This window comes from Sorghum bicolor, chromosome 8 (assembly GCF_000003195.3).
Source record: "Sorghum bicolor cultivar BTx623 chromosome 8, Sorghum_bicolor_NCBIv3, whole genome shotgun sequence".
Lineage (NCBI taxonomy): Eukaryota > Viridiplantae > Streptophyta > Magnoliopsida > Poales > Poaceae > Sorghum > Sorghum bicolor.
The window spans coordinates 2,619,927-2,759,248 of NC_012877.2; the positions used below are offsets into that span (position 1 = coordinate 2,619,927).

The following is a 139,322-nucleotide window of genomic DNA, read 5'->3' on the forward strand; positions in this document are numbered from 1 at the left end:
ATTTGGATGACTATGTTGTCCCGTGCTTCCTTGACTTGGACCAGTTTAATTGTGTGGTTAAACTGAACTCAGAAAAAAAAAGGTACAGAAAATAAATAAAACATCTGATTGAATAACTCTGGTGAATGGGAGGATCGGAAATGCTAGATGACTTGACCGATTTCGAAGGTAGCAAAATGGCCGGTCGTGATATGCTACATGTACCGTACGTAATATGAACTATAGTCCCTATCTAGGAAAATGAGGCGTTTTTGTTGGCGTCTGCTATGTCTATGTGTGCGGAAGGAAGAAAACTATGACCAACCGTTCAAGGGAAATCCCGCCCGAATCTATCTGAAAATTTCCCGATGATGGAGAGCCTGGCTCTAGATGCCGGACCATATTTCAAAGATGCATTTGGTGATGGCGAGGCACGGACTATGGCGGTACTACAAGACTTTAAATCTAGTCAGAATCTTTTGTTTTGCTCTCACAGCTATTAAGATATATAGAATGTTAGAAGTATATGATGTGTTTGATTCTCGTAATATATCTGGCTTGGCTGGCCAGCTAAGCCAGGACAATTCAAACCTATAGCTCCCACAATACAGGAGACAGTTTGTCTGAGCCTAATTTCTCTAGATCATGTTTGGTTGCATGGTTAATTGGAATATAGTCACCTCGTCCTTGAGAAGGTAAACTCATTCACTGGTGCACCCATGGCGAGGAAGGTTGATTGGTTGGTAGGGAAGCAAGCCCAATCCGTCTGGTGAAGGTCGATTCTGTTATAGTGGAAACCGATTCGACGATGGTGGTGGCGGTGGAAGACAATTCGGCACTACCGGCGGAAGCTAAATCGATGGAGGCGGTGAGGAAGGCCGATTCTGGTGTGGTGGAGCCTGATTTGTCGACGGTGGTGGCTGTGGAAGCCGATTCGGTGTCAAGGATCAGCGGTGTCAAGGACAGAAAGGCTCAACGGTGAAGATAGGCCGCCAGAGATGCAGAGACCATAGTCGAAGATGAGAACCGCCATCAAAGATGCGGGGAGCACCGCCGGAGGCATCGCGGCTCAGCGCAAGAGGGAGGTGATGGGATTCTTGTGGAAAGGCATTGACAGCTTGTAAGTGCATTCGCCTCCGATGTAGGTTTTGATAATTGATGACAATCAAATTAGGAACTAACATGTCTATCAAGTGTAATCTATAGGTGTTAGTTCATTGATGGAATCAAACAAACACATTTAGCTTAAAAATTAAAACAATCTATAATTAGAAAAAAAATTACGATTAAAAAGATGATGTAATTTGATTATTTTTATATTAAATGAGAAAAGCCAAAGAATAAGCAATATCACTACAAGTCATATATCAGATAATATCAAAATTTGCATCTGCAAATAAGTATATAATAAAAATATATTTTATGTTTAATTTAATGATATATATTACTCATAAAAATTAATATATTTTTATATTTATTTAGTTAAATTTAAAAAAAAATTAACTTCTCGAAACCAAACCGCACAAGGCGACAAAGACCCGGTCACACCTGAGCCCAGAGAGAGCCGCGTGGCCACCTGCGAGTGGGCCCTCGCCCATCTAGAGATTTCTACCACACTCTCCACTCCACTCCACTCTCACTCACTCCACCTGCACTCCTACTTGAGACCGGACCGTCACCGGCGTCCGGCGGCCCGCAGCAAGCAGGAGCAGCGTCCACCGGAGCAAGCGTGCACGCAACAGACGACGCGCCAGCCGCCAAACGGCAGCAGGTCCGGACGTCCGGTCACCTTCCGCGCTCTGCGCTCGCACCCTGACCCACCAACCACCCATGGCGTCCGCGCCTTCCGCCCCCGCCTCCGCCGCCGTCAAGGCCGCGGTCGTCCCCATCCCACCGGTCCACCCGCCATCCTCCGTGGCAGTACTGGCGCGGCGCGCGCCGACGCCGGTGCCGGCCGCCCTGCGCGCCCTGGGCCTGGGCGGCAACGCGCGGCATGGCGCGGCGCTGGTGGCGTCCGCCGCGCTGGATGACCTGCGCCCGGCCATCGACGAGTACCCCGAGGGCATCCTGTCCGGGGAGTGGCCCGGCAACTTCTCCCTCCTCAGCTACGCCGACCTCCGCGCCTACCTCGAGTCCCGGATCGTCACCTCCGACCAGGTACCCGCCGACTCCTCTCCCTTTTTTCTGTCTCTCTTGATCTGGGACGATTCGGTATGGATTGGTTGTTCTTGGCTGGCAGATGAGCCCGGCGGCAAAGCTCGGGGACGTGATGTCGCGCCCCGTGCAGGTGGCCACGCCGGGGCAGCGCCTCGCGGAGGTCGATGCCATCTTCGCCGCGGAGCAGTTCTCGGGCCTGCCTGTGGTCGACGAGGACGGCAGGTGCGTTGGGGTGATCTCCAAGAAGGACAAGGCCAAGGCGCCCAATGGGGTCGGTTCACTGACTGTTCCTCGTTGCCTGTCACTTCTTTTTATGCCTGTTAATTGCTTAATTGGGATGTTCCTACACATATAGAATTATCAAATCATGAAAAACGGGGATGGAGAACCTAATTGGAGGACCACAATGTTTTATTTTTTAAAAAAACCCAGGAAACTGTGTGGCCAGCATTTAGCAGAAATACTGTGGATCAATTTTGTAAAAGCATATCATCAATTGGCTCTCTGCAGTTTAGTTTGGCCACATTTTCATCTCGTTTGGTGTCATTCCCTTGCTCGATCGTTCATCGTACTCTTAGTTGTACTCGCTCCATTTTAAAATTGAAGTCGCTCAGACCTTTTTTTTTCAAGATACATAGCTTCTACTATGTATCTAGACATAATAATGTATATCTACTATGTATCTAGACATAATACTCCCTCCGTCTACGAAAGAGTCAATTTCTAGAGTTGTCCTAAGTCAAACTTTTTAAACTTTGACCAAATTTTTAGAAAAAAATGCTAAGATTTATAGTATCAAATTAGTATTATTAGATTCATCATAGAATATATTTTCATATAATGTGCATTTTATATTATAGATGTTGTTACTCTTTTCTATAAAGTTAGTCAAACTTTAAAAAGTTTGACTGGCACGGATCCTAGGAATTGATTCTTTCGTGGACGGAGGGAGTAATGTATATCTAAGTGTGTAACAAACTTATATATCCAAGAAATGCCAGAACGACTTACAATTTAGGATGGAGCGAGTAGTATGTAATGTAAGCATAACAGCTGAAATACAGCACTACTGTTAGGTTCTGAACTCCTGATTTAATTTCCACTCAGTTTGTTATATAAAACACTACTGAGTTATCTGTTATCTCAACTAACTTGGATGCTAGAGCTACTGTGCTACCTGTTGAGAGCATCTGGGCTGGACCAGAAACATGAATATGGAACCACAAAGTAATCCTTGGGGATATGATCAAAGTCAAGATCAAGGGTTGTCTTGTACATAAACTCTCTTCCTCTATCTTAATTGAAAGTCAGACCTCCTGCCATTGCGTTCAAAAAAAAGATCAAGGGTTGTAGCATGTCTGATGCTTGCTGTGTCAGACATGCTAAAGTGAGCAACATACAGAAAAGATAAACAAGTGATCCAATCCTAAAAATTAGAGCTTAGTGAAAATTTCTGGTCCCTAATAGAATTAACTCAAACGGGTAGATTGTTCCTCCAACATGCGATTTTGCAATGATTCGGTCAGTGGTTTTAATGATATATTTTACAAATTAGCTTACCTGCTTCAAAAGTTGCTCAGTCCTGAAACATTTAAAGTATTTTCTGAAAAGCATAAATATAAATTTAGATGTTAGCCTGTTTGCAGTCAGATGCTCAGAATCCAATTGAATTTTCTCTTATCAGAAATTTCTTTTTGTTAGTTTGTTTGATGCATTTTAGAGATGAGAGTTCCTCCCATTTGGAATAAATATTTTTTTGTGGGGTTTAGCGCACTCAGTTCTTTGACTGGTATCTTTAATTCTGTTACATTTATAAACAGCTCAGCCCCAGGCCTTGTATGGGCCTAGTAGTTGAGAAACATTTCCTAGTGGGATAAATAAATATTTTTCTTTAATGAAATCTGTGCTCAGAGCATGTTAATAAATAAAGATGCAGCCATTTCTGATATCTTCAGTTTGCAAGCTATTGACTAATTTTTCAACCTTGTTGTCAAGATGCAGATGGAGTCAACTGTAGTTGAAGTCATGTCATCTCCTGCGATAACCCTGACGCCCGAGAAGACAGTCTTGGGTAACCTTTACTCCCGTCTACCCTAACAACACTTGAAGTGGTTACAACAACTTGCTAACAGGTTGCTGCTGGATATGTGAGCAGAGGCTGCAGCACTAATGCTTAAGGAGAAGGTTCACAGGATACCGGTTGTGAATGAACAGCAACAAGTGATCGGTAAGGTTTTCCAGATCACTTACTGTTTTTTTGGACTAGGAGTACATCAATAATCGAGCAACTAAACTTTTCAGCAGTGCAGTTTTACTAGCTGCCCTGGAGAATATTGTTTTGCTTTGTTAAGAGCTCTGTTTTGGTTTTGGACTTGGTAAACTTTTTAAAACATGCCCTTGACAAGTTAACTGCAAACTGTGAGTCTGTGACAATAAGGTTTCACTAAAGCAATCACGATGCAATACAATGCTAATGGTCTAGCTAACTTTAGGTGGAAGCTAAACGTAGTTGATCTGGATTCAGGAACCTGTTACTGTTATCCAGATTTTTTTTTTTTGATTAACTGAAAATACCTAGTTGAAATTACCACATGAGGATACATTTGCGGTACATAAACTAAGTGCTAGTTTCTTACTCTGATTCTACAAGTGATGCCCACGTGATAACCTTTTTACCTTTTCATGATGGTAACAGGAATTGTGACTCGCTCGGACGTATTCCAGGCACTTGAGGCCAACAACAACAAAGCATGAGAGTGAGGTCCCCTCCCCTGTTAGGCTTGTTCTCGCCAGATGTTGCCCGTTGTAAATATCAGTTGAACTAGTCGGTACCCCGTGTTGCCCTAGGTGCAAGCGAGAATAACGGTGGGCATGTCTACTCTGCTGTGTGTATCATAGTTTGTGTGAGTGTCTGTAATTCAAAAAAAAAAAACTAAAGTTGCATGTCATCCCATATATATGGCACTTTCTCTGTCCTACAAATAATTATATTTCTTTGACTTCTATCACTCATGTTTGATCGTTCATCTTATTTAAAAATTTATTTTATCATGACTTATTTTATTGTTAGATATATTCTTATAATAATTTATTTATTTTATTATTTGTATAAAAAAATTAAATAAGACAAATGGTCAAACATTAATCGTAGCAGTCAAAGAAATGTATTTACTTGTGGGATGAAGGGAGTAGATAATAAGGAAAAAATATAGAGACATGTAAGATGATTTTTTTTTTTGGATGGGCTCGCGATCCCTGTTGGGACTGGGCTGGAAAACTAATCAGGCAGGGCGCAGGCCTCATGAGCATTGCCGCTGATCCATCACAGCCAAGCCTGGCCGTGAGTGCCAACTTCGTCTAGCAGCCCAATTGAGGCCTAAGCCCAACAAATGGTTGATGCCCATCCGGAAGCCGGCCCTAGCCAAGAACTGCATCTCGCATCCCGCCTCCTTCCCCAGCTCCGGCCAGCCAGTGGATCGGTCTCCGCCGGAACGGCCGACCAACTCGGGCTGCCGACGCGAGCGCGGCGCGATGGCGTATTGTGTGCGCGCGCCTTCTAGCTTTTCCCCTCCCGATCCGGCTGATGGCTTTCGAGATGCCTGCACCCGGCGACCGGTAATTTGGACTTGTTTTACTGCATAATTTGGCAACTTTTCCAAATTTCCATATGCACGCGTGTGCTTCGTTTCTGAGTCCTAATCTAGTAGTACAGTAGCATACTGGCATGTACATCTACCCAACACCGTTTCATTCGAATTAGCACGTTTCTGGATCGTTGCTTAAATGTATCTCGTTTGATTTGATGCTAACAATCCATCCCCATCCATTTCTCTTTTTCTCACCGACAACACCCAAGTCACTCTAGTACTATCCTATCCTATTGCAGCCACAAGTCTGCAAATATAATATTGTTGGACTGCCGCAGCAGCAGGCTCCAGGATACATTAGATTATTACTAGTACCTAATTATAATTAAGCTGCCTCTCTAGATGCTGCTTCTCCTTGCATAAACTAATTAACTAGGAATCCTCAACGAATTCAACATCTGATCTGACAGCTAAATTGTCTTCCCAACAAACACTACTTGACTCCTACACATGGGGGGTGGTGGTATATGTTATCAATCAAAGTAATATTATTCGAGTGCGGCGTTCATCGCCTTTGAGCACAAATTCTTTTCCTTACGCGGAGTCAGACGCGAGATACCATTTGCTAAAAAGGAAGGGTTAAATTCAGTGTGCGCGGTTAGAATTAGAACCCGCGATATTACATAGGCATCCAATTGTGATGTTTCCGGCGCTGATATATGGTACCAGACTACCAGGGGGGAGGAATGGTATAATATATTCCTTGGCCTGGCTTTATTTTTGTTATTTTAGCTTTATCCTGCTGTCAAAGAGATCAGAAAAGAAAGATTAGCTACACAGATCGATCAGCTGTCAAAAGATAGCACTGTTCAATTTCAATCCCAGGTAGTACACTTCTGAATTGATCTAAGCTTCCAGGAACCATCCCACCGCCCCAAGTATATATTACAGAAAACTGTTTACATAAACAGCGAGATTCTTCGCAAACAGTGCAACAGCACATGGGAGCACCCTGTACCAGCATCAATTTGCAGATATAGTGGATTAATTAGGTTGATATCGTCTTTGTTTTATGTCCCCCATTAATCTCTAATTATCCAATCAAGGGATGCTCAGTCCTTCCAGAGCATCCCTCCCTTTGTTTATGACCCTTTAGCAGCCAGGAGGATGTAGGCCAGTGTCATGTTTGGGTAAGGGCTGGTGCTTTAGCTTTGGGGCAGCTAACACATCAGTAGTCTCAGGTTAGGTTGTTCAGTCTTTGCAAAGGGCACGAATGTAATAAAAACATAAAAAATAAAAAAACAAACAAACACACAACAACAACAACAACAACAACCCGAGCCATGGAACTGGCTTTGTATTCGAACTGTTCTATCTTGTCCTAGTTTTGCCATTCAACCTTCATGGAGTACCCGTTCCTTAAATATGGCTCAAACATTACTTATGTAAACTGTTGGTCGTTTACCGCAATTTAGATGCAAAGGGTAATTTAACAACTTCTGAAGGCTTAGTGAAGAGCAGAGAATTATATTCCAAGAGTTCTCTGTTCTCTCGATTTTCAAATATATGTGACACTTCTGATGAAACCATGCATAGTCAGGGAACATTTCTTTTTTTAGGGACTGTCGTCCATTCTTTTGAACAGGCAGTATTTTTCGTTTTCTGAAGGAAGTATTTGGGGTTCAGAGTTTGCCCATTTGTACCTCCCGTCAGCTTGATTGAGGCTAGATATGTACTACTGCATTACAGATATAAATTTTTACAACGGTTTGGTACTAATAATACAAGAGGCCTCTTCTTTATAGCATAAGAGAAGAAAGGAAAAGTGTAGTTGGGTGAGCTGTTTCTCTGTGTATTATATTGCATGTGTTTGTAGCAAATAAACTAGGATTGACAGTTTGAACCTGGTGACCAGAAAGTCCACTTGGTCGGCTGATTCGGCAAAAAAATAATCTGCGAGATGATGCGGCTACTTCTATAGCCACTATCTCAACGACTAAAATATTAGCATCGTGTAATATATCGAAGTTGATCTATGCTCATCGATAATGTAATATCAAATTTAGTGCACAAAGTTGACCTGCTAGATGATGAAATAATGAGAAAAAAATTATGTTTCATAAGAGAGAGATACCATTTATTTATTTATTTATTTATTTACCTAAAAAACATAGGCACACTAGGGAGTCCGCACATTATTATATCACTAGTTTTATTTCCAATGCCATGTTCAAGCAAAGTTTATTCGCCCACAAAAAGGAAGGGACAATAATAAACTCATTATAGGTAATTATAATAAAAAGGGAAGCCCACAAGGTGATAATTACTATAAACTAATTACAAGTTACACTAAAAGGAAAGCCCTACTGAAAAGTGAAAATCGATCACTGCCCCACTAGCTGCGGTGTTGCTTTAGGATTTGTGTATTTAAGTTTTGGAAGAGCATAGAAGCACCTCACAACCAGCCAAGAGATTTAAAATTGTATCATTATTCGAAGTTGGAAAGAAATATGTAAAGCATGTCATTTTCAACATACCTCTAGCATTTGTTTTCTGTCCATGAGGTCATTAGCAATTTAGCATGATGACTAATACTACTTAATCAGGAGATGCTGACAGGGTTAATTATCTTCTTTCATTTTATGCTTCCCTCTTGCCTCTTGGGACTGCATTGAAAATGACTAGTTGGTGAAAGTTTGTTCAAAGGGATGTACTATTATAAGTTCTTTATTTCCTCTCTATGCTAGCCTGTGCCGGTGGGGATCAACCCACCAAACCCAAGATTTTGTAATAAAGTTGTGCCTCCTTTTTATTTAACAAGTAATATAAGACCAAGATGAGTCTTGAGAAATGTAAAGAAATGCAGAGTCAGGGCTTTGAGCTAGCTGTCCTCCTGCACATGGGTTTGTGTTGATAATGGCATTTACTTAGTCAGATGTGGCGGGCTCTTCTCCAATACTGCTTACTGATACTAACATTATTCCTGAAACTATTTGACTGACATCTAGCGATAAAAAAGGGGAATATGTAGAAACTCTTATTTTTCATGATATTCTCTCAATGTGTTTGCCCAATTTTATTGATCTCAGCCTGATTATTCTTCTGTTTTTTCTACTCATTATTGCTTTTGCATAGACAACGAAACAAAGCTTGACATATGCTCTTAGATACTCTGTATTTTGCTTTCAAGGATATTAATGCTTGTAAACTTTAATTGGTTGCAATTGCAATAATCCAATAAACAGGACGGCGCTTTGTTGTTGCCATTGAGAACAAAATGAAGGAAGAGGATGACAACCAAAAAAAAAACACTGCAGTGCCGTTAAGTGGAGTTCCAGCTAGACAGAGGCTGTGACGCGTGCTAACCTTGAAGAATGCTCCTGCACCGTCGTTGTTTAATGCTATAAATAAAGGTGGTCAGCTCTTCCAAGTCCCAGGCGCAAGCTGCCTAGTTCTGTTCTGCCAAGAAACGCCTCCTGCTCTCCTCCCTCCTCCATCATCCTCGCCATGGCTCTCGAGTCTGTTCCTACATATCTCAGCGATTTGGGATCCCACCAGGCTGCCAGAGCCCAGCAGCAAAGAATCAGGTACACTTCGTTGTAGCTTTGTTCCTAAATTCTGCTGTGAAATTTGTTCGGCTTCATCAGTTTCACTCTTGATGCCCTTTTCTTCAATTTCTGTTCTGTAAAAATAAAATTGGCAGGAAAGATGAGCGCATCTGGACCTCAGACACATATGCTCCCTACGACGACGGGCACCAGTGGAGGAAGTATGGCGAGAAGAAGCTCTCCAACTCCAACTTCCCAAGGTTTTTAGTCCCTCTTGGATTCTTCATCCCCTTGCCATAGAGTTTTATTCTCCAAATGAGTTTGTTGTTTCACTCCATGCATGCATCCCCTTTGTGTGCAAGAACCTCTCTTTACTACTACGAATTGTCAATTTGGTTATTACTATATTTGTAATGAGTTTGTAGGACCTGTTACTGGGTGAACTGCCTACTGACGGCAGTTACCACTAATCGTTGGAATTAATTTAGGAACAAGCTTTGCATGCCTTGTTTTACTGGAAGAATTCCTAGTTTTTAATACCCTTAATTTGTTCTATAATGGCTTCCAGTAGTATAATAAGTAAAGATGAACTACACATGCTTTTCCTATCTCTAACACTGTAATTTTCTTCTTAAATGAAGCATGTCATGGTGGTTTTGTAGGCACAATTCTTGACCATTCCACTGTTTTTGTTTACCTCTGATGGAGGATATATCGAATTGTGTGTTTGTCTACTAGTCACTCCTAAGTAGACAAGAAATCCTTTTCTTGTCATTATGGTTTTGCATAATCCTCTATCTGCCACTGTTAGTGGCACAGGTGGTCCCTGTATGCCATTGAGACATCAGTGGCACATAAAGAACTGCAAAATTTTACAATGGCAAATGATGAATTGCCCCTTTTTGTTACCATATATAGGTTGGTTGATTGACAGAATCAAATTGTTTTATGTAACGATTACTGGACTAGGAAAATAACCTTCACAGCAGCGATCATCCTTAATTATTGACAACTCAACTAGACAAATAAAAACTTGTAAAGTGTTACTTCCTATATGAATATAGTATAATATACGATCCACATGCCACCTTTATTACCTGCCATTTGCAACTTGTCAAATAATCAAATCTTATACTTTCACTAGCAACTAAAAGTTCCATCATTTGCTTAGCGCTGTTGTTCTCGAACTCATTTTTCAACTATTACTAGTGTGAATGCCGACAGTCTCCGCTACCCTTTCTTTTAACTTTCGTGGAGAGTGATTGGAATGCCGATGTCTTGTTAGCCCACGGTGTCTTGTTAACCCGTTAAGAGCATGTTGACAGATCAGAACTTTTGTATATTTTCCTAAAAGGCGGTGGAGGTAGAAGATGTCTCAAAGGTGTTTATCAATTTTGTTCCACCTAATTTAGGTAGACTAAGTGTTAATAGATTGGGAAAGGACATGACTAATATCAGTAGTGGAAGACTTAGAGGTACTTATTTTATCACAAAACCAAGAAGTGAAAAGTGGGTATAGACTATTTTGGTTAGTAAGCTGTAAATTATCCTATTGTAAGCACTAAGCAGTCGGTAAAAGTATTTAGATTGCCCTCAGCACTTTTGGCCAAATAATTCACCTCTTTCCCTTCGATGTGAGATTTCAGTACATGACATCCTGTTTTCAGGTTCTATTACAGATGCACCTACAAGAACGACATGAAGTGCCCGGCTACAAAGCAAGTCCAACAGAAGGACACAAGCGACCCACCGTTGTTCTCTGTCACTTACTTCAACCATCACACCTGCAGCAGCATCTCAAATCCCATAGGAAGCACGAGAGACGTTGCCGCACAATCGGCCTCGAGCAAAGCGGTGTCAATCTGCTTCAGCCCGCATTATTCTTTCAGAGATGAGCCACAGTCACCGATTGCACATTCTTTCAGAGGCAACCAGCAGCCAGCTGAGAGGAGCGCCTATGCAACAAGCCAGTTTCAGTGGACCGCCGCATCGTCTCCGTCTCCTACCAGTAATGACAGTCCGGTTAAGATGGAGGTTGACACTTTTTCAGGAGCAAGCGCTTCTTCATCCAGCTCCAGCAGCATGGGTTCTCTCCCGAGGACGAGGACGTTGCTACCGATCGGTCAGTCCAGATGCATCGAGTACTTCCATTTCTTGTGATGAGAAGAAGGTGGCCGTTTCTTTTTTTTTCTTTTTTTTTTTTTGAGCGCCAAGTGAAGTCATATGTGGGCGTTGGAGGCAAGTAACATTGCTGTGCCGTCCCGGGCATGAACCACAGGGACCCAACCTACAGGTCCCCATAGAGATGTTCGTTCACTGTTGGCTGTTGCTTACTTGTTTACTGTCAGATTGAAGCCACATTTTTGTGCTTGAATATGATGTGAAGAATGGCACTGGCACTGGAGTTTCTTTTATCTGGTAGACTGAAGCCACATTCGTGATTGAATATGACGTGAGGAATGGCATTGGAGTTTCTTTTATAGTGATAGACTGGTTTTTGAGGTAGCACCATTTGTTTGTTTAGGGATGATTGTAGTTTGTATGGAATTCCTGACAAAAGGTATTGCCTGGTGATTCTGCTAGCTCTACTACTGAAATAGTAGCGAATTTGAAATATGTCCTGCGCTATTGTAGTTCAATGTTGAAGTGGAGCTTGCGAGTTGAGACTACAGTGGCTTCAGTGAACTTACTGCCTCGATGGCCACCTGGGTTATCCTTATATTGATACATGTGAAGAATGCAGATTGAAGTTTCTCTACCAAAGTACTAGTAGTACATTATTGTAGTAAACAGTTCATTGCTTTAGCTCTCTGTCTCTAAATAAACAGTTTAAGTTTTGGAGACAAAAAATGACAATCTTAGCTCAATCGGATCTCTAGAGTTGGCACATGGACCAGAAGATTTCACTTTAATCATGCTTTTAATCATGTGGATTGGGACTGTTTCTCTACCAATATGTGAAAGTCTTTCGGTGTGTGGGGCCTGTTTGTGTGTTTGGGCTGTATTGTACCTCTGTGGGCTTGTAAAATGGAGAAACAAAGTCTATTTTTCCTCTCACAACTTTCACAAAAGTTTGTTTTTTTTCTTGACTCTAAAACCGGACAATCTCAACTTTTCAAACCGTGCATTTGAAATGGTTCCGAAGGTGGTTTGCTACAGTGAATGGTGATTTTGCTAGTGGTTTTGTTTTTTTGTTTTAATTATTTCGGCTGAATCTTTAAAAAATCATAATAAATTAAAGAAAAATCATAAAATGGAAAATTCAATTTTTTGGACTCAACATAAATAGATCTACACGGTAACATATATTATGGTATGCTTTCGTACACAGTTTTTGCTAGAAAGGTTCTGTCCTTTTTGTTTTTTTATTTATTTGACTAAATCTTTGAAAAATCATAGTAAACTATAGAAAACACATAAAATAGAAAATCTAGTTTCGGTAGACTCCACATGAGTATATATACACAATGAACATATAATATGTGTATGCTTTAGTTCGACGTAATAATTATAGAAGCTGCAACTATAAATTATTTCAATTAATTACAGAAAATCATAGATCTAAAGCTACAACAAAAAAACTATACTAAAGCATACATATTATATATTTACCGTGTAGATATGCTCATGTGGAGTCTAAAAAATTGAATTTTTTATTTTATGATTTTTCAAATATTTAGCCAAAATAAATAAAAAAGAAAAATACAAGACCTTTATAGCAAAAACTTTGCACTAAAACATACCATATTATATTTTATTGTGTAGATCTACTTATGAGGAGTCCAAGAAAACTAGATTTTCTATTTTATGATTTATCTATGATTTATTATGATTTTTAAAATATTCAGCTAAAATAATTAAAAAAGAAAAAAGACAAAATCACGTCACTGTAACAAAACCACTATTCAAAGTAGTAAAACCACCTTTGAAATATCTTTAGAGAGTTAAAATAAATGGTTTGAAAAGTTGAGGAATGTGGTTTACTAGATTTTTAGATTAGAGTTAAGAGTTAAGGGAGGAAAACCGGACTGGAGCAAGTTACCGTTAGTGGGGCTTCGCAGAGTTCTCTCGTGAACTCTGGGCACCCGTTGCTATAGTTGTTGCGGCTACTCACCTTTAATTACTAAAGTCAAAGGATATACTTTCTATTGTTAAATATATTTTACTTCCCATAATAATAATACTATAATTCACCTCTCTATCCTGTATACGGAGTATGTCCCAAACTCAAAATTTACGTTCATGCGAGTTAAGAACTGTGCATAACCTGATTCCAAGACATTAAAACAAATAACATAATTCTTGAATAAATCACCGAATCTCAAGTCATCTAGAGGACTCTAATGTATACTTCCTCCGTCTCAATATATCTATCGTTGGAACACTTAATCCAGTAACTAAGACAAGTGACAAAATACCCTGGCACCCCTATCTATGAATGATTTGTGATCTGTATCATTTGGTCCGCCTCGGGTGTGATTCTTCTTTTGGCTCACGATGCATGGTCGCTGCTGGACCAGGGATCGGAGGTTTAGACATGGCCAGTAGGACTCCAATGATTGTGTATGCTGTGATCAGGCGCCAGAAACGATGAATCATATCCTGCTGGGCTGTGTGTTTAGCCGGCAGGTATGGCATATTTGTCTATTAAAGCTTCAGCTGCAGGAGGTCGTCGTCGTGGCTCAAGAAAACGCAATGCAATGGTGGCTCAGGAGCAGAAAGCTGGTCCCAAAGCTACTTAGACGTGGCTTCGACTCGTTCTTCTTCTTAGTGGGTTGGTCGCTCTAGAAAGAGCGCAACGAGCGCAACGCCCGCACCTTCGATCGAAGAACTGCAGCGGCGCCTGACCTGGCTGCGTTCATCTTCAGTGAGGCTGCCTGCTGGCTAGCAGCTGGGAACAGGCACCTCGGTCCTCTGCTTGCTCGGGTTTAAGCTGCTCCATGGCTTTGTAGCAAATTTGGTTCGCTCTGTAATCGCTTTTCAAAACAAGTTACCTTAGCTGATGCTGGTGTTCTGCTTTGTAACTTGGTAACCCGTTTGTTATCGGGTTTTAACACTCTTTCTACTTAATGAAAAACACGCCTTCGCGTGGTCTAAAAAAAATCTGTATCATTTGGACATATATGCTATTAATGCATGAAGAAACACCATCCATTGAATCTTTTTATTACATTAAACAAATCGGAGTTCACATCCACTTTTCATAGCTAAACGTGCAGTACATGTTTTTAGCCTTAAACAAATCAAAGAGGACACCAAAAAGTGTATTTCACTTGGCGGCAAACACCACCTGGTGCCAAAATAAACCCCGCGCTCCATTTTTACACCGCAAAAGCAAACTAAAATTTCAAACTATTGCCCCCACGCATTTTCTCTAAACATGTGGAAATGAAAGCCTATCAACCGTTTCGTTGCCTTAATTTGATCCATTCACCTCTCATCCATCTTCTATGGCAATAGGCCTAAACACACTACTAGAGGAGGAAGAGGAGAGAAGGTGCCTGATCTCAACAAGAGCCTAGCTGAACATGAAGAGGATCAAAATCTCTTGGAAGATGTTGGGATTAGGGTGGCGATGGTGAGGTTGTTGATCGGCCAAATGCAGCCGCCAAGGTTGGGGATGAGGGCGACGAGATTAGGGAGGAGGTGGGATTTTGTTTAGAAAAAAAGAGCTATCTGTGGTGTGTGAGGCTATGAGTGGGAGGGGGAAGAGATAAGACTGCTTGGCCGACAACACGTGATGTGGTGCAATACAAACAACTACAACCTAGGACAGGGAATAGGCAACGACGTTTTTTTGGGACGTTCTATTGTCGTCTCGACAATAGATATATTGGGATAGAGGGAGTATGTTTTTGTTGCAACACAGAAAACAAAAATCTATCCACTCGTAAATTTTCTAATTAGTAGATCCTAAATGTATAATGACAGTGCAAGTACTTAGGACATCCACATTTCCTCCCTCTACTGTGTACAATACATATGGAGCGTGAGTTACATCAGCCTATACCTACACTGCATGTGTCCTCTATAGACCACCCCGCGATAGGACTGCCTTTGTTGCTAGTATATCATGAGCCTGTTTACTTGAGCTTATCTATCGAATCTGCTAACTATTCAACAGTGTTTTTATTTTACAATAAGTTAGTGAACAGTATTTTCAGCTATAACTTTTCTGCCAAGTGAACAGGCTCTGTGCCCATGACTTTTGTAAATAAATTGAGGAGCCATGATCTTTTACCAAGCAAAAAAAATGAAATAAAAAATGATTTTACTTGTAGGCAACAAGAACAATTTCTTTACCTACGCCCCACACACATAATGAAAGGCGCAAAACTCTGGAAAATACCTGTCCACTTGTAAATTCTCCATTGGATCCCTATAAATAGCGGTTGCTATGTTCTGACCCACCAAGAAGTAGCGCGTCAACATTTCGTAGAAACTCAGGGGAGAAACTGCAAAAGAACTCGGCGAAATGGCAGAAAAGGCAACGCCAGAAAAGAGCGAGACCCCGCACAAGTTGACGTACAAGCCCAGCGCGGGAAGCAGCGCAGGTGGCGGAGGCGGAGGCGGCGACGGCGACAGCGGAGCAGCACCGCGCCCCGCGCCGCAACCGGAACCCTCTTCTCAGCGGCCACCTTCACCGCCACCGCCCGACGACGACGACGACGACGACGACGACGAGGTTTGTGCTTGTTCCAGCTTCACGCGGGTCTCTTGGGGTTCGGGGCGTTGGCAGGTTCTTGATTTCTTGAGTCGCTGCGCCCAATTTCTTGGGGATTCTTTCTCCCGTTCTGATAGAAGGCGAGGGCTCCTCGATTGGGTCGGTCGTAGGCTGATTTTGGGTCGAACACGTTCCCGATTTGATTGATCATTGGCGAGTTCTTGATTTTGGGAGGAAAGCCAAGGGAGAGAGGGGAATCGGGAAAAAGCAATGCCGGTTACTGAATGTCCCGGAGTGGTGCCACGGAAATTTCGACTGGCCGTTTCTTGTGGTGTCTTTTGCGAAATGATTGTCACGTTCTGGCTGATTCCTGCCTTCTGAGGTTTTTGGTCGCTTTATTCAAAATCATCCGTTTAGATTACTGTGTGTCACAATTTGGGCTTCCTTAAGGGATTTGATCCAATTGCAGGCTGGTTTCCTTTGTTTTCTTTTTCTCTCTTGGTATTTCGTGAAAAGAAAACTCGGTATACGTTGAACACATTATTTGGATTTTTTCCCCCTTGGTATCTTGTTGTAAATGGACATCTCATGATACCAGAGATCATTCCGTGACTTGCATATTTTCTGGGAAGTTTTTTTTTTTTTTTAGATTATGCGTCCGTCATTTGACTAGTAGTAGAATAAAATAGGTGAATTTACTGGGATTATGTAATTGTGTTCTCCCTGCTTGACTGCTTCCATTTGGAAAACATGAATTACCTGATGCTTGTATCTCACCAGGATTATGAGGGCTTCGAAGACGATGAGCTGGAGGTACTTGAAAGAAGAAGTGGATGGGGTTCTCTGTACACGAGTGATCCTCAAGTTCTTTGCATGGACTCGAGTGATCCACAAAATCCTCCTGGTTATATTGGCCGGCAAAGTTGTGAGCCGCTCACCACACAGGAGTTTTTTTCACTGCGCCAGAATTGGCAACAGCTGCTAGATGGCAAGAAGACATACCTCCGCCCGCCAAAGAACAACCGTGTTGCCAAGGACAATTATGCCAACTGCCTCTTTGTAACCCCAGAACCTCTTGAGAAGGCAATACAATGCCAGGTATAAATATTGTAGCCTCATAAGCTACTTAACTGAATTTACTTGTTTGTTCCTTAATCATGAATTGTTTCTCCTTCACAGTGAAGTTTCTTTTTCATGCTCAATGAAATGGTCTGGCATCTGAAATTTCATACCATCATCAACTATCATTAAGTATCCAGAAGTTTTACCATTGTTCTCTATTGAAACATCTGTGTTCTGTGATGCCCTGACCATACCCTGTTCATTGTGTTTGTAGATAAGATTTGCTAATCAATGGAAATAAATATGTGATGATGATTTGCACTAAACATTTCCTGGACTGTTTTCAGATTCCTTGAGTGCGTCCTAAGTCTTGGCTTAGATATTCCAGTCATGATTTCTTAAATATATTAAAAATAAAGCTGATGCATCTCTCGGTCAGGCTGGATGTTTCTGTTCCATTATCGAGAAAATGTTACCCATAAAATAGATTTGGTCTTTCACACTAAAACAATTCTTGTTTTTGTAATTTGGTGTCCTGGAAAAAAAATGTAAATATTGCCATGAACAGATACAGTGTGCCCCTGCAGTATTTGTACAATGAAAATATCGTGAAAGTCAACCAGAAAGTTAAGTATGTCTTAAACAATGTTGAATACTTGGTTACCAGAGACTTCATGGGTTCATAATGTTTACTGCAAGCACTAGCTAGCTTGCAAGTCTTTTTACGCAAAGACATATTGCCGTGAATCTTATAGCATTTTTTGTAAAAAAAAAAGTAAACTCGTGTGCCCCATGCCTTGCCTCAGCATAACTTATCTGGATCATCTTAAGTGTCAATTATTATGCCTATGTGATGCTAACTCTCTTACAACCATAGGTGCCAGTGCCACTATCTGATTTTGTTCGTGCAGCTGCTGAAAATCCTACAGTTCAGCAAAAGTTTAAGGTTTGTTTTTACCTTACAAACTTGACTCTAGAAGCACTGTCATTATTAACTGCTTTCTGCATTCCTGAAAATCATTCTTTATGCAGATTCTTAGTGAGCATTATGTTTGCATCAGACAAATGCGAATAGATGGATCATCTTTTTACAGAGCTTTCCTTTTCTCTTACTTGGTAACTATCTCAGTTCTCTTGTTCATGATGATGTTGTTGCTTTCTTCTTCTGGACAAAATCTTAACATGCTAGGCTTGCAAACAGGAAAACCTTGGGAAAATGCAAGGTAGTCAAGATGAGGTCACTCGCTTAATGGAATGTGTGGCAAGGTCCAAAGAGAATTTCTGTCGTTTACATTGGGATAGTGCGTACTTCTCAAATCCTGAAGCATTTTTCTCAAGTGTTGTTTCTGTAAGTATTATCTCAACTTACAAAAGCATGATTTTGTATTGTCTGATTGTTTTATCCTAAATTTTTCCTAGTGATCAGTTCAACCAGTTATCCACAAAATAATCCTGTGGGACATCTATTAGTTGCCTAAATAGTTATTGTACCCCATGCCTTTTCTCTTACTTCAAAGGTTTCAAGTACTGCTGGGAATGTGGCTCTGATCTGTTTTATGGTTGGAGCTAGGGATTTGCTGCAGCTAGAGTTGGCTTCATCTTAGTTCTCTGCTATACATGCCTGGTCGTTCTCTTGTTCCTGTGGGGTGTATGTAACTTCATAAATGTGTTGCTCGAGAAAAAAAAAATCACAAATGTGTTAGGGTGTGTTTTACTTCAAATTTCTCTTCTTAATGCAATAAAACACAACTATCCTGCACATTCGAGAAAAAAAATGTAATTTGTATTTCTCTGGACTTTAAGACAACATTTTAAATAAACAATAGTAAGGCATAATTTATAATTTTATAGAAACCTGTGCTCTTATCCCCTACATGGGAAAAGTGGGAACTTTGTTTTAAAATAATAACAAGACGGAGTGCACAGACACATAGATAACATGGAGTACATGAACAAAGCCAACTTAAAAACTCATGAATAATCACATATATCTGGGTCTATATCATAATTATTCTTTTCTTTTGAACACTATATCGTATTTATACACAGCACTGAAAATGCACTTTACTATCTGGTATGCATTTTTTTTTCTTTTCCACTTCCCCTGCATTTTCACTATCTATTAAGATTATGTTTTATGTGGTACTTTTAGAAAATGGCATGTCATTATGCATTACTTAAGAGTATCTTTTCCTGAGATTATACTTTGAAGTGATTATATTAATCACCACAAATGTCTTTATTTTCTTTCAGGAGTTTGAGAACTTGGTCAATTCAGTTGCCAATGGGTATGTTTAGGTCATTACACCAGTGATCCAATTCTTTGAATAATATTTATGTTTACAGAACATTTATTTATTTTTCCTTTCTAGGCTAAATGCTGATGAGCTTTACAAGAGAAGCCTACAGGAGATTACGTCATCCAGGAGTGAGGATACGTTGTTTTTTGGGATGTGTTGTTTGTTTTTTTGTTCTCTATGTAACATTTTCTTTGGTTAGTTCTTTGTTTGCTTAGGTTGCTGACAGAGGTTCATATCCGAACACATCATGCAGACTACGTGCCAGCATTCGAGCAAACCCAAGCCCTTTTGGTTAGTGTTTCTGGCTGCTATACATTCATTTTCAGAAATTATGCTTGATTCATTTTTAGTAGATTATTTTCCTCTTATGCTGCTTTAACAATTATATTTTGTTAACGATATCCTCACTTTCCCAAGTTAGTCTTCTGTCAGCATAAATATGCAAACCCTAGAAATAAAATATGGTCACCTTTTTTTTTGGTAAATATGGAAGGACCAAGCTGACCAATACTATTTTTCCATTTACAAATACCTCTCACTATTCTGCATGTGTGTCTTTGTAACAGTTTTGCATAGCATCAGTGCGTCCCTTTGACGCTGAAGCCAACACGCTACAAATGAGTGCTCTATCAAATGCACTTGGCATCCCAACGCACCTGGCACTCGTGGACGGAACCATGGACAATGGGATTGCGCAAGTAAAGTGCTTTGACTTCTTTCCTCAATCAGAATCAAGAGTAAGCACAACATCAGGACCTCTCAATTTAATCACAAGTTACTGTCTCTCAAGTGCAACTGACAAACATCCAAAGCAAGGAAGGGATGATAGTAACTCAGCCATGCCGGCTGGAAACTTACTTTCATCTGATCACATGCCTTTAGTCTCCTTACTGAGTAGGCCATATCGATGTGACATTCTTTATCGCAAGTGAATTGCGAGTATGTGGCAGCCTATGGTGAACAGTTCTAACCGAAACTGTTTGGGTTATAACATGGAAACCTATTGATAACGTACTCTAGTATGGGTGTTTGATTGTGCATCTGCTTTCAAAATGTATCTGGTTACACTTTTGCCCAAGACAAAAAATACTCCATTTGCTGGGATGTGGTGATGCACTCAGTCTATGAAATAAATTTGGACTTGGCATAAAATCTGAGGCATTGTTTCTCATGTTGCTGGAGACTTAAGGGCACTAATACCAGTGGGAAGAACTCTTTACACTGGGAGCAGTGGGATACATCTGTTAGATTTTTTTTTTCTTATGGATGTTCTTCCTGTTGCTGAAGCATGGATCGAAGATTCATATTTGGTAAGAGCATATGAAGGACTAGTTGTTTTCTGATACAGAAAGATGTGGTTTGGATAATACCGGAATTTGCAGCATGAAGGCATTTTTTGAGAGGCCCAGTTACTGCAGGCTCTCCTTTGGCCAGTGATTGGTAACACTTGCTAAAAGTTGGATGTGTTCTAGAAAGAATTTTAAATTGATAATGATATGGAGTTTGTATTTTTCTTGTGAAAAATCTTTGAAGACACTTGTGGGAAACTAAGATTAGCATTGACAGACTTAATCAAATGAAAATGTAGTATGTGAGCGGTGATTCTTCTGGGAAAACTCATGTGGATGCCAATGGAGACTGGATCGATCTTGTGTATTGCTGCAGCTTGCATGGTACAAATAGTGTTGTTGAGTAGAAAATTTAAAGCCATCTCCGAGATTAAATTGGAAATACAGTTTTACTTCAAGTGGAAGGTTATGGACATACAGCGCCCCCTACTAGACATGATGCATGAATGGTTCATGACATTCAAACACATGCATAATAGTGGAAACTTCAGCCATTCAATTTGGCTGTTTTTGGTCAGTTGCTGAACTGCGGCATTTAATTCCAACAGCACAATTTGTCCATTATGTTCACTATAATGTTGGTGCTAGCTTCCCGGTCACTGGAGTTGAGTGATCTGCAGAGAACAGAGACAGCAGAGGGAGGGATAGACAAATAGGAAGGTAACTTATAGAAGATCAGATATGTAGAAACATAATTCTTGTTTCTTCACTTAGTTTAGGTTATCATCAGTTACTGTCTCCCTCACACTGATCAATATGGCCCTCACACAAACATGGAAAGAATTACAATCACAACATGTACCCCTGCAGTGCCTTGCATTCAGTTGTATGCCAGATATCCTACAGAGATGCCTTATGGCTATGCGCCTGCATGTTTTAGCTTTTGTGGCAGGCAAAAGCACTGCTTGACAACGTTGCAATCCTTCTTGGATCTGGCATTTGACAAGCACTTGAGCAGCAGCTGAAGCACTGCCGTCATTTACCAAACTCCTATCCAAGATGTATTCTGGCAAGAGTCGACATATTGCCCAGATCAGGCAGCTCAGGGATCTGAGGGAGCACTGATGTGCACTAAGTTGAGACATTAAGCACAAGGTGAATTTTGCATTTTTCTGATAGAGCTAAGTGGTATGCTGTTAAATTCCTTGCACTTTAGTACTGCAAATGGGCCAAAGTACTTTAAAGGGAGCTTCGCACATGGTTGACGATTTACCATAATCAACCTGAAATTGATTTGGAGAACGATGCTTATCAGTTTGTATCTTCATTTTGTTCTGAACTCAACTCAGTTCATTCTTGAGATCAAATTTACCTGCCCATCCTATAGCAGAGTATTAGCATCAGAACTATTGGAAAGCAGTGGAGGCATAGTCCTAAAGTTTTTTTTTTGTTTTTTCTTTGGGAAGAGAAACAGGAGGGTACTGAGCCCCTAGTGCATAGTCCTAAAGTTAGAACCAGAGACATATAACACGTTACAATGTGTGTGGCCCAATGAAGTTTGATATGATTGTGATAAATTCAGCTAGGTTCTATTTGATCCAAACAAGATGCATAGAGCATCGAGGAGTTTTTGGTTTCAATTACTAGACCAATTACTCCCCCATTAATTAGACAACAACCAAGTCCAAATGTGAAAGCCCAAGATACTGCAATACAACCTCCTCCACAGAGCAAAAGCAATAGGCTTGTTGAAAAAGCGAAAAGCAAAGTTGGCAAGAACTCCTTGTTAAGAAACTAGGAGCTTTATCCCCTAAGTCATAATCAAGCGCTACCGTGGAAAAGCCTGTGGATTTAAAGAGTTGCTTGTGTCGCGATGACCTTTAGTCATCGCCACCGCCAAGTGCTTCAGAGTCAGAGCGAAGCATTGCTTCAAGAGATGGGCTCGAGGTAGATGTTACCGCTGCTTCGCACGAGATCACCAAGTCAGCTCTTGCATAGATTCTTTTCGATGCATTAGATGTCGTCGCCCAGGACATAGGGAGCGGCACTGCCATCTTTGCTCCATCTCTTCTACTTCTTCGTGGATCAACTCCTCTTTGGTGCATCCTCACCATGCTCAATAGGCAAAGAGTTGGGCTGAGGTCGTGGCCATGCCTTTATCGAGCCCTGTGGCTCAGTCCACAGCCACACCTCTGACAAAGTCTTTGCGATCAGAGATCCAGCAGTTGATTGTAGATTGTTTGCGATCAGAGCTTCAGCAGTTGATTGTAGATCGTTTGGAGGAAATGTTGCGTCCCCTGAGGGAGGAGACTTCTACTATCAAGTTGTGGTTGGCATGTTTGGCCAACCATTTGGAGTTTGCAGAGTCACATGAAGAGCATACTTCTTTTCCCAACATGCTTGAGCTATTTGGCCCATGTTCTCCAGTTCATCACTTACGTACCAACATCGCCAATCCTCACTTCTCTTATGTTGGCACATACGCCTTCCAACTCCTTGGGGCCTGAGGAGACAATGAACACAACAATCCCTATCGCCAATGAGGTGGTGACAAGGAAGATTGACACAGGGATTCGTCAAAAGATGCCCATGGAGCAAGCCACCGAGGGCCTTTCAGTGACGTCGTCGACTCTTGCTTCTCTTGTGGAGGCTTGCACGGCCACTGCCTCCTTGGTGCTTAAGGACACATCTGTGATTAGTGCAGATTCTATTGGTGACGAGATGACCATTGAGAAGGCTGTTGCGGTGCCCTCGAGGACCTTGTTGCTACAGACCGTCACACCTATTGAGGATGTTGTTGTGGTGGAGGATGCGTCCGATGATGAGGAAGCTGTCTCACAAGTGATCATTGAGGACCCTATCGATCTCATCACCATTGAAGACAACCCTTTGCACTCTATGACCGAGGTCAAGGAAGAAGCCATTACCTTTGGAGACAACCCTTTGCATTCTACGACTGAAGTCAACGAAGAAGTGCCCAATTGTATAGAGGATCCATCAATTATTGCAGCACCTTCTTCAATGGCCATAGCTATGGAGGAGAATGATCTAATGTGTCCTCCTATACATGCACCTTCACCATTGGTCACAATTGCAAGACATCAACACATGCAAGTCCTATGATAGATCTTCGCTTTGTCGAAGTGGTCGCATTGCAAAACACAATGTATTAAAGGATTTGGGTGTTGTTGGGAAGGATGGAAAGATCAATGAGGATGCAATGCAAGACATTGTAGTTGGCCTAAAGGAGTTGTTGCCACCAGACCTCCTCAAGTCACTGATGAGTTTAAAAGGCCATGCCTTTTGGGACTTTGTGGCGGAGGCCTTCTTGCCACTTCGCTAGGGGTCTTGAACGACGATGCAAGTGTGACTTTGGTGTCTTGGCGATGACTTTTGTCCGAGTGATGCGTGTTTTCTTGGCTAGCTATTGCGGAGGAGTTTGTGGAGGATCGGTTCTTTGGGGTAAATTAGTGTTGTTTTACATGTTTCAGTTACTTTAGTTGTGTATGGTTGTTTTGTTAGGTTGTTTGTTGTACTACCCAGTCTGGAACTCTTCTTTTAATATAATCGGTAGCTCTCCTGCCTGATTCGTTTCAAAAAAAAATCTTCAAGTATAGATCTCTTTGAACAATTTGCCCAGCACTTTGATCAACCGCTCACCAAGGTATGGATGGAGGCCATCCAAGCATTGTTAGAGCACGAACAACACCTGTTATTGCTCTCTTACTAAGCAACATAGGGAAGCCAGATGGTCTGAACACATCTCTCTCACTTGGGAAACTATGGAAATCATCAAGTGTTGTGGGGAAGGAATGCTAACAATTCAACATCGTCCAAGGTTCTATCAGTCAGCAAGCAATCTGAACCTTTCTCATGCTCCAGCTGTGGGTGGGATGGAAGGCGTATATATAGGCGTTTTTTCAGACTTTTCAGTTTGTTTATTGACACTAGCTTAGGTAGTATGGATATGTCACATCACATGTGGGCCTCTCTATTATAGTAAGTGGCGCTCAATGCTAAAGCCCTTAGCAAGCCTTTGTTGTGGTTCTTAGATGGTGCTTTTCTAGCCTTGTTCAGTGTGTTTCTCCTAGGCAAGTTGAGTTTAGCTGGTTGGAGGTGAGGTAGTTGTGCTTCGTGTGTTTTGTTTTTTTTTTTTTTGTTCTTGAGCTAGATGTGGTAGTTAATGTCGGATATTACACCTCTAGTTGTAAGGTTTTTGGGCCTGGTTTTTTCCTTAAAAACTGGGCCATGACTCTCCTTTTCTCTTCTAATAAAATTAGCCGCAAAACTGTTGCCATCCTTTCGGGGAAAAAAACTCTGGTTTAGCCTACAATCTCAATAATTCTTGTGAGCAAGAACATGTGGAAATCTTGTTCCTATCAGACTTAATATTGTGAAGCAGAATAGGTAGCTTTAGATATGCTTTAGGAATACCTTAGCAATCAGTGTGGTGAAGGGATGCTGTAGAGTTAAGAGGTGAATCTGTCAACAATCTCTAGGATAGCATTGCATCCTTCACATTTTAGGAAAGGAATCTATGAGATCCATGGAGAGGTTTCATCAAGCACCATCACGAACTGCTAAATAAAGGCTAAAGTAAGCCAGGAGACTTGCAGTGTTCATGCTTGCCCTGCTGGCAAGCAGTGCATAAACATCCGATTGAGGGTTGTCCTAAAGTGCAATGTCTTAAGTCTTTTGTAAGTCGCCTAGATCTGAGAGTGTCCACCTATTGAAGAATCATGCAGCACTGATAACACTTTAGTTCCTTACAAGAGCGGAAACTAGATAATGCTGTTCATTCGGTGAGGGTACTGCTTGTTTATCAAGTAGTTCAGTAGTTTGAAGCATCGGTAGAATAAGAACTGAGGACTTGTAGCCATTCGGGCTGTCAAAATTGGGACACCATGGAATTGAAATATGATCAACTTGAGATAAGGCATCAGCAACCTATTGTCAGTATACTTGGTACCCTTTTTTTATGTTGAATGAAGTCATGACCTTTTGAAATTCAGTAGAGTTCTTTTTGTGTTAGACACAAACATATGCTTTTAAGATCAATCTTGATAAGGTTGTTTTTTCTTTTTGTAGAAGAAAGAATGCAATATCGTTCGAGGAGATGAGGCCTCCATTTTTCTATATAGCCATCGTTACTACAAATATGTTCCATAAATATGTAGCAGTTGTATGGACCCAAGTTTCTTTTTTAGAAAAGGAGGTTTCTGCCGAGGCCGAAATGATGATGGCTCCCCCGGGCTCCAATTCGCCCTTATTCACGTATACATCTGATTTGGCAGATGATTCGGCCAGTTCCGGGCGTAGTAGAAGTACCGCCTCGTCGGTCAATCAACCGCTTCCGGGGGAACAAGCTATGCCTCCCGCTCCTCCTGTTATGCAAGAAGCAGCTAATAGGGCTCCGCCAAAAAGGATGGACCCAAGTTTTCCTTGGCCAGAGTATGCCCTTAACCCCAGAGTGGAAGGGGACAAGAACCTGGGGGAGTGAGCGGAGCAGAGTTTTTATTCTTATTATTATTTTATTTTATTTTACATGTGGACCCTCCTCACCATGTGTCGCAGTGGTTGGCTTCTTATTGCTGTACATTCAACTGGACCATGGCAGTATGAGCATCGATGATGTTGCACACCCAAAATGCATTGGCCACTGTTCTTGAATTCCTTTTTCTCTTTTTGAGCAATCTTGATCAGTCCATTTGTTGATCTAGAATCCTGGATGAAGCAACCTTTCTGTCCATTTGTCAATCTAATCTAGAAGTGAGTTTTACAATTTTTTTGCCAACCTTGATCATCACGCGGAACCGTTGAACATGGTCATGACAATGTGTTCGACTAATGTCAAACTGTTCTTCCTTTTTTTCCCCCACAAAACATAGTATATATGAAATTGTTCGTTCTCACGAGCGAAAAATGTTCCATGATACCATAATGGAGCTGAGACTCCAATAATTGGAGCAGTGTACCTATATTTCTGAAATCTCTTGGCAAAAAATATATATTGGAAGCATTTGAAAGGATTTTGCTCCTAACGACAACTTAGGCCTTGTTTAGATCCAAAAAGTTTTTGGATTTTGACACTGTAGTACTTTTGTTTTTATTTGATAAATATTGTCCAATCATGGAGTAACTAGATTTAAAAGATTCGTCTCGCGGTTTAAAGGTTGTTTTTATCTATATTAATGCTCCATGCATGTGCCGCAAGATTCGATATGACGGAAAATCTTAAAAAGTTTTTGGTTTTCGGGGTGAACTAAACAAGAGACTAAGAACTTCAATTTGAAATGAGATGTGTTTTTTTTTGCTAGATAAATAGTTTGCACGAGGGCCTAATGAGACATGGGAAGCTTGGTCGAATTTTGGTGCGTCCCTCCCTCCCAAAACGAAATATCATTCTAGGTTAGACTAAGTCAAACTTTTTTAAACAACTTATTTTGTAAAATTCCCATTGGATCCCTCTGTCTATAAATAAACATTCCGTAGAAATCCAGGGGAGAAACTGCAAAAACAAACTTGCCCAATGGCAGAAAAGGCACCTCCAAAAAAGAGGCGGTTCAGGGAGTTCACGTCCCACCCCAGCGCGGGAAGAAGCGCAGGCGGCGACGGCGGCGACGGCGACGGCGACCGCGCAGCAGCACCGGCCTCCGCACCGCAAAAGGAGCCCCCTTCTTCGCCGCCGCGTTCACCGTCGCCACCCGAACCGTTCACGTACAACGACCCCGACGCGGGAAGCAGCGGAGGCGGCGGCGCAGCAGCAGCAGCACCGGGCCCCGCGCCGCAATGGAAGCCCTCTTCTTCGTTTCCACGTTCACCTTCGCCACCCAAACCGTTAACGTACAATCCCGGCGCGGGAAGCAGCGGAGGTGGCGGAGGCGGCGGCGCGGCGGGACCGAAACTCTCTTATTTGGTGCGTTGGCAGGTTCTTGAGTTGCCGCGCTTGATTTTCTTGGGGATCGATTCTTTCTCGCGTTCTGATACAGGGAGAGGGATTCCTCAATTGGGCTGGTTGTAGGCTAATTTTGGTTCGAACATGTTCCCAATTTGATTGATGGGTTCTTGATTTTGGGGGGAACACAGAAAAGAATGGAGGGAGGGATTAAAAAGCAAAATGCCGGTTCTTGAATTGTCGCCGAATCGTGTGCCATGGCAACATCAAATTTAGATCCAATTGGATTTGTTTCAGGGATTTGATTGAATTGCAGGCTGGCTTGGTTTTCCTTTTTCCCTTGCATTTCCTGAAAAGAGAACTCGTTCTATGTTAAGCACATTATTTGGATTTTTTTTTTGTGCGATCTTGGTAAATGGACATCTCGTGATTCCAAAAACCCTGCCGTGATGCGCATATCTGCTGGAAAGTATTTTTTTTTAGATTATATGGCCGTCATTTGACTAGAACAAAATAGGTGGATTTACTGGGATTATTATGTCATTGGGTTCTCCCTGCTTCCCTTTGGAAAAATATTAATTACCTGATGATTGTAACTCACTAGGATACTAAGGACTCCGATGTTGAAAAGCCGGACGAATTTAAAACAGAAAATGGATGGGGTTCTCTGTTCATGAGTGATCCTGAAGTTCTTTCTAAGGACTCGAGTAATCCACAAAATCTCCCTCATTATATTGGCCGGCAAGATTGTGAGCCGCTCAGCACACAAGAGTTTTTTTCACTGCGCCACAATTGGCAACAGCTGCTAGATGGCAAGAAGACATACCTCCGTCGTGCTGCAGAGTCCAATTATGCCGACTGTGTATTTGTAACCCCAGAATCTCTTGACGAGGCACTAGGATGTCAGGTACAAATATTGTAGCCTCATAAGCTACTTAACTGAATTTACTTGTTTATTTTCCTTAATCATGAATTGTTTCTTCTTCACAGTGAATTTGCTTTTTTTTATGCTCGATGAAATGGTCTGACATCTGAAATTTCATTCCATCAATAACTACAATTATCACCAAGTATTCAGAAGTGTTACCATGTAAAATGTTCTCCGCTGACACCTGTGATGCCCTGATCATACCATATTCATTGTGTTTCTAAATAATCTTTGGTAGTCAGTGGCAATATAATCTGGGATGATGATATGCACTAAACTTTCTTTGGATTGTTTGCAGATTGATGTATTTTGAAACTAATAAATAATGTTTGGCCTTTGTTAGCTTATATAATGCAGGATAGTTACCCCTTCAGTCATCCTAAGCCTTGGCTTAAATATTCCAGTAATGATTTCCTAAATATATGAAAAATACGGCTAAAGCAGGAAGCATCTCTCCATGTGGACGCTGGATCTTTCTATTTCGTTATTATCAAAATAATGTTACTCGTAAAATAGATTTGGCCATTCTCACTAAAACAATTCTTAATTTCGTGTCGTGGAAAAGATTGTAACTTAAATATTGCCATCAACAGATACAATGTGCCCTGCAGTATTTGTACAGTAAAAATATTATGAACGTCAACCAGAAAGTTCAGTGTCTTAATCGATGTAGAAAGTTTGGCTACCAGAGACCTTATGGATTTATAGTGTTTACTGCAAGCACTAGTTAGCTAGCCTTTACATGCAAAGGCATTTTGTCATATGGGTCTTTTAGCATTGTGGCTTCATAAGCTACTTAACTGAATTTACTTGTTTATTCCATAATCATAAATTGTTTTTGCTTCAGAGTGAAGTCTGTTTTTTTTTGTGCTCAATGCCAATTGTCTGACATCTGTAATTTCGTAGCATCATCAGCTATCTCTAAGTATTCATACCATTGTAAAATGTTCTCCATTGAACACCTGTGATACCCTGATCATACTCTGTCCATTGTGTTTCTAGATAAGCTTCACCCTTTAATGGCAACACAATATGTGATGATGATATACACTAAACTTTTTCACCAGTAGGGGTGCGCCCCTCCTGATTAACGTCAAAAAAAAAACACTAAACTTTTTTGAATTGTTTGAAGACTGATGTATTTTGAAACTGATAAATAATGACTGGGGTTTGTTAGCTTATATCATACAGAATCAACATGGATAGTTACCCATTCTTTGAGTGCATCCTAAGTCTGTTGGCTTTCCAGTTATGATTTCTCAAGTACATGAAAAATATGGTTGAAGCATCTCTTGATGTCCTGGATGTTTCTATTCCATTATCTAAAAAAAGTTACCCCAAAAACAGATTTAGTCTTTCCCACTAAAACAATTCTTATTTTCATGCCCTGGAAAAAAATGTAACTTAAATATTTCAATGAACAAATACAATGCACCATGCAGTAAACAGCAGTGTTTGTAAAGTAAAAAATATATCACAAACGTCAGTTCATTGTAGTTTAAAACATGTTGAAAGCTTGGCTACCAGAGATCTTCTTACAGATTCATGATTTTGCTGCAAGCAATAGCTAATTTTGCCATATGGGTCTCAAGCATTTCCTGTAAAAAGAAATGAACTCTTGTGAGCCTTGTCACAGCATGACTTATCTGGATAATTTTAAGTTTTATAATCTTATGAATTACAATGTATGCCTAGTGTGATTCTAACTCGTTCAATCATAGGAGCCACTATCACATTTGGTTCGTGGAGCTGCAGGAAAACCTAACAGGCAGCAAAAGTTCAAGGTTTATTTGTACATTGTAAACTCGACTGTAGAAGCACTGCCATTATTACGAACTTTGTGCTTACCTGAGAATCATTCTTTATGCAGATACTTAGTGAACATTATGTGTGCTTCAGACCAGTGCGAAGCGATGGGTCACAGTTTTACAGAGCTTTCCTTTTCTCTTACTTGGTAATGTGAACCTAATCAGTTATCTTGTTCATGATGATGTTGTTGCTTTCTTCTTCTGCATAAAATCTTAACATGCTAGGCTTGTAATCAGGAAAACCTCGGGAAAATGCAAGGTAGTCAAGCTGAGGTCACTCGTTTAATGGAATGCGTGGCAAGGTCCAGAGTGAATTTCCTTCGTTTAAAATGGAATAATGCATACTTCTCAAATCCAGAAGCATTTTTCTCTAGTGTTGTTTCAGTAAGTATTATCACAGCTTACAAAAGAATGAATTTGTATTGCCTGGTCGTTTTATCCTAATTTTTTCCTAGTGATTTGTTCAGCCGGTTATGCACAAAACATCATGTGAGTCATTTTTTTCCTTATGATTTTACGAAGAATCGTGTGGGACATCTATTAGTTGCCAAAATACTTATTTTGCCCCATGGCCTGAATCATAGAGATTAGTAATGTGTATCTGTTCAAGGAATTTTAAGAACATCTGGGGATGAGACTCTCTGTTTTATGGCTGGGCTAGGGGTTTGCTGCTGCTTGCTTTGGCTTTTAGTTTTTTGGTATTCATGCTTGGTTGTTCCTTTGCATGTAACTTCGTAGGGTTAAAAATTTCTCTTCTTAATGCAATGGTATGCTGACTCTCCTGCATATTCGAGGTTAAAAATGTAACGTCTACAGAAGTTACAGTTCTATAGACAATAATTTACAGTTTTATAGAAACCTGCACTCTCATTCCTTATACATGGGAAAAGGGGTAAATTTGTTTTACAAGATGGAGTGCACAGAAACATTTTTTTTCGAAATAGTGCCTTGCACGTGCTTCATTAAGAGGAGTTAGAAAGTTTTACAAGCTAGCGCTCTATCGGTGAGGTACCACAGAAGCGCTAGGTAACACTGAACAAGTGCACAGACACATACATGACATGGAGTATATTAACAAAACAACTTAAGAGCTCATGAGTAATCACATATATCTGAGTATGTATCATACATTCTGGTATGCTTTTTTTTTCATTTTCTTACATTTTCACGTCTAAGAGATAAAATTATGGTTTATAAAATGGTACTTATCTAAAAAAGAATGGCGCCGCAAGATCGCATTATGCATCACTTAGGAGTGTCTTTTCCTGAGATTATACTTCAAAGTAATTATATTAGTCACTGCAAATGTCTTTATGTTCTTTCAGGAGTTTGAGCATTTGGTCAATTCAGTTGCAAATGGGTATGCTTAGTTCCTTACTTCAGCGATCCAATTCTTTGCCATAATACTTATGTTTACAAAAGTTCTATTTAATTTTTTTTCCTTTCTAGGCTAAATGCTGTTGAGCTTTACAAGATAAGCCTAGAGGAGATTTCGTCATCCAGGAGTGAGGACACGATGCTTTTTGCGATGTGTTGTTTGTTTATTTGTTCTCTATCTAATATTTCTCTTTGGTTAGTCCTTTCTTTGCTTAGATTGCTGACAGAGGTTCATATCCGTACATATGAAGCAAACTACAACAGAGAAGTAGTGAGTCAGAATCAGAATGAAAAAATAAACGCCCTTTTGGTTAGTGTTTCTGGCTGCTATACCATCATCTCAGAACTTATGCTTGATTCATTTCAAGTAGTTGATTGTTTTTCTTTTATGCTTCTGTAACAATTTTATATCATTAACGATGTACTCGCTTTCCAAGTTAGCCTTCTCGTGATGGAAATATGCAAACCCTATAAATGAAAATATGGACAACTTTTTTTGGTTAATAAGGAAGAACCAAGCTAACCAATACTATGCCATTTACAATTTGCTCTCACTATTCTGCATTTGTGGCTTTGTAACAGTTTTGCAAAGAATCTGTGCGTCCCTTTGACGCTGATGTCTCCCTTTTACAAATGAAGGCTCTATCACAAGCTCTTGGCATCCCCTTGCACCTAGCAGCTGTGGACGGTGTCAAGATAGGTGGAACTGTGCAAGTAAAGTGCATTGACATCATTCCTCGATCAGGACCTCTCAGTTCAACCAGAAGGTACTATCTATCCAGTACAATTGATAAACAATCATTCTTGCCACCTGGAAACTTATTTTCGTCTGATCGCATGACTCTAGTGACCATATTAATCACTCCCAATGCTACTGCCATTCTTTATCGCAAGTGAGCAGATTCTGAGTATGCAGCAGCCTCTGGTTGATGGTTCTAACAGAAAATGTTTCGGTGATAACATGGATATCTATTGATAGTCTACTCTAGTATGGGTGTTTGATTTTGCATCTGCTTCCAAATTGTAAAAAATACTCCATTTGAAGGGACGTGCTGATGCACGCAGATTATGAAATAAATTTGGACTTGGCATAATATGTGAGGCACTATTTCTCTTGTTTGTGTCTACTTAAGGTCCCAGAGGGAAGAACACCTTAGGAGCTGTGGGTAGATCAGTTAGCTTTTTTTGGTTTACTTTTCTTATGGATGTTGTTCCCAGTTGCTTAAGCAGTTGGATGGATGATTCACATTTGGTATGAGCATATGAAGGACTAGTTTTCTGATACAGAAATATGTAACTGGATCATTCATCTTCAAGGAACAATAGTACCATAATTTGCACCATGAAGGAATTATTTTATGAGTTCCTGTTACTACAGGCTTTCCTTTGGTCAGTAATTGGTAATTCTTGCTAAAAGTTGGATGTGTTCTAGAAGATAAATCAATAATGATGTGGAGTTTGTAAAATTCTTTGAAGACACTTGTGGAGAACTAGGATTAACATTGACAGCAGACTTAATCAAATGAAAATGTACTATGCGAGCGGTCATTCTTTTTGGATAAGAATACCATGTGACTGAATGACGTACTCGGTCAGTCTTGTGTGTTGCTGCAGTTTGCATAATACAAATATGGTTGTTGAGTAGAAGTTTTAAAGCCTGGTTGTTAGACTAGAAACTTTACAGCCACCTGGGAGATTAAACTGGAAATACAGATTTTCTTCAAGTGGAAGGCTATGGACATACAGTGCCACCTATAACTGACATGATGAATGGTTCGTGACATTCCAACACAGACATAAAAACTGGAAATGTCTGCAATTAAATTTGACCTTTTTTTTACTCAGTGCTGAGTAGTGGCAACGAATCCCAATAGCACAACTTAAGTTGTCCATTATGTTCACTGTAATGTTTGGTTCTGGCTTCCCAGTCATTGGAGTTGTGATCTGCAGAGAACAGAGACAGCAGAGAGGAAGGGGTACACAAATAGGAAGGTAGCTTAGAGAACAAGCTCAGATAGGTAGGAGGATAATTCTCGTTTCTCCATTTAGCTTATGTTCTCATTAGTTATCCTCTCCCTCGTACTGACTTTGTTTCCTAGCCTCAAGTTGTATGCCTGTTGTACAGAGGTGCTTGATGACTTTGCACATGCCTGTTGTAGATTGTGTGGTAGGCAAAAGCACTGATTGACGACATTTGTAATCCTTCCTTATCTATTTCTGGCTGAAATGGAGTCCATTTGACAAGCACTTGAGCAGCAGAAGCACTGCCTTTTTACCATTCCTGCGTCCTAACCAAAATGGATTCAAGCAACAGTGGCATATTGTCCAGAATTCCAGATCAGGCAGCTGCAGCTCATGGAACTCAGGGAACACTGGTGTGTACAAAAGGGTACAATAAGGTCATTAATTGTGATACATTAAACACAAGATGAATCTTACATAGTTCTGGTAGAGCTAAGCAATATGCTGTTGGATCCTTGTGCTTTAGTACTCCAAATGAGGCAAAGTACTTTTGGAGGGAGCTTCTGACATGGTTGGCGCGTTTGAGCATAACAAACCTGAAATTGGTTTGGAAAATGATGCTTATAAGTTTGCATCTTCATTTTGTTCTAAACCCAACTTAGTTCATTCTTGAGATCAAATTTAGCTGCACTTCTTATAGCTCAGGGAATGATGCACTTGAGGCATATTCTGGAAGCATTGAACATGACCATGACAAAGCATTCGACTAATAGTAAATTTTGTTCAAAACATAGTATATCTATGAAATTATTCTTGAAAAGTTATTAGAGCGAAAAAATTGTTCCATGATATCATAATGTAGTGAGGCTCCAATGAATAGACTAATAATGTACCTACATTTTGTTAAATCTCTTGGAAAAAACATAGTGGAAGCATTTCAAAGGATTTTGCTCCTCCTAACTACAGATTATAGAATAAGCACTTCAATTTGAGAAGAAATGTTTATTTTTTGCTAGAAAAGTATTTTGAATGAGGGCCTATCCGAGCTTGTTCAAATTATGATGCCTTATTCCGTCTCAAAATGAATCTTAACTACAAATTATAGAGCAAGCACTTCAATTTGAGAAGAAATATTTATGTTTTGCTAGATAAATAGTTTGAATTAGGGCCTGGGAGAGCTTGGTCAAATTGTGGTGCCTCACTCCGTCAAAAAAGAAAATACTTCCTTTATTTCAAATATAAGTTGCTTTGGCTTTTTAGTGCTTAGCTTTTACTATGTATCTAGATATACCCTTTATACATAGCAAAAGTTATGAATATAAAAAAGCCAAAACAACTTATAATTTAAAATGTAGGGAGTATTATCCTAGGTTTGACTAAGTTAGGCTTATCAAGTAGGTTTATAAAGAACAATATCAACATTTGTATCTCCAAACATGGTTACTATTTTATCTAATACTTATTAGGCACCATAAATATTAGTACGATCCATGTTGTATATACATTGTCAACTTAATATTGATTGACTCCTCAAAAAATAAGAATGATATTTTTTTAGACAGATGAAGCAAGGCTTTGTACACTACATGTTGTTGCTAGAATTTAGAATTTATATTTTCTTTTTGAAAGGATTCTCTCCATTTAAAATTATATATAAGACATTTTCACTTTTTGGATAGTTTTAGTTGTACACTTAGATATATATTATATCTAAATACATAATAAAAAATAATATATTTAGGAAAACCAAAACTTCTTATAATTTGAAAACAAGGTAGTAGAAAATAGAAAATTTGACTTGAAAATTGCACTAGGAGCAGACAATTTCTTTACAATGCGTCGAAGCAGCACATAAACAATATAGGTGTAAAAGTTATAGAAAATACCTCTCCTCAGTTTGGAAGTATTGAACATGACCATGACAATGCATTCAACTAGTAGTGATTTTTTTAAAAAAAACATAGAGTATATATATATGATATTGTTCTTCTCAAAAGTTATTAGAGCGAAGAAATTGTTCCATGATACAAAAATGTATCTGAGGCTCCAATGAATAGGAAAATAACCTATATGTTAAATCTCTTGGGAAAAAACATATATTGGAAGCATTTCAAAGGATTTTGCTCCTCCTATCTACAAGTTATAGAATATAAGCACTTCAGTTTGAGATGATATGTTTATTTTTTTACTAGATAAATATTTTGAATGAGGGGCTGAGAGAGCTTTGTTCGAATTGTGGTGCCTCACTCTATCTTAAAATGAATCCTAACCATGAATTATAGAGTAAGCACTTCAATTTGAGATAGGCCTATGTTTATTTTTTGCTAGATAGATAGTTTGAATTAGAACTGGGAGAGCTTGGCCGAATTGTGGTGCCTCACTCCGCCTCAAAACAAAATACTCCTTTCATTTCAAATTATAAGTTATTTTGGCTTTTTTGTTCTTAACTTTTACTATGTATCTAGATATACCCTTTGTCTACATACATAGCAAAAGCTATGAATCTAAAAAAAAGCTAAAACGACTTAATAATTTGAAATGTAGAGAGTATCATCCTAGGTTAGACTAAGTTAAGCCTTTTTAAGCTTATAAACTAAGTTTATAAAGAACAATATCAACATTTGTATCTCCAAACATGGTTACTATTTCATCCGATATTTATTATGCATTATAAATATTAGTACATTGATATATATATATATATATTAAACTTAATATTGATTAACTCCTCTAAAAACAAGAATGATATATTTTTTGGATCGATGAAGTAAGGCTCTTTAGACTACATGTTGTTGATAGAACTTAGAATTTCTTTTTTTTAAAGCACTCTATTTTAAACTATAAGACGTTTCCACTTTATAGACAACTTTTGTTATACAACTAGATATATACTATATCTAAATACATAATAAAAATAATAATATATATAAACAACCAAAAACGTCTTATATTTTGAAAGCAAGGGAGCAAAAAAGAGATTTTTTTTTACTTGTAGGTCACTAGCAGCACACACAATCTCTCTTTACCACGCAGCACATAAACGATATAGGCTAAAACTTCCAGAAGATACCTCTCCTCTTGTAAATTTCCCATGAGACCCCTGTGGGCTATAAATAAATAGGGGCCTACATCTTCTGACCCATCAAGAAGTAGCGCGTCAAAAATCCGTAGAAACACAGGGGAGAAACTGCAAAAACATACTTGCCAAAATGGCAGAAAAGGTAGTCCTACCTCCAAAAAAGAGATTGCGGTTCAGGTTGACGTCCAACCCCAGCGCGGGAAGCAGCGCAGGTGGCGGAGGCCGAGGCGGCGACGGCGACAGCGCAGCAGCACCGGCCCCCGCACCGCGACGGGAGCCCTCTTCTTTGCCGCCACGTTCGCCGTCGCTACCCAAACCGCTCACGTACAAGCACGGCGCCGGAAGCAGAGGAGATGGCGGCGGAGGCGGCGACGGCGCAGCAGCACCGACCCCCGCGCCGCGACGGGTGCCCTCTTCTACGCCGCCACGTTCAACGTCGCCACGCAAACCGTTCACGTACAACCCCAGCGCGGGAAGCAGCGGAGGCGGCGGCGCGGCGGGACCGAAACTCTCTTATTCGGTGCGTTGGCTTGCTGCGCTTGATTTTCTTGGGGATTCTTTCTCGCGTTCTGATAGAGGGAGAGGGATTCCTCAATTCTGCTAGTTGTATGCTAAATTTGGTATGAACATGTTCCCAATTTGATTGGCGGGTTCTTGATTTTTTTTTTTTGGGTGGGGGTGGTGCTGGGAGGGAGGGATTAAAGAAAAAAAAAGCAATGCCGATTCTTGAATTATCACGGAATCGTGTGCCACGGCAACATGGAATGGGGGTTTCTTGCGAAATGCCTATCCTGTTTAGATGAATGTCTCGTAATTTGGGGTTCCTTTAGGGATTTGATCCAATTGCAGACAGGCTTGCTTTTCCTTTTTCCTGAAAAGAAAACTCGCTCTATGTTGATCACATTTTTTAGATTCTTTTTCGTGCGTTCTTGGGTGTAAGTGGACATCTCGTGATGCTGGAGAGCATGACGTGATATGCATATCTTCTGGAAAGTATTTTTTTACATTATGTGGCTGTCATTTGACCATAACAAAATAGGTGGATTTGTTGGGATTATGTCACTGGGTTCTCCCTGCTTCCATTTGGAAAGTATGAATTACCTGATGATTGTAACTCATTTAGGACCCTAAGGACTCCGATGATAAAAAGCCAGACGAATTTCAAACAAGAAATGGATGGGGTTCTCTGTTCATGAGTGATCCTTCTATGTACTCGAGTTATCCACGAAACCCCCCTCATTATATTGGCCGGCAAAATTGTGAGCCGCTCACCAGACAGAAGTTTCTTTCACTGCACCACAATTGGCAACAGCTGCTAGATGGCAAGAATACATACCTCCGTCCTCCAAAGAACAACCGTGTTGCCAAGGACAATGATGACGACAACATCTTTGTAACCCCAGAACCTCTTGAGTTGACACTACAATGTCAGGTATAAATATTGTAGCCTCATAAGCTACAACAGGTTCTGCCGGCGCCCCTTCTTCCTTGAAGGCGTCTCTTGATGTCCTGGATGTTTCTGTTTCATTGTCTAAAAAAACGTTTGCTCAAAAACATATTTAGTCTTTCGCAATAAAACAATTCTTATTTTCATATCCAGAAAATAATGTAACTTAAATATTTCCATGAACAGATACAATGCGCCATGCAGTAAACAGCACTATTTGTACAGTAAAAAATGTCACTAACGTCAACCATAAAGTTCATTGTATTTTAAATGATGTTTATCGAAATGGGATTTTTTAAATGATGTTCAAAGCTTGCCTACCAGAGATCTTACAGATTCATGATTTTGCTTCAAGCAATAGCTAGCTAGCCTTTACATGCAAAGGCATTTTGCCAAATGGGTCTCAAGCATTTCCTGTAAAAAGAAGTGAACTCTTGTGCTCAATGCCTTGCCTCAACATGACTTGTCTGGATGATTTTAAGTTTTATAATATTATGAATTAACTATTATGCCTAGTGGGATGCTAACTTTTACAATCATAGGAGCCACTATCGCATTTGGTTTGTGGAGCTGCAGGAAAACCTATCCCACAGTACAAGTTTAAGGTTTGTTTGTACATTGTGAACTTGACTCTAGAAGCACTGCCGTTATTAAGAACTTTGTGCATACCTGAAAATCATTCTTTGTGCAGATACTTAGTGAATATTATGCGTGCTTCAGACCAATGCGAAGGGATGGGTCACAGTTCTACAGAGCTTTCCTTTTCTCTTACTTGGTAACGACCTCAGTTATCTTGTTCATGATGTGGTTGTTGCTTTCTTCTTCTGCACAAAATCTTAACATGCTAATCTTGTAATCAGGAAAACCTTGGGAAAATGCAAGGTAGTCAAGCTGAGGTCACTCGTTTAATGGAATGTGTGGCAAGGTCCAGAGTGAATTTCCTTCGTTTAGAATGGAATAATGCATACTTCTCAAATCCAGAAGCATTTTTTTCAAGTGTTGTTTCTGTAAGTATTATCACAGCTTACAAAAGCATGAATTTTTATTTCCTGATCGTTTTATCCTAAATTTTTCCTAGTGATTTTTTCAGCCGGCTATGCACAAAACATCGTGCAGGACTTCTTTTTCCATACGAAGAATCATGCGGGACATCTATTAGTTGCCAAAATACTTATTGTGCCCCATGGCCTGAATCATAGAGATTATGTAGTGTGTATCTTTTCAAGGAATTCTAGGTACTTCTGGGGATGAGACTCTGTTTTATGGCCGGGGCTAGGAGTACGCTGCTGCTTGCTTTGGCTTCATCTTAGTTTTCTGGTATTCATGCTTGGTTGATCTTTTGTTCCGGTGGGGACGCGGGATGTATGTATTAATCTTCTACAGTATCTTTTGTTCCGGTGCGGGGTGTGTTTTACTTCAAATTTCTCTTCTTAATGCAATGGTACTCTGACTCTCCTGCATATTCAAGGTTAAAAATGTAATGTGTACAGAATTTACAGTTCTGTAGACAGTAAAAACAGTATTACAACGTAATTTACAGTAGTATGGTATAATTTACAGTTTTATAGAAACGTGCGCTCTCATTCCTTATACATGGGAAAAGAGGGGGGTTTTTTTTAAGAGTGCACAGACACATAGATGACATGGAGTATGTGAACAGAACAACTTGAGAGCTCATGAGTAATCACATATATATGAGTATGTATCATGTATTCTGATATCATTTTTTCATTTTCTTACATTTTCACATCTAAGAGATAAAATTATGGTTTATAAAATGGTACTTATCTAAAAAAAGAATGGCGCTGCAAGACCACATTATGCATCACTTAGGAGTGTCTTTTCCTGAGATTATACTTATATTATTCACTGCACATGTCTTTGTGTTCTTTCAGGAGTTTGAGCACTTGGTCAATTCAGTTGCAAATGGGTAGGCTTAGTTCCTTGCTTGATCCAATTCTCAGTAATCAATTGTTGCCATAATACTTATGTTTATGGAAAGTTCTATTTTTTTTCCTTTCTAGGCTAAATGCTGATGAACTTTACAAGATAAGCCTACAGGAGATTTCTTCATCCAGGAGTGAGGATACGATGCTTTTTGTGATGTGTTGTTTGTTTATTTGTTCTCTATCTATGTAACGTTTCTCTTTGGTTAGTTCTTTCTTTGCTTAGATTGCTGACAGAGGTTCAGATCCGTACATATGAAGCGCACTACAACAGAGAACAGAGTCAGAATCAGAATGAAAAGATAAATGCCCTTTTGGTTAGTGTTTCAGCTGCTATACCATCATCTCCGAATTTATGCTTGATTCATTTCGAGTAGTTGATTGTTTTCCTTTTATTCTTCTGTAACAATTATATATCATTAACAATGTGATCGCTTTCCAAGTTAGCCTTCTCGTGATGGAAATATGCAAACCCTATAAATGAAAATGTGGGCAACTTTTTTTGGTTAATAAGGAAGAACCAAGCTAACCATACTATGCCATTTACAAATTGCTCTCACTATTCTGCATTTGTGGCCTTGTAACAGTTTTGCAAAGAATCTGTGCGTCCCTTTGGCGCTGATGTCATCTCTTTACAAATGATGGCTCTACCACAAGCTCTTGGCATCCCCTTGCACCTAGCAGCTGTGGATGGTACCGTGAATGATGGACCTGTGCAAGTAAAGTGCATTGACATCATTCCTCGATCAGGACCTCTCAGTTCAAGCAGAAAATACTATCTATCCAGTGCAACTGATAAACCTCCAGTCTTGCCAGCTGGAAACTTATTTTTGTCTGATCGCATGCCTCTAGTGATCTTATTAAAATCTTCCAATGGTACTGCCATTCTTTATCGCAAGTGAACAGATTCTGAGTATGCAGCAGCCTGTTGATGGTTCTAACAGGAACTGTTTGGGTGATAACATGAATCTCTATTGATAGTCTACTCTAGTATGGGTGTTTGATTGTGCATCTGCTTCCAAATTGTATCTGGTTACACTTCTTTGCCCAAGACAAAAAAATACTCCATTTGCTGGGATGTGCTGATGCACACAGTTTATGAAATAAATTTGGACTTGGCATAATATGTGAGGCACTATTTCTCTTGTTGCTGGATACTTAAGGGCACTGGTACCAGTGGGAAGAACACCTTACACTAGGAGCAGTGGAATAGATCAGTTAGCATTTTTGGTTTACTTTTGTTATGGATGTTGTTCCCAGTTACTTAAGCAGTTGGATGAATGGTTAACATTTGGTAGGATCATATGAAGGATTACTTGTTTTCTGATACATCAATATGCGGTTTGGATCATCCATCTTCAAGGAACAATAATACCGTAATTTGCAGCATGAAGGAATTGTTTTGTGAGTCCCTGTTACTGCAGGCTTTCCTTTGGTTGGTAATGCTTGCTAAAAGTTGGATTTGTTCTAGAAGTAAGTTTAAATCGATAAAGATGTGGAGTTTGTAAGATTCTTTGAAGACACTTCTTTTTGAGAAGTAGGGTTAACATTGACAGCAGACTTAATCAAATGAAAATGCAGTATGCGAGCAGTCATTCTTTTTGGATAAGAATACCCAAGTGATTGTGAATGTCGTGCTTGATCAGTCTTGGGTATTGCTGCAGCTTGCATAGTACAAATAGGGTTGAGTAGAAGTTTTAAAGCCTGGATGTTGAGTAGAAATTTTGCAGCCATCTGGGAGATTAAACTGGGAATACAGATTTGCTTTAAGTGGAAGGATATGGACATACACCGCCACCTATACTTGACATGATGAGTGGTTCATGACATTCCAACACAGACATAAAAAATGGACACCTCTGCAATGTTTGGTGTTGGCTTCCCGGTCTTTTTTTTTAAGAATTCCAGTCATTGGAGTTGTGATCTGCAGAGAACAGACAGCAGAGAGGGAGGGACAGACAAATACGAAGGTAGCTAAGAGAACAAGATTCTAATCTATCCTCTCCCTCACACTGACCAACACGTAGTGTATGCTGACTTTGTTTCCCAGCCTCAAGTTGTATGCCAGATATGCTACAGAGGTGCCTGATGACTGCACGTGCCTGTTGTAGCTTGTGTGGTAGGGCAGGGGACTGCTTAACGACATGTGTAGTCCTTCCATATCTCTCTCTGGATGAAATGTAGTCCATTTGACAAGAACTTGAGCAGCAGCAGAAGAACTGCCTTTTTACCAGTCCTGTGTCCTAACCCAAAATGGATTCAGGCAACAGTACTGGCATATTGTCCAGAACTCCAGATCAGGCAGCTGCAGCTCATGGATCTCAGGGAACACTGGTGTGTACAAATGGGTACAATGTAAGGTCATTAGTTGTGAGACCTTAAACACAAGGTGAATCTTACACAGTTCTGGTAGAGCTAAGCAATATGTTGTTGATTCCTTGTGCTTTAGTACTCCAAATGAGGCAAAGTACTTTTGGAGGGAGCTTCTGGCATGGTTGGCGCGATTAAGCATAACCAACCTGAAATTGGTTTGGAAAATGATGCTTATCAGTTTGCATCTTCATTTTGTTCTAAACCCAACTCAGTTCATTCTTGAGATCAAATTTAGCTGCACTTCTTATAGCTCAGGGAACTATTGAAATGATGTACTTGAGGCATACTCTCTCCGTTCTAAAATCAGTGTCGTTTTTGCTTTCCAAGAAATAACTTTAATTAAATATATAGTAAAAAGTATTAATATTTATAGTACATAATTAATATCATTGGAAATATCTTTAAGTCTAGTTTTTTAACAAAATTATTTAGAGATACAAATATTGCATGTATTTTCTATAAATTGAGTCAAACTTGTGGCACGAAAACCTAAAACAACACTCTTTTTGGGACGGAGGGAGTAGTCTAGAAGCATTAAACATGACCATGACAATGTGTTTGACTAATAGTGATTTTTTTAAAACATAGTATATATGTGAAATATATAAGAAATTACTCTTCTCAAAAGTTATTAGAGAGAAAAATATTGTTTCATGATACCATAATGTAGCTGAGGCTCTAATGAATAGACCAATGTACCTACATTTGTTAAATCTCTTGGAAAAAACATATATTGGGAGCATTTCAAAGGATTTTGCTCCTCCTAACTATAAATTATAGAATAAGAACTTCAATTTGAGATGAGATGTTTATTTTTTGCTAGATAAATATATAGCTTGCATGAGGGCCTAGGAGAGCTTGTTCAAATTGTGGTGCCTCACTCCGTCTCAAAATGAATCCTAACTACAAATTATAGAATAAGCATTTCAGTTTGAGATAAGATGTTTATTTTTTGCTAGATAAATGGTTTGACTTCTGGGAGAGCTTGATCAAATTGTGGTGCCTCATTCCGTCCCAAAACAAAATATTCCCTTTATTTCAAATTATAAGCTATTTTGGTTTTTTAGTTCTTACCTTTTACTATGCATCTAAGTATAGCATATGTCTAAATACATAGCAAAAGTTATAAATCTAAAGAAAACCAAAATGACTTTTAATTTGAAATATAGGGAGTATCATCCTAGGTTAGGCTAAGTCAAGCTTTTTTAGCTTATAAACTGGGTTTACAAAGAACATTATCAACATTTGTATCTTCAAATATGGTTACTATTTCATCTAATACTGATTAGGCATCATAAATATTAGTATATATGTTGTCAAACTTAATATTGATTGACTCCTTAAAAAACAAGAATGGTATTTTTTTGAACAGATGAAGTAAGGCTATGTGGACTACATGTTGTTGCTATAACTTATTTTTTTAAAGTACTCTCTCTATTTTAAATTATAAGATATTTTAATCTTTTTGATACACTTATATATATATATAAATATATAATAAAAATGATATATCTAGAAAACCAAAACGTCTTGTAATTTGAAAGCATGTGAGTAGAAAAACTGAAAATTTTACTTGTAAATTTCACTAGCAGTAGACAATTTCTTTACTAAGAGCATCTCCAAGAGACTAGGTAAAATTATATTCTAAACTATAAGATTTAGCCATTGTGTAAAATAAAAAACTCACTCAATGTATAGAGTTCCACAACAGCCTTTGTATAGGATAGCTAGTGAGAACGACATGCTATATATGACAAGCGAAAGTTTAGGAATAGCAAACTTGCTATTTTAGCAAACCAGATAGCACATCTGTTGAACTTTAATTTTTGCTTTGAAAATGTAAAAATAGCCTAGATAACATGGATATTATATCTGTCTACGCAGCACATAAACGATACGAGGCGCAAAAGTTCCAGAAAATACCTCTCCTACTGTAAATTTTTTCCCATTGGATCCCTGTGGCTATAAATAAATAGGGGCTATATCTTCTGACCCACCCACCAAGAAGTAGCGTGTCAAAAAAAATTCCGTAGAAACCTAGGGGAGAAACTGCAAAAACAGTTTTGCCAGAATGGCAGAAAAGGGCCTACCTCCAAGAAAGAGAGTGCGGTTCAGGTTCACGTCCAACCCGAGCGCGGGAAGCAGCGCAGGTGGCGGAGGCGGAGGCGGCGACGGCGACGGCGACGGCGCAGCAGCACCGGCCCCCGCACTGCGACAGGAGCCCTCTTCTTCGGCGCCACGTTCACCGTCGCCACCCAAACCGCTCACGTGCAACCCCGGCGCGGGAAGCAGCGGAGGCGGCGGCGCGGCGGGACAGGAACTCTCTTATTCGCCGCCGCCGCTTTCACCGTCGTCCCCCGGTGACGAGGACCCCGGAGAGGCAGGACGGGAACTCTCTTATTCGCCGCCCTCGCTTTCATGGTCGTCCTCCGATGACGAGGTTAGGCTTCGTTCCAGCTTCATGCGGGTGTCTTGGGGAGTTGGGGTTTGGTGCGTTGGCATGTTCTTGAGTTGCTGCGCTTGATTTCTTGGGGATTCTTTCTCGGGTTCTGATAGAGGGAGAGGGATTCCTCAATTGTGCTGGTTGGTTGTAGGCTAATTTTGGTTTGAACTTTGAACATGTTCCCAATTTGATTGGCGGGTTCTTGATTTTGGGGGGAACACAGAAAAGAATGAAGTGACGGATAAAAAAAGCAATGCCGGTTCTTGAATTGTCGCTGAATCGTTTGCCACAGCAACATCGAATGGGGGTTTCTTGCGAAATGCTTATCCCGTTTAGATGACTGTGTCGTAAGTTGGGCCTCCTTCAGGGATTTGATCCAATTGCAGGCTGGCTTGCTTTTCCTCTTTCCCTTGGCATTTCCGGTAAAGAAAACTCGCTCTATGTTGAGAGAGCACATTGTTTAGATTCTTTTTCGTGCGTTCTTGGTGTTAATGGATATCTCGTGATGCCAGAGAGCATGATGTGATGTGCATATATATCTTCTGGAAAGTATTTCTTTTTAGATTATGTGGCCATCATTTGACCAGAACAGAATAGGTGGATTTAGATTTACTGGGATTATGTCACTGGGTTCTCCCTGCTTCCATTTGGAAAATATGAATTACCTGATTATTGTAACTCATTAGGATAAGCTGGACGAATTTCAAATAAGAAATGGATGGGGTTCTCTGTTCATGAGTGATCCTCAAGTTCTTTCTGCTATGTGCTCGAGTGATCCACAAAACCCCCCTTGTTATATTGGCCGGCAAAATTGTGAGCCGCTCACCAGACAGAAGTTTCTTTCACTGCACCACAATTGGCAACAGCTGCTAGATGGCAAGAATACATACCTCCGTCCTCCAAAGAACAACCGTGTTGCCAAGGACAATGATGACGACAGCATCTTTGTAACCCCAGAACCTCTTGAGTTGACACTACAATGTCAGGTATAAATATTGTAGCCTCATAAGCTACTTAACTGAATTTACTTGTTTATTCAGTCATGAATTGTTTCTCCTTCATAGGGAAGTTGCTTTTTTTTTGTGCTCAATGAAATGGTCTGACATCTGTAATTTCGTACCGTCATCAATTATCACTAAGTATTTATACCATTGTAAATTTTTCTCCACTCAATACCTGTGATGCTCTGATCATACCCTGTCCATTGTGTTTCTAGATAAACTTTGCTCTTTAATGGCAATAAAATATGTGATGATCATATACACTAAATTTTCTTTGAACTGTTTGAAGATTGATGTATTTTGAAACTGATAGATAATGTCTGGGCTTTGTTAGCTTATATCATAGAGAATCAACATGGGTAGTTTACCCATTCCTTGGGTGTTCTAAGTCTTTTGGCTTAAATAGTTAGTTATGATTTCTTAAATACATGAAGAATATGGCTGAAGCGTCTCTCGATGTCCTGGACTTTTCTGTTCTATTATCTAAAAAAAATGTTACCCCCAAAACAGATTTAGTCTTTCCCCCTAAAACAATTCTTATTTTCATGTCCTGGAAAAAATTTAATGTAAATATTTCCATCAACAGATACAATGCGCCATGCAGTAAACAGAAGTGTTTGTACAGTAAAAGTATCACGAATGTCAACCATAAGTTCAGTGTGTTTTAAACGATGTCGAAAGCTTGGCTAGTTGGCTACCAGAGATCTTACAGATTCATAATTTTGCTGCAAGCAATAGCTAGCTAGCCTTTACGTGCAAAGGCATTTTGCCATATGGTTCTCAAGCATTTCCTGTAAAAAGAAGTGAACTCTTGTGCTCCAAGCATTGCCTCAGCATGACTTATCTGGATAATTCTAAGTTTTATAATCTTATGAATTAACTATTATGCCTAATGTGATGCTAACTTTTACAATCATAGATGCCACTATCGTATTTGGTTAATTCAGCTGGAGGAATACCTACCATCCAGCAGAAGTACAAGGTTTGTTTGTACATTGTAAATTTGACTCTAGAAGCACTGCCATTATTAAGAGCTTTGTGCATACCTGAAAGTCATTCTTTGTGCAGATACTTAGTGAACATTATGTGTGCTTCAGACCAGTGCGAAGCGATGGGTCACAGTTTTACAGAGCTTTCTTTTTCTCTTACTTGGTAACGACCTCAGTTATCTTGTTCATGATGATGTTGTTGCTTTCTTCTTCTGCACAAAATCTTAACATGCTAGTCTTGTAATCAGGAAAACCTTGGGAAAATGCAATGTAGTCAAGCTGAGGTCGCTCGTTTAATGGATTGCGTGGCAAGGTCCAGAGTGAATTTCCGTCGTTTAAAATGGAATAATGCATACTTCTCAAATCCAGAAGCATTTTTCTCAAGTGTTGTTTCTGTAAGTATTATTCCAGCTTACAAAAGCATGAATTTGTATTGCCTGATCGTTTTATCCTAATTTTTTCCTAGTGATTTGTTAAGTCGGCTATGCACAAAACAATCATGCAGGACTTCTTTTTCCTTGTGAAGAATCATGCGGGACATCTATTAGTTGCCAAAATACTTATTGTGCCCCATGGCCTCAATCATAGAGATTATGTAATGTGTATCTGTTCAAGGAATTTTAAGTACTTCTGGGGATAAGTGACTCTCTGTTTTATGGCCAGGGCTAGGGGTTTTCTGCTGCTTGCTTTGGCTTCCTCGTAATTTTCTGGTATTCGTTTTTTATTGTTCTTTTGTTCCAGTGGGGGGATGTATGTAAGTTCATAGGGTGTGTTTTTTAATACAAAATTCTCTTTTTAATGCAATGATAATGTGTACATAATTTACAGTTGTATAGAGAGTAAAAACAGTAGTACTGCATAATTTACAGTAGTAAGGTATAATTTACATTTTGCAGTTATAGAAACATGTGCTCACATTCCCTATACATGGGAAATGAGGTAACTTTGTTTTAAAACAATAACAAGATGGAGTGCACAGAGAAATACATGACAAGGACTACATGAACAAAACAAATTAAGAGCTCATGAGTAATCACATATATCTGGGTCTGTATCATACATTCATACTTCTGCACTGAAAAGTCCACTTTACTATCTGGTATGCAGTTTTTTTTTCCAATTTTCTTGCATTTTCACATCTAAGAGATAAAATTATGGTTTATCAAATGTACTTCTTTTTTATAAAAAAAATGGCACTGCAATACCTCATTATGCATCATTTAGGAGTGTCTTTTTCCTGAGATTATACTTCAAAGTAATTATATTAATCACTACAAATGTCTTTATGTTCTTTCAGGAGTTTGAGCACTTGGTCAATTTAGTTGCAAATGGGTATGTTTAGTTCCTTACTTCAGTGATCCATTTCTTTCAGTAATCAATTCTTTCCATTACACTTATGTTTATGGAAAATTTTATTTTATTCCTTTTCCTTTCTAGGCTAAATTCTGATGACCTTTACGAGATAAGCCTACAGGAGATTTCGTCATCTAGGAGTGAGGATACAATGCTTTTTGGGATGTGTTGTTTGTTTATTTATTCTCTATTTAACATTTTTCTTTGGTTAGTTCTTTCTTTGCTCAGATTGCTGACAGAGGTTCATATCCGTACACATGAAGCGGACTACAGCAGAGTATTGAGTCAGAAAAATGCCCATTTGGTTAGTGTTTCTGGCTGCTATACCAGCATTTCAAGTAATTGATTGTTTTCCTTTTATGCTTCTGTAACAATTATTTATCATTAACGGTGTGCTTGCTTTCCAAGTTAGCCTTTTCTCATTGGAAATATGCAAACCGTAGAAATGAAATGCGGGCAACTTTTGTTGGTTAATAAGGAAGAACCAAGCTAACCAATACTATGCCATTTACAAATTGCTCTTACCATTCTGCATTTGTGGCTTTGTAACAGTTTTGCATAGAATCTGTGCGTCCATTTGGCGCTGGCATCGAAATTCTACAAATAAGGGCTATATCACAGGCTCTTGGCATTCCAGTGCACGTAGCAGTTGTGGACGGTGCTATGAAAGATGGAACTGTGCAAGTGCTGTGCCTTGACTTCGTTCCTCAATCAGAATCAGGAGCAAGCAGAACATCAGGATCTCTCAGTTCAATCAGACAGTACTCTCTATCCAGTGCAACTGATCAACATCCAGTCTTGCCAGCTGGAAACTTATTTTTGTCTGATCGCATGCCCCTAGTGACCATATTCATGACGACTGCCAACACTACTGCCATTATGTATCGTAAGTGAACAGATTCTGAGTATGCAGCAGCCTCTGGTTGATGGTTCCAACAGGAACTGTTTGGGTGATAACATGGATCTCTATTGATAGTCTACTCTAGTATTGGTGTTTGATTGTGTATCTGCTTCCAAATTGTATCTGGTTACACTTCGTTGCCCAAGACAAAAAATAACCCATTTGCTGGTATGTGCTCATGCACACAGTTTATGAAATAAATTTAGACTTGGCCTAACATGCGAGGCACTGTTTCTCTTGTTGCTGGATACTTAAGCGCACTGGAACCAGTGGGAAGAACACCTTACACTAGGAGCAATGGAATAGATCAGTTAGCTTTTTTGGTTTACTTTTGTTATGGATGTTCCCAGTTGCTTAAGCAGTTGGATGGATGATTCACATTTGGTAAGAGCATATGAAGGAATAGTTGTTTTCTGATACAACAATATGTGGATTGCCATCATGCATCTTCAAGGAACAACAATACTTTAATTTGCAGCATGAAGGAATTGTTTTGTGAGTCCCTGTTGCTGCAGGCTTTCCTTTGGTGACTGATTGGTAATGCTTGCTAAAAGTTGGATGTGTTCTAGAAGTAACTTTAAATCGATAATGATGTGGAGTTTGTAAAATTCTTCGAAGCGACTTCTTGTGGAGAACTAGGATTAACATTTACAGCAGACTTAATCAAATGAAAATGTAGTACACGAGCAGTCATTCTTTTGAAATAAGAATACCCATGTGACTGAATGGCGTACTCGATCAGTCTTGTGTATTGCTGCAGCTTGCATAGTACAAATAGGGTTGTTGAGTAGAAGTTTTAAAGCCTGGATATTGAGTAGAAATTTTACAGCCATCGGGGAGATTAAACTGGGAATACAGATCTGCTTCAAATGGAAGGCTATGGACATACAGTGCCACCTATACTTGACATGATGAATGGTTCATGACATTCCAACACAGACATAAATGGAAACCTCTGCAATTCAATTTGGCTATTTTTGGCTCATTGCTGAACAGCAGAAGTTAATCCCAGCAGCACACGTTAATTTGTCCATTATGTTCACTATAATGTTTGATTCTGGCTTCCTGGTCATTGGAGTTGTGATCTGCAGAGAACAGAGACAGCAGAGAGGGAGGGATAGACAAATAGGAAGGTAGCTTAGAGAACAAGATCAGATAGGTAGGAGAGTAATGCTCATTCTCCACTTGGCTTAGATTCTAATCAGTTATCCAGTTATCCTCTCCTTCACACTGACCAACACGCAAGTTGTATGCCAGATATGCTACAGAGGTGCCTGATGACTGTGCACGTGCCTGTTGTAGCTTGTGTGGTAGGGCACTGCTTAGCGACATTTGTAGTCCTTCCATATCTATCTCTGGCTGAAATGGAGTCCATCTGACAAGCATTTGAGCAGCAGCAGAAGCAATGCCTTTTTACCAGTCCTGTGTCCTAACCAAAATGGATTCTGGGAACAATGGCATATTGTCCAGAACTCGAGATCTCAGGGAACACTGGTGTGTACAAATGGGTATAATGTAAGGTCATTAGTTGTGACTTGTGAGGCATTAAACACAAGGTGAATCTTACATTGTTCTGGTAGAGCTAAGCAATATGCTGTTGAATCCTTGCACTTTAGTACTCCAAATGAGCCAAAGTACTTTTGGAGGGTTTTTCGGGCATGGTTGATGATTGAGCATAACCAACCTGAAATTTGTTGGAGAATGATGCTTAGACTAGTCACAATGGATCTGAAATGCCGATGCTGAAACCCTCTTTTTCATCTCAGCCTCGATGCTTACTCATTGCAGCAACAAATTCAAGCATCGAAAATTGAAGCATCGAGGAAAGAACATGCTTCGGTGCTCGAAAATTGCCTGCTGTAATATAGGCCCACAACTAGAGTTCACCACTGCAGCTCAAGTGGAAGCATCGACTACACTGTGGCTAGTCTTATAAGTTTGCATCTTCATCTGTTCTGAACCCAACTCAGTTCATTCTTGAGATAAAGATTTAGCTGCCCTTCCTAGAGCAGAGTGTTAACATCAGAACTATTGGACTAATGCAGTTGAGGCATAGTCCTAACGTTAGAATCAGTGTCATATAGCATGTTAAATGGTATGTGGCCTGATGAAGTTTGATATGTGATAAACTCAGCTAGGTTCCGCTTGAGCCAAACAAGCATGCAAAATTCAAGAAGAAACTTCTCCAGACAGTGATTCAGCCTAGGATTAATAAGCTGGATTTAGATGCAATCTAATATCCAACAATCTGAATAATTCTTGCACGAAAGAGCGTGTGAAAAATCTTGTCTACATCAGACTTTTAAATATTGTGATGTGAATCACACAATGTGGCTTGACATAGCAGTCAGTGGTGCAGTGAAGGGATGCTGTAGAGCTAAGAGAAGAGCATACTTTGTGAATCTGTTCAACAATCTCTAGAAATAGCATTGCATCCATCATATTTAGAAAAGCACCCTGTGAAATCCATGGGGAGGTTTCGTCAAGCACCATGCATCAGGTACTGGCAAATAAAGGCTGAAGCAACGCAGGAGATTTGCAGTTTTCCTGCTTGGCGTGGTGGCAAGTGGTGCAGAAACATCAGATGTTGAGGTAGGCTAGTCTTCGCTAAGTATCCCAGATCCAAATGGTCTTGTATGGGAGAACCTTGTAACACTGATAAAACTTTAGCTACAGGGACTGGTTGTTCAGCAAGTGTGCTGATTAGTTTGAACTTTTGAAGCATTAGTGGAATAAGAATATAATTGAGGACTTATTGAAGCCATTTGGGCTGTCAAAATTGAGACAGCGTGTAGTACAGTAGTCAACTTTTTTTCTTCTTCTTTTTTTTTTTTTTTGAGTTCTAGGGACATACATCACAGTCCATTCTAGTATTACACAGGAACAAAGATTAACATTTACAAGTTCCAAGATTTCTCAAGCCGAAAGTAAAACTAATAAGAAAGCCAAAGTCAGACACAGCTACTAGTTCAAAGATGTTCCCACAGCACAGACAACTAACATACTGAAGGATATGGATAGCTAGACTCGCAAAGCCATATCCTTTGTTCTGGCCTAGGTGCAGCTGAGAGCACCAGTTTCAGTGGTTTCCGGTCCCCAGATCAGGAGTATCCGGAGGCTCTCTATTGCAGGATCAATACACCCTTACTCTAATGTACCTTCCAGACTGCAGTCATAGTCAGCAAGGTTTGTTCATCATCAATTTTCAGACAATGTGTCAGGATTGACAGCCACTGTACCCCAAGCTTCATTAGAGCATCTCTAATAGTTTGGTAAAATTCACTTGCCACATCTTGTGATTTGGCAAGTTGCTAAAGCATATGGCAAGTGAGATTTTCTTCTGTCCCCAACAGTTTGCCAATTGGGCTTGATAAATTTAAAAAGAAGACCCACAACCAACAACCAAATCAATAGCAAGTTAACAAATATGGGCGCGCGGTGCTGCTGGATAGCAAGTTGCCAAAAGATGGCAACACATTTACCAAACTGTTGGAGTGACTATTTTCCAGTTTTGCCAAATAAACAAGAAATAGCAAGTTCATTTAGGAACCTGTTGGAGATGCTCTTACCAGTGTACCATTTTGTAACCTACTAATCTGACTTCAGATGTTTCTTCAATTTGTTGTGGCCACATGCCTTGTAAGTGGTAACCTGGTCAGCTGGTTTTTGTAAATAAATTTGATCTGGTTATTCTGCTAATCGCAGCCCATAGGTTATTTACTCTTTGTCAGTACATTCTATCTACTACATGGTTATAATCAGAGTTTGAGAAATGAGCTACAAAATTCTGAACACAATTTTCCTTTTATCTGGAAGCCAAAGATGTACATGGCTATAATCAGAGTTTGAGATCAGAGTGAGGATTCACATGCAGAGGAAATGTAAATTTCCTGGGGCCAAAGACGCAGAGCATTCGTACAAGTGAATGGGACTAAAATGGTCAAACAAAAAACCAGTACTCCTCAAATCTGAAATCCTCTTCAATTCGCTATGCTCGATTCATATACTGCCCAGTTCTTGAATCAACCAGAATATCATCACCTACGTTCACAAAAGAGGGCACAGTGACAACAGCTCCAGTTTCCAGGGTTGCAGGCTTTGTTCCTCCTACAAAATACAGTAACAGTATGATCCCAGTACAAGTGATTAATTTGTTTAGGAAGATGCATGTTTAACCAATTGCAGGTACTTACAACAGAAGCATACTATATTTTAAGAGAGCTTTGTACCTTGTGCACTATCACTTGCCCCTGGGTCAGTATCAGTTACAGTCAGCCTCACAGTGATTGGGAGCTCAAAATCAATGATCTACACAATTATCACAATCAGTGTCCAGTAATTATTTGCTGTGCAAGAAAACTATTCACTCTGAGTTTATAGAATTTTAATTCATTAAAAAATGAATAGCAAAGAATCTGAAACAAAACTAGGAAATACCTTCCCATTCCAGTACAACAAATTGCAGTCCATCCCCTCTTTCAGCCATTTTTGCTTGTCACCGACATCTGCTTCATTTAACCGACTTTCTTCAAATGTTGTCTAGAAGGAGAAATTAAGAAGAGCATTGTAAGACAGAAAAATAACATGGAATTGTTTACCTATATCAGTATCCTAAGTTCAAATTTCTCCACGGATTCCGAAAGTGGCTAGTTTATGTCCAGATATCAAGCTTTCTGGGAAGACAAAAACAGAATATATTTTTTTTTCTGAAAAAGGAAGTTGAAAGTGACTACTGCAGAGGTGGTCGAAACTGAAAGTTTTGTGGTTCTTTTCCTTCATTAAAAATTTCTTACATTACAACTCTGAGTTGCTTTTGATAAAACAAATGATGCTGAATTCCTTCAACAATTCCTATAGAAGCCAATTTGCACTGTGTTTTCAAGCAAGAATGCTACAAAAGGTGATCTAAGAAACGGGTGCCTCAGGGTGTTGAAGTGAGACCATGGTAAAATTAAAAAACATAAAATATGATTGTTTATATTGACAATAATTTTGACTAATTACCAGATCCATGAACACGAACTGGGCACCATCCTTGTATGTAAATTGCTTGGTCTCCTTTGAAAGGGATGGTTCCTGGAGCTGAAAGTTTCAATGAAGAAGTGACTATTAGTCGTTGCATAACTGAAAGGGGATATACAGTGAACATAACACATGTATTGGTGAAGCAAGGGCAATCCACCATAGGCCAATGATAAGTCATATATAATTCATCAGACAAAATAACAAGAAAAAGCAAGAGTTCTAGCTAACTAAGCTACATCATGTACAAGTAATTTGTTCCAAGGAAAAAACAAACAAACATGTACTTACAAGCACAGTCACAGAGTGGGGAAAAGGAAAAAGAAACAAGTGCTGAATATTGTCAGATTCGGAAGATGTGAGTTAGAGGTGTGATTACCGTACTTCCAGCCCGGAAGGTTTTCTCAACCGTGTTGCCGGTTACATAGTTACGCATTTTTGTCCTGACAAAAGCAGCACCTTTTCCAGGCTTGACATGGAGGAACTCTGTTGTTGGATGGAGAGGAGAAATTTACTGTCATGTTTTTTGCATAAAAATGATGCAAATTTTGTTTTCAATACAGAGTAGAGTATTTTCTTCCCAAAAAGGTGCTACCTTAAGCAAATAAATCAGTAATCGTTGAGAAGACAGGTACATGGACTTGGTAAGTAGCCTCCACAACTTATTCTAGTATAGTGTGGCATTCTTTTGTAGATAAAAGAATAGTCTTTGGATAAAAGAATGAAGGGAAATACAAAGGGTAAGAGATGCTTGTCAGTCACCTAGAACTTTCCATGGCGCGCCGTCGACCTCGACGTTGGTGCCGACCCTGATGTCATTGCTGGAGATCGCATAAACCCCTGCAACGCAAGCAAAAGGAATCAGCCGCCGGCCACCACCAAAGACACACACTGAAGCAAGACATTGGTCTCTCACACTCAACCTGTACCGGAAGAAATTGGGAGCGGAAGGAAGAAGAACGAGAAGGAGAGGAGTTACTACTTACTGGTGAAAGAGCGGGAGCGGAGGGGGCGGCAGGAGGGAAGGGGAAGGAGAAGGGGAAGGCGGTGGAGCTGGAGGGAGGCGGTGGCTGCGGCGACGCCGTGGTGGTGGTGGTGGTGGTGGTAGGTGGGGCCTGCGCCGGCGAGGTGGCGGAGAGCGGCCATTCCTTCCTCGCGGCGTCCTCCGCAAGCCCGGGCGTGAGCTGCTGCTGCTGCTTGCGTTGCGATAAGGAGGTGAGCCTGAACAGAGGAGAGAGACAAGTGTTCGCAGGCAGCTGGAGGGTTGATTGGGCTGGGCCGGCCTGTGACGAGCCCGTTATGCTTGTAGCCCATCGTCATAGAGGCCCAAAGTTGTGTTAGTGGTCATTTGGAATTTTGGATGGTGGGTTAGGAAAATTTTGAAAAAAAAAGGGTCCAATTTACTCCCAGGTATATGAATAGTGTTCGGACTAATACTAATCTTATTAAGGCTAGATGAAAAACTCGAAGCTCGTTAGTTCGCTTGGCTCGTGGCTGGCTCGGCTCGTTAGGATAACGAGCCAAGCCGAGCCAAGATTTTAGCTCGTTAGCTATAACGAGCCAACTTGAGCCAGCTCGCGAGCCGCTCGGAAGCCAAACAAAGCTATATTATTAGAGAAAAAATCATCATAACTTATACTAGTTTTGTATTACTTCATGTCTTACACTTTATAAATGGTTGATATGTTAGCTCATATGAATATTTTATTAGACTTAAGACAGTTGGATATATTATTATTATATTATTACTATTTTTAAACTTTAGATAAATATAAATATTATATTTTATATATTTTTATACCTGGCTCGCGAGCTTAACGAGCCAGCTCGAGCTTTTAACGAGCCGAGCCTGAGCTGGCTCGTTATCTTAATGAGTCAAAACAAGCCGAGCTGGCTCGGTTATCCAGCCTTAAATCTGATGTTCGACTTATTTTTTTCAGTTAGGCCAATCCTTCTGTTGACAGGATTTTGTAATTTTTTTAGTTTTTGTGTATAACAAGCAAACTTGTCCGTACGTTGCAACGGGGTCGTATATATTTGAAAAGCTCCTTTACTCACGTAATCTCGCGGCGAGGGTGACTGCGTAGGCGCGACGAGTGAAAGGGCAACTATATTAACTCCAAAGGTACAAGAAACACCCCTATCATTCTCACCCCACCTAGCATTGTCTTTATCAGGGTCCCATAGTAGCAAAATCACAAAAGTGACCAATGTTAGGATTCAGGAACATCCACATGATTTGAAAACTGATTTACTGCACCCGTGCTAGCGTTTGGATGGACTCCGTGCTCTTTCTCGTGCTGGCGTTCACGTACCTTGTAGTACTACCATGCCCGTCTTGTTAGGCCCTGTTTAGTTTCCCACCCAAAAATTTTTCATCCATCCTATCGAGACACATGCATGAAACATTAAATGTACATAAAAAAATAAACTAATTACACAGTTTGGTTGAAAATCACGAGACGAATCTTTTAAGCCTAGTTACTCTATGATTAGCCTTAAGTGCTACAGTACCGACATGTGCTAATGACAGATTAATTATGCTTTATAGATTTTTCTTGCAGTTTCTTGATGAGCTATGTAATTTGTTTTTTATTAGTTTCTAAAAACCTCTTCCGACATCCTTCCGACATATTCAATGTGACATCTAAAAAGTTTTCATCTCCAATCTAAACAGAGGCCACTGTCAAGAAGCAGAGACAGGGAGCGAGAGAACCATCAAATTTGTGTGCCTAGCCCGGGTGGTGGTGCCTGCGGATGGTGGATTGAGAGAGTAGGAGCGGTGCTGCGCGTTTGGGGCAAGTGACAATGTGAACGGATTAGAGAGAAGTCATTGGGCCGTACACGAGTCCAGATAGGTTTGGGCCAAATGTGAGTCCGAGCAGATTTAGACTAAAAAATTATTGGTGATATGGAGAGGGCCGGACCAAAATCAGAGGGTGAGAAATTTGACTATTTATTATTAGGTATAGAGATATAGATAAAAACATATATTTATAATTAATCTAATGATACTTATTTGGTATCAATTTTTTATTTAAATTTGGTTAATTTTTTTTATTTTTTTAATTACCGAAATAGTTTTTTTTTATTAGAATGGAGGCAATAAAACATGATACGACTTCTCGTCGCTGAGGCAAGGCAAGAGAGCATCGAGCAGGGAAAGAATGGTAAATACTCCCTCCGTCTCTTTTTAATTGTCGCTTGCGCTTCCAAAAAACAACTTCCGGCAATTATATATTAAAAAATACTGATATTTATAATACATAATTAGTATCATTAGAAAGATCTTTGAATCTAGTTTTTTAACAAATTTATTTGGAGATACAAATGTTGCATGTATTTTCTACAAATCGAGTCAAACTTGTGGCACGCACACCAACGACGACAATTAAAAAGGGACAGAGAGAGTATATCGACGAAGGACGGTGTATGCCCATGGCAAGGTAACCGTGACGCGTAAACGGTGCCAACTCCCGACCGGACTTAAATATATTGGTTAGTCTTATATGGACTGAGCGGACAGAAAAAAAAAAGTGGTAGACTGAAATTTCATGATTAAATATTAGGGAAAGATAAGCTGGGTTTTAAATTTTATAGGGTGGTAGAGAATATCATACATAATAACTTGGGCTAGAAAAATACATTGTGGTTTTTGCTATTGTTTTTATAGTTTAGGCTTTTAATAATAAAGTAACACTAATATATATATATATATATATATATATATATATATATATATATATATATATATATATATATATATATATATATATATATATATATATATATATATATATATATATATATATATATATATATATATATATATATATATATATATATATATATATATATATATATATATATATGCAAAATAATGACAAAAAGTTCATAATGTATTTTCTAATATAATTTATGTTTTTTCGTTGGGTGACAACAAATCATAAATTATATTAGAAATAAATTATGAACTTTTCATCAAGTCTTAAACCTCAACTTGTGGTTTTCCCCTATAATAAATCTCAGGCGGCTCACGCTCACATGGATGTACCACCACTGTCATACTTTTCAGACATGTACTTGTAGTCTAAGATATATGTTGTAGGTCTTGCTTACACACTGAGGATGTGAGGGTGTTAGGGCATGTGTGTATGGTGTGAGTTGGTGTGTGAGTTCAGATACTATATCTTATAATCAAAGGGTGAGGTAATAAAAAACCTTGTACATAGAGAAGAAGAAGAAGAAGAAGAAGAAGAAGAAGAAGAAGAAGAAGAAGAAGAAGAAAGGAAAATTCTTATTAGGGGGTGGATTGGGTTGGACTAACTAAGAATCCAACACTAAATAAACTACAATTAGTACAACATAGGCAACGATCGGCTGCGACACCAAACTGATGCGCCACCCAGATCAGATAGGTACAAATGGCTAACCAAATGGGATATCTTAGAATGGGGAACCAATTAATACAAAGGAGCAGCAGTATGAACTAAACCCTAGTCAGTTTTAGGATTGGCTGCGACAGAACATGCTGCGCCACCCAGATCCATTACCAAATCATTGACCAGTTCTCCAAAGCTCAGCAAAGATTCGACATTTGGTCACACACAATGCAACCCTAATCCATGATGCACATAGATCGAAAGCTCGCACAATGAAAATCGAGAACTAGAGCAATAGAAACTGACCAAACCAGTAAACACAACAATCAATCGCAGCATCCACAACAAGATCATGGCCAATCAGAACAAGAGAGGAAAGAAAGGAGTCCATGCGACGGAGAGGGGCAGCACGCCGCGTACCAGTGACCCAAATCGCTTACCAGAGGGGAGGAGGAGGTGCGCCGCCACCGGCTGGGGCGTGACGAGGACGGAGGAGGACGGGGGCCGAGAGCACGAGCGAGAGAGAGGACTGGCGCCGCGGCCGAGCGTGTGAACAGTGCTAGGGAAACCTAGCGGGGCGGTGAGCAGCCGGTTTTATACGATGGCCAGTGAGAGCCACCGAGGACCACTGCAGGCGCCCCAGCCAGGCCCCAGAAAAACGGCCGCCCCCTCCGTTTTCTGGGAGCTAGGCTAGCCCATGTACGGAGGCCTTGGATGGCCTGGCTTAGGAGACAAAAATAACAACCAAACATGGTTTGGAGTTAGGCAGGCTACCAAACACACCTAAAATAACTACATGGTTATTTGAACAACTCTTTTGATTGATACTTTTAGTGTTTTTTTGTTTTTGGAATTTACTTATCACTAATTTAATTTAAGAAAGCTAATCCGTATACTTAAATACTATGGACTTATTAGGGGGGTTTTTGGATTAACTTCTCGAAAATTTAGAGTTCTAAAACCTCTCACTTTTAAGCTCTAAAGCTTAAGTATGAGATAGGCACTAGAGCTACTTTAGATGTTTGGAGACTTTAATGTTTAGGCCTTGTTTGAATGTATATATTCACTTTAATAAATATGTATTGGAGTGGATTAGAATAAAATTTAGTTTAATTCCTCGTTAATCTACTTTAATACATGTAAATTAAGATTAAATAAAATATTCGTTCAAACAAAGCCGATCCGACCTTGAAGCCGCCGTCTCGCGGCCGACGCGATTCCACGTCCATGGCCCACCCCACGATCAGGCTAGGCCCAGGCACGGTGCCGTGGTGGGCATTTCCTTCTTTGCCTTTGGCTTTGGCTGCTCATCTTGCTCCAGCTACAGCTCCAGTCCATGGTTTTCATAATAATAATAATAATAAGAAGAAGAAGAAGAAGAAGAAGCTCTAGTCCAGAAATTTCACCACGTGTGCGATCGGCCATTTGATTTTGATTTTGATTTGACGAAGAAAAAAAAGATAAAAAGTCCATCACTTTCTTTCACGTGGATGGACTGGCGGGAAATGAAACCCTGGTACGTCCAGAAATTCCACACACGTGTACCCGTGCCAATTGAATTGTTGACGACGACGACGACGACGACGACGACTCCCCGGCCGTGTGTGTTTGTGCATGGCCATGGAGCTCCTCCTGTCCTAGGCTAGTATGATGATGATCTCTTTATTTCTCCCTGGGAATGAATCCTTGACAATTCCCGGGCGAACTTGAGACGACCAAGGAGTGCTCCCATCCGGTGACGCAACTAGCAACTTTTACCAGTTGCTGGTCTGGTCTGGTCTTGCCGGCCAATAAATTAACCATCTTAGAAACTGCTTAGATTAACTAGTCACTGGTGCAAATAGTTAGCAGCTCAAGTTATTCTTCAACACTACATTACCAGTATTTTTTCAGCGAACGAATAGTGTTTTTTTCTTTCACAATAAATCAGTATAAGCCTTAACATAAGCCAAATTTCAGTGAAACAAACATATTGTTAACTATTGATGGAGACGGCTAACTATATTGGTTCCACTGCTAACTATGGGTTGCTAATATGTGCCAACTTAACCACCTACTATTAACAATATATTATTAGATGGGTCCAATAATCTCTATAAATAAGTATCTGAATAATAGTTACTACTCTCTTCGTTCACAGGGATAAGTCGTTCTGAGTTTTTTTGAGATATATAAGTTTAGTTTACTATATACCTAGATATAATATAAATATATAATATACGTGTATCCGGTAGGTGCAAAAAAAAACTATGTATACCTAAAAGTTAGAACATCAATTTGTAATTTAGAATAGAGAGAGTAGCCATTCTACTAGCTAATTATATATTAGTACCGATCATTGTTCTAACACCTTCATTTGACATTTCTCGTCTTCGGATGAGGACAGATGATACCCTTATACTAAGGTATATACTATATACTAATGTTGATGCAGGCCAGTACACAACCGGGCAAGATATACATATATATCAACCGCACAACATCTATATTCCATCCATACAATGATACAAAAAAAAAGTGCAGGCCATGCTATGCAGTTGTGTTACACTATTTTATTTATTATTCCAGCTAACTCTGTAGGATCATTTTTTTTGGCAGAAATAACAAATATTTGTTTGTTTTATTTTCCCGACGGCTTTTAAATACAAATGAAAATTAGAGAGTGCCCGCTTCAGCCTTCAGGTAGAGAAGAGGGTCGAAGACGACGCTGTTTTTTATAGCAGTCAATCACGCACTGGGACTGGGGTGATTAGGACAGGCCGGCGTTTCAGTTTCAGTTTCGATTCAACAAAGGGGACCTGCTGACGATACCTGCACGGCATGCTTTTATACATACCACTATGTTTAACTTGTATGTATGTATGTATGTATGTATGTATGTATGTATGTATGTATGTATGTATGTATGTATGTATGTATGTATGTATGTATGTATGTATGTATGTATGTATGTATGTATGTATGTATGTATGTATGTATGTATGTATGTATGTATGTATGTATGTATGTATGTATGTATGTATGTATGTATGTATGTATGTATGTATGTATGTATGTATATTCGTGGTATGCTGGTGCAGCTACATACCAGTTAACATATATCTACATAATTGTCTTAGGCCTTGTTTAGTTTCTTAAAATTTTTGAGATTTTCTGTCAGACACATGCATAAAGTATTAAATATAGATAAAAATAATTAATTTATGAGATAAATTTTTTGAGCTTAACTAGTCTATAGTTGAATAATAATTACTAAATATAAACGAAAATGCTACATTAGTCGAATCAAAAAAAATCGTGAACTAAACAAGGCATTAATAATTTCTCTTCACCTGAATATGTTAGCCCGTTCCATCGTACTACCAACCAAGGGAATCTACATATCTGTTGCCCTGTTCCATCTCAGACTCTCAAGTAACGTCATCATCTGTCCATCACTTGCCATTGGTTCTCTTGTCTCCGCTGCTCCACCACTCCTCCCAAAAGTCTACGGTTCTAGAGCAGCGTGATTATTAGTGAAAGAATTTGAAATTTTGATTAAATTTGTGCAAAAAAGGTATTGTTTATCAACCTACATAGATTACTATCATTAGATTCACGTGTGGAGCAAAAAATTTGATTAGGGGGGGGGACAGTGGCGGAGCCAGAAAATTTTAGGAGCCCGAACGATTTTCATTGTGCATAAATATTTATCTAGAAATATATAATATTTTTCTATAATACAAAAAATTTCCTTTGTATTGTATGGGCGAGCCTGGCCAGCCGCCCAGGGTCGTCGGCCGGTGGGGGGAAGGGGGGGGGGGGGACAACAAATTTTTTTTTTGAGAATTGTATGCACACATATAAGCTCCACCTTAGCGAAAATAACAATACTTGTAACATTATATTAATTGAACTTAAATATGTTTTGCACTAAAAAATAAGATCATTCCACTTCAATACACTGATTTGTTTAGCAATTACGGAGTATATATATGAAGGAAAAAAAACTGACCTTAGGGTGTCCCCCCCCCCCCCCCCTCTCCTCTCTTTCCTCAGCCACTGATTAGATGATCCATCATTGAAATATATTTCTGTAGTATATTTTATTCATAGTAATATTGAGTTATATTGAGTTTAAGTTTGACCTGACCTGAAATTACTTTTTTTTTGTGGTGGGGGGGTGGGGTGTGCTGGGCGGAGGTTTGCTAAAAAAAAGGTCCCAACTCCCATACATGCACCTTCCAGTCAAATAAATAGTCACTTATTTCAACAAACGTGTACGCATGCGTGTGTGTGTACAACTGTATATACATATGAGAGCTTGACTTGTAATTGTTGGTTGTTTGGAAGAAGAAAAATTTTAAAAAAAAAGGTTAGTCGTCGTCGCTGCAACTGCAAAGTTGAAGAGTTGTTGTTGGCTGTCCGCAGCATACACCTACCCCGCCCGCCGGCCCGTCTGACCTCTCCTATCCATCCCAATTAACCAGAGAGTTTCGTTGTCAATGGCTGGAATTTAGGTCCCAGCAGCAGCCACGCACCTTCTTCCCTTCCCTGCCTCTCCTCCTACCTAACCCTCTCTCTCTCGACCTTCTTGCAGCAGCAGCAGCAACAGCAGCAGCAACAACAACAACGCTTGGAAACGAGCACTACTAGTAGCTCCATCTCCCACACTCTTTTTATTGCATCCATCATCCCCCTCTTCCTTCCTCCACACCACACTAGCCAGCTAGTAGCTAACCTTCCTCTTCCTCCCTTCCTCATCTCCTCGATCGGAGCAGCACCTCGACGTCGTCACCACAAGCTCAACAAGCTTCTTCCACCTCTCAGTTCCTCTCACTCGATCTCATCCCTGCTTGCAGTTGCAGTATACGTCGTCCTCGATCATCAACCCAAAAGTAAGTACATACATCCATCCATCCTCCCGTGTTCTTGTTTAATTTCGTCGTCATTCTCTAGTTCAATTCACCGCCGGCCCTAGCTATGTATATGCCCATCGTGACCCATCGACATGCATGCTCATATCTGCAGTGGGCTCGGAGACCAAGACCATCACCTTTGAAGGCATCCCGTTCCCCGCAGAGATCACCGCCGCCGGCAACCCTCTCTCCCTCCTAGCCACCGGTACGCACCGCACGCACGGTCATCTTCTCCATCGTCGTTTAGTTGCTGATAGCTAGTGTCTCACCAACCTGATCCTAATACAATTGCAGGCATCACGGACATCGAGATCCACTTCTTGCAGATCAAGTACAACGCGATCGGAGTCTACCTCCACAGCAACGACGACTCCGACCTCCTAACAACCCACCTGGGCGCATGGAAGGGCAAGACGGCAGAGGACCTCCTCGCCGACGCGGCCTTCTGGTCGGCGCTCGTCTCATCCCCAGTCGAGAAGCTGCTCCGCGTGGTGGTCATCAAGGAGATCAAGGGCTCGCAGTACGGCGTGCAGCTGGAGAGCTCCGTCCGGGACCGCCTCGCCGCCGTCGACCTCTACGAGGACGACGAGGAAGAGGCGCTCGAGAAGGTCGCCGAGTTCTTCCAGGCCAAGTACTTCAAGCCTGGCTCCGTCATCACTTTCCATTTTCCGGCGACGCCGGGCCCCGCCGACATCACCTTCGTCACGGAGGGGAAAGCGGATGCGAAGATCACGGTGGAGAACGAGCACGTCGCCGGGATGATCCAGAAGTGGTACCTTGGCGGCGACAACGCCGTGTCTCCCACCACCGTCCGTAGCCTCGCCGACCGTTTCGCCGCGCTCCTCGCCGCGTGATATGCTCTGCCCCTTTTCCGATCCGGCTGATGGAATCGCAGTGCGTTGAGTTCTTGAATGTGGCCGTACGTCCTGTAGTACGTGGTGTCTCTGTCTCGTGTGTCGTTTGATTTGCAGCAAATTTGCAAGTAATAATAACTAAGGCTGGTTTTGATTCATTTTGAACGAACTCATGCTCTACACTCCTGAATAAACGCTTTTCATCACTTTGCCTCTATATATGCAATTTTAGCTTTCTTCTGTACATAGTCTTCACGCATTTTTTTTCTGGGTTTGAGAAAAGTCTTCAGGCATCAAATGAGCAAGGTTAGAATTAATCTCAAGAGTACGGCAGTAGGCTGTATATAGTACAACTGTACAAGACAAAGACATGAGGAAGTCTGGCCCAACCCAGGCCAAGCCCAACCCATATGGCTGCAATAGGGCCAGGCTTGGACATAGGTATCCAAGCCCAATTTCTTCTGTCCGGTGTGAAACTATTGTTTCCATGCAATAATAAGATGGAGCCGGGCAGCCCAACCAAAACTAGGCCTGACAAGGAAAAGTAGGCCCAAACTTGACCAATGGGTATGTCTAGCTGTTATAGTTTCTAGCTCAAAGCATGGCAACACACATATCGCTGAAATATAACTTTGGATGCTTTGATAAGGGCCATTTGCAAAAAAAAAAAAACCAATTGTTTGCAAGAATGCCACTGGAAATTCAGTTTTGATTACGTTTTGTAATTCTCTAAAAGCAAGATTATCGCAATGATGTTTATTGAAAGCGGTAGCAAATTTTGCAAGAACTCCCTTTAATAAAGAGTGAAAGATGGGAAATGTACATGGCAATTCCTATGAAAGCAACGCAATCAAACATAGGTGATGGATTGTACGGTGTTATTATATTTTCTTATTCCTCAACTGTAAAACCGTCAACGGAGTCTTTATCAACGAAACCTGTACTCCCTCCGTATAGAATTTAGAAGTCATGAAAAAGGCAAAAGAAACTACAAATAACCAGACAAAGACACTGCACTTATGCGGTACACAGCCGTACGTGTTTATTTTAAAATCTGAAACATAATTTACTCTTTTTTGTTTCTAAAATATAACAAAGATTTTGTAACTTGGAACCTTGGCAGTAGGCAACTAGGCACCACCTATTTCGCACTGGAACACCTTACTATTACTCCCATGCAAGAATTAACACGCCAGCAGTGACCGAAGGAGACACCCACGCCGCCGTCTCCTCGCCGGCGGCGGCAGTGGCACTGGCATGGCACCCTCGTCGTCGAGGAGCGAGTCCCGGCATATCGGGCAGGACGAGTGCGCGGACAGCCACGTGTCGATGCAGTGGACGTGGAAGCCATGGCGGCACCTGGGGAGCAAGCGCACGGCGTCCCCGTCCGCGAACTCGCCGAGGCAGATGGCGCACTCGGCGCCGTACACCGCCACGGGCATCTTCCTGAGCACACTCTTCTTCAGCCCGGCTCCTCCGGCGGGCGGGTGCGGGTCGGCGCCGCCGAGGCCGAGGGCGCTGCTGCGGCGGCCGCAGTAGTGGAGCTCGCACCTGAGCAGGGGGTGGAGACTGAGCACGCCGACGAGCACGCAGAGCACCGCGGCCAGGATGATGCCGGTGTGTGCGCGTCGACGACGAGGCCGGCCGTGTGGTAGTACTGCTGATCCTTCCATCGTTATCGGGCGTCAGCTGGCCCTGGCTCGCCGCCACGGTCAACCCCGACGACAATGCCGTGTCCAGCTCCAGCAGCGGCGGCGCCGTGTCCGGTGCGGCGGACGATCCTTGGTCGACGCCGCCGGCGAGGCTGTCGTCGATGAGCATGCGCATGCCGACGAGATCAAGCTCAAAATCGCTCTGCAGTCTGCAGTGCACCGTACCTGAGGTGGTTGTTGCACGGATGATTGATTGTATAGTGTGGTTGTGAGGAAGGAGGAACGAGATGTCGTGTGTAATCGTGCTTGGCATCCATCCATCCATCCATCGATCTGTTTGTTGATATATTTGTGTTTGATCATGCGTGTATTGGCATGGGATCGATCGAAATCGAAGCGATTGCCACGAGGGTACGAGGTATCGGGCTTCAAAGGGCCGCACTCAAAAAAAAAAAAAATCCAATCACATACATTTTCTCTTCATTCGCTACCAATTATATTCCTTTATATCTTGATTCTCGTGGAGATATGGTAGTTTCTGTGATTCTTACTCTCTCTTCCTCTTAAGTAACTATCTGTCTATCTTACTACATTAGTAAAACGATTAGATGATACTATAATGAGACCTTTTACAATGGTTGGAATCGCTTTCAATCGCCTCCGCTAAAAAACTTTTTTTTCTTTGATTTAGTGTAGAAGGGTAATGAGACCTTTTACAATGGTTGGAGCCATTTTTTATTGGAAAAAGGAGGAGCAAAATGCTGTTTTGGAGGAACCATAAATTGTGCCTCCTCTTAAGTGGCTCTAGCTCTTCCAGAGGAGCCCTTCCAAAGAAGACCTAAATATACAACCAAATATGTTTTTTGCAATGGAAGGTTAACCAGGTGGACTGAGACTTTTTTTGGTGAGACTTGGCTACGTAGGCCCAAAACTAGATATAATAAAGAAAAAGGCAAAAAGAATGATGGTCTTCCAAAGAGGACAGATGGGTCCTAAGTGGGCCTAGAGTGCAGTGACCCGTTATCCTTCCACCGTTGGAAGCGAGTGGTATTCGCAGCCGCAATACCCACCACTTTAGGTGGAACGGGCAGGCCACAAATTGTGCCACTAGACCCAGGCCCATCCGCAACACTTGGCATCCACACCACCTTATTGCCTCCGCTCGGGTTACAAGCAATCGCTACTTGCTCGGCGAGTGAGGGGTTGAGGACTGCCTATTTAAGGTTGGGTTATGTTTGTGAACATGCAGTGTGGTACTAAACAATAATAAATAGTGTCATGCATACCAGATGCCAATTTGGGAAAGCTTGTTGTTGAGTTTGCTCTGGGCTGTGGCTGAAGGAGAGTGGGCCTTTTCTATGATTTTATCACCGCGGGCCTTTGTTGGCTTGTGTGTTGATGAGTGTGCTTTCTAAAGAATTTTCGTTAGTGTTGCCTGAGAAGTGAAAAGTGAAAGCATCTGAGGAGAAAGGAAGGACATCAGCTAGATGAGCTGAGGAGCTCACATCCATTAAGAGTGGAATATGGGTCAAGGTTGGAAGAAAGTGGCCTATATATACGAGCACGGCAGGTAGTTGTGTCCCAAATACGGATGAAACCCAAATGCATGCTTGCTCTCTAAACCTCAAATAATTATGAACCATGAAGAAGTGCTTCACGATATGGCAGGCAAAAATCTTGGTAGGGAAATCCCGAGCTAATTGCGAAGTTAATCAGCTCCAAGATCTAGCTATACAGAAATATGGATACCGGTGGAAATCAATTAAAATGTTCATTGTTGACACATTGTTTTGTTGCAAACTGATCCCTGAATAAATGAACTGTGGATTACAACAGAACTACACTTGTATATAGTATTAGCTTTCGAATACGGAGAAGACGGAAGACAACTCAGTCGTATTACTCATCAATTATATAATTATTAAATTAATCAATACTTTAGAGTGTCAAGTTGGTGGGAAAACCGCTCAACTAGGATATTTCATGATACATAATTTAGAAATAGTTAAATACACTGGAGGCCCTTTAACTTGTGCACCTATGCCACTTAGGTCCATAAACTTGCAAACTCAAAATTTGCCTCTCTAAACTTGTTTAGTTGTGCACTGGAGGTCCATATCCTTTTAAAGGATGTTGAATAGGATAAAATTTTATAAAAACTACCATGTGTGGTATCTTACTACCTCCGGCACTCCTTCTCCACCCACGCCCGGTGTCCTCACGTTGCTCCAAGGCTGGCCTACTGTGCTGCTGCCTTTTCTCATTCTTCTTTTTCAAGTTGAGCACTTGATCATCTTGTGATCATCACCATCATCATCTCTTGCTCCATCACCTAAGAAGTAAAGGCTTTCGTCAAAGCACCCACAACCCACTACACAACTTGGAATGGGCGGGTCACTCAGCGTGACAACAAACCCGGGCCTATATACCACAATTGGCATCTGCATCACCTTGTTGCCTCCGATCTGGTTACAAGCAATCGCTACTTGCTCGATGAGTGAGAGGTTGAGGACTGGCAATTTAAGTCGGGGTAGTTGTAACACCCAAAATTTGAATTTCAATTAATAGGATTTAATTTGAATTATTTAAGAATTTTAGTGAGCATTTAATGTAGCAAATAAACAATTTTTGTGGAAATTAAAAATTATCATAAGCTTAGTAACATGATTTTGTGCATTCATGCTGAGACATATTTTCCTTTGTGTTGATTTCTGTTGGTTAGAAATAATTTGTGCGTTCAAAATTCTATTTGGAAAGGATTTGGAAAAAGAAACAGAAAAGAAAAAAAAAAGGAAGAGAAAGCTCCTGGAATCCAAGCCGAGGCCCAACTCCCCGGCCCAACTGCGCGCGGCCCAGGAAACCTCCCGAGGCCCAGCAACCCCGCGGCCCGCGTCCCTCCCCTCTTTTCTCTCTTTGCACCGCTGACAACCGGGGCCCGCATGGCAGTGCCCACTCCTTCCCCTACATCCTGCCGTGGCCGGGTAGGAATAGGTTGGAAGCAACCGATCCCGAGCCAACTCCCAAATCCCAAAGATTCCGGGATTTCTTGCTCCTTTGCGCCCTATAAGACCCCCAAGCACCGCAGCGAACTCTCCTTTGCATCTATTTAGTGAAACCAAGCCCTAAACCGTGTGTTCCGGATCTCGTCGGAAAAATTTCCGCCGCCGCGCGTGGCCACACCTCTCCCTTGCTCCTCGTCCCGAGCAACGACCCCAGACGTGTTCGCGGTGAGTTTCTCCGTCTCCCGGTGCTTTTCCTTCAAGCAGTGGCGCTCGGAATCGGCCAGGCAGCGAGCTCCGACGAGCTCGGCCTCCCCGGCCATGGCGCCACCGCGCCGGAGGCCAGAGAGCCGGCCGGCCCGCCGCCTGGGGACCTCTGGAGTAATCTCGGCCGTCGGATCGTTCACGGACGGTCGAGATTAGAAGATACCCTTTCGCTGCGAGAATTGCTAAAGAGCCCCTGGGGTTTTCCCTTATCAACCCGCGGTCCTTGGCGTATTCCACTGAATACGTTTTCTCAACTTAAAAGCGTATTTTTGTCGGTTTAAAAGAAAAATACGTTTTATGCTATTTACAAGATTGCCACTGATTTTGTTTTGCTCATAAAATATTCATTATAACTCCGTTTTTGTTCATTCAAATTCCGTTGGATTCGTATTTACGATCTCTACATGTTAGAAGTAATATTCCACTGTTTTGAAACTTTTATTTCTGCAGTAGCATTTAATTAATTATTTCTCTATAGGAAATCTTAGAAAATTCATATCTTACTCGTTTTAATTCCGATTTTCGTGAACTTTACGTTTGTGTGATCGTAGCACTGCGTAGAATATTTTGATAAACTTTTATATTTGTTTTACCACTGTTTGGTGTAATGTTCTAATTATACCTTGTTTGCTTTGTGTATGATTGTCTCCATTGGATTGCGTGTTGTTGATTGATGTTTGGGAATAGACGGTGAGCTGTACGTTGGTGATCAAGACCAAGCTTTTGAAGACCAGCGGGCTCAGGAGAGCTTTGGTCAAGGCAAGTATAACTTGGGATCATCCTTGTTACCTATTCACTTATAAATACATATATATCATATGCATGCTATCACCTTGTCGACCTTAGCAAAATCATAGATGATTGTTACCTGTATTCCTTGCTACCTACTTGATATGCATTTGGTGTAGATGTGCTAGTGCTTGATATAATCCATGATCTTGTAAGATGATTAATAGCTATGCAATGAACATAAAAGAATGACATATAACTGTATGAGATCTTGTCTGTACGTGATCACCCGGGATAACAGTGCAACCATGAGGGCTATTATGGCTCTGGCTTTAGCTCAGTATGAAGCACTTTTCTAGCTTGTTAGAGGTTACCCGAAAGGGCGGAGGGGCTGAACCGTTTTGGGTATAGTGTGGCCTCTGTCTGTATGAGTATAGGCTGCGAGTCATTGTGCCATCGGAAGGGGGGCTCTATATCTGCGCGCAAAGGAAACCTTGCGGCCCTAACTTGTTAGACGAACTTTTGAAAGGCTTCATAGTGATCCCTGCCGACCTCCCTAGGAAGGGGGTTAAGAGATTAGCTACCTCGGGCGAAAGGGTAAATCATGACTCATGGGTAAAGATGTACAACCTCTGCAGAGTGTAAAACTGGTATACTAGCCGAGCTCACGGTCAGGAGCGGCCTTGGGGACATCTACATTAAGATGATGAGCTTGTTATGTTGTTATGTTCATTCGATTATCGTTTATGCTATGAGTTAATTATGCTTACATTTGATCATGGGATTAATGGATTATATATGTTTCCTTGACAATTGCTATTTAATTATGAACATGCTATCCACTATTAAAAGCTAAATGCAGTCAAATCAATGTCAGCTATTTGAGCCTCATGAACCCCTGGTTATACTTGTCGAGTACGATATGTGCTCACTCTTGCAATTTCCCAACACCTCAGGATATGATAATGAAGATGACTGGAATGAAGATTATCGTTATGAGTACTAGGTTTGGAGTCAACCAGTCAACAGTGTCCCTGTGTGGAGCTTCCGTCGAGAGCGTTGTTTACTTTATGCTATCATTTTTGTATGAGACTATGTGATTCAATATATAATTCGCTATGTAATAAACACTGCAATGGTACATTTGAGATTTGTCTACTTATGTGTGCGACTATTCCTGGGGCACATATGAGTCTTTTATGCATCCTATTTTGTTCTTAAAATATGGGTGTGACAAATTGGTATCAAAGCTTTGTTGACTGTCGGACGCAAGCCTAGTTAGAAATTGGCCGTCATAAGGTTTTGAAATTGCTATAAAATTCTTGTTCTATAAACCTTGATATTTTCTTCTACACTATATCCTATTCATCTTCACCTTGTTGCTTATCTTAAAGACTTGTTCTCATCCCCACTCCTTGCTTTGAAGATGCTTTTAGAACCTTCTCTTACCACCTGCTTACATAGTTGAAAGAGAATTTTAGGAATCTTTGCCCTTAATAGGAAGAGAACGATAGTACCGCAAGTTGAGTTAATGCTTGAAATGTGAACCTTTGATGCTTGGATTGGTTTGTTATTATGCTTATGCTTGATTTGGATCTTTGTAATGAGTGCAATGATCTTGTGGATTTCCTCTACAATTTCATTTAGTTTATAGGATTAAGGCATAAGGATTAATGAACTAAATAGTTGGGGTTGGTTAAAATTCTGTTTCTGTCCTTTGCTGTTTTATGGAGCAGTCTGCAATGAATCTGGTGCATCTCAAATCTGTTCATGCAATGTCTATCAAATTTTTCTGGGAACAAGTAGACTTCCATATCTTTCCAATGCCGCAAGAATGACCATATCATCGATTATGAGCTGAGAGTTATGACTGTTTCAAGTTGAGGTTTCTGCGCAGTCTGGAATTCTGGAACAGTTTCGGTTGTACCCAGTTTTTGGTTAATCTCACGTTGGAATCTGGTAATATGATCTAAATGAAAGTTGTAGACAATTTCTTTATCTTTCCAACGGTGTACAGCATGTATCCTTTTGAATTCTGGAACTCGAGATATGACTGATGTTCTGATCTGCTGATGTTGGATGTTACCCAGAAAATTTCAGATTCCGTTAACTCTTGTAATTGTCATGTTGGACGTTACTAAGATGTGTTTATATACCTTGGAATGCAGATGGCAGCAAGGGGAAGAGGCAGAGGTAGAGGCCGTGGCAATGGTGACAATGCCCCAATTACTGTGGAGGAACTTATGCAAACTCAGAATCAGATGATGCACGTCTTCATGCAACACCTACAACAACAACCTCCACCAACACCACCACCTGTTCATGTGAGAGATAAGCGGGGGGAATTCATGAAGGGAAGACCTCCGGTATTTACACACTCAGCGGATCCCATGGAGGCGGATGATTGGTTACGTGCTGTGGAGAGGCAACTAAACATAGCACAGTGCAATGACTTAGAGAAGGTGTTGTATGCTTCTGGACAACTTCAGGGAGCAGCTCAGACCTGGTGGGAGTCCTATCAAGCTGCTCGTCCCAACAATGCTCCTCCTGTCACTTGGTTAGAATTTTGCAGAGACTTCCGAGCACGACACATCAATGAAGGAATGATGGAGCTCAAGCAGGAAGAATTCAGATCTCTTAGGATGGATTCTATGTCTGTGGCTGAGTATCATGACATGTTTGAGCAGTTGGCTCGCTATGCTCCAAACGAAGTCAGAGAAGATGCTGACAAACAACGTCTCTTCATGAAAGGTCTTTACTATGAACTCAGATTGCAACTGGCTGGAAATACCTACCCTACATTCCAGGCTCTGGTGAACCGTGCTATTGTGTTGGATAACATGCGTAAAGGTCAAGATAAGAAGAGAAGAATGTTAGCCCAAGGTTCTGGAGGCAACAACCGCCAACGTTTCAATTCTCAGCAAAGCAATCAACAGAGGGACCAGGGACCGGTTAGTCAATGGGATCGCAACCAACAATCTCAGCGTAATTCTAATCATCAACAGAGTGGACAGCAGACTTCCCGCTCCGGAGATTCAAATGCCACCTCTATGAAGAGAAGTGCTCCCAATACCCCTACTAGGTGTTTTCGCTGTGGGAAAGAAGGTCATATGTCATATGATTGCCCGGAGAGATTCAACCAGCGGAACAACAATCAAAAGTCTAATTCTCATGGAGCAAAGGTGAACCATGTGGCTGCAGAGACAGTACAAGAGGGACCGGAGATTATGATGGGTACGTTCAGTATCAACTCTATTCCCGCTACAGTTTTATTTGATTCTGGAGCTTCGCATACATTCATATCACAAGCATTTGTTAGAGTTCATAGCATACCACTAGTTGCCATGAAAACCCATATGCTAGTAAACTCACCGGGAGGGACTATACCAGTTTCATATTGTTGCCCCTCAGCAAGTCTTTCTTTAAGGGGGGTAGATTTCCCGGTTAGTCCCATGGTTATGAGAACCTCAGGCATAGATGTGATATTGGGTTTGGATTGGATGAAGAAATATGCTACGGAAATTAAGTGCAAAGAAAAAGTAGTAGTCGTGACAACACCCAAGGGAGAGAGAATCAGTGTGGATGTAGCAGTGCAGGCTCCACCCACAGCCACAGTGAATCAGCTGGATGATGGTGTTGATCTTCAGGACTGGGTAGGGAATAAATTTTCAGATAAGTTATCAGGTATGTTACTTGACTAGAGACATTGAATCTGCTAGTGCAATGGGATTGGCATTCACAAGGAGAAACAACTTGGGAAAGAGAAGAGGATTGGAGAGAATCGTATCCACAGTGGTTGTTTATGCACTGCTCAATCTCGAGGACGAGATTCTTTTAAGGGGGGTAGAGTTTGTAACACCCAAAATTTGAATTTCAATTAATAGGATTTAATTTGAATTATTTAAGAATTTTAGTGAGCATTTAATGTAGCAAATAAACAATTTTTGTGGAAATTAAAAATTATCATAAGCTTAGTAACATGATTTTGTGCATTCATGCTGAGACATATTTTCCTTTGTGTTGATTTCTGTTGGTTAGAAATAATTTGTGCGTTCAAAATTCTATTTGGAAAGGATTTGGAAAAAGAAACAGAAAAGAAAAAAAAAGGAAGAGAAAGCTCCTGGAATCCAAGCCGAGGCCCAACTCCCCGGCCCAACTGCGCGCGGCCCAGGAAACCTCCCGAGGCCCAGCAACCCCGCGGCCCGCGTCCCTCCCCTCTTTTCTCTCTTTGCACCGCTGACAACCGGGGCCCGCATGGCAGTGCCCACTCCTTCCCCTACATCCTGCCGTGGCCGGGTAGGAATAGGTTGGAAGCAACCGATCCCGAGCCAACTCCCAAATCCCAAAGATTCCGGGATTTCTTGCTCCTTTGCGCCCTATAAGACCCCCAAGCACCGCAGCGAACTCTCCTTTGCATCTATTTAGTGAAACCAAGCCCTAAACCGTGTGTTCCGGATCTCGTCGGAAAAATTTCCGCCGCCGCGCGTGGCCACACCTCTCCCTTGCTCCTCGTCCCGAGCAACGACCCCAGACGTGTTCGCGGTGAGTTTCTCCGTCTCCCGGTGCTTTTCCTTCAAGCAGCGGCGCTCGGAATCGGCCAGGCAGCGAGCTCCGACGAGCTCGGCCTCCCCGGCCATGGCGCCACCGCGCCGGAGGCCAGAGAGCCGGCCGGCCCGCCGCCTGGGGACCTCTGGAGTAATCTCGGCCGTCGGATCGTTCACGGACGGTCGAGATTAGAAGATACCCTTTCGCTGCGAGAATTGCTAAAGAGCCCCTGGGGTTTTCCCTTATCAACCCGCGGTCCTTGGCGTATTCCACTGAATACGTTTTCTCAACTTAAAAGCGTATTTTTGTCGGTTTAAAAGAAAAATACGTTTTCTGCTATTTACAAGATTGCCACTGATTTTGTTTTGCTCATAAAATATTCATTATAACTCCGTTTTTGTTCATTCAAATTCCGTTGGATTCGTATTTACGATCTCTACATGTTAGAAGTAATATTCCACTGTTTTGAAACTTTTATTTCTGCAGTAGCATTTAATTAATTATTTCTCTATAGGAAATCTTAGAAAATTCATATCTTACTCGTTTTAATTCCGATTTTCGTGAACTTTACGTTTGTGTGATCGTAGCACTGCGTAGAATATTTTGATAAACTTTTATATTTGTTTTACCACTGTTTGGTGTAATGTTCTAATTATACCTTGTTTGCTTTGTGTATGATTGTCTCCATTGGATTGCGTGTTGTTGATTGATGTTTGGGAATAGACGGTGAGCTGTACGTTGGTGATCAAGACCAAGCTTTTGAAGACCAGCGGGCTCAGGAGAGCTTTGGTCAAGGCAAGTATAACTTGGGATCATCCTTGTTACCTATTCACTTATAAATACATATATATCATATGCATGCTATCACCTTGTCGACCTTAGCAAAATCATAGATGATTGTTACCTGTATTCCTTGCTACCTACTTGATATGCATTTGGTGTAGATGTGCTAGTGCTTGATATAATCCATGATCTTGTAAGATGATTAATAGCTATGCAATGAACATAAAAGAATGACATATAACTGTATGAGATCTTGTCTGTACGTGATCACCCGGGATAACAGTGCAACCATGAGGGCTATTATGGCTCTGGCTTTAGCTCAGTATGAAGCACTTTTCTAGCTTGTTAGAGGTTACCCGAAAGGGCGGAGGGGCTGAACCGTTTTGGGTATAGTGTGGCCTCTGTCTGTATGAGTATAGGCTGCGAGTCATTGTGCCATCGGAAGGGGGGCTCTATATCTGCGCGCAAAGGAAACCTTGCGGCCCTAACTTGTTAGACGAACTTTTGAAAGGCTTCATAGTGATCCCTGCCGACCTCCCTAGGAAGGGGGTTAAGAGATTAGCTACCTCGGGCGAAAGGGTAAATCATGACTCATGGGTAAAGATGTACAACCTCTGCAGAGTGTAAAACTGGTATACTAGCCGAGCTCACGGTCAGGAGCGGCCTTGGGGACATCTACATTAAGATGATGAGCTTGTTATGTTGTTATGTTCATTCGATTATCGTTTATGCTATGAGTTAATTATGCTTACATTTGATCATGGGATTAATGGATTATATATGTTTCCTTGACAATTGCTATTTAATTATGAACATGCTATCCACTATTAAAAGCTAAATGCAGTCAAATCAATGTCAGCTATTTGAGCCTCATGAACCCCTGGTTATACTTGTCGAGTACGATATGTGCTCACTCTTGCAATTTCCCAACACCTCAGGATATGATAATGAAGATGACTGGAATGAAGATTATCGTTATGAGTACTAGGTTTGGAGTCAACCAGTCAACAGTGTCCCTGTGTGGAGCTTCCGTCGAGAGCGTTGTTTACTTTATGCTATCATTTTTGTATGAGACTATGTGATTCAATATATAATTCGCTATGTAATAAACACTGCAATGGTACATTTGAGATTTGTCTACTTATGTGTGCGACTATTCCTGGGGCACATATGAGTCTTTTATGCATCCTATTTTGTTCTTAAAATATGGGTGTGACAGTAGTGCTTATGAATAGGCAGGTGGTGTCATGCAGCAGCGAGTTGGCAAAACTTCTTGTTGAGCTAGCAGTAGAGCAGTGGCTCAAGGCCGTGAGGAGAGAGTTGGTCCTTTTTGTGTTTTTTTATCGCCTTGGGCCAGGTGAAAGTCTTGTCTCCCGCAGCTCAATTTTAATTACATTCAATTTATACTAGAATTTACGCTCAACTTGTACTATAGAGAGAGTTATGTTGATTATTTTGGCATAGTTTTATAGCAGAGTTGGTGTTAACAAAATTTGGATATATGAGAAAGGAATATGTTATCCGATTTATACATCTTTAATCTGAACGTGGAACTCCTCTAAACCACCTGAATTTTTCTTCTAATAACACGCTCATGAAAATCAGGTTTATGATGGACCTTTTTTTTGGTGGTGGTGGTGTGTGTGTGTGCAGTGTGTGGGGTGGGGGTGGGGGGAGGGGGAGATTGACGTAGCAAAACTATTTAGAATATCTTGCTAACTTAGACAATTTCAATTTCTAAACTAGGGTCTACTGGTATAGGGAAAGAGGTGGAACTAAGTTAAAGAATCAAAACTACTAGCCCATGCTGATCCTGGCAAGAGAAGGGATATCGATTAAGCGCCCGTTTGTTTGCAGCCCGAAATAGCCTGGTTCTGGGTCTGGAACCATTCGATAAATTGTATTGGGCTGGAATTGTTCCGGGCCGTTCCAGGCCGGGAACGCTTAACCGAACTGGCTCTAATGTAGAATTCTGTGCCGAGGAATGGCCATCATATAGGTAAGGGGAAGAAATCTGCAAAGTCAAGGAAACAAACAAATAACTAATCGAAGTGACAAAGACGTTGGCACATTGCACGCCCAGCTCCTTGCTGTTCACAAAAAATGTCGATCCTATATCTTACATGTGTACAACACTTGAAATAACATAGCAAAAAACATTTTAGGAAGGAAAAAGTCCAAACTACTCCCTCCAAGTTAATTTGACGTATATCCACATAACCTCCTAAACTAACATCTGATTCATTATTTTTGTTTCTCCATGTATAAGTGAGTTTCAATACAAAATTCTATGAGGTGATAGAGGACATTATAAGTTACTGTAGAAAAATGTATCTTGATTTTTACCACTATTTTGATAGCTTAGGAAATTTAGTAATAAATTAACAATAGATATACAATGTCATAGAAAAAACACAATGATGAAAAAATCATAATGTATTTTTATAACACAAAATATGATGTCCTCTATCACCTCACAAAATTTTAAATGAAAACCTTCACAAAAAAAAATAAATGAAAACCCATGTTTTAAATAGCGAGCTAATGCCAAGGTGCTTAGCGTTTTATAAACCGTAATTAGCGTACTTTAGCGGCAAAATTGTGCATGAACGCAAATAGCGGCATAATTTTTTTCAAGCTATTTCGGGCTATAGCGGCAAAAATAGCGGTCTATTTTTTTCCATGATGAAAACACAATTTGTACATATAGAGAAACAAAAATGAAAAAAAATCTTTTGAAGGTGTAAATTGGACAAATTGAAATAGTTGGAGGGAGTAAATTAAACCAAAATGTTAGTTCAGAGGTTATTTTGACATAGACTAAACTTAGCATATGTAAAGGACTTTTTCCGTCTAGAACAAAGTGACGGGTTTTGCACTGTAGCCCCTATGAAAATACAAGAAACTGCAAAACCATCAACGACCCTTGCGCGCGGCACTATTATGTCTCTTCCCCTGCCGCCGTTGCCGTCGCCTCGCCGTCGCCGTCGCCGTCGCCGTCGCCGTCGCCGGCCTGACCGCCCTGCTGCTGGATCAGGAGCGAGTTCCGGCACGTCGGGCAAGACGGGTGCGCGGCCAGCCACATATCGATGCACTGCACGTGGAAGCCATGGTGGCACCCCGGGAGCACGCGCACCTTCTCGCCGTCGTCGAACTCGCCGAGGCAGATGACACAGTCGTCGGTCGCCGACGCGCCGGGCTTGGCCTCGTACACCACCACGGGTATCCTCCTCAGCTCCCTCTTCTTCAGCCCGGTACCACTACCAGTGGCTGCATCACCGGCAGCCGTAGCGGCGGCGGCAGGTGGAGCCACGGCGAGGGCGGCGCGGCCGAAGTCGAGCACGAGGCAGTAATGGATGAGGGAGTTGAGGCCGAGCGCGCAGACGAGGACGCAGAGCAGCGCGGCGAGGATGATGACCATGTCGGAGTCGAAGCCTGCAGCGTCGCTCCCAGTCCCAGCTGCTGCTCCGGCCGCCGCCGCCGCGGCCGCCGCTGGCGTGATGAGCAGCGGCGGCGCCGACGACGACGATGCCTCGGCGACGACGACGGTGGCGCGGCTGTCGTCGTTCAGCACGCGCATGGCGACGATGGCGCGCGCGCCTCTGTGTGATGCACGGTGTGGTCTGGCTCGGCACCTGAGGTTGCACGGATCATATTGGATCGTATTTGTGAGGAGGAACAGGAGCAGAGATGGTGTTTTCATTCTTTTTTTTTTCTTTTTTGACGTTGCAGGCGTCGTCTGTCTTCTTTTGCAGCAGGGTCCATCCGTGTGCGTGTCACGTCGTTTTGCCTTGGCATCGCATGCAGCCGCGAAAATGACATCGAAAGCGTCTCTGGAGTACGTTGCATATCTCTATCTCGTATTTAGGAGGAGCTTTGTGCCTTCCGTGTAAGCAACACTAAGCTAGTGGGGTCAGCAGGCACACCACTGCATACTGTCGTTGGTTGTACTACTTGCCCAACAAGCTTATTGAATCGACCCTTCGTGCTGCTGAAAGAGAGGGCACCTCTTCCCCAAAACACTCAACAAAACAGGGAAGCAGTTGCAAACACTTTCCTACTACTCATACTGTCATACAATTACACCATCTTCCTCTCTTAATCTTTTGATGCACTTCCAGCAATATATTAATTATATGTATGCAGGTACAAATGTCATACAATTACACCATCTTCCTCTCTTAATCTTTTGATGCACTTCCAGCAATATATCTATGCAGGTACAAATGATGGGCCAGGCCTAACGGATGGCACGGCGTGACCTGATTCAGCACGGCCTGCTGGGTAGTGCCGTGCTTAATTGGGTTGCAACAACGGCCCATAGTGCCGGGATGAGCATGTCCCGTTTTATTTGGCAGAGACCAATAAGAGCTCATCAAATAGAAACCCTAGACATATAAGAATTACTCTCCATCCTAGCCATTTCATTGTTTCTTCCCCTTTCCATTCCCTCAGCTGCCACCATCCAGGAAACATGCAGCTCGCATGGCGGCTACCTCGCCTAGAGGTGGTGACGCGGTGTTCTAGCTAGCTTCGTCGAAGGTGGAGGCCGACCTCTCCCTTCGTCCATTCTCTGATTTGTGATTTGTGGCATACTCATGAATTTCATGATAGATCTATGAATATGTAAAGGATTTTGTATTCTTATGCATGTTTTAAATTGATTCTATCAGACATGTTAGGATTTAACGGGTTAGCACGATCCAGTGGGCTTAATGGGCCAACACAGCACGCCTAATCGCACCTAGTGTCGTGCTTCGTCCCCATGTTGAGTCTGTCAGGCGGCGTGACACTTGCATTGCTCATTAAGTCATCCATGCCTATTCGGCTCATGCCTAAATGGGCCCGGGCCATGTTGAGCCCTGTTGCTCATTTCTCCATCTATATACACGCATGCATGACGTGCTGCATTCTATTCCCTCATAGTTTGACAACATGTTTGCCTCTTGTGCCTAATAGTGTTTCTGTCCTACACACAAGAGTTTATTTGTAACCTAGCTCCAATCCTACACTAGCATAACAATTCTAGTGGTGTAAAGACATGAATGTCATTGCACAAATGTAAATGCTTAACATAAAGAGAAGGATAGGCATGTCAATGTTTTCACAAGGTATCAGAGAGTTGGCAGTCCCCACTAGTCCTTGTTGGAGCACCCATGCAAGGGTATAGCTCCCCTATGATCCATGCAAGGACCAAGTGCTCTCTATAGTTGATTCTTCGTCACTCTGGCCTGGTGAATCACCAACAATCAACCGCTCACAACATCACTTGGGCCTCCCACAATCACCATTGAGAGATCACCTAGCTTAAAATCACTACCAAGGTGTCTAGGTGATGCCGATCACTAGGAGTAACAAGCACAAACTCCTACTTAACCAAGCCTAATGAGAAGAGTGGATGCATGCAAACTTGCTACTCTCCAAGCATTCATGGACTCCTTAATCTTGAATTAGCAAATCCAAATCACTCCAATAGACGAAGCCTCTCTAGGACACATAAGGGTGTAGGTGAAACTTCATAATGCTAAGAGAGCCACCTCAATGCACAAAATGCAGGGGTATTTATAGCCCCAAGCCAAGGAACGAGCCATTTCCCATCCACTCATACAAACTGCGAGTACCAGACTTGTCTGCTGCATTCATGGTCTCAACACTGAAGAGTATGGTGAGGCTCTAATGGCTAGTTGTCAGAACTAGCCGTTAACAGTATGGCATGCCTAGTGCACCCATCTGGTAGACACCAGATAGCATCGGTGGGTGTTGCCGCTAAGTCCCACTTGAAACCCTCTCTAGAGAATGGTGTTGCGTGCTAGTCTTCTGCACTTCTGGACATGACTAGTGAGTGCAACTACACTTTGCCCGGACACACCCATTCCTAGAGCAGGCTATTTACTACACCGTGTTCGCTGAACACCAAATGCTAATGTGTCAGTGCCAATTTTCCTGCCTAAAGCACTTTTGAAGATGCTCAAAGGTGTACCGAACACCAATGTTCACTGGACTAGTTTGATAGGTTGACATCACCAAATAAAGGTAGAGGAACCCAATAATCTGTTCAAATGCATAATAATACATTTGAAGCAAATCTTTAAAAGAACTCATTAATTAGAGCAATGTGACAACCACAATCATTATTACCACAACATTAAGAACCACCAAGTCCACACCCCATACAAGAACATAAAAAAATTACAACATATAGGAAACTAAGCTTAAACACTACAAGTGATCCTAGTATTGAACCAAATAGACCATGTCCAATACCAATTCCTACCATGCTTCAAGATGAAGCACAACGTCCAAAAAACCATCCGCATGAGCATCCCTAGGGGGCAGGACCTCTAGCATGCTAGACTCCCCTTTACATACTCTAGTCATGTTTCTCATTATTGCTAAAGCCAATAAGACAGGGCTGCTTGCACTTGATGCAGGTGGGGAACTCCTTCTTGCTTACCATGCAATAGCTCTGGCACCATCTACAGCCACCAAGCACCAACACCAAGCTTTCTTCCGATGAAATCTCTGATGATACACATGAGCTAGATGATGAAAATTCGCTATCATTGCCACGATCAACCTTTATCTTCCCTGTGGGTAGTGCTAGGCGCAGTTGTAGATCCAACAATGTGCTCTTTGCAGTACTGCCATCGGATCCACCATTGTTATCGTTCCTCCACCAGCTCATCACTGAGCAAACACAACAAGACCAAGATTGATAGTTGCCATCAGATATATATCATGTTTGGTGAAACAAGACATGCAACTATGCAAGAGAAAGAACACAAATATACTTTTAACACAAAAGGCTATGGAAAATCATATGTTAATTGATTACCTGAAGATTGAAAGATGAAAGATTTGTGCCTTACCCCTTTGATAATTTTTTTGTTGTGGGGCTTTGAGGGGTGCCGGGGCATCTTATATAGGCGATCAAGGAGGAGGACATCAACGAAGCTATTCAATAGCATTTAATGTGCTCATCATCAAAATCAATGCCTACATGGGGGTGGTTGCATCTCTTGGTTGGAAGTTTGGTAAGGTACCAGCTTAACTTTAGTCAAACAAATATTTTTTATTATTAGCCTTCAGTAGACATTGTAGGCCACCATTATTATTTTTAGTTGAAGTTAGACAAGTTTAGCTGCACAACTTTTGGGATCCCAATACATTTTGTTGTACATAGCTACTCCATTTGAATTAGTAGACAGAAAAATCTTGACTGTAAAGAAACCAATGGCTAATAAGATCTTTTTACGAATGAAAACTCTTCTTTTATATAGAGCAACACAAAACATTAAGTTTGCTAGGGGTTGGATGCCAGCTTACAGGTAATCACCAACTACTACCCAATAACTCCCACTACGCAAGCCAGAAAGATCCTACTAAATCCAACCACACTTGCAAGACAAAACTGCCAGTGAGAGAAAACAAGCAGCTCCCAACTAAAAACATAAAGAGCTGAGCTAACAACAGTAAGCTAGCAAAGATAACTGATGGAGTCTACAACTCTAAGCCAAGATAAACCTATGCTTCTAGTCAAATGAGTCCTTAAACTTCTAAATTCCCTTGATTCCCAAAGGGATGAATTTCTAGGCTGGGTTATTAAAAAACAAAAATGGGTAAGGGGCTTATCTACTGATGGTTCAAAAACTTTTAAATTCTCAGTTTGGCGCTAGAAGTCCTATAGCCATGTTTTCATTCTCATGAGCATGTCTTCTATGAACTTGGCATCGTCCCCTTCAAAAGTACACACCATTTCTATAATAGAGCAAAAAAACTTGTCTAATGCTTCATTCAATGACACCAAAAAGACATTCTATATGCACATTTTATTTTGGCTACTCTGTAATAGAAAGATGATACTTATGAGAATGCAAAGCAATCAATTAAAGACTTCCTAAATATGTGTTAGGCATTTATCAGAACCCAAAGCCTCTCTGAAGCACATTCAAATAGTTTGAACATTATGTGTTCATTAGTTTCTGGTACCCCACATAGACAACAATTTCTATCACCTGTCCACTTCTTTTCTTCAGATAGTTTGCATCTTATATTGAAAGAGCATCCATATGAAAACTCATATTCTCATTGGACCTTTGTTTCTCTAGAGTTTGATCATCCTATTGTTCATAACACCTCTAAACATTTTATTTCTATACATAGATTTGGTTCAGTATGGCCTAGACTTCTCATAGATCCCTTCTAGACTTGTGACCCATTGCAAAGCTCAAACTATGAGAAATGTTTCCTTATAAGATACTTCCTCTTGAAAAGGTCATATAGGTCATAACAAGATTCATTATGCCTAGCTTGTGACAACCTCCACACCCTTGCAGTCTCATGCACTACTAGACATGTCTGGTCCAGTGACTACAGGAAACCCACAAAATATTCCATATCAAACACCTTTGAGTTTAGTTTAGATATCAATCATCTTTGGGCTTCATCTGATCTACCAACACTAGTTTTCACAACTGTGTACCATATCTACTCACTATACTCAACTAGGTTAAGCTAGTCTTTCATACCCCTGTATAGTATAGCCAAAGGAAAAACAAAGATCCTATCACTACTTTAAGTGTCCCTCAGCACCATTGACACTTAGAACTATAGTTGATCCTTTATCTTTGCGCTCATCCTTTGAAAACCAAAATGAATAGCATTAATAAGGGGCATGAAAACCATGATTGGCCATCAACCAATCATCATTGTGACATCACTAAAGTAATATCTCTGCAAAACACATGCTAATCACAAAGATTGTGTCATCATTAATCACCAAATTTGAATTAGGGGCCTAGATGCTTTCAGTGTTCTCCATTTGAGAGCCATCGATCCGGAGTGGAGAAGGGGTACTCAATAAAGTGGGTACCTAAGTCTTGATCACTCAAGGGAAGAAAACTGGGTCTTAGTGACTCTTCAGTGCTCCAACATGGATGAGAGGGTAATAAACAACACGGTGTTCTCTCTCTTTGCATTTCTTTCATTCTTAAATTACTCTCTTTTCCTAACTTAGCACTATACTTTGCTCCTATTTGTGTGCATGAATTTATGTGTCAACCAGGTTTTCTTCTCCTTGCTAGAGTGTACTTGACTATAGGTATCTTAGTGTAAACTTTCATAAGGACATTAGCTTATGTGTGGTTGAAACTAGCAATTATGTGCATTAACAAATGCTCTGGTTGAGCAGTCAGACAATCATACAGATGCTTTGTTACTCAGTCAAAGTCATGCTTTCGTAAGGACACCAACACCTTTAGTTTTGTAAGGTGTCCACCTATCTCACACCTTGGGCCCATTTGCCAGGGCATGTGGCACACTGACACCACCAGCACACAACTCCAGTATACATGACAAGCACTTGTTCTCTCTCACTCCCTGTCTTACATACCCATACCAACACACCTCTATCTCTTTCTCGGGAAGAGAGGAGAAAGAGGGGTGGAGGCCAAGGAGGAGATCCCAAGACGTGCAACAACCTCTCCTTGATAGGTTGGAGCTAGGAGAGATCCGACATCGAGAGTTGGTTGAAGAAAAGGATAATGGGGAAATAGAGAGAGGGGAGATAAATAAATGCACGAAGAAAAAAAAGAAGAGAGACAAAGATATTATAGTTATTTCATTCTTGCTATCCATTATTAGGAGAAGCCGTTTAGACAAACATTTAACTAAAAATAGATTTAGCTTCACCAGTAGAACTACTCGTTAAGCCAAAGGAAAAAAACTGCTCCTTCAGTCAAACAGAGTGGTGCAAATGGAGGCGGAAGCCAATTTTTGTAAACTTGATCGCCTATTCGCCTCTGTTCATTTTTCTAATGCGGTAGAGAACAACAGAAGCCCACTGCCCAATGCGAAAGCACTTCCAAATGAGCCTTGGTGCGTTCTATACGGGAGAGGAGATTATTGATCTGCCTACGGTGAGCCAGCTAGCGTGGCAAAAGGTGTGATGCCATTTTGGACTGTGGCACTGTGCGCATAGATTAAACTAAGCCCGGCTGCGCCGCAGGTTCCTATTGAGCATGCATTTTGCTACTCATCGAGTCCTGTTTATCATAGCTTAACTTACCCAAATGAGGTTGATTTTTAAGATTTTAGAGCAGCTTTTTGGGTAGATCAAAAACAATAAAATGCATAAATTGTTTTTATTTTCTTCCCTATCTCCTCACGGGCAGCTCTTTCTTCCTCCGCTCTTCATCCCAACTTTAGGTCTTGTTTAGTTCGCAAATTTTTTTTGGATTTGGCTGTTGTAGTACTTTCGTTTGTATTTGATAATTACTGTCCAACCATAGACTAACTAGGCTCAAAAGATTTGTCTTACAAATTACAGACCAACTATACAATTAATTATTTTTTTATCTATATTTAATGCTTCATGCATGTGTCCAAAGATTCGATGTAATAGAAAATCTTGAATTTTTTTTAAAACTAAACAAAGCCTCAATCTTTTGTGAGAAGTGAAAAAAAAACAGTTTGAAAAGAAAAGGTATTTAGCAAAATAATAATAATTTACATCAGTCCTGAGACGGTGTTTTTAACTAAACTGCCTCTGAAAATGGACGTGAATCAAAAAAAGTTTTTTTAATAGAACTGCCTCTGCATATGAATCTTCAAAGGCGATCACGAAGTTATAGTGCCTCCTAACGCTATACAAGTGGTGTGCTATGTAAATCTCCTCCGATATAAATTGAAGGGTGGCGTCCCTAAAGCAATTATATGTACTAGTGGAAGCTATGCCAAACGGGCCTATATTGTGGACCTATGGGGGCTTTCTTCTTCACAGAGCATGCATGCAAGACAGCAATAGATAGCAACCATCTAGCATCCTCATCAACTTCCTCTTCATTCCTCCTTGCACGAGCTCGAGCTCGCTTCTCCTGTGCTCTGCTTTGCTCTGCTCACCATGTCGAGTCGCCGAGGTCGACAACCCATCACGCATTATGCACATGGCAGCGCTTTCTTGATCATAGTGGCCGCCATCATCGCCCCAGCCTGCTCTGCCACTGCCACCGCTATCACTCTGGCGGCGAGGTTCTGGGAAGAGGCCCTCTGAGGCACGTCCATGAACCGACCATCGTGGAACTCGCCTAGAAAGGTACTTCCTCCATTCTAAATTATAAGTCATTTTAAGAACCTTTGAGCTATCAAAGCATCTCAAGTTTAACCAAATTTATAGAATAAGATAATAACATTTATCACACCAAAGTATTAAATTCTTTATTAATTATTTTTTTCATAATATATCTATTTGGTGCCATAAATCTTTGTATTTTTTCTATAATATTAGTCAAATTTAAGACATTTTAACTATATAAGATTTTTAAAATAACTTATAATTTAAGATTGAGTGAGTAGGTACCTGCATGTACTGCAGCAGTGCTCCCACGGTAGCTAGACTCTCCCTCCCTCCCCCTCGACTCATATATATTTCTCTCCTCGACGTGTGTTAGGTGACCCTCTGACGTCCTGATCGTGTAAGCGATACGTGCAAGCCGGCCATCCTCCCGCGCGCTGAGGCCTTGAAGGCCGCAAGAATCAAATTCGCGCACGACTATAAGCGCGTGCCAGGCGCCGCCGCTCGCCGGCGAGCGCAAGGCCTGCGCCACTTCCTTGAAGGACGCCGTGCGCGCACGCCGCCGCTCACTCTCCGAGATCTCCAGCAGCATGGGAGCAGTGTTGGTCCTAAGATTTTGAGGGCGCTCTAGTGAATTCGACATAATAACTCTGTAGACTACAAAATTTTATACTTTGTTTGTCTCACTGCTGAAAAGTTGATAGATTCAATATATAAGTTCAAGCGGACAGACTCATAGACTAATTTTCTAAGAAAAACATAACTATATGAGTACAAAGTACTAGACGAAATTAAACAAGAAAAAAACCTAGAACCTATTTAATTTAGACATAAAATTAATTTAGAACCAAGATTCACAAATCACAAAAGGGCAAAAGGCTTTGCCTCAGCTAATCACCGCCGTCGTCTAGAACGTCGTCGTTTGGATTCTGCAACTCGGACGTCAGAACGTTGGTGATCGGCGCTAGTGATGCGGATCGTGTGGTGATCTGATCGATGTTGTATGTCTACGTCTCGTTGTCTCACCAAGTGCCGAAGTGCGAAACGAAGAAGTTGCGATCGCTATGTGTGTGTGGGGGGGCACGAACATTGACGGCTCGGCTCCTCGCCTTCTAGAAAGAAGAGACCAAAAACTCCTTTTGCTAATGAACCGTTGTATCTTCTTGTTAATCCTAAATTCTAATGGACTATAATTAAAAAGTATAGGATCTTATATACTTCGACGGGCCGGCACTGCATGCATGGGAGCAGCGGCTCGGCGGTGGTGGACATGGTGGCCGTCTGCTAGCTCGACACCTCCAGCAACTGGAGCCCGTGGCTCACCCGGCGTTCGAGACGCTGATCAAACAACCTCCGGCCTGGCGGCGCCCTAGTGTGCCACTTCATGCCGTACGCCGGCTGATCTGTTGTTCAGTGAGAAGGCGGACAACGCCTAAAGGCATGTACAACGGGAGTGCTGGCCGTCGTCTCCGGATGGCCATTTTGCAAGACCCACCCCGTCCACTACAGTAAATGAGGAAAGAGAGCGAAGTCATCGCGTCGCGAGACGACCTCCCCCACAAAGTCGACGGCTGGTTTCGCACCATCGACATGCCATCTACTGTTTACAAATTTTCTAATCCAAGTACTCTATGTTTTAACAATTATTAATGGACGCCGAAATAAGTAAGAAATGGTGGTGGTGTATCGCTCATATGTAAGTTATTAGAGGTTTGTGTGGCTCCCCTATATATCTAGCACAACTAAAAATGTTAATGTGTCGTTCTTGTGTAGCCTTGATTGAATAATGTGTAACGTGTTGAACATGCATGTTTAGATAAAACCGATCCTTAACTTCAGTCCCTACGTACTCACTCCTAACCCCAAACCAACCTGCAACAGTCTTCTCTATTAGTTAAGAGAAGCTCCACTATTGTTCAAATCAAACTGTGGGCAGGTCCAAAAGGAACTATAAACACTAGAGCATCCGTTCCATCAAAAGAGCATCCGATTATCCGAACCGTCGGTGTCAGTTCAGCAATCAAACTCCATAGGTGAGTCGAACCGAGGGACGTAAAATAATGATCGAATACCGTACATGGCATGAGGAGAGAGAGAGAGAGAGAGAGAGAGAGAGAGAGAGAGAGAGGAAAGGATGAATGCGAACTCTTCAACCTCGCTACGAGACCGAGAGAGAGAGAGAGAGATCTCTATGACATGTAGACCTCACGGATCGATGTATACGTTGTAGCTGTCAAACTCTTGCTTTCTCTGATTTCACGGTTCGATTTTTAGCACTACAGATGCTCTAGTACATGCATCCTGGTATACTTCCTGCCCGTCTCTAAAATTAAGAACCACAAGAGATCAACCCTCAAGCCTGGTATATATCCCATCTAATGGAGCACCAACCACCACCTTTTTGTAAATGGAAGTATTATAGGCGAGCTCCCCAATCAAGTGTGTGGCTCTTCAGTTGGAGCACCATTAGATATGTGTTAGTCTCCCCAATCAAGTATCCTCACATGATATATGTGTAGCCTCCCGTACCCCTATCTGCTTGGTTAAAGTCATGTAGGTAGGGGCTTAATCTTCTTCATAAATCGTGCTCGTGGTACAAGTATTCATCGATGCTTGAAAGGAAATACGTGGGAGTTTGAGTTTAATACAAAGACCAAACTCTCACAAAAGTGTGTTTGAATTCATCCAGAGATCCGAGTCGACCGCCCGGCCGCCCCTGCCCCGGCCGCCCCGGCTCCCCGGCCCCGGCCCCGGCCACCCCGGCGCCCCGGCCTCGACTGCCTCGGCACCGGCCGCTCCGGCAGCCGCGCCCCCAGCAGCAGCAGTCCAAGTGAACAGAAGGGTGCCAACTTGGAATTATGCTGGCGGCGAGCCGGATTCGGAGCAGGAGGCCAAGGATCTGAGCAAGAGCGGTGGCTTGCGGTCGTCGTCGTCGTTGCTGATGCCGACAATGCCGCGGCGGCACCACCTCCTTCCTCGGCGCGCCCGGTTCTAGTCCTGCTTCCGTCGTCGTCTTCACTGCCACGCGCCCTTTCTCGATTTCGGCGGCGGCGTGGTGGTCCTGAACATGCCATGGCTAGTCCGGCATTCTCAGACCTCCTTGGTCTGAACCCCCGTCCTGGCGCTGGTGTTCAAGCGGTGATCAAGGCAAAGTTTGGCTCCTCGGTGTCGCCCGTCTCTCGCGGGAAAGCCTTTCTTCTTGTCGCCTCCTTTGGCCATTGTAAGTTCAAGCTCACTCCTGCTTCTGTGGGTGCTATCCTTCAGGCCACTCTGGGTGGCGTCGCTGCTGATTTTGATGTGTTTCCTCTTGCGGATCGCGTCTTTCGTTTTGCTGTTTCTTCGAGCCTTGTTGGTTTTCACATTATTAAATTGCTTTCCTTTGAGTGTTCCTCCTACAAATTATTCTTCCATCTTTGGAGCAATGGTGGTCCAAACTGGATAAGGGAGTGGAGATTGTTTTGTGCTGAAGAAGCTGCCTCCTGGACTGTAGTTCGTAAAGGAAATAACTTGATCAAACCTTCAGTTTCTTTTGTGGATGCTGTCAAGAACTCTCCTTTGACAGGTGCTAACAGAGTGCCGATCAAAGTTCGTCAGGCGAAGAGAAGTGTGTTTGATCGGTTGTTCTTCCCTTCTCGTTCCGACGTTGCACTCGAAAGAGATATCACGTCAGCTGTTCAGAGCAGATTGACAGGGACAGAACGCAAGGGGACTGGCTGGTCAAATGTGGCAAGATCGGAGCAGCCGGTCATTGGGCCAAATCAGATACCTGGTTCGATCTTGGGTCAAGGGCCTGCTGCAAAAAATCCTTTGGGTGCTCTGCCGCCCGGGATTTGCTTCCGTTGTCTTAGGCCTGGACATCCTAGGAGCATGTGCAAATCCCCCATTAGATGTTATGCTTGTGGACGTGGGGGACATATTGCAACAAATTGCCTGAGCAGCAGGCATTGGAAAGGCAAAGCCTTGGCAGTAAACAGTAATGATGGGGTGGAGCCAATTTCTGTATTGGAACCTGATTCGGTCTCTGGGCCTCTGCCTCGTAGTCCAGCTGACCTCAGGGGCTTCACAACTTGGGCCGAGTTGCAGGCGTCTACCTCTAAGGCAGCACCTCCATCGCGACCAATCAACTTACAGTGGCTGCCCAAGAAGCTGAGCTTGAATGGTGGAGCAAGCAACTTGGTGGCCCACCCTCCAGAGACTGCTCTATGCCTGGGGAGATCTATTACAGTGATCGGTGTCCCTCCGTCTTCCTTTAACTCACCAGCTAGCAACGAGAGGAGCTCTAAAGCCCCCAAAAAACCCCAGTCGGCCGGAGAACCCCAAACTCAAGCCCAAGCTCCAGTTTCTTCCTCCTTAGGCGCTGAGTCGGTCACGATGATGGCCTATCAACGTGTCGACCCCAACCCCTTCAAGCCGTGGGGGACTCACATTCTGAACATCCCCAACAGGCCGATGATGGTGAGGACGATTGCTCTAAGAAGGCCGCAGCTAAGAAATGAAAATCTGGCAATCGTCACCATTTCGCCGTTGCCGGGTAATCCTCTATATTTCCCTGCAGTGGAAGAAGTAGTCCGTGAGTTCTGCATTAACAGAAGGGTTAGAATTAGTGAAGTACAGCCATGTCCACTGGGTCAAGCTTTTGTTCGTTTTGAGCGGGATATTGATAGAGATCGCTTGGTTTTAGAAAGTCCACACTCATTCGATGGGGTGGATTTTTCTTTTGTGCGCCACAATCAGGCAAGAAATTGGAGGAGAGTTTATTTTAACCATGAATGTTGGCTGATGTTGATGGGGCTACCGCAAGATTACTGGGATCAAGACTTCATTGAAACTGTGTTGGGTCCTTGTGCGAAGGTACTTGATTGGGGCAATGACCCTGGAAATCTGGCTAGAATGCTTGTTAGAGCTCGGGTGACTGACTTGGAGGCCTTACCCCATTTTTCTATTTTTTCTGATGGGATTGGACATGAGAGCAACTCTTGGACTGTGCAGATTGAAATCCTTCAGAATGAGAATCTGGGGTTAGGACCCCAGGAAGAAGAACATGTACCTGCTCCTCCGGATGATGGGCCTCCTTTGTTTGACTTCTTTGGCCTAGGCCAGCAGGTTTTGGCCCCTGTCGCCCAGCATGATGAAGAACAAGCTAATGTGCTAGAACAAGAGCAGCAACAGCAGTGGCCTGCTTGGCCAGAAGTGCTTCCGGTCCAACAAATTGATCTGAATCTTGCTCAACCAGAGGGACTAGTGGACCTTAATGAAGCTCCTGTTGTTGATGACCCTCAGGAAGTTATCATCCATCCAACTCAGTTTCAACAGCAGGAAGATGCCCTTGAGATTATGCCCCAACCTGAATTACAGCCGGAAATACAGCCTGCACATCAAGTGGTTATACCTGATGTGCAAATCCCTGTGCAGGTCCTGATCCCCGCTCTTTAGTTCCCTGGGCAGAATTTCTTACATCATGAGACTAATGAGGAAGAACTAATGGACCTGGATCTAGAGGGTCAGCATGGGGAGGATGCAGTCCAGCCGCCAGAGGTGCAGATGCATGAAGACCAGGAAGACTTTCAGGTGGATCTTGGTCAGGGAGATCGGGACATCATGGACATGGCAGTGGAACAAGTTGAGATAGGGGAGAATCTGACAGCAACCAATTATCAGTTATTCCAAGCTAACACAAGTAACCCAACAACAGAGCAGTCCTCAATTGCTCCTTCTTCTGCACAGATTCCATTGGCACAGATTGCTTGCACTGACATTTCAGGGGCACAAAGTTACAATGCTACTCAGCCTGAAACTGGGAATATTCTTCAGCCTTCTGGACGAGAACCGACAGTTTCTGAGGACAATGTGTCAGAGCACAAGGTGATCCAGTTAGGGATGGTTAGAACTTTCTTTGCTAACCCCTTAGAAAGTTCTGTTGACATAACTCTGGCGCCAAAGCTTTTGGGAGGGCAGGAAAAGCATGAGAAGGCCCTGCTAGAAATTCCATCCAAGTGGGTGGGCTTCTTCCAAGCTCTCCTCCAGGCCCCAGCCCAGCAAAAATGGGCTAAACAACTTTTGGACCTTGGGCTCCCACAGCTGCTGAATGATGGATTCAAGCCAAATCATTCTTGGCCTGTGCAGCCAAATCATTCTTGGCCTGCGCAGCCTACAGAACTGGCAATGCCCCCTTGCAGGCTCCTCGAGTGCGAACCAATGATTGCCAAGGAAATTGAGGAAGCTATCCCTGAGGATGACATTGATGATTCACCTCCTGGCAAGAAGAGAGGAAGGAAGGCTAAAATAGCAACCCCTATTATTGACTCAGCTGTCAGGAGAAGCACTAGAATGAAAGGCATTTCTAATGGCTTCAAACATGACACATGTGTTTCTAAAGATTGTCTGGGTTGTGCTGCCAAGGCACCTTCTATCTCCACAAAAGCCTTGAAGAATATAGGTATCTCCCTCTGTCAGCTTAAGGAGGACCAGCTTAGTGAGGAAGTCCTGATGAAAAAGAAGAAGTTGGATCCAGTTGGGAAGAAAATGAAAAAAGTCAAGAAAATCAAGAATGACAACAAGGTCTTTAAGGGCACTGAGAAAAAGGATGATGAGGACAAGGAAGATGGGGAATTCAATGGCAATAAAAACGAGGATGGTGGGGACAAGGCAGATTGCTAGACTTCAGATTGCCTGCCAGAAAGTTTTACTCTCTGCTCAGTTTCACTCCTTTTCTCCTTTTGTTTAATATGAGTCACAACAAGGCCTGGATTGTTCTTAATTGGAATGTGAGAGGGCTTAACTCTAGTAAAAAGTGGAATTCCATCAGAGATAAAATTGTTGAGAGCAAATGTCAGATTCTTTGCTTGCAAGAAACAAAGAAAGAGAACTTTGAGAGTAGTTTCATTAGAAATTTTTGCCCCCCTACCTTTGATAATTTTGTCTCCCTTCCCTCTGAGGGAGCATCTGGGGGTATTTTAGTAGCCTGGAAAAGTGCCGACTTCTGGGGTAATCTAATCTTCAGTAATAGATTTGCCTTATCAGTAGAATTTACTTCAAGGCTAAATAATGACACTTGGATTCTCACTACCATTTATGCGCCGTGCACTAGTGTTGGTAAAAGGGAGTTCCTGAATTGGTTTGGGGGGATCAACATGCCAGCTGATATTGATTGGTTAATTGTGGGTGACTTTAACCTTATGAGAAGGCCAGAAGATAGAAACAGAGAAGGAGCAGATCCCCAGGAAATGTTCATGTTTAATGAAGCAATCAGTAGGCTGGGGCTTATTGAACTACCCCTGCATGGAAGGCATTTCACTTGGACAAACAAGCAGTTTCCTCCACTGCTGGAAAGACTCGATTGGTTTTTCACCTCTACCTCCTGGACTGCGAAGTTCCCTAATACACTGGTCAAGACCTTAGTAATGGAAACATCCGACCATTGGCCTTGTGTAGTGGAAATCAACACACCCATTCCCCAAAGTAGAATATTTAGGTTTGAAAACTTTTGGCTAAGCTTGGAAGACTTTTTGCCAACTGTAATTAGTGGATGGAACTGCCCAGGCAGCATCCTTGACTCAGCCAGAATGCTCTCAGCAAAATTCAAAAACCTGAGGAAGGTGATTAGAGAATGGAGAAAGAGCCTGCCCAACCTCAGTTTGGCAATTGAGAAGATCAAGCTGGTGCTAAACTTCCTAGAGACTATTGAATTATTCAGAGACTTATCTTTGCCTGAGTGGAATTTCAGAAATCTAGTGACTGAAAAGCTCATATATCTTTTGAAACAGCAGAGAACTTATTGGAAACAAAGAGGGAAAATCAGATGGGTGAAAGAGGGTGATGCAGGCACTAGGTTCTTCCACTCCCATGCAACAATCAGACATAGGAAGAATAATATCACTTCCCTCTTGGATCCCCTAGGAAACCATCTTGTGGGTCATGGTTGCAAAGCGGAACTGTTGTGGAACTCTTACAAGGACAGGATGGGTCAGTCTGAATTTAACCGAATGATTCTCAACCTCGAACAGTTGCTACAGCCTGCTGAGGGCCTAGATGTTCTAGAAACTCCACTTACTAGAAGTGAGATTGATGGTGTGGTAAGCAATCTTCCCAATAACAAATCCCCTGGTCCAGATGGGTTTAGTAATGAATTCATCAAAGAATGCTGGCCCCTAGTGGCATCTGACTTCTATAAGCTATGTGAAGATTTCCAAAGTGCAAATATTTGCCTAAGAAGCATCAACAATTCTTACATAGTGTTGATCCCAAAAAAAGATGGCCCTCAATCAGTGTCTGACTATAGGCCAATCTCTTTGCTCAATTCCTCAGTCAAGCTCCTAACCAAGCTATTGGCGAATAGGTTGCAGTCAAAAATCAAGAAGATTGTTCACCAAAATCAATACGGATTCATCAAGTCTAGGACCATACAGGACTGTTTGGCTTGGGCATTGGAGTATCTGCATATTTGTCACACCTCAAAAAAGGGGTTGATTATCCTCAAGCTTGATTTTGAAAAAGCTTTTGATAAAATTGAGCATGGTGCAATTTTAGAGATTCTCAAGGCTAAAGGCTTTGGTCAAAAATGGGTTGAATGGATAAGTTCCGTTCTCTGTTCTGGAACTTCTTCTATTTTGTTAAATGGAGTGCCTGGCAAAGTTTTTCACTGCAAAAGGGGGGTCAGGCAGGGGGACCCTCTATCCCCTTTACTCTTTGTGCTTGCAGCAGACCTCCTTCAATCTTGCATCAACAAGGCTAAGGACTTAGGGATTCTAAAATTACCAATACCTCTGGGATACACAAGTGACTTCCCCATCATCCAATATGCAGATGACACTTTGTTAGTAATGGAGGCAAACAGTAGACAACTGCTAGCTCTAAAAAGTCTCCTGTACACCTTTGGTGAGTCCACTGGCTTGAAAGTTAATTATTCTAAATCTTTCATGGTTCCTATAAATCTGAACCAGGAAAGACTCCATCATCTGGCAAGGACGTTTGGCTGTGATATTGGTTCTTTACCTTTCACTTACCTGGGCCTTCCTTTAGGTCTCACTAAGCCAAGAATTGTTGATTTCTCTCCCTTGGTTAGCAAGTGCGAACGTAGACTTGCAGCAACATCAATCTTTCTTAACCAGGCAGGGAGGCTTGAAGTGACCAATTCCATCCTAACTGCAATGCCTACTTTCTGTATGAGTACGTTCCTTCTTCAGCAAACAGTTATTGAGCAAATCGACAAATTCAGAAAGTTATGCCTGTGGAGGGGAGCCGACATAAACGCAAAGCAAAGGCCAAAAGCAGCATGGTCTTCGGTTTGTAAAGAAAAGAATGAAGGTGGACTAGGTGTACTGTGCCTCAAAACTCAAAATGAAGCCCTACTGTTAAAACATTTGCACAAGTTTTTCAACAGAGATAACCTACCCTGGGTAGCTCAGATCTGGGAGAAATACTATAGCAATGGTAGGCTACCGGGTAGCACAAGAAAAGGTTCATTTTGGTGGAGAGATATATTAAAGTTATTGCATAAATTTAAAGGAATGGCAAGGTTTGAAAGTGGCAGTGGAAATTCTTGCTTTATGTGGCATGACCTGTGGGGTGACGCAATTCTGGCTCAAAGTTTCCCTGAACTTTATTCATTTGCGAAGAAGAAGAACATCACTCTAGCTGAAGGGACATCCCAGTTGCCCCTTCACACTCTCTTTCATCTTCCGATGTCAACACACGGCCATTCTCAGATGCTGCAACTTCAGACCCTAATAGAGCATACAAATCTTGGAGAAACCCCTGATAAATGGACCTATATTTGGAATTCGAGCAACTTCACAGTCAAGCAGGCATATAGCCACCTGAGTGGACAGATCATTGCTCACCCTTTCTTCAAATGGCTTTGGGCTTCCCCTTGTCAAAGCAAGCACAAAGTCTTCTTTTGGTTGGTTCTCAAAGATCGCTTAAGCACAAGAGAACTGCTTAGAAGAAAAAGAATGTTTCTGCCAGACTACACCTGCGTCCTTTGCAATGGAAGTGAAGACGAGTCACTTTTTCATTTGCTTCTTGACTGCCCTTTTGCAAGGGATTGTTGGGCAATGGTGAATATTACGGTAAACAATCAGCTTGATCCCTTTCAAATCCTGATGGATTTCAAAGATCAGCTTGGGATACCTTTCTTCATGGAAGTCTTGATTTTGATGAGCTGGGCTATTTGGAAAGCAAGAAACGACTTCATCTTTCGACAGATCTTGCCAAATCTGCAAAGTACCAGATCGTTCTTCAGAGATGAGCTTAAGCTCCTAATGCTTAGGATGAAAAGAAGTGTTATCCCCCGCTTTGAACAATGGATTGCCAGCTTAGTTTAGCCAGGCCCGTACTGGTGTTGTCTTTGATTTTCTTCCTAACGTTCTTTGTTTCTTGAGCGGGTCATGTCTTTGACTCTGCTTTTTTTGGTTTCTTGTATTTACTGAACCTCTACTTTTTATATTATTCCATTTTCTGTAGGGGTGCAAACCCCTCCAGTCCCTTCAAAAAAAAAATTCTTTTTGTCTTCCTAGTGAACAAATAAAAAGGATGAAAATACTAATAGTTTCCACAATTGTTTGGTACTCCCTCTTTTGAAATTAATAGTTCATCACTTTAATTTATCCTTAGTCAAATCTCTTTAACTTTGAATACATCAACATCTAAAACATCAAATTAGTTTATTGCATTATTCTTTATGGAAAATGTTTTTTGACTGAGAAGTTGTTTGAACTTGTAGATATTATTCATAAAAACTGAATCAAATTTAGAAAATTTTGATTTAAAGTCAACCACATAAGACTGTGTTCAACTAGATTTAATTAAGGTGCAACTTTTAAGACCGATTATATTGAAATAGAATAGCTATATATTTGTGGCGTTGTCTTCTTGGCCTCTAGTACTCAACATCTGGTTATTTATTATTCTCAGAAAAGAATATATTCATTGAGCTCTTTTACAGTGGTTGGGGGTACTTCTAGGTTCCTAAGTAATTTATTAGCTCTAATTAATTTTATGAGTGGAAGGTTAGTACGGTAATTGTAACCCGCAACCCCTTGCAACACCCTACGCACTCGTCTAAAAAAAACAGAAGGATGCGAGGCCCGTCCTGCCCTCGCACTCTCGTCACCGCCGCCTCGCCCTCGCCAAGTCGCCATCGCGCGTTGTGCCCTCACCCTCCTGCGGCGGCGCTACTGCCGACGGCCTGCGCTCGCCCTTGGACGGTGCCGCAGCCGCCTCGCCCTCGGTATCGCGCGTCGTGCCCTCGCCCTCCTGCGGCGGCGCTGCTGCCGACGGCCTGCCCTCGCCGTCGCCCTTGCACGGTGCCGCAGCCGCCTCGCCCTCGCTATCGCGCGTCGTGCCCTCGCCCTCGCACGGCACCACCGCTGGCCTACCCCAAACCTTGTGCGTAGTGCCGCCACCAGCCTGCCTCGGCAGATCGCCGCCGCCGGTCTGCCCTCGGCCTTGTGCGGTGCCAGCCCTCCTTCCAGCAGTAGTCGTTGGCGCAGTGGCCGGGGTCACAACAGGGAGGAGGGTACGCCGCGCCGTACCCAGCCCCGGCGTAGCAGCCCATCGCCGCGGCAGCTGGACCGGCGGTACTCGCGGATTCCCGACGACTACGACTTAGTGGACAAGGTATGCGTGCGATTGCTATGTCATTTGTAATTCGTAGCGAGGTCTTGGATCTTAGTTACAATGGAAGCAGTGAATCGACTCAATTTGAACTTCCCGTTGCTGCAGTGCTCGAGAGGTACGCCAGGGAGGGGAGAAGCCCGTGACTGAACCCGGCTGCAGCAGAGAGCTTCCAGCTTCACCACTCTCATTTCAGCTGTCAGAGTAAGCCATCAGTATGCTTTATTTTGTTGTAACAAAACATTTTGGTGGTTTGTTTGTGCTTGTATTTTGAATGTTAGTATGCAATTGTAGTATGGATGCTGTGGAATTCAGATTAAGGTTTTTTATTTAGTTTCTGGGACATAATGAAAATAGGGATTACCCTGTTTTTGAAGAGAAATTGAACTGCCGAGTAAGGCAACCTTAGCTTACTGATCTTGTCATCCACATTTCTAGGTTTCCTCCAAATTGTTTGAACTCAGAGATCATTCCTAAAAGGCCAAAATGAAATGTTTAGTTGTCCACTAGATCGATTTCTATTTAATTGTCTGGCTGAGTATTTCTTAGACAACTGTAGTTTCATTTATATTATTTATTTCATTTTTTTTGTGAAAAATTATTTCACGATTGACAAATATGATTCCTTTTGTTTAAAGCATGTTTTTGTTTCAATGACACGGCAAAACTTGAGATCATGGACATCTAGTTTTATTTTATTGGTACCTGCCAAATTATACAAAAAGACATACAGCAAGCAGGAAAACTTTCTGGATGTCGTTCTTCTGATTTGGTCCATTGTATACAACTAGGCCCGATGCTTTTGGTCGTCTGGATAATAACATATCTCGTATAACTTAGGAGTGCACATATATGTGTTAGTTGTTGCTTTATTTGCCAATCTGCACACTCAGTTGAATTATTTCTCACAGAATTAGTTTACTGCATTATTTTTATTGAATTATGTGTTACCTAGATATTTCTCGGAGCCCAATCACTTTTCACCTTTCTTACACTACCAATTGATGGATATAGGAGGAAATGCCGGATCTTGAGTCATTGCTAGAGTACAATGAAATTGTTAGGAAGATGTTTGCTAATGAAGAAGAAGGATTTCAGTTCTATAACAACTACGGTTCAGAGAAAGGTTTTAGTGTGAGGAGAAGCTATTGTGAGTGGGACAATGGCCATAATGAGATGACCCTTCGGAAGTTCGTTTGCAGTCGTCAAGGTTTCCGTGAAGAGAAGCAGCTGAAGAGGGCGATTAAGAAGCGGAAGCCGCGGAATATTACCCGTGTTGGGTGTCTTGCTAAATTTGTGATTGCACGAGATCAGATCACAGGGCAGTGGTATGTGAAGGATTTCATCGATGAACATAACCATCCGATGGCGCCAGCAGATCTCACTTATCTATTGCGTTCACATAGAAGAATCAGCGACGAGCTCAAAGCTGAGATTGTGGAGATGGAGAGTTCTGGGGTGCGCAAACACAAGATAATGGATATTTTGGAAATGCGGTATGGTGGGTATGATAAGGTTGGGTGTACAACAAGGGACTTGTATAATTTCTGCCACCGCTATAAGGCGAAGACAATTGCTGCCGGTGACACTCAAACGGTCATTAGCTACTTGACGGAACTTCAGCGCAGAGATCCTGATTTCTTTTTTGAGTACATGGTTGATGGGGAAGGACACCTAAAGGGCCTATTCTGGTGTGACAGTCAATGTCTGCTTGATTATGAAGCTTTTGGTGATGTCGTTGTATTTGATAGCACCTACAAAACTAATCGGTACAACCTACCCCTTGTTCCTTTTGTTGGGGTGAATCACCATCGAAGCACAGTTATTTTTGGGTGTGGAATTATTTCTCATGAGAATATTGAGTCATATGTGTGGATGCTACGTACATTTTCTGAGGCCATGATTCAGAAGCATCCGGTCTCCGTGATCACTGATGGGGACCTTGCTATGCAGAGAGCAATCAGGTTGGTGTGGCCGAATTCATCGCATAGGCTCTGCATATGGCATATTGAGCAGAACATTGTGCGCAATGTTAAAGATGATGTTGTGAAAGATGAATTCAGGAGTTTCCTTTATGATTGTTGGCCCATAGAAGAGACTGAGACAAAATGGTTGCAATTTTTGGATAAGCATAAGGTTACAAATAAGGAGTCATGGTTGTATCAGATGTATGATACGAGGGAAATCTGGTGTGCTTCGTATCATGCTGGTAAGTGCTACTTAGGACTGAGGAGCAACCAAAGGAGTGAGAGCCTAAACTCTAGGATTCATATGCGTCTAGATCGTAAAATGACACTGCTTGACATGGTACGTCATGTGGACCATTGCCTTTCAGGGCGGCGCGCAAATGAGGCAAAGCTGGACACCGATGCATTGCAATCTGAGGTATGCACAGATCCAGATGCTTCAATTATTGAGCTAGAAGCCGTGAAATCGTTCACTCCAACAGTTTTCGCCATGGTGCAGTTCAGCATAAAAGCAGCCAAGAAGTGTTTTTTGATTGAGATTGAGGATGGTGATAATATGAGTGAGTATATTGTCGGCAGGAAGGATAAAGGAGACATGATGTACTTCGTCAAATGTGAATTTTGTGATGAAGGCAATCTGAAGAAAATTTCTTGTTCTTGTCGTAAGTTACAATCGATTGGAACCCCCTGCTCACACATCTTCTTTGTGTTGGGCCATCGACATGAAGACAAGCTTCCAGACTGTTGTGTTTTGAAAAGGTGGACAATGGGCGCAAAGAATGCATTTCCTCCAAATAGGAACAGCACCATGTACGACTATTCCGATAGCCTACAGAGGTACCGTGAGCTACGCAATATCAGTCACGCTGCATCCTTCGCAGCATCTCGCTCATCTGAATCATATGAGCGGTTGAAGCGCGTTCTAGAGGATGAAGCTGCTATGAACTTGCCAAATGGAGGAGATAACGGAAGCAAGAGGTATGGTCCGGTGCTGCCACAAGCCCCGGATGTTGATTCTATAGCGTTCAGTAATGTGTTGGACCCCTTGCGTGTGCCTGGAAGAGGGGCCCCGAAGAAAAATTTAAAGTCAATTTCAAATAATAAAAAAACTAAGGTCAAATGTAGCCTGTGCAAGGGTGAGGGTCACAATCGGCGAACATGCTCCATGAGAAAAGAGGTAGTTCATCTTAGCTGAAAATAGGCCGTCTGTGAGGCATGTGTAGTTATGACTAATGTTTGTCCTCTTCATTTGTAGGAATCAAAGCTCCCTGAAGATGTGCTGGATATATGATCACCTTATGATTTGTTGCTCCCTGAAGTCAAATCAATATTGGTAAGTTGGTATGCCCGTTGCGAACTCCTAGATATATGAAGTTGCTGGCAAGCACATTTTAATCACTGAAAATTTTCAATCTAGCACTACACTACAGCTAATACTGTTATTGAACTGGTTAGCATATCAGTAGTTCCAGAAAACTTGGTTTCTCCTATGTTGCTCCCATTTGAGCTGTTCAGACAATTCAGTACCTCTATATAAGTTGTTGTGAAACAGTTGTCAGTTGAAGCCTCATGTTAACCTTCTTTCTCTGCAGCATTACTGTTTCAGGACCTGCTGTTTCAAAGTATTGTGCGAGACACTTACACATGACATGAAAGTTTTCGTGATAATCTCCAAACTGCAGTTGAGAGAACGTTCTTAAGGTTTTCAGACTTTTTTAGTTCCTGAATTCATGAATTATATATTTTTATATGGCATAAGTTATTTTCCTCCATTACTAGAGTGTCCATGACAAAGCACCAACATTACAAGAGCTGCTGCGGAACAGGCTGCTGCCACTCGAGCTGCTAGTACTTCCGCACCGTCCAGCCCCAGCTTCCTAGCCAGACCCAAGACCGAGAGACCCAAAAGGTCCAAGAGCTCAGAGCTTTGAGTTTGTTTTCTCAGGAAAAGATGAGCTTGGTTACCCTGGTTCTTTCATGTGGTGCATCTTATCCCCCACAGTTTGGATTCGTTTTATCAGGACAAGATGAACTTGATTTTGTTTTTGTGTAGGATGATTGCCAATGAGAGTAGCTTGTCGGTCTAGGCATTGACGATGGAATTTTTGCCTGTGAACCATATATGTTTAGTTTATCACAGCGATATTCTTGTTTTCTACGGCCTGGAGGATGCTTAATGTCCTAGTACTGTTTTTTTTGAATGGATATTACGAACAGAACTTGTACATGCATTTTGTGTGTCTTTGAGCTTTCATGCCTGGATTTAAGCTTGTATGCTTTTCTTCTAAGGTCAAGCCGAACCCAACAGTCACTCATATTTTTTGCTTCCATGCTTTTCTTCTGTATCTTTCATGTTAACCCCAAGTTCCATATATATATATAGTGCTGCTTAGGTAGTTAAGTTGTTCTTTTTTCAAGATTCTGGTGTGGAAGCCGCCCATTATAAACTACAGTACATATGTCAGTGCATCTCATGATGGCATACATACATATTGCATACATACACGTCTAAAACTTTCAGAGAAGAAATTTCTCACGGCATGTGCTTGATCTGAAAATGTAACTCATGGTGATTCTGCCAGCTACCAAGCAACACATAACCATGACCAACACATAACCATGACACAATAACACCAAGCTGTAGCATTGCATAGCTCATTAGCTTCCGCAAGATTGCAACACATGCAGAGTTGTAATACATGCATCTTAAAATAATATAATCAGACTTCAAACCTAACTTTTTTAAAAGATGTGACACACTTAATCTAACTTCAAACTGAAACATAATGCAACCTAAAAATAATGAAGCGCAGAGGGACTGTCGCCTTGTTCTTCTTCCTCAGCATATGGAGAGCATGTTTCTTCACGACACGGGACTGTTGCCTTCATCTTCTTCATCTAGTATCCTTGTTCTTATTCCTCATAGTAGTCTGTTTCCATGTCCGACATGCCCTGCAAGTTCATTTCATCTTATAATATATATGGTTGTATGAAGTAGTGTTTTTTTTTGTGAAGAGGAACCAATACTCACAGCGTGGAAATCGTCGTTAGATCCTGTCACTAGGTATAGATGACAAGTTTTAATCCTCTCTTTTTCATGAGCAAGCATCAATTGATCTACCTCTTCTTGTCCGTCAATCTGTACTAACCCGTCCATCTGTACTAACCCAGTTGATGGCTGACTCCCAGGAGCAGGATTGAGGTAGTATAGCTGTCCGCCTCCTCTATATCCAAAAGGTTTCAAAGCCTCCAACATCGTGACAAACTTAACAGTAGTAGGCGACTCTGTAAATGCAAACTCGCCTAATTCTTCTCGACTGTCGTAGTACTCCCTCAGATCCGAATAAAGTTCCTTCACTGAGTGTAAGATAAATCGCATTACAACATTCTGCACGTATAAATTAGACGAATAAGGACAATTTGGCCACATAGAGTTCTTATAAGAAAACTATACAAAAATTTCATATACCGGGCGGCACTTGTTGTACAGTAATATATGCATGTATTTCTGTGGTATGTAGATCCCATCTTGTGCCTAAAATATTGAAGACGTTCAAATGGTTATCTATATAATTGAAAATATGAAATACTAGTGTACTGTAGTTACCATTACATTCATGTTGGCGTTCCTATTGACACGGAGCTCCTCTTCTCGGATCAAGGACTCAATTAACATCTTCAATTTTGTGCGCTCATTATCCAACTCCTTATCCATTTGTTCCCCTGCTTGCTTAATCATGGAGTCAACGTTGGCTCGCTCTTTCTTTATGTTGGCATCATTTTCTTCAAGAACCTTTGATAAGGATTCATTTAAGACGTCGCGTTCCTGCTTCATCTTCTCGGCAAAGGCAGCACGCTGATCACATAATGCTTGCATCAGCATCTGACGCAGTGCGACCTGCATACTCATAGCAGCGTCATTCTGCTCAATGGTAGACCCTTCATCCAACAGTTTTCGCTGAGATATTATGTACCGGTCATTTTGTTGACGCTTTTGTTTTGTTCCGATGTCAGCGATGGAACGGTCAAGCTCTAACTTCAATTTCATATCCTCGAAGTCTGCCTTAAGTTTGATAGTCATCTCGTCCAACTCCTTCAGGTGGTTTGTAAGATGCATGATACCTGTAGTTTGACGTAACAGTTTTATAAATCATAAACAAATAAAAATGCCTTAAGTTTTGAGCAGGAATCATTGGCAGTAGTAGATAGTTGCGATCCAAAAGCTTACAATACAACAATAAATGACAGAAACTTCATATAAGAGGTACTCCATGACAGTTGCAGATAGTTGTAACCATTGTTCACCATGATTAATTGCTACATCTCAGGTTGTTAATCCGGCCTATTATGGATTGCCGACTCGTAACAAGAGCCACCACATAAATCAAGAGAGGGTTCACATGTACAACTGATAAAAGTAGACAGCAAGTGGCATACCAAGGCGGCATGGAGGCGGCTGCGCGTTCGGCAGCATCTAGCCCGTCCGAGGTCGTTGTCGAGGTCCCAAGGAGCAGGCGACAACGGCGAAGTAGACCTGGGTTGCCTCCTGCTCGCCGATTTGATGTTGAGGCGCCTACTGGATGCACGGAGCAGGGGCACCAGGCTGCAATTGGAAGGGGCCGAGATCCAGCTATGGAGAGGGACCGGATGCGGCGACGATTATGGGATGTGAACTGCTCCGCCTGCGCCGATTGAAATCAATCGGGGTTCTTAGGTTATGCGACGGCGGTCTGTTAGCTTTTCAGTGGCGGCGGCCAATAGCTTCTCAGCAGCTTGGACCTAGCATGGGCTTTACGGTTTGCAATTGATGGTCATCCGGCCCAATTTAAAAGAGACTGATAAAAATGTAGAATGGGCTTTAGGGTTAGCAATTGATGCTCATCCAACGGCCCAATTCAAAAAAATACTGCAAAAAATTGACATGCAGGGAATCGAACACAGCATGTTCGAAATGAATCCTAACATGCATCAACTAACCACCACGTCCAATGTTCGGATATGATAATGTTGTACGTGTTTTGGTTCTTGAAGGAACAAACCAGCTGGGTTTTGCTAGCCCAAACCCATGACCCAGGTTTAATTTGGTGGCCAGTAAAGTAGTTTATATCTACCCACCTAATCTATATATCATAAGCACTTTGTATAAATAATATTTAGATAATAAGGTATGGAACAATCTTTAGTTAGTATTACAAAAGGTAGAGAAAAGAACAAAACACAAGTATCCATACATGACACATTTGCTTGAGGTGGTGTTGTCTACCTATGTCTTAACAAGAAAAACGAGGCCACATGTGTTTATTTTTAGTTATTAGTCACAACATGATGTTTTTAGTCTCATATCGCCAACCAGAGGAGAGTGGTGGAATCTATACTATTTAGTGATACCTAGGCAAGCAGTTAAAATCTATAATATTTTTCTCTTCTTAGATTAGAAAGACAAAAAGATTGAAATACATGACATATTTATATCTAATAAATATCTACGAAATAAGTTTAAATTCTATTGATATCATGGGTGACCCGTGGGTACCTTGACCCGATGGTCATGAGTTTGGGCACAAAACTAAACCCGTGATGGATCATGGGTTTTTAACGGGTAGATTTTTTTCCAGCTCGGCTCGGCTTGTTAGGATATATTATTATTTATTATTATTATTTTAAAGCTTTAGATAAATATACATATCATATTTTATTTACTTTTTATATCTGGCTCGGCTTGTTAGCTGAGTTAGCTTGTTATCCTAACTAGCCAAAACGAGACGAGCCGAGCTGGCTCGTTATGTAGCCTTACATGTCTTACAATTCGAGCCGAGTTATGATTTTAGCTTGTTAGTTATAATGCAGTTGGAATGTTTAATCATATACTCTTATAAAGTTAAACCCGACTATATGAATTATCTCTTCATGCAAGATATCCACATTATTTCTCAATGAGTGACCCATTAAATGTTCTATCTCTTCATGCAAGGTGTCCACATCATTCTCCACTAAATTTATGTCATCTTATATTAATTACAAAAAATATCCATGTCATCTATATCATGTGAAATACTTTAAATATTTAATCTATTAACATACAAGTCATCTACATATGCTATTTGTTTGATCACATATGTCTCTATAATGTAATCTAATATTCTATTGTTTTCACTTTTTCTTCTGTTAGCTTAGCAAGTCAAATTCATATACATGTATATACAATATACTGAATACTATGTATATATATAATGATTTATTTTTAAGAAACTTTCACAGCAACGCGGGGGGAATTCATCTAGTTTAAAAAAATTAAAACATAAATTATAAAAAAAACTTAAAAATGTATTTTTTATGGGCCTGTTAAGGAATAGTGGCCTCAACTTGCTGAAGCTGCCCAAGTAGGCAACGTAGATTGACATATGTAGCCAACGTGAACTAGCTAATGGGCTGGCCCACTTATTTTCTTATAAACCTCCACCGGCCTTTGTTGTCCCATAACCTAGGCATTCCCCTGACTTCCCCAATACACCACACGTGACTCCCCCGGCGGCGGCGAAATCTAGGGCGGATTGAATCCTCATTGCGGCGAGCCGGCGACCAGCATGTCAAGCGGCAATCGCAGCCAGGTCACCCCCGCGGGCACGGCTCCAATAGCAAAGGGCGACAAAGTTGCAGCGTCGACCAGAGGAAAGAAAAAGGCTCAGGTCAACCGTGCCAAGGGGAGCAAATGGGAGCAGTCCACCTCGTCGAAGAGGAAGGTAATTGAAATTTCAAGGCCCTACTTTGATGTTACCCACGGCTTTGCGTTGTCCGTTGTCCTATAATATGGCTAAATAATTTTGCTCTAGACTGTATGCATTCACAAGCATAATCTCTCTGTTTGATTGTTTGTAAGTCATATCTCTTTCATTAATGACCATTTTAATTTGTAATTGAAGGTTCCTGATGACACTGACGATGAAGAATCGTCGGATGCCTCTTTTGACATTCAACCAGTCCAGCGAAATGATGAACGTGAACGCATGTTACTGCTCGAAAAAACAATTGAGGGAGCTAAGAAAGCTGCCAAGTTTACCATCTATCGCTATGCGGACAAGGCCTACAATAAAGTTGAGGAGTCGTTGGACTTCGTCTATTTCGCATAAATCAGAGCCAATTGCCATTGCCACCACCAAAGAAGAAGTCAAAGCTGAACAAACGGCCGTCCGGGAAAAATTGAAGTGCATGATAATGTGGCAGATTTATTTTGGTCATGTACTAATGAAGTAGTGCATGCTAGTTTGTTTGTTTTTTTACAGCAAACAAATTTTATTTCAACAGCATAAATGGGCTGTAAAATGGCTGTTATGCTGTAAGGTGTGGTCATAGTTACATTTGTATTAGTTTGGATAGACAAATAAGCTTATAGCTTGAAATCAGTGGACTTAAAACTTTAACTGGAAGTTATATTGTTAAGCATTGCTACTTTTTGATCTTTATTATCAGTACTATTACATGTCTCCCGCCCGTCAGCAGACGCATCGCCCGCTCCTTGCCCACGTGTCATCCTCTCGAAGCATCAAGCGATTTAAAAATTCTCAAAATAATAAAATAAAGTAAACCAATGCGCGAAGAGCTTGCTGGGGGTAATTAATATGGATATTTTATTTTGTCAATCAGCTGGCTCGTTGTTGGGCCAGGCCTGTCAACAACCCAGAGTCCCTCTCTCCATTTCAGTTCCACTCCGTGGCCATCTTATCCTAATTTATAGGATCTCAACAACCCAGCGTCCCTCTCTCCATTTCAGTTCCACTTCCTAATTTATAGGATCTCAACAACCAGCGTCGCTCTCTCCATTCAGTTCCTATCGGTGGCACAGTTTCTCTCGACGGCAATGGCTACACCACTCGGCACCATGGATAGCACAGGAGAAAGAATACAACACAGCAATTCTTCCACTGCAAATGGCACCAGGGTTGAAGGTAACTGACATACATCTCTACTTCATATTAATTTGATGTAGTGGTCGATCCATCCTATGAACTCGTCATGCATCATGTAGAGAGCAGCTCTTCTTTTGGTAGTTGATTTGAATATCCTCAAGGCGTCCATGCCCTTGATCTTAACAAGTGTTTCATGCGAAGTACTATAATCTGATTCCTCAATATCCGCACCTACAATGCCTTTGCCATGCTCTGCAAGCAAAGCTTCAGTAGCGAACAGAAAATCCCTTCCAGTAGCTGCATCTCTTCCCAAAGATCCTCCAAGGTCCTGTGTGTTGAGCTGGAAATTAACAATACGTGCAAGATAATGAGAAGGGAAGCCATGATCCTCTAAAGAGTATGCTGTCCAAATAATCATTATGCCTGGTAAACACAAAGTCATGTTGCTTCCTAGATAAATTCCAATGAATTGTGCCTTTATGCTTAAGGACCATTTCAGGTTGGCAAAGGTGATACAAATAACAAAAGAATGGGGCCTTTATATACTTTTAGAATCCACATTTTGCAAAGTTGTTTGACTTACATACCATGGCAAAGTGCAATAGTGTATATAAACTTGTATTTTCAGTGAACATATGTGGTTAGATTTTATAGAAGTATTTGATATGGGTTATACTGGGTAGTTTGACATTGATCTTAGCGTTGTCATGTATGAACAACTGAATGAACCCTGAAAGCACAAACACTTGATGTAAAAAAGGCACAATCACTTACCAAAGAGCAGGTAGCGAACGAAATAATTGTTGCCTTGCTTCACAAAACCCTGCTGGGAACCAGTGGCATTATCTCTATTTCAACCATGTCTTCGAAGACATACTTTGATGTCTATATAATCCCTCCCTGAAAACACCACCTAAAATAGCATTATAAGCACACACTCAAGGTCTGACATGCCTAGCATAGCAATCTGATAAATATACAAGTGCAGATTTCAGTTTCATTTTTCTACAGCTGTGAAAAATGAACATTCGAAAAGTTCTACCAGATTACAACTGTAGCTTTCAATATTAATGTTTCTTATTCACATCATTTGAAGCAGTTCACAGTGGTACCAGGGTTCATACTGAAAAGGAGCAGGGAGGGACGAAGCAGGTAATCTCCATATCCAACATCCAATTCTCATTTTTGTGCAAATTAACTGTGCATTGTTAGCAACTTATCATCGACCAATTGGTTGCTGCAGAAATATATGCATTTAATAAACTCAACTGTGAGTTTTGTAAATGCTACAAAAGACTTATCAACTGACCACAAGGATGCTATTAAGTCTTTGGGATTTGGGGGGCTGCTTCGTATGCCAGGGACGTGTCTCAGAAGACAAATGGTTACGGATATTGCAAAGAGATACCAAATCAGCAACCAATGCTTCTCTCTATGTGGTCAGAATGTCCCTATTTATCTAGAGGATGTTAGGGACATAATGGGACTCCAGATTGAAGGAATAGATGTTTATGAACATATAAACCAAGAGGAGGTCAAAGACGAAGACAAAAAAGTGGACACTGAATTGATGAAGAGGTATGAAGATGCAGACCACGAAATCAAGATAAACAAGTTGAAACAAATGATGAGGTCATCAGCCACTCCGGATGATGACTTCAAAAGAATATTTGTCTTGTTCACAATTGGTGTTATTCTAGCACCAACTGTGAAGCCCTATGTTAAAGCTATGTATCTACCCTTGGTTAGAAAAGTATCAGACATTCACAAATTCAATTGGGGCCGCTTCACTCTGTCCCATTTATTAACCTCATGTACTAATTACATGGTCAAGAAAGGAGCCAACGTACAGGGCAATCTGACATTGCTGCAGGTCAGTTCTATATGCTATAACCATCTATAAACAATGTTTACTTTTATTCTTATGTATTTTTTCTTTGTGCTCTTAGTTTTGGTACTGGGAGCGTGTCATTGCGTACACCAAGTATGGGATCAATTACGAGACAATCCAACCACCACTGATGGCGAGGTGGACTGAAGACAATGCTCGTCTTCGATGGTATGCTTTTAACAAGGAACAACTAGATGGTGGAACTGTAAGTTTTCGAACATGTCGTCAATACGCTGCTGTTCATAAGCATACAACCTAAATATCTTATTAATTGTTTCCAGCTTATGACGCGCCCTACTGGTCAGACCACCCAGCAGCAGACCACACAACCAAAAAAAGTAACAACAGAAACATCAATGTCAGAACCAGCGATATCACGCGAGGAGGGTCTAAGCAACGAACAAGTATGTATGACATCTATTTATGTGCACAACCTTGTTTGTGTGCCTAATACATTCTTTCGTATTTATGCAGAAACAATTCCTTGAAGAATGGGCGAACCACAGTCTCAAACCAGACATTGCACTAGCAATGGACAAAAGAACTATGGACATAGACCACAAATATGATAGGAAAATATTATCACAAAATGAGGAGATAGCTAAGATTCGAAAGGAGAAAATATTAGACACACGACTAGAAGCTAGGGTGAGGAAGATAGAAGACGATACCGCAGAAATGAAAATGGAAATCAAGGTAACCAGCGTGAGTACTCATTTTAGGTTCATCTGTGCTTCATTGTCTAACACAATTTCTCAAAAAAAAGCAAACGAAAGAGACACAAGAACAAATCCTACAGCTACTGCAAAGTATTGTTGACCCATCTACGCCTTTGTGTGCACAACGCCAGCCATCTACGGCTACATCTTCGCAAGTTCGGGTATCTATGCCTCCATCTTCACATATTCAGGTATGCAAATGTGGCTTCATTTCTTTTTTGATATGTTGGATTCAATATTTTGGAATTTAACAAACAATACAACTATAGGAATCACCACACATACAAGTTAAGAGGTCACAACCAGGTGGAGCACTTCATTTCTCCGATATACTGGCAAGAATCAATGCTGAAGCACACACTGAAACAAAAGTTAAGATGAAAAAGAACACGCAGCAACACAATAACCCCTCTTCTCAACACCAAGGTGACACCTCAACACACATCACGCCAAGAAAGCCAATTATCGAGAACGATTACAAAGTTAGTCCAATAGACACAGAAGTTGGATCCTTCGTAGTAATGAGTTATGACCACGCTAAGGTTGTACAAATAGGTGATCATGTTCTTACAGCCAAACAGCTACGCCCTACTATCACAGATGGCTTCATATTCGATGAGGTAAACTGATTTCATATCCTTTTCTGTCCATAATAGCATGCAAACACCTACCATATAATAATAAATCTATCATTTGCAGGTCATAAATGCGTATGTTGATTTCTCCAATGTGGAGACTGAAGAGTCATCATTTATAACAACTTTCCAAGCCTGGAAGTTGGCTACAAATAATCTGGGTGACGAACGCTTCAAGAAGATAATTGCCGACAAATGTGTTCAAAGACATTTGGTATGTAATATTGATTTTGTTTGAAGACTTTTATTTGACATTTGCATTCAGGGTAATATCTGTGTTTATTTACTCAATCTAGTTTTTTCCAAAGTTTTATCAACTAGGATGGTCCACTGTATTTCTAGTAATCTATATTGCAATTATTATTTTCAGGTCTTTGTGCCAATGAATATAAATAACAACCACTGGGCTCTCCTAGTGCTAAATTTTATAAAGAAAGAGGTACAGATACTTAACTCCTTATCCGAAATGCGAGATGAAAGCAAAGAGAAGGCATTGGTAAGTGTACCATAACATGTACCACCTATTCACCTATTTGACAACAATTATAGTTCCATAAAATTTAACATCTATCTCACCATCCATTAGGTGCAAAGCATACAGACATGCATAGAATCTTCGAGAAACGATGGCTTGGTTAACTTGCGCGTCTAGAAAAGAATACCTTATCATAACATACCGCAGCAAAAAGACGGGTACTCCTTTTCCCTTTGACTATATCAACGTTCTACATCAATTACTAATTCTTATGTTCTGTTGCAGTCATTCATGCGGGGTGTTCATAATATATTATATGATGGCATGGGATGGAGAAAAAATGGCCTATCATTTCACAAATGTGAGTCTTACATTCCTTGTTGATTCCAAATATCTGTACACTTATTCAATAATTATTATATGACAGTCCACTATTTTCGCTTGTATAGACACAAATGCAAGGATTCAAACGGAGAATATGCACGAGGTTGCTCCTTTCTGATCGCAACATGAGACGCCAACAATCATACCAAAATCCTATCACGGTCTGAACTTTTTATTCATATTAAAAATGTTCTAGTTTGAACAGCTCATACCGGTTCTAACATTTTTCTTGATGATTCTTAGGAAGAAGACTACTATGCCAAAAATCCAAACGAACAACGCCAGCACGAAAATGCTGAAAATGAAAGCGACGTGCAGATAGTAGAGATTGAAACTCCAAGCCCTGAAGCCAGAATGAAAGGAGAGGAAGGAACTAAAGGAGGAAAAGGAACCAAAGGAACAGGATCTCAAAAAGAAACAGGAGCTCAAAATAGGAAAAGAGGACGACCCCCAAAGAGAACTGTTGTCAATACTCCTAGTGTCGCGGATGAATTTAGCAGCGAAACTATCGTTAAACGAGTTCAACGGACCAAGATTCCAGGAAAACAACAGACCAGCCCTTATAGGCCTTTTTAGAGCTATGTTGTCTATTTAGTAGGCTAAATTTAATCTTTAGTTTGTCTATATTGCTACAACAACGATGGGTGTTAATACCAAAATGAGTGAAATTAGTAGCAAGTAAAGAGTTCAAACTTACATTGCGTTTGGTTGTCTGATAATTTTGATAACGAGTCCTAAAAGGTACCTGGACTCTCCTTGTCAATGCAGTATGGGTAAGTTCACTATAAATATGGGTTACTAATTTGGCTATTAGACATATACAGTAGCCCAGTGGGAGGGTTCAAATTACTAAATGGCACACCTACATTGCGATCCAAAAGCTTACAATATAACAATAAATGACAGAAACTTCATATAAGAGGTACTCCATGACAGTTGCAGATAGTAATCCGCAGATGCTTCTATATGAAGGCCCAATTTATTGTAGCACTAATGGACTACACTTAAGCACAGGGAGGGATCCACCTAACCAGCAATGAGTTGATATGCAAGTAAAAAAACATGCATTAACAATAGTAGTCGGGCACTAGGATTACCATGCAGGAAAGCATCCAGAAGCCCTAATTGAATCTTCTATTTTAAGAAATAACTGCTCCAGTATGTTTGCCTGCCAACAGGATTTAGAATTCACATATGAAGTGGCTTGCTGACTTACAATATGACCAATAAATGAAACAAAGCACAAAATAGTTTTACCTTGACAGGATGATCATACAGTGGGCTCAAATGAGAAAAGAGTGAGAGGGCACACCCTGAGAAAAAATATGGGATGCATTACAATTGATTATACCAACCTAATGCTGAATGATAAGGAAACAAAAATAAAAATAACCACAGATGAAGTATCTGAGTGGGAACAATAAGAATCAGCAGAATATTGACAATTATCAGAGTATAGGCCAAGGCACTTTTGCACATGAATAAAGTATCTGAGTGGAAACAGTAATAATCCATTCATTCATAAGAGTACCAAAAGGTAGGTTATAAATATAATGCCAGTACAAATAACGTTATGAAAGGTACACAGATGCATGTACTTTCATAGCACACAAGAAATCCACTCATATTTTCATAGCACACGGAGGATCCACATATTATGATACTGATAAGGAAGGTCAATCAAAACTCAAAAGTCAGCATCATTTATTGGGAGTTCACAAAAGCTAGCATGGCAATCTAAAGCAAACATTCTTGCAAAAAGGAAGACTATGCTTAGCAAGTCATCATATCTCATTAATAGACAATTAATGCTAGATATTTAAAATTTCACAAGAGAGCTTTTTACATCCTCAGAGATAAAAATTTCAGAAGAGAGCTATTTACATCCTAAGAGAAAAACTATGTTCTAGTCATTCAGGCGATGGGAAGTGTTTTTTAGACTAAATACACTTCAACTGGGGAAGGGTCCCATGCTCTCGTGAATCACATAGGTGCTTTTATTTTCCTGGTAAATGATAGTGTATTCAATCACAAATGCTTTCTCCAACTTCCATACTGATAGTGCTTGCATTGTGATGTCAAATAATTCTAATGAGTTCAATCAACCAAATAGAGGTTAACACATTCATGCCAATACAATACCGATTGTTGAATCAACCATGCAATGAAGTCAGAAATTGCTTTTTCGACCTGTAGCAGTAACTACAGCCACACTCAATGAACTACACGAATCGTTGTATGTACCTGGATCAGAGAGAGGTTGCTGTTGACGAACTGGGCGACCGTCTTCTTCCTGGCCGCGAGCTTCTGGCAGACCTCGTCGTCCTGGAGCGAGCTGTGGATCTTGGCCCAGATCTGCGAGTCCTCGACCCTACTCTGCAGCCAGATGAAGTACCCCGAGGTGGTACTCCTTGTACGCCCTGCCGGAGACGACCCGCCCGGCCGCACCCTCCTAGCAGCTGGGACGGCCGCCGACGCCGCAAACAGGAGCACAAACGCCTCCTCGCCTGAATGTCACCTCCTCCACCCCCTTCGCCGGATCTATCGCGCACTGCCGCAGCCCTACCTCGCCCTCTCCCTCGCCTCCTCCACCTCAGACGGCCATGTCCGCGAGCGCACCTTGCCGCCGCGCGCCAACTGGAGCACGGACGCCGTCGGGCCCATTCTCGCCTCCAACGCTATGCCGCGGTTCGCAGGGATCTGATGACGGATTGCGTGCCCTGGCCGCCGCAGCGCCAACCTTGCGCCGGCCCTCGCTCTGGCGGCCGGCGCCGTCGGAGCACAGACTTGGTGAGGACGGAGAAGAGAGACGAGAGTGGCTGATGATGTGGTCACGATCTGAGAAATATCTATACTACTTTAGTCGTCCTTATACTAATCATACATTGTTTTTCTATTATACATTTACTATTCTATCCTTCATTATATAAAAAAAATTCAAAAATAGAATTATCTCATCTTTTTTTTAAGGACTGATCCCACCAATTTTAGTAAGCACTCAGTGCATATGGTCCCACCATTTACTATGCACTTAGTGCCTCTTCAATTGGTTCCTCTTGGTTCCTCTACCTTTTTAGCCGTCGGATCGGTGCTTATGAGCCGTCTATTTTTCGACAACCATCGTAAAAATTCTCATATTCCTTAATCAGAAGAACGATAAGTTTTCGGTGGTTGTGGGTCAGCATCCACGGTGTATACTATTGTTTGGGCACCTCTAGCTAGTAGAGCAAGAGGGTGAGGTATCGAGCCTTAATAAATATCATATCATCATGTATGTTTTATATTGAGGATTTTTTTTATTCATTCATATATTAATATCGTCTCTTCTGTCAAAGCTAAGAGAGAGAGTGGAGTTTAGCTCTTCTCTCCCCGGCCGCCAGTTCAAAGGTGACAACTCTGGTGGTATATTTCTCTGCGTAACCACACTTTCCCTTCACTGATCACTCAGAGAAAAGCCGGCGTCCAAGAAAAGTGATCTTACAGCTGATGACCACTGGAAGAGTACGTGGCCTTATGTTCATGTGGGAGAAATTTATGTACTGTACGTGTAGACCCTTGCCACTTGGTTTCCCTTTTTCTACAGTAACACAGTTTTCAAGTTCTGTCGTCTTATTTGTAATTACATTATCTGAAGTACATAGACAGTACTGTACGGGTTATAGTATATTTGAAGATGCATGCACGGGCATTTAAGGAGAGAGAGGCATATTGATTAACAAGCACCGCTATATAGCAAACCATTAACTATCCGAACAAGTAGGTCGATCCAAGCCACTGAACAGTCAACAGTGTAGTAGCTGTTCACACACACACATCATCCGCATACATGCATGAGCACATGATCGAGAAGCTAGCTAGGTCGCACTGCAAGCCACACATACATATATATATATCCATGTATATGTGCACAGTGCATGATGCACACGGTTACATAATACTATATAGATACAGCATGCTATTAATCCTCCTGTATGTTACCACACAACTTTATTTTATTTTTCCTGGCTTGCTAGCTTCATCACGTGCACTGGTATGTACTTACGTGGTAGATTTCATCATTTAGCTGACCCTGCATGCGCCAAAGAATATAGTTGAGAAAGATATATATATATATATATATATATATATATATATATATATATATATATATATATATATATATATATATATATATATATATATATATATATATATATATATATACATGATGTGCAAGAGATGATGGCAGAGATGGACCAGAGATAATAACTATATATACGTACTTGTTGCAGTCGGTGGACATGCTGATGGGGAAAGGCACGGAGACGCCGCACTTGCCGGGGATGGTGGCGACGGTGCCCATGTTGACGCTCTTGACGCTGTTGGCGAGGCTCTTGAGGCACCGGCACGCCGCCTGCCGGTCCGAGCTGCTGCGCGCCTGCCCGTTCAGGCTCCGCACGCCGCTGCAGCACGACGACGGCAGCGCGCTCGCCCTCCCCGTCGCGTACGGGATGCACGGCGCCAGCGCCGTCCCCACCTGACCGCAGGTGATCGCCGCCGACGCAGACGACGCCGACGCCAGCAGCAGCGCCACCACCACGGCCACTGCTGCCACCATCGTCGACGTCTTCCTGTTCACCACAGCCATCGTCGCCGTCAGTTTGAGACGTGTGTGAGTGTGTGTGGTTGATGACTGTGCTGTGCTTGCTTGCTGCGGAATGAGCATGGTTTGGACGGGTTTAAATAGAGCGAGCGCGCGAGGGACCTATGGCTATAGGCATGTTTAGTTCACTTCAAAATCCGACGAATAATCTTTTAAATTTAGTTAGTCTATATTGTATAATAATTGTTAAATACAAACGAAAATATTACCGTAACCAAATTAAAAAACTTCAACAACTAAATTAAACAAGGCCTGTGACGATGGCAAACACACAGTAGTACTGCTAGCTCCATCTCGCATGAATGTATATGCATTGAATGAGGAATTCAAGAACGTCGCTGCTAGGTCGTTGGCAGTTGGACTAGCTGTGGACCTGTCTTATTAGTGCTGTGATTTTCATTTCATTATTATACTCGATCCTAGTATATGTTTACCCAGCTGATCATCTCGACTGGTCTCCGTCAAGCAAAGTCCAATTGCAAGTCCAACTCTGTGGAAAATGTTTATATCAGACAAAATTCGTTAACCAACTACAGTTGCGTTTCAGAGCATGCAAACACAAACAGCTAGCTAGTAAATAGCTAAGAGAATTTCTTTCTTGAGATTGATTTCCCCTCTCTTCAAGGCAAATATACTGTGTCTCCGGAATGATCACGTACGACGGCAACTGAGCTTTCTTGCTGTTGGGACTTGATTGCTAGCTAGCTATACGTGTGGCGTGTTCTGCGGTTCCCTGACGAAGCGGGCACCTCAACAGTACTAAGGCAGCTCCAACAATAATTAAAATAGCTACCTGAGAGCATCTGTGAGAATTTTTAAGAATTTCTTCCCAAAAATTGTAGAGTTTTCGAACTCGCTAAAAAGTACTGGAAGGAATAAATAAGATCATCTTCAACGGTTTCCAATAGTTCACTTCTGAAATAGAAAAGAGAATTTTACATCAATAATCCTATACTATATATATCTAAATTATTCTATCAACTTTTGTATATTCTCTCTTGTATATGTACATTAAGAACCCTGTTTTTACTCTTTATTCTTTTCCTACCCTTCTACTTTTAGATTGGTCGAAGCATACGGATGTTTGGATGAAGATACATGTGACCTGGAGTCTATGCATCGTTACACGTAAAGAGAGGTTTTTTTCTCAAGTGCCAAAAGATTAGGAGATGACTTGAGAGTTGTTGGAGATAGATTTTTTTTATTCTTCCAAAAAAACATGGGTTGGGAAAGATTATAGATACTTTTAGGGATACTCTGATATTGTATTTAGTCCATAGAAAAGAGAGAATAATAAAAAACAACTAGATATCCCTTTATGAAAAGCTAAGCTCGTATAGCTTTCTATGATTAATATGTCTTGCTAAGTTGCTCACATGTTTTCTATATGAAGAGCAAGGCTAACAATATAGTCGGCTAGTGGCCTTGGTTTTTTACAGCATTTCTACACATATAGTAGTTAGCTCTCAATATTAATACATAGTCCATCTGTCTCTCTCATAAAATTTCTTAGATCTTGTGTCTAACCTAGTTGTAACCTAGTTGTAAGCTTACAACCCACTACTCTTCTCTCTCGCGCTCGTCGATCTCCTGTCCTCCACGTCAGCATTTACCCAGCTTACAGCCTGCTATTATACTTGCGCTAAGTATATATTCTAAGTTCTATTTTTATATACCTCTTATCTCTCTCGCCTTTCCTCTCCCAGGATCTCTCACTTTCGTTCTCCCACCCAAGCTCGGATCTCCTTATTGTTGCCCTAGTGCTCTCTCTCGTCCACTCTCTCCCCATATGTAGAGGGATACTACTCGTGCTCGTGTTAAGGAGCAGAGTGGGGTGAGTAATGGCGGTAGCCAAAGGGGCGAGAATCAGCAGTGGCAGCCTCCAAGCAGACCGGGGAGTACAGATCAGAATTTAAAAAATAACTTCTCAAAATGTGAGAATAACATCCTTTCGGAACGGAAGATGTGTACATGTGTGGCATGTTCTGCGATACCTGAAGAAGCGGTACCTCAACAGTGAGTGAAGATTCAAGGATATATACAGATGATATATACGTAGTAAATAACTAGTACTTGCCACTATAAAGCGATTTCCTACAGTACTATTTAACATTGAATTATTGTCAGCGGATGTACACATTACATAGGATATTTATTTCACTACTTTTTCTCTAAAAAATAGCGGCCATCGTGAGTCGTCGATCGATGATACATGTCCTACTACAATACGCAATGCAAACTGAAGTTGAGGCAATACTAAATTACAAGTAGTTTTCAACCGTTTCATGTGCACATTACGAAGTAAATTTTTTTTATGGATTTTGCTACAGGACACTATTCTTTCGTGAGATTAAAAAAATTTTTTGACGGGTTCTAAAATTTTGCTACAAGACACTATTCTTTCGTGAAATTACGGTGTCCTATAGCAAAGAAAAATTAGTGTCCCAGAAAAAATATTCCAGTGTCCTATAGCCAATTAATTTCGCATAAACAGAGTGTCCCACAGCAAAAAATTTCAAAATGTTATTTCCTTGGTGGTAGTAGAAGAAATAGTGAAACTACCTTCTTATTGGATCTAACATACATAGTACATAATATAACATTCCTATTCAATGTAACGTCACATGCGGATAAAATCAAAAGTGTCTTTCTTCTAACATAAAAAAAAATCTAGAGATGTAGCATTTTTTATCAAAACGGAACGTGATCCATAACATTTTCAAACGATGACCTGCAACGAATTTTTTACGTGAAAGAAAAACTTCCATCAGTGTGACAACTTTGGAAAAAAATGTATTTAACTGCTCTATCATATATACTTGACAAACTTTCTACGTACATAAATAAGATGCCTAGAATCCTATCATGCATGAAAGTTGTTTAGATGTAACGAAAGGATGGAAGCAGTGTAGTTCTTGTTCTTCACAGTTCTTTTTTTTTTGCGAAGGAAGATGGTTATATTAAAACTCGGTATAAAACATCCCCAAATTACACATAAAAAATACATAATATTCTATCCAAATTCTTCCATCGTCTTCTTCCCCTTCACAAACGTTGGAACCAAAGTGCAGTCCTTATCCTGAATCCAATGACCAACCCAAAATATTGGACACATGCCACAAAATCCACGCTTCGGAACCAATCCAAAGTGCATCTCAATCGATAAAAAAAATATTGGCAGTTGAATCGTCAGGTACAAGGTGCATCCGGTACAAGGTGCAGATTCATCATCTCAAAATCTTGGCTTTCTCTCCGTGACCATTGACGATGAAATCGACGTCCCAATAGTCCCTGTTGGGAACGCCCAAAAGTACCCCCTCCCTTTTGCAGATGAAATCGACGCCTGCAATGGCGATCTCTTCTCATCATAGGCAACATGATCTCGACTAAAAATCATTTGATTTTGCTAAAAAATATTTTGACTAAACCTTAAGCAACTAGAAATAAAACTGCATGAAAAAAATGGTCCACTCCCATCTTATCTCTGACAAACGCATTGGAGAGAAAGAAAGAGAGAGACCCTAGGCAGGAAGGAGGTGGCGGCGGTAGCGAGAAGGAGGCATTTTCAGGCGGCGCTTGTTGTTCCCATTTCTTATCCTCGATTCGGCGTTAGGAATGAATTTGGCTTTATAGTTTTATTATGCTCTTGCTTTACTGCTCAAACTTACTCATGAAAACAGAAATAGAAAAAAAAAAGAAAAAAAAAACGTGTGTGCATGTGCGTTCTTGTTGACCACAAGGAAGAAGCCGGATTTCTTCTGTCTACTTGATCATCATGTCGGTGCAAACCCGGAAGGAGGGGACAAAGATATTCATTGCGTTAGTGATGCTGAGATTTTTTATATTTAGATTATTTTATTTATATTTTATTTAAAAAAATCAAGGGCTGTGATTTCTTTAAGGTATTTACCTCCTAAAAGATAAGGGAGTACCACACAGCAATAATGTCCTATATATACATACATGCAAACTAGCTCATTGTCCTCTATGAACACAGCGCAACATTTTATTCTTAGGGGACACTTTCGAAAGATAAATTATAGAAGAGTAAAATGCACCATTAATTAGTCCAACAACTTGTCCGTTTGTGTCACTATGATCCATTAACTTTGAAAATGTATTTTTGAGTCTAAACCATGGCCCCAGCCTCGGCCGCCACAGGCAAGCATGAGCCTTGGCCCTAGCCTAACCATGAAGCTTCTCACCATGCCCAGGTCATTTGGGTGCTTCCCTCTTCCTCTTCTTGCTTGATCTAGATTCACCTTGATGCCATGGACCTTATCAGCTTCTCTGTTTTGTCAGTGGATCATCGGAGCCACCATGACGCCAGTTCAAGCCACCACGCTCATCTTCAATGCCAGCAGCGGCAACGGTGATGCCTTCTTCCCCGCGCACACGCGGTGGTGGGGGCTTGCATACACGCTCTCATGGCTGCGGCGGCGGCTCTCCCGCATGCCTGCCTGTGCCCGCCTATTCGTGCACCTGCATGCTGTGGTGGCAGTGGGTTGTCCACGCTTTCCTGCAAGCCATAGTGGGTTGAAGTGGGAAAGGGAGAGAAAGATAGGGGGTATCGGTAAAAAAATATGGGCCACTTTGCTCTCACATGACATAGATGCCATGCTAGCTGATGACATGGTTTACCACGTTAGATCTATTTGTGAAACCAAGGGGCATAGACTATTTATGCACCACTTAAAAACGTCTTGGACCAAGAAAATACACTTTCAAAGTTGACAGACCTGACATAGACGAACAAGTTGGTGGACTAATAGTGCATTTTACTCGTTATAGAATATTTTAAAAAATGCAACAAGTGAAAGAATCTAGCTACATGAGTTACACACAATTTACTATGGAGCAACTAACATAGGTACTAATTACTTGTTCGCTGGTCTAAAAAAGTCATGACTGAAAATACTATTCGTTGATTTATTATAAGAGAAAAAAATACTATTTACTTGCAGAAAAAATACGGCTTATATAAAACAAACGAACAAGCTGCGAGGTTGCTAGACAGAAGAGGTCAAGCAAGTGTCGTCTTCTCGATGGCCGATCAATTCATTTATCGTCAATAGTACGGCTCTGTAGATGGCAGAGACTATAGTCTATAGCCAGGTTACCCCCGCGAGATCACGATCGATCCATCATTCCGATGCTACCAAATCATCATGGCTCTCTCCGATACGTAACCCGTGGATGCTTCTCAGCCACGACCTTCATCATCTCTTCCATCACATCCAACCAACTTGACATCATGTGCATATATATGATCGATGCTAGTGTGTCTGGCGCCGTATAATTGGTTGGCCCGTTATTAATTAATCTTCAAATTAGTTTAGCCATGTGACGAAATTAAAACAGCTCATCAAGAATTAAATCTTCGTGTTGGTGATTGAAAAATAATAGAAAGACTCTCCTACAAATTACCAGCAGGCTAATTGGCCGGTACTAGGAGTTAAAAAAAAATACATGGGTCATGCTCATCTGCTGCAGCTAGCACAGTGCTTGTGTGAGACACTAACAGCCGCAGCTGAACAGCTGTGCCGAACAGGGCCAACACCCATGTGCGTAGGCCGTCATTTTTCATCAACAATATAAGTCACGAGTTCCATGATTCTAAATAGTCTGCACAGGGCACAGCACTGTCTCACTAGCATAGATGAGATTAAAAGAGATGGTCCAAATAGGTTTCTAAAGTGGCAGTGGTATACATGTTAATCAGAGACGGGCACACATGCCCACCTATATATATAATAAAAAAAAGAAAAAGGGGCACCATCGAGCCTGTCTTGCAAGTCCGTTGCCGAGCCCGCAATACGACACATGTGGATATATAGGACATCATATGCCCACATGTTGATGCTATTAGACACCGCTAGATTGGAGACTGGTGTCATGACTTTGTGCTACTGCTGGAAAGGAACCCCCATGTTGTGCGGGAAGGAGAGTTCGCCAGATCCAATATGCGCCAAAGCATGGACCTCACTGGGCTTGATGCCTCTATGAGGTGCCTCAACCCTATTGCGAAATGTGAGAATAGAAGACATATGGAGGGAGTTGAGGAAGAGGAGAGAAATGATAGGGTGCGTCTTTGTGGGAGCAAATAGAGGAGCAGTTGTGCGGCTAAGATAGTGATGGGCGACTTTAGGGTTGTGCATTGCAGCCTACCATGGAGTAGAGTTTTCTTATCGAGCCTTAGCCTTATTAATACAACCAAGTCTTTTAGTAGATTCACCTCTAAAATATATTTGTTAATAGATTTATAGAGACAACACTATTTCCTAAAATATGTCACACACCTCTAAATTTGTTTAGCTATTTTTGGAGACGCCAATGTTTTAAGATAGCCCCTATAAACAACATGAGTTGTCTTCTAGAACCGTTTTTGTGATATTGTGTTCTGGCTTTTCAAAGAACAAGTTATAATATCGCGAATTGTTCAGCTATTGCAGCTATAAGGACATTTTAACTTTGTTAAGAATAGCTTGGCTTAGCTATGATTTTTTAGTGCCACTAATCCTGATTATTAGGCAAATATTCATTCTTTACTCTAGCTAATTATATTATATGCCTCGCCCTTGTGTTATTTACTTAATATAATAAATATTGTAATAAAAAATTGAAAAACTATTGAGTTGTTTATTATTGAATGTTGAATGTCTATTAGTGTTGATTATAGAGTAGATGCATCTCTGTGTTTTTTTTTTTTGTAATTGATGATTTTTTTTACCACACATGTAGTTCATATTTCTAGTTATTCTGAATAAAGTTAAACACCCTAGTGGGCCACGGCAAAAGAAGAGCTCACAACTCAGAAGTGTGAAGACTTGGTCTAATCTGTAATCACAGGTAACAGTTTCAAAAAAAGAAGTAATCACAGGTAACTTGGGCTCACTGATCACTTGGCCCATATGTTAGTTGTGAATACGACCAGGCCTCACGGCTCAGGTGGCACCAGTCCAGAAGCTTGGTCCACGAACGGCCTAGCAGATCAGTCACCGGAAATCTCGACTTGGGCCACGTTCACATCAGCTAGCCAAGCAATGACGGCCCGTCATGTTAAAATTCATTACACTTTGTAAAATCAATACCTCTAGTATTCGAATATTCACTTTGCGAGAAGCTGCTAAAGCTAGAGTGAGGTTAAAGATGGCAGGGCTAGTCGCGATCTTGTGATAACCAATCCAATTTGAGACAATAAAACTAAACACTAAGTAGTACCGCTTGGCAACCTAAGGCCCAATTAAGGTTCCAGTCTCTCCGTTCTGCTCAGCCTCACCCTGTTCGCTTGAGCTTATCTATTAAATCTGTCAACTATTTAGGAATATTTTTCTTTCATAAGAAATAAGCGAACAATACTTTTAGACATGACCTTTCAGCCAAGCAAACAGGGTAGCTTGCATTAGACGGAGGGGGCGGTGGGGTCGCAGCTCGCGAGTGCACGATGAGCAAGCAACCACATCTTCACTTCCATAGATTCAAACTAAACATGTAGAAATCATTCAATGAGAGTTTCATTCAAGACTATGCAGACCGCTTAGAAGAATTGTTACTCCAAGAACTTCTCAAGCCTTTGATGGGGTTAAAAGGTTAGGTCCACTAGGACTCTTCGGCAAAGGTTTCTTTGTCTCTTCTTTAAAAATTTTCCTGTTTGGTTGTTGGCATTGTTATCTTGTGGCTGTGCTGATTTGCAAGTTGGGTGGTGTTGTTAGAGTTTGTCCTAGTCGTCATAGTTCTTTGTTTCCTATTGTAACCTCCTTTGAGGACGCCATTTGCTCACTTTGGGTCTTCTTCTTTATCAACATAATTGGTAATGCCTCTGTCCGGTCCATTTAAAAAAAAATCATTCAATAGTCAAAGTTTCAAAAGGATTGACGTAAGACTAACTGAAAATGCATGGTATTTAATTAATTATTTGTAGTCAATGATGTCTTTGAAATGATTGACCTACGACAACTTCAAAATGTCACTTAGTTGGAGTATATACTTTTGGCAAGTTTCCCTCCATCCGAAAATATTAAACACATTTTTGTAGGACAGCAATGAGTTGAACAAGTAGCTTCTCCACTAATATGTATAAATCATATATAGGTACATTTGAATACAAATCTTTTTTTGTGAAATCTTTTGAATACAAATCTAGCTAGTTACACCAATTTTGTACCACAAAATTTTAAGTATAGGTCAAAGCCAAGTCTAACAAAACATGAGTTTTGGCATGGAGGAAATATTCACAGGTGCGTTTAGTATTAACTATAGATCTCTTCTGAAACTATAGATCCCCCTACTGTTTTCTAGTTTTGTTTTGTATTTGTTCAGATGAATTTTGAATTGTTTAAAGACTATAGCATGTCGTCATATATCAGGGCATAGTTGTTCTCGTTTCCACCGTGCGAGTATTTTTTTTCAAGTGGCGAGTTGATTAAAACCATTTTATCATTATTTCTTAAATCTCAGTCCCATCTTCAAGTCCTCGAGTCTGCAGTCCAGTTGCATTACTGACCAAGTGTTTGGGAGAGGTATAGTCTTGACCAAGAGTTGTTTGGGTAGTAAGCACTTAAAACAAAATTGGTAAAACTAATGATAGTTTTGTGATAGTCCCATCTTCGAATCCTCGAGTCTACAACCCAGTTTTTCGTTAGGTACATACTACTTCCTCTATTTTACAAATTTATAAAAACTTTATAGCATTTTAGTTCAGTTTTGATATCTAAATCTTTAATGTGAAACGAGCTAAGGTTTAGAGCTAACATTAGATCACCTATTTGGAGACTTTAGCTCTATAGTTTAGATGAGTGAATTCAAAATAGATCCTTATAAAATTGGTAAAACGCATGTTGCAGATATATAGTGAACGAAGCATAGAAAGTCATGGAGGAACACACATAAGTCACATCATGCATATGGCGCATGCATGCATAACACAATTTGCAAACAAAAAGATGTGTGTATCATAAGGTAGCAACAGTGAACATAGTACAAACCGGGATCTCCTCCAAAATCGTACGAAGACGGATCGGAGGAGCAAAGGACATGAACGGTTCCTCTCTCTCTCACGTACACACACACATGTTGACGTACACGCTACACAGGCGTATCACAGCGTAGTACACGACGACACGTACGGACGGAGAGATTTTATTCAGTATAGTACGTAACAGTAGGCAACTCATCATCATCATCCATGCGTAGATATAGATCGATACTCATGGAGTCATGATCGATGCTCCGGCGCCGATCGACGACGGCGGAAATGGATCATCGATCGATCAGGCGGCCGCCGCCGCCGTCGTCGTCTAGCTAGGTTTAGTTCACCCTGCATGATCATTCATGGAAATGGGAAAAAAAAAAACACACAAATTAGACGACGTGCGTGCGTACTTGTTGATCGAGTCAGTACATGCATGCAAAAGTAGTAAAATATACTGTTACGTACTATACTGAATAAAAAAGCCAATTCATTCAGATGATCGATGACTTGGCTTAGATCTTACGGTAGGGTCGGTCGTACTCGTACGTACCTGGAGCAGTCGATGGAGGCGCTGATGGTGTAGGGGATGTTGACGCCGCACTTGGAGGGGATGCTGGCGGCGTTGCCGGCGTTGAGGCCGCTGACACGTCCGGCGGCGCTCTTGAGGCAGTTGCAGGCGGTGCGCTTGTCGGCGGTGCTGCTGGCGGCGGAGTTGAGGCTCCTGACGCCGCTGCAGCAGGCCGCGGAGGGTGCGGTGCCGGTGCCGCGGGCGTAGGCGAGGCAGGGGCTAATCGCGGAGTTCACCTGCCCGCAGGTGACGGCGGCCTCCGACGTCGTCGTCGCCGCTGCCAGCAGCACCGCGGCCACGACGACGGCGATCATCGCCACAGCAAACTGCATGCTGCGTGCCATGTCGATCGATCGAGCTATTCGTGTGTGCTGAGTGATCTGAGTGCCTGACTGTGTGCTAGTATGCTAGCTTTGGAATGCAGTGAGAGCAAGTGCTAGCTGGTGAGGAGAATATGCAGTGAAATGTTGGTCCTTAAATAGGCTTGAGATCGATCTGAGAGCTACAATGGCTGATGACAGATGTCATGCATGGTGTGTGCATGCTGTTTCTTTCGGTAGAACATCATCATCGTACAGTTAAGAGCCGGGCAGGAGGAGGTGGTTGGGTGTTGGGGGCAGGAGGCAGATGGAGGATGTGGATGGAAATACACATATGCAGTGGTTAGTGGATGCAGAGTGAATTCATCATCAGCAGCAGCAGCAGCAGCAAACTTAATAAATAGCAGCCGCCTAACACGACTTAATAATAAATTAAACAGTTAAGCGTCATTTAATCTCATCACCCGCCTCACTGATTAATCGAATGAGGCCTTGTTTAGTTCACCCCAAAATCCAAAAATTTTTCAAGATTCACTGTCACATCGAATCTTGGGGCACATGCATGGAGCACTAAATATAAACAAAAATAAAAACTAATTGCACAGTTTATCTGTAAATCACGAGATGAATCTTTTAAGCCTAGTTACTCTATAATTGGACAATGTTTGTCAAATAAAAACGAAAATGCTACAGTTCCAAAAACCAAAATGTTTTCGGAACTAAACAATATATAGCCTCCCACAGGCTCACAAAATCTGAGAACTCACCTATATGTGGCCAATTCATCTAACATAGCCTTTTGGACCGTGTATTTTTTCCTTCGAGTCTTTTGATGTAACAGCGGTTCAATTGCCTTGACCGATGTTCCATTGATCCAATTCGATGTCACGAAAGAGGCTATATTTTTTACATTGCCTGTGGTGACTATATATAGTTAATGAATTGAAGAGCTTGTGATCAGATTTGTCACAAGGAATCTCCGTATTGCTCCACGCTCTTTCCTTTTGTTTCTACTTAAACCATAGCCGTCATCTCAATTGGACAATCCCTTCGCCTTGGGAAGGGCGTGGTGGTGGACTAGTTGATCAACGAATGTCCTCCAATGATGTTCTCAAGTGGTATTTCTCCTCGCCAAAGAAAATTACGCCACATCCTGTCTATTCTTTTGAGCCTGGAACACTATCAAATGGTATATTATTGGCAGCGTCATTAGAATCATTTCTGTACTGGTGTTTCTCTATTAGATGTTGGCAGGAATTTTCCTTTCCACCCCGGGAGCCTGGCACCAAAATCTTTTCTATCAGTGGCTAGACCTCCCTCCTTTCTTAATTTCCGGGTATATGTAATTGAAGCCCTAAATATTTTCCCTGGGAAGTTGTGGATGAGCGAAGGGACCATGTTAGGTTGGAGCCATATTGGAAAAAAAAAATAGTCTTGGACATGTTAATTTTTAGCCCTGAACAATTTCCAAAGAAATGTAGGAATTTTGTAAGCTGCTCAACTGCTCTGAAGATGGGTTTGCAAACAAACCCACATTTTATTTGTGTAGAGAGAGCACCACAAGTTTGCTGCTTCCGGTACAACCAGTTGTAGGATATCCTGTTGTGCCGCTCATATTCAATGATTTGTTGGTAGCGGGTCTACTGCTAACATGCATGAAAAGTAGGGGCCGGGAAAGCGGATTGCTTTGCCTCAATCCTCTTGCATGTTTGATGTTTTGACTCGATCATCTATTTATGAGAATTTTGGATGAGAAGGACCCTAAGTTTCTTTGATATCCAATTAGGTCATTTTGTGCTAAAACCAAGCGCAGTTAGAAATTCCAGAAGGTGTGCCATTCTATGGAGTCGAAAGCTTTGGAGATGTCCAGTTTTATAAATAGATCGAGTGAGCTGATTTTTTTCTGTAGAAGTTGAATACTCTTTGTACATAAAGAAAATTGCCCCTTTTATTGATGAATGCATTTTGAGCATGTGAAACCAACTCATTCATATATGGAGCTAGTCTATTTGCAAAGATTTTCGTAATGATTTTTATGAGGCTGTTAATTAGGCTAATCAGTCTCTATACTCAAACATTGTTTGTGCTTCCTACTTCTTAGGGAGTAGAACTATACTTGCTTCATTAAACAACTGCATTTTTGCAGTCCTATGGTTGTCGTTCTTGATTATATCCCAACTCTTCTTATAGAAGATCCCGATAAGACCAACTAGTCCTGGGGCTTTCTACGACGGAAGCTCCTTGATTATGGTAAGTAGCTCCTGCTCTGTAAATGGCATGTCTAGTTCATCAAGGTTATGTGGAGAGTAACCCAACGTCTCCCAATTGATTGACTATATGTTCTTGTAGCTCTTGTTCCCTGGCTTTGGCGAAGAACTCAACAGGGGACCTCTGTTCCCACGTTGGGAAATTGCGACCCTCTCCTCAATGTGAATTGTGCTTATATATTTTTCCTTCGTCTAGCGTTTGCATGTAGTTGGGAAAAATGAGTATTAGTATCATCATTCCATATTTAGCTAGGTCAGTCAAAAGTGTTGTCTCGCCTTTGCTTTCTGTATTGCGATTAGACCCATTGATTTTGCCTTAAGATATTTCTTGAATTCCACTTCTTCTATTGTCAGGGGACGTCTTTTCTGTGCCTTCTCTAGCTCTCTATAGGATGATGTGAAGGACGTCATTCCCTAGTTTCCATTCAGTAAACAGTGTATGCTTCCATACTTTTAACGCTCTTGCCATGCGGAGGAGCTTGGTGTTTACTGTCTGTTCCCATGTTGAACCATCTATATAAACCCCAGCATATTTACCCAATAGTAAAAATGGAAACCATGGCAAAATTCAAAAGTAATATCCTCTACAAGAGCAAAAGACCATGGTCCCATTATTTTGCTATGTGAGCCCACTCCTCTTATTTTTCACCTTTATTTTGATTATGCTACTCAAGTGTTGTATCTGACTTTTATTTTTTGACTTGGCTTACTCCTCTTAAGATGTCATTTGTTCCAAATCCTTAATGTTGGAAGTGGTTAGAATTCCTCTAGTAGCGGAGGTCAGTCGAGCCTACTCGCTCGCTGCAGCGAGAGGCTTGAGTGTGCTAACAATCAAGGAAGAGAGAGCTCGAAACCCTAGAACAGTAGTGTTTCAGTAAATTGGTTTCAACTAACTCTTGAAAGAGCATTTATAACCCCTTTATATAGGGTGCGGATCCCAACCGAGATCCGTTACAGCAATGCCCCATGACGGTGGCGGGATATTCCAGCATATTTCGCCACTACAATCTATAACCCACAGGGCTACTTGAGTAATTTCGAACTGCAAGCTCTTTGCAGGCTGTCGCGTCGGAGTCCTGGTCCTATCGTAGCTCGATCCTTCTCCTATCCTTCGTCGAGGCTCATAGATCCTCCGCCTTGCGGCCGACGAGGGATCTTTGTCCGCCACTCAGAGGTTCTTCGGCTTGGTCGGGGTCAGCACGTCCTTCATCACGCAAGGGCTGAAGGATGGGCCCTTACCCCCTGTGATTCTCCGCTCCAGGTTGGTTCCTGCACACATGTCTCACCAAACCGATCTGCATCAGCATTAAATTTTTCCGAACCTTCGTCCCTTATCGTCCGAAGGTTGGGGGCATGAAGGTTCGGTCATCGCGATCGAGTTACATCTTTTCTCTCCGATGCAGCTAGGGGGTGAAGGCGTGGTTGAGTTCTCAATACTTAAATATATAATTTGTCCATACACAAATTTCAAGTCGTTTTGGACATGATTTAGGATGCCAAGAAGTGATTAATCAGATGTATTTTTTCTTATCAGCACCTATTATTAAATAGAGTTCGGGTTTCTCCATAGATCAACCACTCGTCGCTATACTGGCAAGCAGTGTGAAGCCCAAGGTGTTAGGTCTTAGGTTTAATCCCTTGCTTTCAGTTCTTTTTTAATTGGTGGTCGTTTTTTTCCATAGCCTGCATGGCTAAGCGATACAATTGGCTCTTCGACGTTCGAGTGTGTGTGAAGTGAGAGGAGCCATGATTTACTTATGAATGCACATGGCGTGAGAGGAGGCACGAGTTACTTTCCTCTTCAAGACTGAGACTGAGCGACTGGACACGGGAGACGAAGGACCGGGGGGTGATTAACTTTGTTCAAAATGTTGTTAAAGATGCAAAAAGACTTCAATTGTGAACACCCCACTCACCATCCAAAACTACTTTAATTTGAAATATGAAGGGAGTCTTCACAAAGTTGTGAATATAAGTTATGTTCCGTAAAATATTATGATAAAAGTTGTGTGTGTAACTTGGTACGTTTGATTGAGTGCAGCGTGATCTATTTTTCTCTTCGAGAGTGGTTGACTCGACATGGGAGACGAAGGACAACCAGGGTGGATTCATGCAAAATGACTTCAATTGTGAACACCCCAATCACCCTCCAAAACAACTTCAGTTTTGAGTACGGAGGGAGTATCATTATTCCTGTTATGTAAGCCCACTTTTAGGTCCAGATTAATTAGCTTTACTGCATATATGTAAATATGTCAAATATATACTTTTTGAAATAAACTATATTCAAAACAAATCTACCCACATCATCACTTCCATACATTCAAACTAAACATGTAAACATCATTCAATAGTCAAGAGGTTTCGAGATGATTGACGTAAGACAACCTGAAAATGTCGATTTAATAAAAAAATCAAAGCATTTGTCGTCAAAGTAATTTTTGAAATGATTGACCCACATCATCACTTTAATACATTCAAACTAAACATGTAGTGTTAATAATTATACATCTTCTGCTACCTACCAATAAGCCCCTCACGCAGCACACGGCTCCGTTTTCTAGTTTTTGTCTTGTATTCGTTCATCAGATGAATTCTGTATTTGAAGAGCAGTGCGTGTCGCCACCTCATGAAAAAAGCGTGCCAGCTAGGTACTTGTTTTAATTTCCACCGTGTGAGTATTTTTTTTGAAGTGGTGAGTTAATTAAATGAAACCATTTAATTTTTCGAATCACAAAGTCTGCAACCCAGTTTTGCAACCATATAGCGAATGAAGCATAATCGAAAAGTCATGGAACACAGTCACATCACATGCATGGCCCACATGCATGCATAACGACAATTTGTAAACAAAAAGATGTGAGTGCATCATAAGGTAGCAGTGATCGAACAAAATACGTGTCCTCCAAAACCGTACGGAGAACGGATCGGAGGAAGTATGTTTTTGACGATGGTAAAGTTTATTTTGCGTATATGCTTTCACTTTTTCATCCATTAGAAGTGTGCAAACACACATCTCAATGTGTGAAACTGCTTTAAGATATGTGTTTACACACTTCTCAAAGCGAGTCCAATAGATGGGAGAGTGAGAGTATATGCCCTCAAGGACAAAAAAAAACAAAAAAAACTTTTGACGATAAGATGTAGTGCCCGTTTTTCATTAAGTGGAAATGATCGTAGAAAGTACACGGAAACAACAAGCCAAAGGACATCTCTCTCACACACACGTACGACACGGACGTACATACGGAGAGATTTTTTATTCAGTATACGACGTAGCAGTATATATAGTAGACAACTCATCATCACCCGTAGATAGATAGAGACTCAAGCATGGTCGTCGTCGATGCTCCGGCGCCGACGACGGCGGCGGAATGGATCATCGATCGACGATCATCAGGTCGTCGTTTCGGTTTAGCTCACCCTGGAGCAGTCGGTGGAGGTGCTGATGGTGTAGGGGATGCTGACGCCGCACTTGGAGGGGATGCTGGCGGCCTTGCCGACGTTGAGGCCGCGGATGCCACGGGCGGCGTTCTTGAGGCAGTTGCAGGCGGCGCGCCTGTCGGCGGTGGTGCGGGCGGCGGAGTTGAGGCTCCTGACGCCGCTGCAGCAGCCTGCGGAGGGTCCAGAGCCCTGGCCGCGGGCGTAGGACAGGCAGGGCCCGATGGCGGAGCTCACCTGACCGCATGTCACGGCGGCCTCCGAGGTCGTCGCCGCCAGCACCACCGCCGCCACGACGGCGATCGCCACAGCAAGCTTCATGCTGCGAGCCATGTCGATCTCGATCGACCTCCTGTGATATATGTGCTGATGCTCGTAGGTGACTGATAGCTTTTGGGATGCAGTGAGTGAGCAAGTGCTAGCTGGTGAGGAGATTGCAATGGAATGTTGCTCCTTAAATAGGCAGGCTTTGTGATCGATGTGTGAGCTAGCTAGCGATTGCTGATGAGTGATGTGCATGCATGGGATGGGTGTGCATGCTGTTTCAGTCGGTGGATGCATGCATATGCGTATATGTCCATGGATCGATGGTATCTCTCGCCATGCATCGAAGTTAACTGCTGGGGAGGAGGTGGTTGGGTGTTGAGGGAGGAGGGCAGATGCTTGTTTAGTTGTTGTAATACCCGATTTTAAGGACAAAACCAGATATGCACCATATGTGAGTTTTAAAAGCCAAATCTCACATATAGCTACAAATAAGGGGTAATATCAAAAGACAATGCAAAAATTATATAACGTACATAATATAAAAGAGATAACCTTTGATAGCAAACAACGGATAGACAACTCCAAACTCCGGGTATTAACTTCTCTCTACAGGATCCAACTGACTGGTTGATCACAAGCCTAAACTTCTCCTGAGGTTTGGGGGAAATAGCAAGAGTGAGTCCATGTCAAACTCCACAAGTATAGCAACTAGATTGTATAGCTCCCACAATCTCATGATCAATGTGACATAAATAATGTAAAGCATTAAACAATAAGCAATGAGCATATTTAACACACAAGATTCATCACCCTTAATGTAGATGTCCCCAAGGCCGTTCCTGACCGTGAGCTCGGCTAGTATACTAGTTTTAACACTCTGCAGAGGTTGCACATCTTTACCCATGAGTCATGATTTACCCTTTCGCCCGAGGTGATCAGCCTCTTAACCCACTTCCAAGGAAGGTCGGCAGGGATCACTATGAAGCCTTTCAAAAGTTCGTCTAACATGTTAGGGCCGCAAGGTTTCCTTTGCGAGCAGATATAGATACCCCCCTTCCGAATGGCACAATGACGCGCAGCCTATACACATAGGGACAGGGGCTCGCACTATACCCGTGTCGGTTCAGCCCCTCCGCCCTTTCGGGTAACCTCTAACAAGCTAGAAAAGGTCTTCATACTGAGCTAAAGCCAGAGCCATTATAGCCCTCATGGTTGCACTGTTATCCCGGGTGATCACGTACAGACAAATCATCAAGTTGTTAAAAAGTCATTTTTACCATTTATTACTTAACATTAATCTAGTCACAGGATCATGGTCACAGAAATAAAATCCAAATGCTATACTTGCCTCAATCCAATTGCTCTTGCTTATCCTTTTGGTCCTGCTGGTCTCACTTGTTGCCAAAGCTTTGATCTTGATCACCGAAACTGCTCTCCGTCTAAACTCGATCATCGATCATCAACACACAAACAATCGGACACAACATACACGTAGCAAACAAGGCTATAATTAGAACAGTACACCAATCATATAAAAACAATATGAAAAATTTGTAAAATAATTCTACGCATCGCTACGATCTCACAGACGTAAAGATGACGAAAATCGGAGTTAAAACGGAAAAGATATGGATTTTCTAAGATTTTATATAGAAAAGTAATTAATTAATTAAGGTCACGAAATTAAAAGGTTTCAAACTGAGTGAACAATATTACTAACATGTAGTGCTCGTGATTACGAACCTAACACAATTTCAATGGACAAAACGGAGTTAAAACAGAGATGATATGGCCTAAATAAACTAGCGTATTTTCTTTGTATTTTTAGGTTTGTTTTTCTAAAGGAAAACGGCAATAAAACATGTCTATGTTATAACGACGTCATCAAGCTAGCCAGCAACGTTTATTCGCAGATATATGTTAGACATGTACATCCCTAGATCGATTGCTGCGCAGATAGAAACATCGCCGGGCGAAACAAATCAGTGCATGCACTTGTAGAGGCTTTGTGAAATTTCTCACACAGGAATCGACATATTAAAGATGCAAAGTTACCTCTTATGGTGATTATAAGATTCAATAGGACATGCTTGCCGAACGATGGGTCAGTGGCCACGTCGTCAAGAACAGGTTGATCTACGGCAACACCTTCTACTCCCGTGCTCTGTTGCTTGCTACTCTTCACGTGGCCAGCGATTTGGTCTTCTGCTTCTTTGGTCCACAATCACGATGGTTCACCGGAACATGGCAAGCAGCTCTGGCAAGCAGGACGTGGCAAGAGCAGAGCGGCGGCCGTAACATGGCAAGGGCAGCATCTATCTAGGCATGGCCGACGGCGGCGGCTCTCAAGGGTTTTAAGGACGTAAACACTCTAGACGAATATGACGTGTATATATACGTGCGGTCTAGATCAAGTTTGATTAGGGTTAGAACTTATTATTTTTGGAATTAATTATTTTCATGGATAAAATAATTATAGAAAAGTCCAGAATTATTATTTAAACTATGAAAAATATTCTAAAAGCTCTGAAAATTCGGAGAAAATTCTCAGAGACATTATGGAATATGAGGAACTCAAATAACGTATTTGGACCTCATGATAAGATAATTTGGAGCATCTAAAAATTAGATTTATGCTCATAGAAAAGTGAGAATAGAAGATGGAAAAATTCCCGAAAAGTTTGTAGAGATTGCTTGATGGACGAGGAACTAAAAGAAGTGCTTTGAGTGACAAAGAAAAGATTTTAGGAAGCTCCTAATAAAAAATTGAGCTGAGAAACCAAAGAATTTGGTTATAGATAAAGATAAAGACGTACTGGTCAAGGAAGATCTACTAAACGCATTTTAAAACTTTGCTCACTCAACACATAAAGGAGCAACAAGTCAACATCACATCAAAACATATGCACCAGCATGTATGCACAACAATATTGCTAAGGCTTATGATAAATTTTAATTTAATGAAAATTATTATTTTCCTTATATTTTCGTGAGCACAAAATACAAAACTGAATAAATTTTCATCTATTTTGAAAAGAGCAAAATTTAGGGTGTTACAGTTGTCAAAATTTTTTAAAATTCTCAATCAAATTAAATCTTGGGACACAATGTATCAAATATTAAATATAGATAAAAATTAATTAATTATATAGTTTGTATATAATTTGCGAGATAAATTTTGTAAACCTAGTTAATCTATAATTAAACAAAAATTATTAAATATAAACGGTGCTATAGTAACTAGATCCAAAAATTTTCACCAACTAAGGGCTTGTACAACGATGGGCGCTTATGATCAGGTATTGGCCGTTAAATAGTTTTTTTGCCACACGGTGGAGTCCTGAGCGGGCGCTTAAAAATAGATTTGCCGCTCCGTAAAGCATCGACGCCTAGACCGGCTCCTTGCTTGATACTGGTGTTTGCATGCGACGTAACGGTCACAACTTAAGCGCCTTCAAATACGTGTTGTGTTGTAGATTAAGGTTATAAAGAGACGCTTAGTTACAAAAGTATTTTCTCTTTCCATCTAAGCGCCTTTTGCATTGTACGTGCTCTAAACAAGGCCACAGATACAGACATACAGTGGTTAGCTGAGGCAGAGTGAAATCATTAGCAGCAAACATATAATAAATAGCAGCCGCCTAGCACGACTTAGCGCCACTTAAGTTTTGTTTAGTTACGCTCGAAATCCAAAAACTTTTCAAGGTTCTCTTCACGTCGAATTTAGAGACACATACATGTAGCACGACTTAGCGCCACTTAAGTTTTGTTTAGTTACACTCGAAATCCAAAAACTTTTCAAAGTTCCCTTCACGTCGAATTTAGAGACACATACATGAAGCATTAAATATAAATAAAAAAATAACTAATTACATAATTTATCTGTAATTTGAGAGACGAAGCTTTTGAGTCTAGTTAGTCTATAGTTGAACAATAATTATCAAATATAAAAAAAAATGTTATAGTACCAAAAAAATCTTTTCACTCACGAACTAAATAAAGGCCCTAATCTCATCATCCGCCTCACTGTTTAATCGAATGTCCTTGATGGCCACCCACAGGCTCACAAAACCTGAGACGGTGAGACCTTGCCTGGGGTAGTATATGGGGCCAATGGCCAATCCATTTATCAGTTTGCCCAAGGCAGGTGGTGGGCCACTCTGTTCAATTTTGAGTCTAATATATGCAATATCTTCTCTTTTGTGCAATTTTTGTCCGTGGGTTCAAACAATCCTGCCACCGTGTCACCGGTGGCTGATCGTGTCAACCCTTCGCCGCAGTCCGCTCCACCACAGTACGGGGGGCCCAGTTGCAGTCTCTGCCACCGCAGTAGGGATGTTGAACTTGTAATAATAAATATGTGAGTGCTTTTAATATATAATGCATGTTGGTGATATAGATGTGATAATTGGCGTGTGTGTATATATATTGTCTGTTACAATGGAATGTAAAAAATAAAACAAATACAATTCTCGGGGTCTTCGCCGAGTGCGGTGCCAGGGTCACTTGGCAAAGCAATTTAAAAAAACAATTTTGCCGAGTGTCGGGGCCACGACCACTCGGCAAAGAATTTTTCTTTAAAAAAGAAAAGACACTTTGCCGAGTGCTGATGCTAGGGGCACTAGGCAAAGTATTTTTAAAAAAAACAAATATGCGGAGTGCCGCGGCAAGGGACACTCAGCAAATATTTTTTTTTTAAAAAAAAAGAAAGAAAATCTTTGTCGAGTGCCTGAGGCCAGAGGCACTTGGCAAAGCAATTTTTTTTAAAAAAACTTTGCCGAGTGTTAAGGGGCCAGGGGCACACGGTAAAATATTTTTTAAAAAACAAAAACTTTGTCGAGTGTCGTGTCGGGCAACTCGGCAAAATAACTGTTAACGGCAGATGCTGTGACGGCCAAAAATGTTGCCGAGTGCTGTCGTAAGCACTCAGTAAAATGTTTTTAATATTTTGCTAAGTGCCTCGGTAAAAAGCACTCAGCAAAGTCTCTTTGTCGAAAATTTTTTTGCCGAGCGAACTTTGCTGAGTGCTACGTTCGGCAAAGCCTTTGCCGAGTGCAAAGGGCTCTTTGTCGAATGTAAAAACACTCGGCAAAGTCCTAATTTCCAGTGGTGGGTGTGCTGGGACAATTTAGAAAGCAAGCAACGATTTCATTTTGCGTTAGATCACTCCCATCCTCGAAGCCTCAGTTTTTTTTTTCAGAAATAAGTTCCAGCTGTTGCTGCTGAGAACTAAAAGAAGCTTTTCACCCTTGATTGATCAATGGATTGGCTCTCTAGTTTAACAGGCTTCTTTGTTGTACTCTTTTTGCTCTTTTTTCCTTAGTTTTTTTGTTCCTTAGTTAAGACTCCACCCTACTGCCTCCTTAACTGTTGTGCTTTTTTTTTTGTAAAAGACCTTTTTTATTATAATTTTTGCATTGTTGTAGGGGTGCAAACCCCTCCAATCTCCTTCAAAAAATTCAAAAGTAATATAACCTTGCAGAACAAAGGACGGTAATCCCACCATTTTGCTATGTGAGCCCACTCCTCTTATTTTTTTTACTTTTATTTTGATTATGCCCACTCCTGTTAAGCAGTCATTTGTTCCATTCCCTAAATATATTTCTATTTTTTAGAATATTCAATAAGGCGTATATACATTATATTTTAAGAAATAAACTATATTCAAGACAAATCTACCCACATCAATATTACTTGTATACATTCAAATAAACATGTAGACATAATAATTCGATAGTTAAGGTTTCAAAATGATTGAAATAAGACAACTTGAAATATGTCACAATAAAAAATTATTTGTGGTCAAAGTTTCTGAAATTATTGACTTACGACAACGTACATCCAAGTGTCACTTAATTGCTTTGTGAGCAGAGGGAGTATATATTTTGGCAAGTTACCCTCCATCTAAAAATATAAAACACATGTTTTTAGGACAGTAAGATTTGACCAATAGGTGCTTGTGCCATTAATATGCATAAATCATAGATACTTTTGAATACAAATATCTAGTTACATCAATTTGCTACCACAAAATTGCAAGTATCTTGGTTAAAGCCATGTCTAACAAAACATGAGCTTTGGGATGGATATATATCATATTGGTGTGTACGTTTAGTAGTCTCTCTTCGTTTCAATTTATTAGATGTTGTTTTGGCTTTTGTAGATACAAAAATTTTTTTATGTATCTAGATAACGTTTATTATGATATAGATATATCGTATATCTATATGCCTAAAAAACTGAATATCTAGAAAAACTAAAATAACCTATAATTTAGGATAGAGGGTGGTAATAATTATACATCTTCTGCTACCAAGTCCCTTAATTACAGCACACAGCTCTGTTTTCTAGTTGCCTTGATCGTTCATCAGATGAATTATGTATTTGAAGAGTAGCGCGTGTGTGGTCATGTCATGAAAACGTGCTAGCTAGGTACTTGTTTTAATTTCCACCGTGTGAGTATTTTTTTTTTTCAAGTGGCGAGAGTTCATTAATTAAATAAAACCATTCAATTTTTCAAATCACAATACGTTGTCTGCAAATCCTCTGAGTCAGCCAGTTTTTCGTTACGTGCTATACTCCGTCCATTCTAAATTATGTTTTTTAAACTTTTTGGTATATTCATTTTGCTACATACTAAAAAAATTAAAAATAACTTATAATTTAGAACAGAAGAGGTATATATATAGTTGCATATATGCTGACAAGTGTTTGGGGGAGAATAGAGCAGTAACTCTCTTGACCAAGCGTTTGGGAGTCATGGAACACAGTCACATGGCGCATGCATGCGTAACAACAATTTGGAAACAAAGAGATGTGTGTGTGCATGTAGCAGTGATCGAACTAGTACAAACCACAGGAGCGAGAGGAAACGTACACGGACATAAATAATAAACACCGCACATAGTGCATGCACTCAAAAATAAACCCAACAAGCAAAAGTACATCTCTCACACACACATGTACAC

The 139,322-nt window shown here is 41.3% G+C and overlaps 18 protein-coding genes and 1 long non-coding RNA gene across 34 annotated transcripts in view; 11 read left to right on the plus strand and 8 right to left on the minus strand.

Moving 5' to 3' along the window:
* LOC110429806 (CBS domain-containing protein CBSX1, chloroplastic-like) lies at positions 1,622-5,144 on the plus strand. Of its 3 annotated transcripts, XM_021446438.1 has the most exons (6): positions 1,622-2,136; positions 2,219-2,407; positions 4,132-4,207; positions 4,292-4,363; positions 4,832-4,899; positions 4,937-5,144. In XM_021446438.1, exons 1-5 carry the CDS (start codon positions 1,810-1,812, stop codon positions 4,888-4,890), a joined length of 723 nt encoding a protein of 240 aa, XP_021302113.1. In that variant the 5' UTR covers positions 1,622-1,809; the 3' UTR covers positions 4,891-4,899; positions 4,937-5,144. The 3 variants fall into 3 exon arrangements, with proteins under 3 accessions (XP_021302113.1, XP_021302112.1, XP_021302114.1); XM_021446437.1 differs by having other exon boundaries at positions 1,623-2,136; positions 4,832-5,144; XM_021446439.1 differs by having other exon boundaries at positions 1,625-2,136; positions 4,138-4,207; positions 4,832-5,144.
* On the plus strand, positions 5,638-12,325 carry LOC8074857 (probable WRKY transcription factor 46). 2 transcript variants are annotated; one of them, XM_021446440.1, is made up of 4 exons: positions 5,638-5,751; positions 8,969-9,310; positions 9,427-9,531; positions 10,939-12,325. In XM_021446440.1, exons 2-4 carry the CDS (start codon positions 9,231-9,233, stop codon positions 11,429-11,431), a joined length of 678 nt encoding a protein of 225 aa, XP_021302115.1. In that variant the 5' UTR covers positions 5,638-5,751; positions 8,969-9,230; the 3' UTR covers positions 11,432-12,325. The 2 variants fall into 2 exon arrangements, with proteins under 2 accessions (XP_021302115.1, XP_021302116.1); XM_021446441.1 differs by lacking the exon at positions 5,638-5,751 and having other exon boundaries at positions 8,875-9,310.
* LOC8074858 (ubiquitin thioesterase otubain-like) lies at positions 15,710-26,256 on the plus strand. 3 transcript variants are annotated; one of them, XM_002441761.2, is made up of 10 exons: positions 15,710-15,956; positions 16,716-17,033; positions 17,875-17,943; positions 18,030-18,113; positions 18,199-18,345; positions 19,251-19,285; positions 19,370-19,425; positions 19,497-19,588; positions 19,864-20,034; positions 25,675-26,256. In XM_002441761.2, exons 1-10 carry the CDS (start codon positions 15,747-15,749, stop codon positions 25,753-25,755), a joined length of 1,263 nt encoding a protein of 420 aa, XP_002441806.2. In that variant the 5' UTR covers positions 15,710-15,746; the 3' UTR covers positions 25,756-26,256. The 3 variants fall into 3 exon arrangements, with proteins under 3 accessions (XP_002441806.2, XP_021321832.1, XP_021321831.1); XM_021466157.1 differs by lacking the exon at positions 19,864-20,034 and having other exon boundaries at positions 25,675-25,947; XM_021466156.1 differs by lacking the exon at positions 25,675-26,256 and having other exon boundaries at positions 19,864-21,972.
* Positions 27,103-34,120, plus strand: LOC8074859. 8 transcript variants are annotated; one of them, XM_021445819.1, is made up of 11 exons: positions 27,103-27,502; positions 28,086-28,388; positions 30,131-30,193; positions 30,280-30,363; positions 30,455-30,601; positions 31,543-31,577; positions 31,667-31,722; positions 31,795-31,904; positions 32,177-32,361; positions 33,545-33,612; positions 33,754-34,120. In XM_021445819.1, the coding sequence occupies exons 1-10, from the start codon at positions 27,116-27,118 to the stop codon at positions 33,588-33,590; spliced, it is 1,416 nt and encodes a 471-aa protein (XP_021301494.1). In that variant the 5' UTR covers positions 27,103-27,115; the 3' UTR covers positions 33,591-33,612; positions 33,754-34,120. The 8 variants fall into 8 exon arrangements, with proteins under 8 accessions (XP_021301494.1, XP_021301493.1, XP_021301495.1 ...); XM_021445818.1 differs by having other exon boundaries at positions 33,545-34,120; XM_021445820.1 differs by lacking the exons at positions 33,545-33,612; positions 33,754-34,120 and adding an exon at positions 32,813-33,536.
* LOC8074860 lies at positions 36,766-42,603 on the plus strand. Its single transcript, XM_021446210.1, has 9 exons — positions 36,766-37,155; positions 37,759-38,067; positions 38,625-38,687; positions 38,774-38,857; positions 38,943-39,089; positions 39,978-40,012; positions 40,107-40,162; positions 40,239-40,345; positions 40,616-42,603. The coding sequence occupies exons 1-9, from the start codon at positions 36,766-36,768 to the stop codon at positions 40,928-40,930; spliced, it is 1,506 nt and encodes a 501-aa protein (XP_021301885.1). The 3' UTR covers positions 40,931-42,603.
* On the plus strand, positions 44,340-50,738 carry LOC110429709. Its single transcript, XM_021446084.1, has 9 exons — positions 44,340-44,841; positions 45,531-45,830; positions 46,765-46,827; positions 46,914-46,997; positions 47,083-47,229; positions 48,132-48,166; positions 48,272-48,327; positions 48,400-48,491; positions 48,740-50,738. Exons 1-9 carry the CDS (start codon positions 44,473-44,475, stop codon positions 49,079-49,081), a joined length of 1,488 nt encoding a protein of 495 aa, XP_021301759.1. The 5' UTR covers positions 44,340-44,472; the 3' UTR covers positions 49,082-50,738.
* Positions 52,867-55,331, minus strand: LOC8074861 (elongation factor P). Its single transcript, XM_002442725.2, has 7 exons — positions 55,097-55,331; positions 54,873-54,950; positions 54,490-54,596; positions 54,093-54,170; positions 53,526-53,627; positions 53,318-53,396; positions 52,867-53,195 (listed from the first exon to the last, which is right to left on the minus strand). Exons 1-7 carry the CDS (start codon positions 55,254-55,256, stop codon positions 53,077-53,079), a joined length of 723 nt encoding a protein of 240 aa, XP_002442770.1. The 5' UTR covers positions 55,257-55,331; the 3' UTR covers positions 52,867-53,076.
* LOC110429758 (probable chalcone--flavonone isomerase 3) lies at positions 62,911-64,457 on the plus strand. Its single transcript, XM_021446243.1, has 3 exons — positions 62,911-63,369; positions 63,503-63,595; positions 63,685-64,457. Coding segments are annotated over exons 1-3 (654 nt in total). The 5' UTR covers positions 62,911-63,368; the 3' UTR covers positions 64,245-64,457.
* LOC8067179 (RING-H2 finger protein ATL74) lies at positions 65,429-65,917 on the minus strand. Its single transcript, XM_002442726.2, has one exon. The coding sequence runs from the start codon at positions 65,915-65,917 to the stop codon at positions 65,429-65,431; it is 489 nt and encodes a 162-aa protein (XP_002442771.2).
* On the minus strand, positions 77,941-78,997 carry LOC8067180 (RING-H2 finger protein ATL74). Its single transcript, XM_002442727.2, has one exon. The coding sequence runs from the start codon at positions 78,920-78,922 to the stop codon at positions 78,161-78,163; it is 762 nt and encodes a 253-aa protein (XP_002442772.2). The 5' UTR covers positions 78,923-78,997; the 3' UTR covers positions 77,941-78,160.
* Positions 98,924-100,458, plus strand: LOC8074862 (protein FAR1-RELATED SEQUENCE 5). Its single transcript, XM_021446211.1, has 3 exons — positions 98,924-100,112; positions 100,239-100,363; positions 100,450-100,458. The coding sequence occupies exons 1-3, from the start codon at positions 98,924-98,926 to the stop codon at positions 100,456-100,458; spliced, it is 1,323 nt and encodes a 440-aa protein (XP_021301886.1).
* On the plus strand, positions 100,636-102,125 carry LOC110429920. The gene is made up of 3 exons (XR_002447111.1): positions 100,636-101,047; positions 101,126-101,203; positions 101,463-102,125. It is a non-coding gene; the product is annotated as an uncharacterized LOC110429920 (long non-coding RNA).
* LOC110429919 lies at positions 102,404-104,616 on the minus strand. 2 transcript variants are annotated; one of them, XM_021446671.1, is made up of 5 exons: positions 104,308-104,616; positions 103,484-103,992; positions 103,340-103,405; positions 102,902-103,258; positions 102,404-102,822 (listed from the first exon to the last, which is right to left on the minus strand). In XM_021446671.1, exons 1-5 carry the CDS (start codon positions 104,342-104,344, stop codon positions 102,784-102,786), a joined length of 1,008 nt encoding a protein of 335 aa, XP_021302346.1. In that variant the 5' UTR covers positions 104,345-104,616; the 3' UTR covers positions 102,404-102,783. The 2 variants fall into 2 exon arrangements, with proteins under 2 accessions (XP_021302346.1, XP_021302345.1); XM_021446670.1 differs by having other exon boundaries at positions 103,478-103,992.
* On the plus strand, positions 106,355-107,330 carry LOC110429666. The gene is made up of 2 exons (XM_021445960.1): positions 106,355-106,610; positions 106,791-107,330. Exons 1-2 carry the CDS (start codon positions 106,455-106,457, stop codon positions 106,995-106,997), a joined length of 363 nt encoding a protein of 120 aa, XP_021301635.1. The 5' UTR covers positions 106,355-106,454; the 3' UTR covers positions 106,998-107,330.
* On the plus strand, positions 110,823-112,399 carry LOC8074863. Of its 2 annotated transcripts, XR_002446779.1 has the most exons (7): positions 110,823-111,004; positions 111,084-111,233; positions 111,390-111,515; positions 111,606-111,712; positions 111,780-111,855; positions 111,944-112,039; positions 112,122-112,399. XR_002446779.1 is itself a non-coding variant. In XM_021445959.1 (5 exons), exons 1-4 carry the CDS (start codon positions 110,906-110,908, stop codon positions 111,669-111,671), a joined length of 441 nt encoding a protein of 146 aa, XP_021301634.1. In that variant the 5' UTR covers positions 110,823-110,905; the 3' UTR covers positions 111,672-111,712; positions 111,780-111,875. The 2 variants fall into 2 exon arrangements, 1 of the variants encoding a protein (XP_021301634.1); XM_021445959.1 differs by lacking the exons at positions 111,944-112,039; positions 112,122-112,399 and having other exon boundaries at positions 111,780-111,875.
* On the minus strand, positions 115,585-116,591 carry LOC8074864 (probable non-specific lipid-transfer protein 3). The gene is made up of 2 exons (XM_002442728.2): positions 116,141-116,591; positions 115,585-115,947 (listed from the first exon to the last, which is right to left on the minus strand). Exons 1-2 carry the CDS (start codon positions 116,581-116,583, stop codon positions 115,938-115,940), a joined length of 453 nt encoding a protein of 150 aa, XP_002442773.2. The 5' UTR covers positions 116,584-116,591; the 3' UTR covers positions 115,585-115,937.
* On the minus strand, positions 125,448-126,515 carry LOC8067182 (non-specific lipid-transfer protein). Its single transcript, XM_002442729.2, has 2 exons — positions 126,042-126,515; positions 125,448-125,836 (listed from the first exon to the last, which is right to left on the minus strand). The coding sequence occupies exons 1-2, from the start codon at positions 126,401-126,403 to the stop codon at positions 125,827-125,829; spliced, it is 372 nt and encodes a 123-aa protein (XP_002442774.1). The 5' UTR covers positions 126,404-126,515; the 3' UTR covers positions 125,448-125,826.
* Positions 131,837-132,672, minus strand: LOC8067183 (non-specific lipid-transfer protein 2). Its single transcript, XM_002442730.2, has one exon. The coding sequence runs from the start codon at positions 132,646-132,648 to the stop codon at positions 132,061-132,063; it is 588 nt and encodes a 195-aa protein (XP_002442775.2). The 5' UTR covers positions 132,649-132,672; the 3' UTR covers positions 131,837-132,060.
* The window catches only part of LOC8067184 (non-specific lipid-transfer protein 1), an 8,461-nt gene continuing 983 nt past the window's right edge, over positions 131,845-139,322 (minus strand). The window contains exon 2 of one of the 2 annotated variants that reach the window (XM_021446304.1): positions 131,845-132,070. In XM_021446304.1, coding sequence (XP_021301979.1) covers positions 132,061-132,070 — 10 coding nt within the window. In that variant the 3' untranslated portion in view covers positions 131,845-132,060. Of the gene's footprint in view, positions 132,071-139,153 lie in introns of those variants that run through there. The other variant, XM_002442731.2, reaches the window with a different exon arrangement.

Bases quoted from the DNA above. Each gene is read 5' to 3' on its own strand.
- LOC110429806 (XM_021446438.1), top strand. From the start codon at position 1,810: ATGGCGTCCGCGCCTTCCGCCCCCGCCTCCGCCGCCGTCAAGGCCGCG. The intron at 2,137-2,218 runs GTACCCGCCGAC...CTTGGCTGGCAG, and splicing joins GGATCGTCACCTCCGACCAG to ATGAGCCCGGCGGCAAAGCT. The intron at 4,364-4,831 runs GTAAGGTTTTCC...TGATGGTAACAG, and splicing joins TGAACAGCAACAAGTGATCG to GAATTGTGACTCGCTCGGAC.
- LOC8074857 (XM_021446440.1), top strand. From the start codon at position 9,231: ATGGCTCTCGAGTCTGTTCCTACATATCTCAGCGATTTGGGATCCCAC. The intron at 9,311-9,426 runs GTACACTTCGTT...TAAAATTGGCAG, and splicing joins GCCCAGCAGCAAAGAATCAG to GAAAGATGAGCGCATCTGGA. The intron at 9,532-10,938 runs GTTTTTAGTCCC...TCCTGTTTTCAG, and splicing joins TCCAACTCCAACTTCCCAAG to GTTCTATTACAGATGCACCT.
- LOC8074858 (XM_021466156.1), top strand. From the start codon at position 15,747: ATGGCAGAAAAGGCAACGCCAGAAAAGAGCGAGACCCCGCACAAGTTG. The intron at 17,034-17,874 runs GTATAAATATTG...TTACAACCATAG, and splicing joins AGAAGGCAATACAATGCCAG to GTGCCAGTGCCACTATCTGA. The intron at 18,346-19,250 runs GTAAGTATTATC...ATTTTCTTTCAG, and splicing joins TTTTCTCAAGTGTTGTTTCT to GAGTTTGAGAACTTGGTCAA.
- LOC8074859 (XM_002441762.2), top strand. From the start codon at position 27,116: ATGGCAGAAAAGGCACCTCCAAAAAAGAGGCGGTTCAGGGAGTTCACG. The intron at 30,602-31,542 runs GTAAGTATTATC...ATGTTCTTTCAG, and splicing joins TTTTCTCTAGTGTTGTTTCA to GAGTTTGAGCATTTGGTCAA. The intron at 31,905-32,176 runs GTTAGTGTTTCT...GCTTTGTAACAG, and splicing joins AAAAAATAAACGCCCTTTTG to TTTTGCAAAGAATCTGTGCG.
- LOC8074860 (XM_021446210.1), top strand. From the start codon at position 36,766: ATGGCAGAAAAGGTAGTCCTACCTCCAAAAAAGAGATTGCGGTTCAGG. The intron at 38,858-38,942 runs GTAACGACCTCA...TCTTGTAATCAG, and splicing joins CTTTCCTTTTCTCTTACTTG to GAAAACCTTGGGAAAATGCA. The intron at 40,346-40,615 runs GTTAGTGTTTCA...GCCTTGTAACAG, and splicing joins AAAAGATAAATGCCCTTTTG to TTTTGCAAAGAATCTGTGCG.
- LOC110429709 (XM_021446084.1), top strand. From the start codon at position 44,473: ATGGCAGAAAAGGGCCTACCTCCAAGAAAGAGAGTGCGGTTCAGGTTC. The intron at 47,230-48,131 runs GTAAGTATTATT...ATGTTCTTTCAG, and splicing joins TTTTCTCAAGTGTTGTTTCT to GAGTTTGAGCACTTGGTCAA. The intron at 48,328-48,399 runs GTGAGGATACAA...TTCTTTGGTTAG, and splicing joins GGAGATTTCGTCATCTAGGA to TTCTTTCTTTGCTCAGATTG.
- LOC8074861 (XM_002442725.2), bottom strand. From the start codon at position 55,256: ATGGCCGCTCTCCGCCACCTCGCCGGCGCAGGCCCCACCTACCACCAC. The intron at 54,597-54,872 runs GTGACTGACAAG...ATCCAACAACAG, and splicing joins CGCGCCATGGAAAGTTCTAG to AGTTCCTCCATGTCAAGCCT. The intron at 54,171-54,489 runs GTAATCACACCT...TGAAACTTTCAG, and splicing joins CCTTCCGGGCTGGAAGTACG to CTCCAGGAACCATCCCTTTC.
- LOC110429758 (XM_021446243.1), top strand. The intron at 63,596-63,684 runs GTACGCACCGCA...ATACAATTGCAG, and splicing joins TCTCTCCCTCCTAGCCACCG to GCATCACGGACATCGAGATC.
- LOC8067179 (XM_002442726.2), bottom strand. From the start codon at position 65,917: ATGGAAGGATCAGCAGTACTACCACACGGCCGGCCTCGTCGTCGACGC.
- LOC8067180 (XM_002442727.2), bottom strand. From the start codon at position 78,922: ATGAAAACACCATCTCTGCTCCTGTTCCTCCTCACAAATACGATCCAA.
- LOC8074862 (XM_021446211.1), top strand. From the start codon at position 98,924: ATGCCGGATCTTGAGTCATTGCTAGAGTACAATGAAATTGTTAGGAAG. The intron at 100,113-100,238 runs GTAAGTGCTACT...ATTGCCTTTCAG, and splicing joins GTGTGCTTCGTATCATGCTG to GGCGGCGCGCAAATGAGGCA.
- LOC110429919 (XM_021446670.1), bottom strand. From the start codon at position 104,344: ATGCTGCCGAACGCGCAGCCGCCTCCATGCCGCCTTG. The intron at 103,406-103,477 runs GTAACTACAGTA...TCAATATTTTAG, and splicing joins ACGCCAACATGAATGTAATG to GCACAAGATGGGATCTACAT. The intron at 103,259-103,339 runs GTATATGAAATT...TTATACGTGCAG, and splicing joins TGTACAACAAGTGCCGCCCG to AATGTTGTAATGCGATTTAT.
- LOC110429666 (XM_021445960.1), top strand. From the start codon at position 106,455: ATGTCAAGCGGCAATCGCAGCCAGGTCACCCCCGCGGGCACGGCTCCA. The intron at 106,611-106,790 runs GTAATTGAAATT...TTGTAATTGAAG, and splicing joins CCACCTCGTCGAAGAGGAAG to GTTCCTGATGACACTGACGA.
- LOC8074863 (XM_021445959.1), top strand. From the start codon at position 110,906: ATGAGTTATGACCACGCTAAGGTTGTACAAATAGGTGATCATGTTCTT. The intron at 111,005-111,083 runs GTAAACTGATTT...TATCATTTGCAG, and splicing joins ATGGCTTCATATTCGATGAG to GTCATAAATGCGTATGTTGA. The intron at 111,234-111,389 runs GTATGTAATATT...TATTATTTTCAG, and splicing joins AATGTGTTCAAAGACATTTG to GTCTTTGTGCCAATGAATAT.
- LOC8074864 (XM_002442728.2), bottom strand. From the start codon at position 116,583: ATGCTCATTCCGCAGCAAGCAAGCACAGCACAGTCATCAACCACACAC.
- LOC8067182 (XM_002442729.2), bottom strand. From the start codon at position 126,403: ATGGCACGCAGCATGCAGTTTGCTGTGGCGATGATCGCCGTCGTCGTG.
- LOC8067183 (XM_002442730.2), bottom strand. From the start codon at position 132,648: ATGCATCCACCGACTGAAACAGCATGCACACCCATCCCATGCATGCAC.